Source organism: Homalodisca vitripennis, chromosome 2 (assembly GCF_021130785.1).
Source record: "Homalodisca vitripennis isolate AUS2020 chromosome 2, UT_GWSS_2.1, whole genome shotgun sequence".
NCBI lineage: Eukaryota > Metazoa > Arthropoda > Insecta > Hemiptera > Cicadellidae > Homalodisca > Homalodisca vitripennis.
In genome coordinates this window covers 110,103,466-110,247,644 of record NC_060208.1, presented here as the reverse complement: position 1 = coordinate 110,247,644, position 144,179 = coordinate 110,103,466, and the positions used below count along the sequence as shown (strand labels likewise).

The following is a 144,179-nucleotide window of genomic DNA, read 5'->3' as shown; positions in this document are numbered from 1 at the left end:
CGTAGAAAATCAACCAAGCATTTGGTTACAATCCGTACAATACCTACCTATATTTTGATTTTCAACTTCGCTCTGTCCTAGTTGAAGTATGGCACAAATATGTACTATGCCCTAAACAGACTACCGGCATCAGAAATGCCTTAGACCGGATGTAGATTATTTCGAATATAAGTATAAGCTTTTTGATCGAAGGAGATTTTCCAGACTTATTTATGTCTATTTTGTCGGGATAACAACGCAAAATCTATTAGGCCCTGAAAATACAATTAGTCGGTCTTAAATTACAATGTCGGGAGGTGGTCACTTTCAGGTAATTTCAGGAAAAATAGTCTTTTATAGATCGACGTATTATATGTTTTCGTAATCGGGGCAACTAAGTAAACGCTGCTATGGTATCGGAAGTAGATTCCATTGACTGGAAATAGTCGCCCCTCTTGAAGTAGGCTCTTCAAACCGATTATTTATATATATATATATATATATATATATATATATATATATATATATATATATATATATATATAAAATATATATCTCAATTTTAGTAATAATGTGAAATACAATTGATTCTAACTAAAAATATTTCTTCGCATTTCTATGCCTCAAATGAGACCCAGTGGTAATTTTGTTCAGATTGGGAACCTCTTAACAATGAACACTAAATTAATACGAACTATAAACATGTATACTACAAAATCAAAATTATTATAGGGCTCTATCATATTACAGAATTAGTGTTTTCACTAAGAGTAATACGTAAGTAATATTACTCGACTCCGTCCTAAAACATTTCAAGTGTTACTGAAATTGTTGAAGCTATTCTTTAAAATATTATAATGCAGAGAAATAAGTGCATTTCATTTTGTATCCACTAAAACTATACTTCCTCCGACTTCAGGACTCTCTTTAAACTTAAAGTTCAGTTATTCTGAATATAATTAGGAGACTGGAATTTCATGACCATTTCTTGCAGTGTTCTTGAGTGTTTATAGTGCCGTTTAAAAAGGACATGGCTATGCCGTACCTACTATACAATAGGAAATCGAATGCAAGGCCGCGAATGACTACTGATTCTTTAATAAACGTATCAATTATTTTCATAAAATATTGATTTTTTTATTCTATATAAACTTTTATTGTGTAATCTAACCGGACCCTCCATAAGGTCCACTATCGTTCATAGCTTCGACGATGTAGCGGTATATGTTTCTTCTTACTCTATGGTAGTAGTCTCAAAGCCAAAACCAATAGATTAGAATAGGTTATTTTCGTTATTCCTAAAACACCTTTACACGTGTTTACGTGACGATGATTAGCAGACTACGTCAATATTTTGCAGGTACGGTGTAAAAACAAAAACACCTACAGCATTGGTGCAACTTGTTGACACGCTGAATTACATAAACTTTCAAGTGTTTGTACAATCCCTCCCCCTCCACTACCCCCCTCCCACCATACCATCCGCGCCGTCCCCTTGGCGTCGATATCTTTCACAATTAAAACTTGTTATTTTAAATTTCATGTTTTGTAAATACCATAAAAACTACAGGGTTGCAAAGAACCCCTTAAAACTGTGTGAAGTGTATGGAGATTAATTTATTGAGCTGGTTTTATTCCAAGTAAGGATTCCATCGGTTTCACTACTTAATGTTTTTATCTTTTTATCGTAAACAAATTTGATTTTGTTTCATTAGATTCTTAGTACAGTATCCATTATTAATACGCAATTTTTAAATAAATAATAGTAAAAATGTCTGCACTTTTGTAAAATATTACTATTGCATTACCGGTATCCAACAAATTAGTGACTATTAATGTTAAAACACTATAGTTATTAGTTAAGTCAACGAAAGAAAGAAATATAAATCAACGCTTAAATGTTCAAATTTCCCCACAATGGTAACTCAAGGTATTTCTCTATTAAGCTAGATAGATGACCTATGTTATATAAACTGTTTGCAATTTGTACGCTGTTTCGTAAGGTTTACGATTTACCAAAAACAATAGGCCCACTGCCCACTGCCCACTGCACGCTATGATGGGCTGATGGCCGGGTGTAGCAGGTCTGACATTGTGAAGGAAGTGCCTCCCCCCCTCGGCACTACGCAGTGTTGCCAAGTCATGCAAGGCCGCTGCATTCTTGGTTTATAGAGCTCGGCTGGGCTGCATGGTTTGGAGAGGTCCAGGCCTAACACCGGGGTAATCATTTGTTTTTGTTGTAATCTCGAGCCAGGCGACAATATCACTGAACAAAGAAGTGCCTTGGTTATTAAACTAAATATCAGTATATGAAAGTGGCATAAATTCAACATTTCATTCGGTTACTGAATAAATAATGTCCCAATGGTAAACTAGACTGTAGTCCCCTTGGTGACTGACTGTTCAATAATTGCAGCAAATTGATATAATAGTTTGATAAATAATGGAATTGTTTCATTAAGAATAATTAAAATATGAACCCAATTTATTTATTTTCAGTAAGTCATGAATTTTAAAATACACAAGTTGCATTAAATCGCTTACTGGCTTACTACGAGTAGGCTACATTCCGATATGTGGAAAAATAAATTTGTGCAAAGATGGACTTTTCTTGGAAGTTATCACTTGCGTTTATTACTCTGTGTCATGATTTACTGTAACTCGTCTGAGGCTTGCGACATTTCGAAATAATGTTTAATTTTAATGAATTAAGCAGTTCACATAATTCTTCATTATTCCTTCAGTGTTATACATTTCCAATGTTAAGACTCTGGTAGAAAATAGTTCTTATTTATCCACGTAATAGACACGCAGGATTTCCATGGAGAATACAATTTCTCTGAATGCCAATGTCAACAAGTCGGAATTTAATATAAAAGACTTTTGTCGCAACTCAGCTTCTCCGTCACCCATTATCATTATATATTTTGTAAACATCGAATATCTACATGGCTAAACGGCTTTTTAACTTACGTTTTAACAAAATATAGGAACTATAAAGGGTGAGCTGAAATCCCACATATCCGCCAAACCTGAGAAGTTAGAATGATATCCCACATCTCCTACTGTGCTCTTCTTTATCCCTTTCACACGAAGGTTTAAACTTTACATAAGGACAAATAGGTCATATAAGTACAACAAACTAAATTTATCACTCTTAATTATATAATTAAAAAATATCATAAAGAGATTATGGTGATTTATATTTAGTAAGTTATAATAATAAATACCATTATAAGAAGATCGGTTTCATAATTCAGTTTATACCTAAAAGTAAAACCTGGTTAGTATACTTAAAATACTGTATTTCAATTTGCGATCTCTACGGGAATACTACTCTCGGAGCAATAAGTATAGATAGATACACGAGTTTGAAAGTTTACCACAAACTAACCAGAAGAGCTACAATAATGGGAGTTGTATTACAATTTAGCTTATTCGTTTCTGCGACACAAATAAAGCAAATAGTTTACAAACAATAACTTCCAATTTTTATGTTGATAATACCGAAAAATGTACCGGATTTTAGCACTTTTCAACCAAACTGCAACTTTGAACATAACTAAGAAACTTTTGATCCGAATAAGACAAAATTTTTATACGAACCAATCCAAACCAAGCGTTCTCATATAGCTAATGGTCAGGCTGTTAATAATCGACTGTATCCTCATATGCGACGGTTGTATTATTTCATTCGGTTGCACAAGTCATCTTTATAACATAATGAATAATTCCATCAAAATACGATGTATTTGTGAAAATTAAAAAATTGCCAGACTGGCCAGAGCATTTAGTTGGCAGTCTGCGCAATGAAACGAAAAGGTCACGCTTAATTATAAAAACCTGCACAGTTACACATGAGTTAAAAATTAAACATTTTAAATTCTAGTTAACGAAATCGCACGCCCAAGGTGCAGAGACTCTAAGCAGCGGCGTGCGGTGCTCGTGTAAGTGGGGGTCTGAAGGTTCCCCCGAAGGCGTAGGGGGGTTCGGGTGGACACCCCCCGGGTAAAATGTTTCATATTTTTAGAGTTAAATCGTCCATTTATACATACATTTTATTGCAATATAAGTGCAAGAAATCATAGAAATATCACGTGTTTAGTACATTTTGTGTTAAATTTATATACAAAGGTAGAATTGAATAAAAACCCCTTTTGTGAATAATTGTATATTTATAATAACATTGCTTTTCAGTAAAGTGTGAGTTATTATTTCTGCATACTTTTTAATGTAATAAGATAGACAAGTTGAGAAATTTGTAGCACAACTTATTCAAAGTTTATACAGCCAATTAGCTTTTAAATGAGGCTTATTTTTAATGAGTAAGCCTAGATTTATTTTTTAAATTATGATAACATTGATTATGCATCCACATTTAAGTTACCGGTACATGTTGTAAATAACCGAAAAATGCTTATACTAATACAGTTGAAGAGCTGTATTTATCAAGGATAGTTTTACAAATGAACATAAAATGTTAAACAATGACACTGTAACTCAATCAATAATATAGGTTATTTAAAGCAGACACTTCAAGAGTTGAAAACTCGTAATTGTTTGTAGGCTAGGAACGGAAATTGAACTCCATTCTTCTGTTCTTAACAGCAAATGTATTTACTACATCGTCAAATAACCTTTACTTTGATTTTACTTCTGCCAGCAATTGACATGCAATAGATATGAGTCCTAAGTGAGAGAGCCTCTTTTGACCAGTGGAATTTCTAGAATAAGTTCTTTATACTTTTTAGTGCAGAAGAGGAACATTCGACAGAGGCCGTAGTCACAGGAACGTATAAATTAAGCTCAGCAATACATTAATGGGGAAAAGCTGATATGAGCATAAAGTTGGTAAAATAATTTGCACCATATCTTTCTGCGGTTTTCCTTTAAACAAACACTTCACTAGAATAGAACACACATATTTCATTTTTTAACCGAACATGGTCGAAAAAGGATCCGTGAAGTACTTAAAAGCATGGTGAGGTACTTAAAGATCCGGTTCCAATTTTCGTAACTGTCACTACAACTTTAATACGAGACGTATCACTGCAAGCCTGGGCTTTTGGGTTTTATATTTATTGACAAAGTAAAAAGATATCAATTAATGAATTTTGAATAATGTTGTGCCAGGAAATTAATCTCCTAAGCTATAAGTTCAAACAGAATGTTTCAGGCCTAATTGCATACAACAACAGTTTATTTGCCACAGCCCGGGCTTGCAATGATTATGGTGAATACGTAATATGAGCATGTCCATACAGCCTGTTATTCATTCACTATCAACATGAATGTGTTTTGCACGATTCTAGCGGAGTACTGTACCAGAAAGCCATGGACATCAGCATAAACAATGTATTTACCAAACCAACGTACATTGAAATTTGAAGGCTAAACAGAGTTGGTTAAAGATTTTAGATATCCGATATTGAAAGTTAACTAAAAACCAACCAATAGTTCTACAATAACGATAGGTACATTAAATTTTAGCTTGTTTATTTCTGCGTTCATACTTATAAAGCAAATTATTTATAAACAATAACAATGTTTTATGCCGACAACAACGAAAGAAGGAACCGGTTTTTGGTGTTTGAAAAAATCGTAACTTTGAACGCTCATAACTCGGAAACGCGTGATTCGGTTAAGTAAATTTTTTAGGACATAATTTCAAGTGTAATATTTTAAGGATAAAATTTTAGAATTGTATAACTATATAAAAAAGTTGTTATTAAATCATCACCTTAACTTAATTCTTGACCAAATAGGTCAAAAAGTCAGTATTGGTCTCGTTATAGTGCTGTTGGAGTCATCATTCAGGGTGTGTTTAAAATATTTAAAATGCTTTTGAACACCAATTTAATTTAGACATTTTGGTTACTTCACTGCGGTCGTTTGAACGTGTAAATTGATAGACTACAGGCCCTTTACAGTTGGCAAATCGGACCTTGGATAGAGGAAGAGAGCCAATATAATGAGCTCTTACTCTAGAGCTATAGCGGATAGTGATATGGTTTCCTGCCATACGTCAAAATGTATTCTCTAAGAGAAACCCAGTTAATACGTCAGTGTATCTAAAAATTCATCGGGATTTCGATGCTTGATCGCTCAATAGTTAGCTGAAATCCCGTATCGAAATACCTTCCTTTCCTCACTTTAGTAAATAATTGAGATTGAGAACTGTGTCCCAAAAGATTAAAGGAAATTAATCATGCATATAGCCTCCTTATTTAAATAGATAACTGTGACATCATTCATCAGTTTAATACCTGTAGGAGACTCTTTGTGACTCGAAGGGTTGAAGCTACTTCGTACAACTACTGGACTCTCTCGGAAGCTTTCATTATACAAATGATTGGAGCTAATCTAATGAGCCAATTGCAACCTTCTAGGAGAAATCTTGTAAATTAAATGATTAGATAGGATATCAGGTATCGGTGGAGTCTTTTAGGAGGTGCCTTAGCATTAGACACGAGATATCTAAGGCAGATTCCAATTCCCCAACATTAACACGACTGCATGGGTCTACCGCCCTCGCTCAGCTCCTAGACACCGCCATGGCGGGAACGACGACCAGTTCCTAAGCGACCGGTTCTAACGGTTCACCTCCGCCTCGGTTTCCACCGATTCCCCTCGAAAACTGTTTATACTTGTAAATCTCGTCTGCAGCAAGACTCGTGGATGTGCGTGCGGGTGTCCTTGGCGCGGAGGCAGCCAGAAGCACGTTTAGCCGATTCTCTACGGATAATACGGATGGTGGATAACACTGAGTTGACATCCGTGCGGATTTTAATATATGGACCAGCCGACCTGACTTTATTATGACGAAGTAAGAGTTCCAATATGGTAGGATTTGGTGTGATAACATTTTACAATAACAAACAACTTGGATTCAGGCAGCAAGAAGCACGTTTCGCCGATTCTCTACGGATGATACGGATGGTGGATAACATTGAGTTAACATCCGTGCGGATTTTAAAATATGGACCAGCCGACCTGATTTTATTATGACGAATTAAGAGTTACAATTTTATAAGATTTGGTGTGATTAGCCTTCATTGTACAGTAATAACACAACTTGGATTTCTCACTACAATAGTAATGGTACGTAACAATGTACCTGTACAAAATACAAAATTTCCCATGGTAAACTAGGTAACTAAACATGATTAATAAATTAGTATATACACACTGAAGAGAATTTACTCGCAAAAAAGAATTAAAACCCACCACCCCAACTCGTTCTATGCGGCCGGGTTGCATGGTATGAGGGGAAGGAGGCAAGTGCCTGGTACATGTGGGGTGTAAAAAACGGAATGAAAAGTGCACTTGTCCCTTCCCTTCCCTTCCCGCCCTTCACTACCCTTGACTACTGCAGTGGGATTCGGCTCTCCCTCCCCACTCACAGCTAGGTGTGATCACGGATGCTGATTCACCACTCTCTGAGCCGCTTCCGCCCGAGTTCCGATTTCTTATTACATTTAACACAAATATTGAAATTTTCCATATTTCAATTCTTGGAAAAGAAATTAGGTAAGTATTTAATATCAGGTACCGAGTAAGTTAATACAGGTAGATTGGAAATATTAAAAGACCGGTAAAAGCAGATTAAATAGAACACATCTTCTCTTATAAAGTCCTTCCACGCTTCACAAGCGCTAAACCTGTAGTACCTTTTGTTTTGTATAATTTTCAAGTTTCAACGTATGATTTATGACGATTTTGATCTTATTGCAATGTAACTTTTTTTTAATTGTTAAAAGTTTATGGTATACCGGTTACAAATATATTAAATGTTAATATGTTTCTAAAATTCATAAAAAAATATTTAACTTAAAAACAAAAGAGAATACAAAAATATTCTTCAATTGTTACAGTAGATCATTTCAGTCTAAATAAATATTCCTCTGTCTAAAGAACCATAGCCCTGAAGATTGTCGTGTTGTGAGCGACCGTGTAAGGAGCGTATATTCTAGGCTTCTCCGTGTTGGAAGCGTACAATCGAAGCGTCCCTGTGTTAGGAGCGTATATTCTAAGCTTGCTTCTTCGTGTTGGAAGGGTACAATCAAGGCGTCCCTGTGTTAGGAGCGCATACTTTAAGCTTTTCCGTGTTGGAAGCGTACAATCGAAGCGTCCCTGTGTTAGGAGCGTATATTCTAAGCTTGCTTCTCCGTGTTGGAAGGGTACAATCAAGGCGTCCCTGTGTTAGGAGCGCATACTTTAAGCTTTTCCGTGATGGAAGCGTACAATCAAGGCGTCCTTGTGTTAGGAGCGCATACTTTAAGCTTTTCCGTGTTGGAAGCGTACAATCAAGGCGTCCTTGTGTTAGGAGCGCATACTCTAAGCTTCTCGATGTTGGAAGCATACAAACAAGGCGTCCTTGTGTTAGGAGCGCATACTTTAAGCTTCTCCGTGTTGGAAGCGTACAATCAAGGCGTCCCTGTATTAGGATCGCATACTTTAAGCTTTTCCGTGTTGGAAGTGTACAATCAAGGCGTCCCTGTGTTAGGAGCGCATACTTTAAGCTTTTCCGTGTTGGAAGCGTACAATCAAGGCGTCCTTGTGTTAGGAGCGCATACTTTAAGCTTCTCCGTGTTGGAAGCGTATAATCAAGGCGTCCTTGTGTCTAGGAGTATATATTCTATCTTCGTGTTGGAAAGCGTACCGTCCAGGCTTCGTTGTATTAGGAGCTCATATTCGGCTTCCCTGTGATAGGATCGTATACTTTAAGGCTTTTCCATGTTGGAAGCGTACTATCAAGGCGTCCCTGTGTTAAAAGCGTATACTCTACGCTTCTCCGTGTTGCAATCGTATAATCCAGGCGACTTTTTGTCTGGAGTATATATTCTATCTTCGTGTTGAAAGCGTACCGTCCAGGCTTCGTTGTATTAGGAGCTCATATTCTAGGCTTCCCCTTGTTAGGAGCATATATTCTAGGCTTCTCCATGTTGGAAGCATACTATCAAGGCGTCCCGGTGTTAAGAGCGTACATTCCAGACTTTCCCTGTTGGAAACGTACTATTCAGACGTCCCTGTCTTAAGGAGCGTACATCTAGCACAGACTAAAGATATAAGCCTAATTTCTCTCTGAGCAAGTATTATTGGATAGTTTATTATTACATGTGTATTGTAATACTTGTATTACAATAACTAGAATCTGAACATGTAACTAAAATACTTTAAACTAATTAACTTAACTAATTTATCTTATTATTAACTTCAATTTAACAATTAATGTTATACTATAGTTGAATTATACACAAATTAGTCTTATGCATTACAGTACGTTTATATAATATAATCTATTTAAATAGCTATGACGTTATTATTTTTTTTTTTTTTATTTCATATGGTTTACCATAACTTTATTCCTACATTCTTTAAAGTTTGGTATTTGTTACATAAAATATCCTGAGGTCTCAAATTGTAGTACACAATAGCATTAGACAAACAGTTAAAATACATAATACCATTTTCTCTATTTAGAGATTAAATATCTATATTTTACTATAAATTCAGGTTGATAGAAATATTTGGTATATTCGTGTGTAAAAATAGTAAAATAGCTCAACACTCACTTCAATTTAGTAGAGAACAACATAACTATCTGATTCTACACTGAAACCAATAAGATGTAGAGCATCTATTGAACAATGGATGTTTATTATTTCCTTTAGTGGTTTGTAGACATTGAATGGCACAGGCCTATAGAGCATGTTACCGCTTCCTATAATTGGTAGCATACCTGCGGGATCTACCAACTCGGGTAGAGGGTTTGTGGTAAACGAACTGTAGATACACACTGTCTGGGCTGTCATTTACTCAGAATTCACAAGGACGAATAATTCACAAGGGATTCTAATCAAAGGACGCTATTTAAAAATAGAACTTCGTTATCGGAAACAATATCAATATAATATAGTTTTCTTGGAACACTGTCTTATGAATTGATTGATTCAATTACTTCGCTGACATGGCAGATTAAACTCCTATAGACCTACCTATGATTCATATTTTCATAGAGGATTAACTTCTTATATCATATTGTATCAAACATGTGTGTATTGTACACTCAGTGAACATAACGGCTAATGTAAAGTTCTAAATCTGAGTGTTTTTTTTCTTGTTCATTGTGAAACGTTACAGATCATATTAAAAACTGGATTAAGAGGGAATTATTTGTAATATATAAGATTGAGATTAATTGTCTCTTAAATACATGTGTCTCTTAGCGCCGCTTTCAAAAATTGTGTGGTATTGGCTTTGAGTAACTTTGTGAAATTAAAATTAATTTTTACTTTTTAGTGATTTTAGTACAGTCTTTGAAGTCAGTGTATTTTATTTTAAAATTATATTATTACTCAAAAATAATAATATAAATTTTAATAGAACTTTTATTTTAAAGCCTTTAGTATGCTTAACAAACGGTTTCAAAGCGCATATTACTAAAACTTCTTGCTCAAAAGTCACTAAAACTCAATTTCATCATAATATGATATAGTGACAACATATCTATACTAATAATCAAAAATAAAATAATTTTGAACTTTTGAGTGTTGCTTAGATAAACTATGTTTATTTTTTGTAAACGAACTGAAGAAAATACATAAGTCAGATATACGATATGGCGTACTGTACATTTTTCCCTGTAATTTTATAAGCAGAATATATTAAGGACTGGCCGAATCGCACTGGAGGTCAACTGCAAGGGCGATTTGCGTGTGCGGTATCACGCGTCAGGGCCGTCACGCTCCGTGCCTGTGGGGGAGGGGATATGGGGAGACAGAGGGGGGCGCACGGTACTCACTGGTACGGTGGTTAACATGAGAAATATGCCCCAGGTAGTGGATTATTGTTTCAATAAATATTGTTCAACTTAACAACTCCTTGTATTTTAGGTTGTGTCTATAATTTATGTATACTTTAATATAAAAATCTAATGGTGACTGTGTGTTCGTGTGTGAATTCATAATTGAATTCGATATTTAATTATTCTAAGGATCCCTGGTTAACATATAGAACTATTCTTGTTTCAAAAATCCCAACGGGCTATTTCCCGCTGGTCTCTAAAGTTGCGAAAACCCCCATCTTGGTCTTTAAAGTTGCATTGAAAAATTATTAATTGATAGAGCCTGTTAAATATACTGAACTTTTCTGTGTATACATTGTTTTATGAGAGCACAGCTATATGTTTAATTAATTTCACAACTATTTTCAATTTGTTTACATTTAAGTATAGAGCAAGCTGATAGTATCAACACTTCTTATTTCAACCTTTTCTACAAACGCAGTGGAAAAATAACCAGATGAGAAAAGTTGTAGTCAAAATATACTTTTTACTGTGCATTTATTATAAAATAATAAGTATTCAGTGCTTTGATCAGTACTGTAATGCACATATAAAATACAAAGTTACTATCTAACCAAAACTTTTACTATAAATTTAAAGACTGTTACAAAACCTATATCTAAGTGGTCTTTTGATAGAAGTAACCTTCTCAGACCTGTGTATATATTTCCTCGATCGGGGAAACCAGGCAAAAAAACTATGACAATAACATATTAAGGCTAGAGTAAATTACAATGGCCATAAATATATACTTTTTCTACATTTTTGGTCGTGGCAACAAGGAGCTGTATAATAACTGTGAGCCACGATAAGGCAAACTCAACGTTGGCGTCGTAAATATAATTCACTTGAACTAGAAATGCTTTTACACGTGAAAGGCCTTCGACATTGCGTGCAAAGCTGCGAATAAATATTAGTATTGGATTATATTTGGAACATAATATTTGAGCACATTTACGTAACAAATAAGTAACGTCTAAATAGTGGTAAACTCCATCATCATAAAATGTCGACAGATCTATTTGATCACTCTCTAACTCAGGTGAAGATGCAATGGCTCTCAAACTCACGCCTTCAGAGTTTTTTATTGGCTGTGAGTTAGCAAAGCCTGTGTCACTCGGGGGCTGGATAAAAACTACAGCATAAGCTTTTTCTCCTCGGCTCCGCTCCCACGCAGGTTGGCACTGACGGAAAGCGTTTGCGGTTAGTCATGGCAACTTCTTAATTAGGGCTGAGTTAAGCCAATTAATTGGCATTAACCCGGTTTCTGGAGTTGCAGTGTGAGAACTCTCCCATTGACCTTGAGAGTTCCTCATAGTAACGCAACTTTTGTTATGCAACTTCTATCTGTCCTCTAGTGTTCTTTAGTTCATATCCTTGAAGTATAGTGCCAAATATTCATTATTTCAAAACGAACAATATTTCATATTATTCCTAGTGCAAGAGCTTTCATACTATTTTGTAATGTATGTATATTTTGTTTTCTCCTACAAGTTTTAGTGAATCTATGGATTTCCTTATCATTTTCACGAGAGAATGCTACTTTTTTTCAACATTGCTATCCACTAAGAGGATTTATATAAAAATTTGAACAAAATTATCGTTCTTTCTCTCTTGATCTCAACTCCTGTAATCGTGGTGAAATCTGTGTCAAAATATCTGCAGCAATGCCATCATACGTTATATTCAACCAAGGCAGCAACTGGAAACAATAAAAGCGTAATCAAACAAATCAGTCATATCACAACCCACTGGGCGCGGTCTGTTTAGTTCAAGGTGCACAGTGGAGATTAGATTCAAGATAAAACCGATAAGATAAGATTGTATAATGAATCAATTTTTCCCTCCCGCTATAAATCATACAGGCATGTTCTGGTCTAGTTCTCAGTGTTGGAATACGAACATTCAAAAATTCCCTGCTTCGTGATACCTAATAATGCCAGCAAATGTAGAAGTTTGGCTACAGAAGATCCCTTTATCCACTTATAATCTACCGACGATTGCATTTTCAGAATGTTTCACCATGCTGCTCTCATGGTGCAATCGGTTTTAGGTTAGTTTAATTATTTTTTAATTTGTTTTTTATTATCTTGTCACACACCTATAAGATACTTTGCATAAAGATGTAAAGAACAAGGAAACATATTTGTGTATTTCCACGAGGATCTTTGAGTATTTAAGAGCCGACTGTACTGGCAGTCATCTTTATTTAAGCCCCTTAAGAATGATATTAAAATCTCAAAACAATTTTACGACCTTATTTGACAATGTAAAGTTGTTGGAGATGTCTCATTTGAAAAACATCCGTATTACGTATCCAAATTCTTTTAAAAATGTACAATATTTTATTGGTTTTATTTCATTATTTTACTAAATCGTATAAAAACTAAAAAAAAGTATACAGTCTATAAAAATGTGTTTGCATGCTTCTTAATCATATCTTTAAAAGGAGACATTAACCATGATTCTACGACCAACAATAACAGCGTAAAATGTTTTTTGAGGTTTAACATTGATCTTATGAAAAACTTAGGATCGTTTTACTACCCGCGGCTCAGCAGTATTTGACAGTAATAAGGTTTGAAAGTATTTTTATAGAACTAGAGTAAAGGTAGCAGCATGATATCTATTCCAAACAAAATTTAATGTTCTTAAAATATGTATTATTAAAACACGTGTTATTTCCTTCAGTTAAGGTTCAACAAAAATATCATTTCCATAAGTCGTAAATCGTGTATGGTAAATACAGCGTGTGTAAAATGTCTTGAAACGCCTTAATATATAAAAAAAACATAGTAGATAAAATCTACAAATTTTGCACAATGTTATACGACTGTCTTAACTACGTTTTTGCAATAACCATCATACAACAACTACTAGGAAGTTGCGGCGTGTAGGAAGTGTCGTGGAAATCTTAAATGCAAGTCTAGGTCATTAAAACCTTTGGTAAGAATATGGTGTGTACACACAACACACACACACACACACACACACACACACACACACACACACACACACACACACACACACACACACACACACACACACACACACACACACAGGTGTGCATAGTTATTTTCAGTTAAATTCCTTGAGCATAGTTACAAAATGATCCAAACTTTTACTTTTTAATACTCATAAATTCTTGTTGAGTCATTAAAAGACTGTGATTCTGAAATAAAAGAACCTAACCAAAAACTAAATGCGCTTATTCATTAAGTCTTAAGAAAAACCAAGCCTCTACTTCTACTAATCTACAGCCTACACAATTCGTCACTACTGTATAGCCTGTAACATTTATTAAAAGTGGACAGGTTTTCGAATCGATAAACGTGTGATTCCCATTGTGAAGTGGTTGCCGGCTGGTATATAAGCTCTAGATGTGTTATAGGAAAGAAGCTGTTATCAAATATTCTTCCATCGAAAGGTGTTTATGAGATTTCCAGTTCATCCAGTGAAAGTAAAGAATTAACAAGTTAGCGTTAACGGTTTGTGTAGGAATGGAATGAACGTTGCTCCACCCATGCAGTTAGAGTGAGCTCGAGCTGCTGGCGGCACAGGATGTCGGCTGGCCGGAAGTATGACCGGAACCACCTGTTGAGATCATCTGATAACCGACAATCCGCCCTCGCCTGTCGCTGTCGGCTCAGCTGTTATCTCCAGTTCTATCTCTGGTCCTGTCTCTCTGAGGTATCCACTAATCAACGTGTTTGAGGTAGAGCCTAAGAACTCGACTGTAGTGTAATGACCTTGTGTTTTCTCCATAAGAACAAAGTTAAACCTTGTGCAGTTTTACACCCTTATTTTTAGTTGCAGAATTTTAGGATATTTGTCATTGAATAGAAATAAATACTAAGCAACCAAACGCTTTTTAGTGTTTCACCGTTTGGATGCGTATTAATTATATCTTTAAAATGAGACATTTACACAACGCTACGTTTTAAAGTAAGAGCGTCAAACTGCATAACATTGTTTTTATGGGGAAAAACTCAGGAAAATTTTCTACAGCCGGTTCTTAAATTTGATCATTATGTATCGTCGTGGATAGTCATTGTTGTTGAAAATGACGAGAATTAGGCTATTTGTGTCTTTCTTTTACCCCAATACTACAACAATTTTAGATCTTCATCGATTCTCTGTTATAAAGTTGTTATACAGATTTTTTTTAAGAAGACTTAGTTTATTGATGCAACTACTGATTTAAGATGAGTGAAAATTAAGTTCCAGTTGACACACACTGAAACGTCTACTTTATGAATACCAGCGCTATATGAAGGGGTTCTCTGAATGAACTACTCGTCTACTCGTATATGATAACCATGCTTGGTTTTACAGCGCTCTTCAAGACAACGGGACGGTGGCATAGGATAAAATCCATTGTAAATAGCTTTATTCTAAACGCTTTGTGATCGAATGGACTTTAACATTTTTATTTTTCGAAAGAGAGCAAATGACAGCTCTCAGAGCTCTAAGCAACAGAGAGCAGACGCTGTCTCAGGCCGTTGTATCTAGGGACCATGCGCGACCTGCCAAAGGCCGAGAGCTATCACGAGCCCGTACCAGAGGTGCGAATCTGCCGAGACCAGGAGATATTAGTGGCCGAGGGTTGCCGAACACCGGGTTTCCCAGAGCACAGGATATTCTAGAGATAGAGAGCTCGCAGAGGATGGAAGCTGGCGAAAGCTTGAGCCTGTCACAGAATAGGAGGTATCAGAAGACGGTACTGCCAGAGGTTCGTTGTTACCAGAAGTTGGAAGCACTATAACACCGAGACGGCAGATATTGAGATTATGTTGAAGACCGTGATGGTCGAGAGCTTCACTGAACCGATAGCTATCAAATGCAAGGAACTCCTAGAGATGAAAAGTTATAAAAAAGTCTGGAACCCCATAATGTCGACTCCTACTAGAAACCGAGGGTTCCTTGAGGCCGGGAACTCCCAAAGGCTGGGAGCTAGTCGGGAGCTTTGAGCGTGTTATAACTTAGTTTAATGGACAATCTTCTGTCTTTTAAAGAAGAAGTTACCAGAGTTTTAAAGTGAAATTAGAAATTAGAGCGTGTTATTTTGTAAGCCTCTATTTAAATGCTTAATTTTTAATGCCGAATTAATTGAGTTTTATTTATTTACCTCGGTCTACCTCGGTGCCTGCACGTCTGAACGCGCAAACCGCCAGACTGCCAAGGGCGGTGTTGCCTGCAAGTTGTAGCAAATTGTTTATGTATATAGATTTTTTAATTTTTTAATGAGAGTTAATATTAGAACCATTGCTTCAAGATAAGCATACAAAATATACTACTTAAATATTGTTTTCCTTTTAACATGTAACATTTCATTTTTAAATATGATTTTTGTTTTTGTAAATATGTAAACAGTAATGTGTTCAAGTATCTATATATCTACTAAACCATACAATTCTTTGAGTAATCATTTGAATTTGTTTAGTTAATAAAATATGAAGTCTACGAGTATGTTAAAAAGGTTAAGGGCGAAAAACAATCTTTGTGGAAGTAATGTCTGTTGCATATCGTTCCGATTCTTCTTGATTATAATTTTTATACTTGTATATACGTTTAGGAATGACATTTTTACTACCTACAAGTTTTGAATTTTAACCAGAAACGGCCAAAATGTTAAGAACTCTCAAAATGGTCCATTAATTGCTGTCTAGGGCATAACGTACCGCATTAGGGTCGTTATCGGACAATTCATGATTATTATAACCTATTGTAACGAGATAATTTTGCTGAGGGGAAAAACTGCACTAATGGGCAAATAGCTCGGCGAAGCAATGCTACAGCATCAGCAGGCAGCGGCAATGTGAGCTGAGGTTTCAGCACCAATCATCGATTATCGATTGACAGATCGTCCCGTAATCAGCTGGGCGAGCGATGCAGCGGAACATAGAGGAAGGAGTTTAGAGGACGAGCAGTGTATGCCTGAGACGTGTCAGTAGGTCGTTGTGGGACTTTGTGGTGTTACTGAAATATCTATTGTTGCTCTATTATTTATTCAAATCCGCATCTGTCAGTTTCGTCGATGTGGCAACGTCGTTGACATTTGTGGCAATCGGTGGAGTCTGATCGTAGCTGTGTCATCCGAGTACGTCAGCTATTGAGGGAAATAATTCATTATTACAATTTATTATTTATTTCCTGTGAACAATAATAATTATGTCATTATTGCACTGTGTACTGGTAGCGTGGTATACGTGGTTGTGAACTTTTCAATACTTTATTCCAAATATTTTTTGAGCCAGAAATGTATTGTTAGTAAACATTTTAATACAAATTTATTTTACCTAGTAAGTGACGTTACATTAGAAATTTGTAGAAATTATATTTATTCTAGTTAGTCTAAGTTAGTATATACGGATGAATATTTTTCAGGAGTTCCAGACGCCTCCTCTCCGGCAGATTTGCTGTATTGCTTGGACTCCCAACTTAATGGGCCTCTCCCGAACAGAATCCTAGTTACGCCCCTGGTTCAATTTCTACAAGTGGAACTCTGCACATCAACATAGAATTTAAATGATTTTACCACTTACTTCTTACTTATTTTCCCTTGGGAAGGAAAGGAAACGTCAAATTGTATGTATTTAAGGTACCCAAAAGAAATAAACGAAATGTTTTTAAATAATTAAATCGATCCTAAAAAACGATCTTTAGCGGCTATCCACCATCTTTGAAATATGAAGTCTACTTTTCTTCTTTTTTGACTTTTCCTATTACTAGACTAACTAAATGTTTGTGAACTTTCAACAAATCCAGCTTTTACAACAATTTGAACTTAATACAAAAAAAACTGTACTTCAGCTTGCGACCATGTTGCCACACTTCTCTCTACAAACGTATAAAACATTCTGTTACGTGTTCTATCTCCATGAACTCTTCAAGATTACGAGAAAATAGAATAATTACGTATTAAAGAATATTAAACTTCAAGTTCATTAATTGATCCTACTAATAATTTGTATTGGTATAATATGTTAAACTGTTCACTCATATTGTTTATTCTTACGTATGTCACAATAAATAAAGTATGAGCGAACTTTCCTATCCTAAATAGTGAGCTTTAAAACTCTGTAGTTTCATGCGATCGTGGTTGTACAAAACATAAACTCTCAGAGCACCGCTTTACGTCCAAATCGGCTTTAGAATACCTTGTAACCATTTGTTATTAGTATATGATATTTATATGCCCATTTAACAAGGTTCGTAATAAAATAAAATAGAACAATTTCATAACATGTAACGATAAATTGCTCTGTTGAGAATTTAAATACAGTATTTAATAACAACTATGGCTGTCACAAAATATTTGAATTTATTGTAAAGGAATCACAGCTTCAATGGAAAATTAGTTGTATCTAACACTAATTTGTACATTCTTGTTATAACAAGTGGTTAGTAAATTAAAAAATGTGTACCTATGATAATATATCATATAATAGTTGTACACACTATGAGCCTATTATCTGTTACATAACAACATTATTTTGTAGTTTGGAGAGCTTCTTTAAAATACTTCTTTTATGATATGGAAAAGAAGTTGGTTAGGAAATATGTGGATCTATTCCACAAATTTAAAACCTTATCACTTTAGAGCGGAACTATTGTTATTTTGTTTTGTTTTATATGTTATTCAGTTTACGGTAATTGCTTATATTGCTTATAGAGCCCAAAGTGGACCAGTCGATTGGCCAGCCAGAGAGTACAAATATTGTAACCGTTTAAAACCTTAGGATGATTGAAGATGTCTCCCGTCGTAAAGTTAGAGGTGAAAATACGCACTGCTGAACTAAGTCTATATGGCGGGTCAAAATTATATAAAACATTGCTGACGATTTGTAGACAGGTTTTTTTGAATTTTTAGCGGAAACCGTAATACACAAACTGCTGGCTGGAAAGTAGAAGATCCTTATTGGAAACAAGAGGTATAGAAGGTGAAAATATACTAATCGGAGGAGTCCAAAAAGGAACGGACACTGCTAAACCAATTCTCCCTTGCACATCCACCCCCATGGGTGGCTTGGTCGTGCGCACCCCTAGTTATGTAAGAGCAGAAATGCCCCAAGCAGTTACTGTTCGATTTTATGGTGTTTCACTTTCGATTGGTTAACCATATCCCACGCTTAAGTAACTCCTCAAGTTTTCCCGTCCACGTAACTTCAAAAAATTGCTAATACGGTACGTTTATAATCTTCAGATATTTCAACCTCACTCTGGAGAAGCCAAGAGCATTCGAGAAACAAACGATCCACGTCTGCTTATAAAGATGCGTGAAGGGTATTGGTAACTGAACAAACATATTTGAATTGAGCTAAACTTTGGTATCCGCCATTGATCTAATCTTAATAAAATAATTCCTCGAAAATCTTTTCATATGTAGTATTTCCGTATTACCTCAGTTAAACGTACTTGCAGTTAAAATATTATAATTGTTATATTATAAAATTATACCAATTGCATTACTAATGAAGACTCTTATGCCTTTTTTAGAATATTTACTGGGCCTGCAAATGCCTAAATATGTAAGTTAGCATTTGCTGACTACAGGTATATGATGGCACTCTTATAACTATTTTAATCTTCAAACGCCCCCGTTTCCCACAATTCTAACGGTGTTTTTTAAGCCACGATCGGTTTTTTAAGGATTCTGCCCGTCCTTATGAGCCAATGACCTTTGTGGGGAACTTATCAAAAAGTATGAGGGAACAGTCGATAAAGTACAGAGTCGATGGTACTGATAAAAAGTGCAACGGTCATAGACAGGATTTGAACCTGAGCTATCTTTAACTCGGACCCAAAGTTCAACGTCTTAGACCGCTCGGCAGTCGGCACTCCCAACGCCATACAAAGGTTTTTATATCTCTCTAACTAACAATGATCAACCTTTTACCATATCTTTATTACATTATAATAAATTTGTGGGCGCTTCTGTATTGCGAAACAAATGATGTACGTTTCGTATTATTTCAAGTGTTTGTAATCTGAAAGTCTGTATGAAGCCATCACATCCAGCAGGTACAATCTCCCCACACTGCGCGTATGTGTGTGGTGTGGAGGGAGAGTGTTAATTAATGACGGGATAATCACAGTCGATTCAGACAATCAGCGACTCGAGCGCGCTTTGAAGTGAACACAAAGCGTTTGGTATAAAGCGCGGGCTGCAAGTCTCTTTACTGTGCAGTAACAAGTGAACTGTTGCGGGGGAGGGGGAAGGGGACTTTACATGCACTCTTATGTTCGTCCCTCTCTACTCACTTAGATTGTACGATACGGATTGTCTTACTAGCTCCCTCTGGGACCCTCGCTGCAGGGAGCTTTTGTCTTTGCGTCAGTCTTTCTGCTCGTTGTTTCAAAAAAATATTATGCGTAGAGAGAATTTTCAGAATGTTGACAGTGACTGTTACTCATTATGGCAGTGTACAGGCTACTACTTACTTCAAAACAGTTGAAATTGCTTACTAAAATAAAAGACTGACAATCTCTCAACATGTTTTTTTTTTGTTTTTTCAAAACAACAAATATGAGGGATTTTTTAAGACAATATATACATTGTATCACAATCGTCCTTAATCTAAACTAACCATTCCCGCTGACAATGACCCACTCAAACATACATGACCTCATTCAAACTTCTCTCTTACAGTTTACAGGTCCGGCAATACGATTTTGTGCTCTTAATTGTCCCAGCGATTCATCATAAACCCGTCAACAGAGTAAAATGCCTTTGACACCAAAATGGTTTTCAACTGTTTTTAATTTTTTTAATTTTGTTGTTTATTACTTCAGTACTATTATTGATTTTATGCGTTTTATGTGGATATTAAACTTTCCGCATGTCTGTGCAGTTGAAAATACAAAGGAATACAGTAAAAACAATTATATCACTGCCAGTTCAGTAACAATTCTACTTCAAAATGCCCTATTTTTATCTATGACCATAGTTCATGAAAACACATGTTTAGCAACTGTTTGGCTGAGAAACCAGAAGTCCCAGAGGGAAGGCAAGAACGAGACAGATGGCTTATTCTAATGACTACATTGCGAGTAGGGTGGTGGATGGGTGGGAGGGGGTCTGGACAGCTGTGGAGACGGCCCTGTACTTGCAAGTATAATTATGTGGTTTTTTTCTGCCTTACCTCATAAATATACAAAACTGTTCCACGCCAAAGTCTCAACCACATGTCGGACTGTTTTACAAGAACACGACTTCAGATGTCCACAAGAAATGTATGTTTATTTCATTCGAGCTAGTTTCAACAAAAACAGTCCTGCAAACCACAGATCGCGTTTCCAAGAACCTGATATCCAAGTTGTTTATCGTAGCCCCACTGCATATAAACTTCAGAAAAATTATTTGTACAAGGTATGCTGAGTATCGAAGACAAGTTTTGAAAAGTTTACATAATCTTTGAACAGTTTATATTATTCTAGTTACGTTCGTGGGATCAATTCTTTATCGTACGAACAATACATCTTAATGTCATAAGAAAGTATACACAAGTATAATAAGAGTATAATATATTATATATTATAAGAGAGTAAGAAACAGAAAAACCAGTTTTTTTTATAATGACTTAGTACTTATTTAGATTAAAGTCAGTACTTATCAGTATTTAGATTAAACGTATACCAATCCTGGTTTAGGTTTTAACGGATCATAATTTGCTTCAAGAGAACAAAATCATAGAACAGATTAATCACTCCTTACAGTTAGATTTAACGCAGTCAATAATGTCAAGCGATGCAATTTATTGATGATACATATAAACAACACGGCTTCTTACACGAACACACACTATTTGTTAGGTTTTTGGTTGTCAGAACGTGTTTCCTATGTGTATCGCTTATTGGACCAAAATGTAACACATCTGGCCTTATGGAATGTGTAATAAAGTTAGAACAACGTATATAACTTATTTTCTAACTTAAAACTTGATGTATACTTTGAATTGCTTTTGTTAAAAATCATCTTAAAGACAATATTTTGAAGGCTCAAACTCAACAATGGAGAAATTGGTTTATGTTTATACTTTGTACGTATCGTATTTTGAAATTTTTACTTAATTTACATAGGTAGTAACTTAATAATAAGAATAATAGTTATTATTGTTATTGTAATATTGTAATAATCATTTATAACTTTTCTTTTGTGTTCCTTTGTGCCCAACTTTGATCTCTCTTCTCTTCCTCTGATTCATCCTCCATGGGATTAATCTATTATCCTGTCCTTTAGTTGTTATGTGGAGAGTTGTTTCACTTATTCCAAAATCATAATTTATCAAAATATTGGCGTGTTTATTTAAGAGCCATAGTCAGCTGTTTTATGTACCTTCTGCTAATATTTTTTTTATTATTGAAAACACCAATGAAATATTTAACATTTCTATTAAATCTTAAAGTGTTTACCACTGTAAAATAAAAATATGTATAAAACAATGTCAATATCGTCTTATATCCAATCATTTAAAGGAATTTAGTATAATCGTTACGAGATTTTGATTAAAATTCGCACTTTCGCTTATTTTTTATACAAATAAAGAATGTATGCTATCTCTATTTCGTTCAGCCTTGCCCAATGTTTCTTTGATATATCATATTACTGCATTGTACTACTTTTTTAATTATGTGTTTTTTAGTATGTGCTGAAGTGCATTGTGATTAAAAATGCATCAAAATTTAGATTAAAGAAATTTAGAAAATACTGTACAATTACAGGATAGTTGAAAGAATCTACTCTTTGTTTGCAACTAAATGATTTTTGAACTTTAAGTTTCACAGTTTGGCTACATTCGTCTTTACAAAAGTTATTGGTGGCAATTTCGAACATATTATGAATAATTGTAGTATCACTAGATAAAGGAATACAACATTTTCCAATATATAATTTTTTATTTTGTGCAAGGCCTTTCTGAATTTGTGAAGTGCAGTGCCTGATGATGGAATCTTTGATTCAGAAAGGCCTTGCACAAAATAAAAAATTATATATTGGAAAATGTTGTATTCCTTTATCTAGTGATACTACAATTACTCGTTTTTTCGATGCTCCCAGATTCTACATATTATGAATAACTAAATTATGTGACATTCAGTAATAATTATGTAATTTATATCTCGAATGAATAGACTATATATAACAGTGAGTATATTTTTAAACTATCCTATAGTTATAGCTATTAATTCCGAGTTCGTATCTAGTCATTAATAATGCATGCCTTCAGACGTGACTCAACTTCTGACAGTTGGAAGATCTGTCAGGACGTCAGCTATCTTCCTACAGGCCTGTATAAAACATTAAATCAGCTGTTTTAATGTTGACAGGAACAATGTCATTCGTTTCTTAAAGTCTTGTATAAAATTTACTACATCCACAAAAACGTTAACAGAACTAAGTTGCAATGTTGTTGTCTGTACGTAGATATCTACTATGTACCAATAAAATAATATAAAGAAACCTTCTTCTATTTCGCACTCATATTTTAAGTAAATTATTTTCATTATACAGCATTATTCCAACTCGTATTCAATAACTGCCCAACAATGATTTGCTCTGTTGGCTCACGCAGTTGGCAACACTGTCAGTGTCGCAACTATCAGCTGATCCATGCAGCAGAAGAGACGATCAGCTGACCTTGATCCTGCCGTGACGCAACCACCTGTTGTTGCCGCCATCTTATAAATATTCACAGCCAGTCGCTCCTGACACTTCTTATCGCCGCACATAAATCATGCAGGCCTGGTTTCCTGCCATATTTCACTTTATCTGCAGCAGTCTCTGGCTTCTGTCCAGGTCCTACACTGGTGACGCATCATGCAGCGATATAATCCCAGTGAAGAAATCGGCAAATTAGATGGTTTGTTGTTTCATGATATTTTCTTACTAAGTATTTTCCTACTGTTTCAAAAAAAAGATAATTTCTTAGGTAACACTGAAAGATAAATGTCACTAGCTGAATTGATTGTTAGAGTAAGAAGAAGCTGTCAGATCAGTTCACCGAATCTTCAGAGTTGTTCCAACGAATTGAGTGTAGTAAAACCACTGAAAACTTGTCCTAATATCACAGAATGTACAGGACATGTATTGAATGCAAGAACATAATACAATCCAAGACTAAGTATATTCATAACTTTCTCAAGAACTGAAAGTGTGATTATAATGTTATCTATTCTAGAAAAATGTCTTTCTTTAGAAAAATCTCTACATTTCTCCAATGAATTCATATATATTTCAGTAATGGTCTTTTTATTGTTGAATAGTTGTAACTAATCATAAATTGCAATCAGGTTTTGATAAATTCAACGCATTGCAAGGAGTCTACAGGATCCTAACGTGTGACATTTCAATTTAGTTCACTTTATGAGTTCTTTGCTAATCCTGTATTTTCAGCTTAATAGTACCAGAAACATAAAAAAATCATGAACATGAGTTTAAATATTTAAAAAAATTTACATTCAATAATGGTCCCAATTTAGTTCTTACCTTGCTTATGTAAAGAATCTTCAAATTTCACGTAATACCCTAGCTTTGCTCCGTATGTGAATATATAACAAACAGAGAGTTCACTATTAACACCTTTTTGTGAGGCGACTTTCTCTTTTTCCAAACACAAAAAATCACATCACTCAGTATTATTTCAAGTTTAATTTTTTTCATCAACCGTTCAAAATCTATAGTAAATTTTCATCATTCTCATAGATATAATTTACGATAAAACATGATAATAATTAAATACAAGTAAATACTACTGTATATAATACAATAAATGTTTCGATAATATTCATTCCATACTTCACCAGGCCCTAATAAAGACTTGAATCACTATTCCTTCATACAAATTTAATTTGACGTTTCCAGCATTTCACTTTCCGTGTCTATTCGTATTATAAGTAAGGAAATGTTAAGTTTCTTGGAGCAAAATGCTTCAGATTTATAAATTTACATTATTATCTAGAATAAAATAGTAAATCTGACTATTTTCTTCAATTTATATGTTTTATAAAAGAGTTTTCTAATTAAGTAAAAGTTTATATTTTGAACAGTTTTTTTACTTTATATCTTGATTTTACCAATATTTTTACACAAGTAATACAAAAATCTTATGGCAATAAAAGGGATCAGTTCTAACATATGAGGTTAAAAGTCTCCTGCGTCTCAACTTCAGAGAAAACGTTAAAGGTAAGAGTTCCCAATACCTTTAGGTATATTTTTGTAGTCTTCAAACTACCAAACATGGGAGTATAGCAACTACTAAACGTTATTCTATTAGAAGAAGACATACCGATTATATCTGTAAATCCCCTTTCAACCTAATCGTTGACAGACCTATTCTCCTAGAAACATACGCGAAAGGCTCTTTAAAAATCGCTTAGTGGAATTTTATACGATGCAAAAAAAGAGTCCACAGAGTTGCTTAGTAAATCAAAAATACTAGGAAAACCTATTTGCTTTTACTCTATTCCCCAGCTTCTGTTGCTACTTCATTGTTTGACAACTTCTTGTGGTCCATAAGTGGCTTTCATGGCATCTCTTCTCATTAATTGACATTGTATTTAATACTCTATGTAACATTTTTCATCATATAATGTTTTATGGGTAAGTAAAGATTTAACTGATACATCTTTATGACTTACCCAAGCACCATTAAATGAAGCAAGTACATAAAACAGTTTATATCGTTTATGATGTAATATGGTGTGAGACTGCGTACTAAAACCTCCAAGTCAAGGTCATGTGACTGGATGGGTGGATCTCTCCAGGTAGTACAAAGTTAAAATCATCTACGAAAACCCGAGCGCACTGGTTACACGACAGAAAAGGCGTTGGGTCAGAGACATGTTTGGAGTGAGATGAGTGGGTACATGAAAGGTAAAATTGTATTGTCCAGTTCCTCACGGGTCGTAGTAATTTCCGATTTTCCGAGTTCAAAAGTCACAAGTTTAGAAACTTAAAATAGGCTTTTGAAATTCATAGCACAACGATGCATTACACATCTTCTTTGGATTAAAAATAGCGGAAAGAAGAAAATAATTTCTCAATATTGCTATTTGCCACTGAGATCTATCGTGTAGAGAATTTCATTAAAATCGTAGTTTGAAACGTTAAGAAAATGTAATTATATAATTCACTATTACTTTTTAGTTAGATTTGGTTTACAAAAATCAGCTTATTGCAATTAATTGCCCTCGTGGTAAAACTTACTGAAACTTTCATCATTTCAGCATGACCCCAGAGCCAATAATCACCCTTGTTCCAAAGCTTTTAATGTGATAGCTAGTCTCTAAAATCCTAGAGCTTTCGTTTCCTGGAACGTTGCGGTTGGGAGGTTGACTGGTAATCGTATTGCTCTCAGTGGCTCAGCTGCCACGTTATCTTCCATTACTGTGATGAGTAATGTCGAGTGATTAGTCGAATGTTTTATCGATTCTTATTGATTTAGTTGTTACTGTTAGTCATAAGATGGAGTTTTCCTGATACGAGAAATATTCGTACAAAATATCGCGGTGGCTCCTGGGACTGTTCATCTATCATTTCGTTGACAAGAGGGTCGAACGAATAGGCAATGACTTTTCTGCCCATCCCAAGGGAGAAGCCATGCTTATACCCAGGTATCAAAACGCCTAAACGTAATTTTCTTAATCATTGCGGAAGGAATCCATATAGCCATTGATGAGTGAAATTATCACTGCGTAACTAGGAGTTACAATGATTCGATGTGAACTATAATAACACATATATTATTCAACTTTTGTTCAATAATATACCTCTCTCTTGAACTTTTATAATGGTGCGTATTATGTATAAATGAGATGTAGATTTATATTGAATTCCAAAATTATTTCCACAACATTTTCAACAAAATTACGAAATTACAGTAAACTTATTAGTTTATACAGCTACATATTTTCAAATTTACTATATATGTATAATTGAAGTAACTTGTCGTCTAAAATATCTCCATTGTATTAGTAGTATTTGTACTCTTGTCCTGATTAAAAAAAAAAAAACATACATATATAGATCTGAAAAGTCTTCTTTTGTCATTAAACATCTACTTCCATTCATAATAATCGAATTCCGTCTCAGGTATTTTTTTTTACTTCGGTCAAAAAGTAACCACTTCCAGCCACTATTATCTACCAAGTCATCTTCAGTGCCGGTAGTGTTTTGAAACTATAATACACATATCTCAATGTCTGTCAAGTTTCGCATTCTGAAACAACAAAAACTATATTTTGAAAACAATCCCGTTTAAACACCAGTGGATGGTTTATCTTCATGAAAATGCTTTTAATTTCTTTGTAACTGTGGTTTTAATACACATAGATAAAATTAAAATTTTAATTGCAAAATTACGAAGCATTGTCTCCGGGATGAAATTAAAGTGAAATTGACGATCAACTTTTATAATTGAACTGAATCAGCACAGTGGGGGAGTGACCTTGTGTAACCAAACACCCAGCTCTCGTACTCGTATCATTCAGCAAACGGAAAACGCTGAAAAATGTAAGGGTTGGGACGTGTAACGCAGCCATTTCTAAGCAGGCCTTCATTAATTCAACGAGGCAATGCGGCTTTTGGATACGGGGCCGGGGCGATCAAAATTGCAACAAAAGTCAATATAAGTACAGAACACGAGAGCGGCTTTCGTGACTGCGTGAGTCAAATATTCAGGCCGGAGCACGATGTATAATTAAAGTTATAGGAGAGAGAATGGGGAGGGGACGACTTGGTGTATGGTATTGAACCCCGCTGGTGGTGGGTGGGGAGGGTGAAGGTTCTGAAAATCAGTAAGTTGACAACTATAATGTTTAGTTTGTTTTATTACGTTATCTTATTAATTAATAAACCTAAAATAGCCAAGAACGAATATTTATTATTCTTTCTACCAAATCCGTGTGTTAGTATAGAGAATATACTTTCAGCTGCAAAAATAAACATCCAATCGAGCTTATATGCAATTCTATACTTGTAGATGATAATCCCAGTCATTTTATGAATATCCACGCATATACGTGTTCACATATTTGTTTTTACACAATTACAAATTATGGTTGAAACTCCTCCCCTGTCTCTCCGCAGATGGTGATGGAGGAGAGCAGGACCCAAAAAGAGAAAGGTCTCAAGTTAAAATTTTCTTAAATATAAAACTCCCTTCCTCCTTTTTGGTATGCCATTATGGTGGGTGAAGAAGAAATGCAGTATTGTTTTTAAAGAAACGCAAAATTTAATGAAGTAGTTATTTAACATACCCTCCTATGTTCTGCATAAATAAATACCGATAGCGGTATAAAAACGGTGCTTGATTATAATTTTAAATTTATGTACTAAACACACCTTTCTTAAGAAAACCATGACAAATTTATTACAAGTTTAGTCTAATTTAAAACAGTATTTCAATATAGCAAACAAAAAATATACTTTACGTAAAAAAATTAAAACTAAAACAGTTTTATGGATTCAAAGGCCAAATAACTAACCAAACACAACAAATTACAAAATAGACAATATAATTTACTACTGATCATAAACCCTACAGTGGTTTAATAGACAAAAAGTATAACTATTAGATGAGAAATGAATTTCATCATCCAGTTCCTTTCTTATACTACCTTTGGCTATTTGAACCGGAGAACAAAATCAAAATGACTTTGATAGCCACAAAGTAACCCAGTTCCACTCGATCCAGATACGACCTGGACAGCTCCTAATTGAATCTTTAAACTAAACGATTGACATTCCTACATCCGTACCATAAAACAATCAACGAAGAACCTATTACATACAACTTACACATATAATAATAATAATTTTACATGTACCTAGGCTCCATAGCTACTGTTTACTTGTTACCAACTAGGATAGTACATTCCTTAAAAGTTTCCCTTTCACTCCTCGTAAATAGCTTGACAAAATGATTAAAGTTAGTCTCTGGTTTCCCAACTTAGCGCACCATCCATGGCAGTAGAAGACCAACCCCTAGGGAGACCAAGCTGGTCAGATAATGGCCTCGACATTGGTACCGGTAGTGCGGGGCGGCCAGAGGTCCCGAGACAGCATTCTGAAGCCTCTCAGAAATCCTCATGATGCACCTGCAGCGCCAAAGGAAGTAGGAAGCCGGAACCAGAATCTAGTATCTCACAAAAAGAACGGGGTTCACGAAATCATAAACAAACTTATCGAGTGATTCGCCGGTAAAACACAATCGGAACACCGAATATTACACTAACATATCACAATACGCAATAAATAAAAGAACTGCTATAACCTGAGTAATTTAGTAACTGCAAAACAGATTGACAAAGAGTCACCGTTATAGGTCATACGGTGGAGCTTAATAAGTTAGCAGAAGAATGGGGTCGTGGTCACGGCACAGGTCGGTCATAATTAATTATTTCATGTCTATTAAATAAACTATGCAAAGATTTTCAATACCCGGGGAATAATACATCTGTTTAAAAGTAACACACTGAAAAAACTACATTTACAACGTATTTCAAAAAAATAATAATAATTAAATATTCAAAATAAAGATGTTTTTTTTAAACATTCTTTTAAAATTGACTTAAAACTCCATTAATTTCGAAAAAAAAACACGTTCAAAAGTGGAAAAATGACGTTAATCAATAAATAAAATCTAGTTGGAATCTAAAATTGCTTACTTCTTCAGTCCAAAAATGCTTTAAGTTAAGTAATAACGTAATTTATATTGCTCATAAATCCATTACTCAAATACATGCTAATATGTTTAACTTAATCGGCTTTTAAATAGGCAAACAAATTCACTTGAAATTTTATAACCATGCCATAAAAGAATTATTTTATTCCAAATATACACATATTGACACCTTAAAAAGTTGGTTGGTATTAATGTTTTTGTTGAGTGTTAATAAAATGATATTCCATTTTGTTTTTAATCTGGTAGTAGCTATTGTAGAAATTAATAATAGAATTTAAATTTTAATAAACTTTGGTGATTACCAATGTTTCGTTAATATACACATAAAACTACCGTGTAATTTCCATTTTACCAGAATTAACCTAATATATTTGATGTTTGAAAGTAGTATATTCGTCACAATGTTGTGTTCGCCAAAGTAAGTGAATGACCTATTGTAGCATTTTTAAAGCTACATTGGTTTATATGTTTTATTAAAACTTAAATTAAATGAAAATTTTGGGAACGAACTATTGGGATTTAATTTTAAATTACATTGTGAAAAGTCAGGGTAAAAACGAACATGTAATCCTTTGGCAAGATAGTACTGGTAGTTTTAAATTGTTAGGAAGGCCTTGAATTGATTAAAAATTGTCTTGTTACGACTATTGTTCTCCTTGTTTGATACAGCTGGACCAATGAGAGAACACCGCGGATGTCCTGCAAAGTTGCTTGAAGGGAGGGAGTATAAAAGCGCCAACTCATAATTTTCGCCCTTCTTTTTGTAATTTTCATGTATTAAGTTGATTACAGTGCGCCGTGTTTCTAAATTTTTTTCCGCGAGGGATTTTGAGGAAAAAATTAAATCCATAGAAACTACAAAGCAATCTGCATAATTAATTCTCGATGAACAATAGAGCATAATAGAATCATACAAGTTACGTTTGGTTCAAACTTGCAAGAAAAGTGAAGTAAAATTGAACTTTGTCTATAACTTTAATTGAAATTTGGAAATTTAGTAATTTATTAATATTTAATTGGAACTGTTTTAAAGTGAATTGTTAATTGGTAATTTATTGAACTTGAATGATTGTTTGAGAGAGTTGTAATCTGAATTGCAGAGACTTGAAGGTTAAGGTTCAACTAGTGGAAAGAGAAGTTTAAATTTTTATTTTGAATTTTGAGTGAACTTAGAAGTGAACATTTTTATTTTAGTTATTTCCTAGTGGTATTTGATTTTTATTTTAAAACTTCATTATTTAATTTTAGAAGAGAGCTCTGATTTTTAGTTTGATATATTTGATTAATATTTTTATTTTTTTGCCAAAGGAACTTTTAAATTTACTAAACGGTTTGTCAATTCTTTGTGGAAAATAGAGTGATGAAAATTCTTGAAACGTTGATCTTATTAATTTGCCAGTTTAAAATAAATCCATTATTTTTATTTAGAACTGTGATTTTTATTTTGGACAAACCAGATAATATTTAATAGTTAACAAATTTAGTAATAAATTGTACTGAATATTCACTCGGAGTTTACTAATCAAAAAATATTTTATATCACCTTGGATGTCTCATTGATAATTTAAATATTAATATTCTGGAATATTAATATCTACAAATGCAAATCGTTATACCTATTTACTTTTTCACTTTATATTCTGAACAACTGAGAGTCCTATATGGATTGATACCATCACATCCAGCAGGTACAATCTCCCCACACTGCGCGTATGTGTGTGGTGTGGAGGGAGAGTGTTAATTAATGACGGGATAATCACAGTCGATTCAGACAATCAGCGACTCGAGCGCGCTTTGAAGTGAACACAAAGCGTTTGGTATAAAGCGCGGGCTGCAAGTCTACTGTGGGAGTTGTGCAGTGACAAGTTAACTAGTAGATGTGGGGGAACACTATATACACTTTTCTTGAGCCCTCCCCCTCCCCTACATATTTTGATTGTACAATTACGGACAATATCAATAGTTCCATTTAATACTAGTAGTTTATTACTAAGCTTTTGTGTCCAAAAGTATCGTTTTAGACACAATACGTGTTCAAAACCGATTATTTTGGTGTAAAACTGTGTAGATAATCATTTTCTTATATTTACATGAAATGTTCAATAATTGTGATTGCATCGTTATTTCTCTATCGTTGTTTATATATATATATATATATATATATATATATATATATATATATATATATATATATATATATATTTAACTTTTTATGTTGTTAAATCAAATTGGTTTCCTCGTTCTAACTATTTTACCAAATATTCATTAAATACATAGGACAAAATGAACATACCAGGACAAATTAATTGTAAACTAGTTCTGCTTTAAATGTTTGTACAATCATAAAATTAAAGAATGGCTTAGTAAGAAATGTTTCAACCGGCTCCTAGCGTGGGCATGTTGTGTGAACAGCTTTGTACTTGAAAGTATAATTACTAATTATAATTGAAGTTTTCTTGTTTAGCTCATAAATATGCAGTTCACTTCATTGTGTCTGGATACACTGTCACGTCAGAGGTGTATTATAGTCCATACAGTACGGCCTATGCTACTGGGCGTTGTAAAATTAACATCGGGGTTCTTAAACGTTTGTAACATTTATACAACAGAACACAAAACACACACCACAAGAAAACAGTACACAGCACCATCTTACGACCAGAGCTAGAAACTTCCATTTACTGGGTATAGAGCAACATTGTAGCAAATCCAAACTGTAGCTCACTCTCACTCTGTAGCACAACAGAGAGGGGATCTATGAACTAGATAGTAAACCATAAATGCTAGAATTCAATTTGCAAACGGTTTTATTCAATTGATAACTATAACTCATTAAGGTGGCATGTTTTTTTAGCAAAAAAAGTAGATTAGTGTTTTTCAGTAACATAATACATATTATTTTGTATTTAAGAATATGCTATTGTAAAATTAACTGTTTTAACAGTGGAAATGTGTTTCTTTTATTTATTTAACTACGACATTTTCTTGCAAATTCAGCTTTTCCCGAGTCCAGTGGACTTGTCAGCAAAACCCATAATTTCCAAAAATTTTCATTACAATAGTATATATTCAATGCTTTTACATTATTCTATTAACGAAATTTTAATTTTGTGGGGCTGGGTGGAAGAATTCATTAATTACAGTATATTATAATAGTTGCATTATAACAACTATAATCTCTATGGTATTGGTAACAAAATAACATTTTGAGCAAGGGATCATTGTAAAGTGAACAGCGCAGAACAACAGGCAACAGGGAGGAAAGGTGGACTGTGAATTATGGAACAGAAGTCCACTGGAATCAGGTTAAAAAAGGCGAGGCAATCAGAAGATCCCCTAGATGGTCTGGAAGGACATATAAAATTTTATTCAATTATAAGTAAAATTTCAATTTAAATAAACTACAAAAATAAAGTTATGAGCGTGGTTTATGCTTTGCAATGTACAACTTACATTGTGTACATGAAAACCGATGTGTCTCTTATATCTAGGTAACCGAATGAATGTCGGGAAACGACACACCACTAACCGCAAATGTCGAGATATTGGGATAAACGGATAACCTGATCGATAAGTCTGGAGGATGATTATTGAAGTGGGTGGGACTCCCTTAGCGTTAAACCTTTTCCACTTAAGGTTTCCACTAGCCCTTCTCGTGGTGGCTGTAACACGTAATCTTGAAAGAACTCCACATCACCAACGATACTGCGCAGAAGACTTTATAGGTCTAAGTGAACTGAGAATTCTCAACCTATTATCCCAGGAACAAAAACTTAAATGACTGTGACCAATAGCATAATTCAACAAAACAGGTGTTAAGGAATAAAAGTGATTAAAATGTATTGTATTACTTGTTTACTTAACATTTTATGTGTAGCAGCATTATAAATCAAGGAAAAAGATTTTCGGACATTTGCCATCGTTCAGTGATAAAAAAAAACACTGAGTTTTGAGATCTGCAATCTGATCTCTCCCTCAAGTTAATAACTAACCTAACATATAACTATAATCTATATTAAAATAAACAAATTATACTAGAGTTTTGAAACTCGCATAAATCAGGAAACACAACAAACATGTTGTGTATCACTTGAAATCCTGCACTTAATGAAAACCAAACAGTAATTATTTAAACTAAACTAAAGAATATAGGTCGCAATAGATCTGCACTGAATGACCAACCGCAGAGAACTCATATCAGATTGCGGATCTCGAAATGTAGTGTTGCTAATCTTTTTGTATTACTGAACGGCAATAATACGGTGAAATCCTTTTCCTTCACTTCACATTCCTTCCAACGTCAAAAACAAATTTTAGACTTATAAGTAACTTAAAAATGTATATCTTACCTCACATTCACAAACTGTCCGACAATGTCTTGTGCTGTTGGCTCAAGCAGTTGGCAACATTTTCAGTGTCGCAGCTATCAGCTGATCCATGCAGCAGAAGAGACGATCAGCTGACCTTGATCCTGCCGTGACGCAACCACCTGTTGTTGCCGCCATCTTATAAATATTCACAGCCAGTCGCTCCTGACATTTCTTATCGCCGCACATAAATCATGCAGGCCTGGTTTCCTGCTATATTTCACTTTATCTGCAGCGGTCTCTGGCTTCTGTTCAGGTCCTACGCTGGTGACACATCAACAGATATATATTTCTTTCAATAAACAAAATAGATGTATTTTAAATGCATAATTAACATATTTCGCATAGATGATGGATAGTGGACACATGAGTTTACGAAAACGCGCCGGTGCAACATAAAAAGATATACAGAGAGATATCGTTGTTCTGTAGTCATTACCTGCACCATTCATGCTGATAAGCTAAGATTTAACATTTGCTAAGCAAGTGGCACCTAAGATTAAAATGTTTTATAATGAACCGATACAACCCTTTATCGCAAGTCCCAGCAGAATGTAACGAAAGAGTTAGCGCAAAGACCGAGGGTCTGCCCTTTGACCGTTTGATCTCAAACTCAATAGTGTCCTTCCTTGGACCTGGAGTAACCCATGTACCAAGTTTCAACTATCCAAGTTAAGATCTTTATGCATAGAGGAGATGTGGGTAGACAGATCGCCTGGCAGACGTGTAGACGGACAGGACGGACAGAATGACGAACGACACATGTAAATTCTCCTGTCGGGCCCTAATAAGCTAGCTTCTGAACTAATAAAAGTAAAATTAAAAATAAATGCAATAGGTAACGCGAACCTTATTTTTATTATTCATTAATTTATCTAAAAGATAGTTTACAAGATTAATATTTGGAGATAATAATACTTATATCTAGCTTATAAAAAGAAATCTCATCAAGACTTATGTTATCCAAAACAAAAATGCGGATGGATAAACATGGCTTAGAAATATTATATTTATTGTTAACCAATGTATAACATTTCAAATGTGTTAAACGCTTGTATTTTGTTATAGAAACATTTTTTAAATGTTTTCATAAAGTATGTTCATTTAATGTTATGTTCCATTGTGTAAAGGTAAGGTGAAGTAATTGCTATATTAAATGTTTGAGTGACCCACAATGTAATATAATAATAGAATTAATTACATTTTGCAAAAAATTTAACACTTGCGAACTCATGCCCTCTCCCCTCCGTTGTTAGAATCATATCACAAATATCACGCAAGCCACCATGTCCTCTCCACCCTCAACCTTATAACTTTCATTGTATTGAGTTCTAGCCTGACTATACCCTGTACGAAAAGCAATTTTCGTGTTTGTGCGTCTATTGAATTTTGTTTAAAATTTTATTGGTCTGATCCCATGGCACAACCCCAGCTCCTCACTACATTAAGGTGGTTCAATATGCTTTCGATATTTTAAATAGCCTATGAATTTCAACTTAATTCAGTTTTTAAATACAGCCTTTAAAGATACATTCCCCAAAAAATATAAACAAAAATGTTGCCAATCCATAAGGAATTTGTAGGCATTTAAAGTAACAATTTGTGCTAGTTCAGCAGAAAAACTACTGAACGTAAGTAAGGACATTAATTGTTTACAGGGTGTAAATTAGTTATGATTATTTCGGAAAATTATATGTTTTTAATGTAAAAGTATATAATCTCGTTAAAAAGATATTTTCGGTGCCTTAGTAGCGTATGCATTGTTGCTCTGGTCAATAAAATATATACATATACAGGGTGTTCACGAAAGGGTGTCACAAACTTTTTTGGGTGATAGTACTCATCATTTTAAACCAAAAATCCAATAAACATATATCGAGAAATGTCTCGTTTACCCGTTTGCCGCCATTTTGTATTTCCTATAATAATTATTATTATCTCTAAAACTAGTTAAGCTAAAGAAACCAAATTTGGCACATAGTTTTGAATAGGTAAGAGCAAAAAGTAAAAAGATATTATTGTGTTCCTTTGTTAAATATTAAAAAATGGCATCTTTTGACAAAAATTTTAAAGTCAAATCACAAAAACACAGTATAACTGTAAAACATGTACTAGGTCAACTTTTTATATGAACGAAAAAAAGTTTATATAAACTTTTTCTTTCATATTTTTAGTTTTAAATTCATTTCAATATATACATTTTTACTTTATAGTTCATTTAATTATGCATGGGTTAAGCAATTTTGTTATTTTTTTATTTAAAGTATAAGTTAATGTTTTACCGCAATTGTATCAAACTGTGGGAAATTTATTTTATATGATTTGAGTGTGAGTGGTATGGCTTGATAGTCCTAATTTCATTTCATTAATATAGGCATTTTTCATTTCATTTTAACCTTCAATGTACAAACAGTATTATGATCCAGTCTCTATAGATCTACCAAATAACATAAATTTGTAATTAATCTCTAGTAAAAAAGCTAATGACACATCGATGGTAAGAGGCTTTTTTGTAGAGGGCAACCAGGTCTTCTCAAACTGCTTTGAGTCATTAATTTCCGCGATTCTATCAAGCGCGTTGACCTATCCTTGAAGATTAGCTACTTTATTACTTTATCCAGAAATGCTTACAATCTTTATGTGATAAACCCACAATACCAAACCCTTACTTTTCAATACTGTAAGTTAGTGATGTTTACATGTTGTAAACATTCATCTAAGCTAACTTACCTGCGACACATCTGCCCATCATCACATTACCTACGCGTGTTAACAATTTTAACGTGTTGCCTGAGACAAAAACCTGGATACATATACACTCCTTCGTAAATCCGTTTATTTTTGTACCTGTTAAGGTATAACCGGTAGAGTAAGGCAAAAGTCACCAACACACCCATATAACTGTCGAACAGGCAAGGGATCATAATGGCGCCCGGCATGGGGTGTCTGTAGGTGGGGGTGTAACTTTTAGGAGCAAATGGAGGCCATCTTGAAATTAGCTGACTAGAACTTGGGTAGAAGGTTTCATAGCAGAATGAATTAACACGCGTAAGTAATGTAATGATGGGCAGGTGTGTGCAGATAATGAATTCTTAAATAAATAAATAAATATATATATATATATATATGAACCCTGATGGATTCATCAATTAAAAGACTTTTACTAGTCTTAACCAGTTATTGTACTAGCTAGTCCAACTCTTTTTCTTGGCAGTATATAGTGAACGGGGTTTTAAAAAATCATAGAAAACCTTAGCTCCTTTTATATTTAGTGAAATCAAAACAAGTATTCGTGTTTACATGCAATCAAACATTTCACTTGTATTTAAATGCGTTCAAATCAAAATAATTTTTTTAGTTTACTTTTTTAGATATGCATTTTTACGTGTTGCGTTAGTGGTTTGTTATATTAAATTCCAGCAAAAACTAAAATTCTAGTTATTAAGATACGGGTGATAGAAGTGACCTAAAATTACAACCAATCATACAACCCACTATTTTCCGTGGTCAAATGTAGTATTTTAAACAGCTCCCTTGAATTTCCTCGCCGTTAACGAGATATCATAAGCACCAAATAAAACTATACCAAAATCCACCTTAAGTATTTCGTTTTCAATATTTCCTCAAAGTACTTCTTAAAAAACCTCTTGTACTTTGGTTTTAAAATTGTACGGAAATTTTAAAATTTCACTTTTTTAAAATCCACACTTTTTAAAATCTTCTAACAATCCAACAAATTAAAAGAGATTTATTTATTTAGTATTTAGTTTACAGTTACAGTTTTAGTAGAAGGTTTAGAGTGTTTAGTTTGCTATGAGTTTAAATCATACTCATGTTTCTTAAAAGTATCAAGTTTCATTACGTAAAATCCCAAAATATTTTATTAGTAAATACATTTGTTGCTACAATATAAAACGTATCTATTACATAGAGTAAAATGTTATAAATCAACACATTTGTTTATCTATTAAATATTTCCTCTGTTACGTGTTGTAACGTTACTTCCAGACCACTAACTACTGCACACAACAACATGTTTACTTCGTGAACCGAGGCCGTCAGTCTCGGACAATATTATGACTCACGTAGTGGGTGTAACTAACAACATGAGTCACAACAATAACTGGTAAAAACCACGCAGCGGCCGCTGAAGTCACAGTCAGGTTTCCAGGAATTAGCAGTGATAAGAAAGGCACGTGAGGTAAACTGATATACAACTAGTACGAACGAGGGAAAAGGAAGCGAAGTTAATGCTAAGACTGCCATATAATTGCAAAGACTTCATTCTTGGAAATTCCAATTTTTTACACTTTTAATAAGTTTATTTCAGTACCTTACGTATTAAATTGGATGCCATACACCAGTAATATACTTCTAAAGTGAAGCTATTTTACAGTCCTATTTGAAATCTTACACAATGGTGTACACTTGTACAGTGTATTTAATGTTACAGTTGCAACTGGATTTCATACATTGGCATTACAACTATACCGAAAAAATAATTAGTCCAAGTGTGGCTTTCTCTTTAATTATATATAGGTACAAGTTCAACGCTGTTTTATCAACTACACCGAATTAAGTAGCCCTTACAACGGGTTGAAAGAGTATTCCTACATGACATTGTACAGCATGCTTGTGTACAGCATATGTAGTAGGCCAAACGGAATTCTCGTGTTAGCTCAGATCCCGCTGTTGGAGGTATGAACATGTAATGAGTTGAGTGGCGATTGTCCAGTCTTGTTTATTAACCTTAAATACAGCTGTCCTAGAGCTATCCACAGGAAATGAGAGTGATGAGGTTTACTGCCTTGAGCGCAGGTCTGGTAACTTCGTTAATGGGACTTCATTCATAATCTGCACAAATGATAGTCCTAACATCTCCTGTCAAAGTATAGCGCTCGGTTCGTTTATTCTTATTTTGGAGCAGAAGTTGGGCCAAGGGGTCTGAGGCTGTACTAGCCATCCACGAAACATTGACTTCACCTACGCGCTGTCATTCTGTAACTGAAATACTAAGTAACTGAATTATCGGAACACCTTTCATGTGGATACAACCACGAGAGAACTGAATAAATCAGTAAATATTTTAATTCTTCCCTCTTGGGTCACCGGAAATGCCGGAGGATAGGCTCTCACTGAAAGCTTAATGTTCTTGGAAAAGACGCCTCTCTCCCGCCCGACCAGGCGACCAGGTCTGCGCGCGTAGATAGCTTGACCCATCAGTACACTTATCACTATGTAATTATTACAAACTGTTTATTTGATAAGCTTTAACACTAAATACATATCATATTCAGTTACTCACGACTTTGCACGCAATTTTTTAAAATGAAAGGGGGTAGGTATCAAGGTACAGTATCTATCTCCTGGCTTGTGTGTCTCTAAAGTGATCGTGCTCGCTTATGCGTTGACGGATTTCGTTTGAAAAAAGTACAGTTGGAATTGTTGAAATATTACAAACTAGTTAGTATCTTGATACCTATTTTAAATGCATAATATTACATTTATACATAATATGATATTTTTATTTCAGTATCCATGGTTAGCAGATTCAAAACAAATGAAATATTTAGTGGTTCTTGTTTCAGAGTTTGCGCGTGTAAAAGCATACATTTATAGTCCGAATAAATTAATTACATTTCTGATACCCCAGTTGAATTTATCTGCCCCGATAAAGAATATAAATTGATGTAAAGGTATCGGAAACCTATTTCGATCTAAAAGCGTCTACTTTGCGCCCTTGTGATTTTCTTACAGTTTAAGATATTTCAAGTTCCATAATTGTTTTCCTTTATGTAACTACAAAGAAAATATATACTTATATACGACTGAAAAGTAAGTAAAAACCCAAAAAATCCTCCTTCGGCCTTCAACAAATATTATAAAAAAGAATTAGGCCAGAGGTTCTCGAGATTAGCGCTTAGCGATTCATTTTTACTCATAAGATTGACTACTTACGTTATTCATTTACCTGTATTTAGCTAGTCTATATTATAGAGTTTCTACCCTAGATCGGTATAAGTGCTGCTAGAATGTGGCAGTGTAGCTATGTATGTACAAGCGGTGTAAGTTAAGTTGCTGCTCGTGTGGCTGGACGGCTATGTGGGATATAAATAAAGTGTTCACCATCGCTTATAAAAAACACATTTTCATAACGACTTAATTAAATTAATTATTAGAAATTAAACCACCCAGAATAATTATAAATAAGTGCAGGAATTAAGTTAGCCAGTCCAACAATTCACTATTCATTAAGAGCAAAAAAAAAACATTATTAGTCTTAAATAAAAAAAGAAAACGTGCATAATCAACTAAAATATTCTTCCTTCTAAACAATGTAACAACTAACAAAATTAAGCAAAATTAAAGCTAAGACAAATTAAGTTCATTGTCCACTAAACTAACTCTGCATTACGTTATTACACACACTGTACATCAAAACACCCGGACACACAAATGTAGTGAAGTAAGAAAAAAGAAAAAGCCTATTTTAATATTTTTTAGTTAACCGTCATATCTAACTAAAGATTTTATAGTATCTAACAAATTATGTATAATCCATAGTGAATATCTACAGGTCACGGCTCACAGCGTGGTAATACCAGTGATCTCGTGGGGGACAGCTAGTTTTTTTATATACGAGTATGTATAGTTTGATACTCCATGTATAGTTTATGTCTTGATTACTCACTGCAGCACCGAATAGATGTAGTATTTCTAAATATACCTTAAAGGTTTAACACATGTATAGTGCTATGCAGTCTTACCTACATGCAATCCTTTTCAATGTTTTTTCCAATTAATAACTCAAATTTAGTAACTTATCAACCTTGAATTCATTGACTCAACTCACAATAGTGCACATCCATTAAGGTAATGATGTTGGCGAATTAAACCATATAAATAGTATTTCGCTTTCTTGATACATCGTACAATTTTGTCAATTTAAATTTTATTTCGAATCATACGTAAATTACGAACAAGTATAGTGTGACTGGAGGTCTGGACACAAATCTCTATCGCAAAACCTGTTTGTTGTAGGTTGCAATAACAACAGTGTCCAATCGTGAGTAATTTTACTTCCTATTTTAGCCGAATCTGCGGCACATATGTACATTAAGTTACGCTTAGAATCCAAGCAAATTTTAATTTGTTTAATTAGTTCCATTAAAACAATAAAACTTGTCTGACCTGGAACTAAATTAGTTGCAAGCCAAGGCTCCAAGCCCGCGGTAACTGTGTTCTGACAGCAGAGGCTCACACACGTGTGGCGGAGCCGCATCAGCTTGTGTGACAAATTTCGTTCAAATCCGAAGACTTTTGTATTTCTAAAATCTTTGTAAAACTACTAAAAATATCTTCAATTTTTAAAACGTTCCTCTTCCATCAACAAATTGTACAATGTAGACCCAGACTTCACCGCTCCTTCAACTTACCACTGAGACTTGTGGAAGATATAGGTCACAACTTATCTCAGATATTGGCGTATTGACATACTGGACACGTTCCCCTCAAGGTTTTGAATTTTGAAATGTTTAAGGATAAAATAAAAACGGTTTACAAAAAAAGCGTTTCAATCACCAATTTTAAAACACAAAAGGCTCTTATACAATGCCGTTGTAAAACACTATAAAGAAAAGTAGATGTGACCGATACCAATCACCACAATATATAAGTTACTAAATTAAAATAAATACTACCTTAGGAGAGCTGAGACAGCGCATTGTGGTTGTCGGCCACTGAGAGATTGTGCCACAGAAGACTTGTCTAGCTAAGGGTAGTGTTTGGCCTGGAAATAGATTTGTTTTTTGTGAAAATGAATTTATTTTATCAGTATTATGTAAAATTTTACTTTACATGTTTGAATAGGGTTTAAAGTTTTAAATACTTTGTGCATACATTTGTATCAATTAGCCTACAATGTTCCTTATCTCCGTACAGTAAAAATGTAACATAGCCTATCTAAAACATAGCAGTGTGATAGTTTTAAAATATTTTTTGTTTTAACAATCCTCATAATAACAAGTATCTTAAATCGGTTGGTTTTTCAGATAACTTCTTTATTTCATCATTTATGAGCTGTGAATTTTGGTTAAAAGACAGACATGGACGGAGCGGGTGTGAGCGTTCACGTGGTGTCTGTTTTGCTGAAACCGGGTAACATGTTTCGTTTTTAAATTTTCCTATTAAACTTCTAATAAAAAGAGAGTTAATACAGAGTGTTTCGCGAAAGGTTGGCACAAATTCAGGATATAATAGTCGATATAATAAAGCAAAAGGGTTCATATCAACATATGTCCTAATTCGTTTTGTAAAGTGCCTGTCTTTTTATGCATGTTTTTTTATTTTAAAAACCGTATCTCAGAACCGTTGGAGTAAATAAAATGAAATTTAGCAGTTATTTTCAGCTAAGGGAAAATGCAACATTAAAAACCTATTTTCACTTTCCATTTCAAAATGTCGGTATTAAAAATGTTTCAAGCTTTGATATCCCAAAACTGCTAATACTACTTATACATTGCTAGAATAACTATTTATTGCAAATTGAATAAAAAACAATATTTGTTAAAAAAGCCAAATTTGTTACAATTTGTTGATAAATACAATAATTACATGAATTTGATAAGCTTTCTTACATGTCACACTTGGTAGGTTTCAGTTGTTTGTGTGCTTCTGGTTTGTGTATCTCTTAAGTGCTCGTGCTCGCTTATGCGTTGACCGATTTCGTTGGAAATGTACCGCCATGGTATGGTACATATTTTAGTAAAGATTTACTTAAATTCTCCATTAATTATTGAAAGTGTCTTTGAGCTACCTATGTAACAATGAGCTTAAAGTTGATATTAAATATATGTTTCTTAAATTTCCTGAATTTTAAAAGTATATTCTCAGTATTAACATGATAAGATAAAGAGGTTTAAAGTATCCATTTGGAGACCAACAACCCTCAATGAATGCTTTGCCACTTCGGCATGTCCGAATGTTAAGAGTGTGTCTATAGTTTGTGTGGAGAGAGTTGTATTAAGGTTGTGATAAAACTGAATATCTATCGTAATATCGGTTATTATGGAGAACTGTGAGTACTATGTGCAGAAATATGCAGCATCACAGGAGAATATAAATATCAGTTATATAATATTGTAAACTACGTATGTGTGAGTTACGGATCTTTACGTGAAAATAAACATAGGGAACTATATAAAACCTGTGAAAGGAATTATATCCCGAGATCTGTATCACCATCTTATTTTGCACAATATAAAGCTACCGTTTGGCCTTTCCATGACGCCTCTCCAGTTTCACCTTCAAGAGGAAATCCTGCTCCTGACACTCATCCTGAAGAGTTGACAAGGTCCTTGAGCTGCCAGTTTAAATTATCCTGAAGCATCTGCCCTTGACCCTTCCGGTTCCTGATGTAATGGCCCCTTCTTCACGGTAGACAATACCCTCTTGGCTGTCGCGAGAATACCAGGTATCTCTTAAAAAAAAACAGTGATAGATATTTTTTTCTTTCTTGACATCGTGTTATCAAACGTCTTATGTTTTGTTCAGTTAACAGTTATTGTTTATTTAAGGATAGTTCGCAAACAACACAACATGTAAATAACTTTAACTGTACCAGACACAATGTTTAGTAATTCAAAAGAGCAAATCATTCAAATTCAGACAAAAGTTCATTCAGAGTTTGAAATATTTAACTAATCATTAGATTTAAGTCAACAACGTATTTTTAAATATTACTACCTGTTACATGTAGCTTTGTACGCAATTTTTAAAATATAATTACTAAGCCTACATGGATAAAACACTTATGATATAATATGGTGGTGCCCTGTAATATTTTTAAACGTAAGTAAGCATACATCAGGTAAGTATTATTTCAGTGTTCATGGTAAAGACGATATGAGGACTATCTCTGACATTAAGTTTTTCACGTATATGAGCATTTCTGGTTTGAATTAATTATATTACCGACGCCATAGCTGAGTCTGCCGTGTTGCCTCGTCGAAGAAAATATGTGTACATATGAAGGCCTGAGCCGTCTACTTGGGTTAAAATGTGTATACTTTTTTGCTGTTTGAATTCACATCTACTCTAATGTATCACGGTGTAACATTTTGGCTGCCTTATTGTCCCGATCAGATAATATACACATACGTGGATTTCAGAAACCTACTTCGGTCAAACAGGGTCTACTTCAAGATCTTGCAATCTTTTTTCGGTATAAGATATTTCCATAGTTGAGTTACACTTATTGTCTCGATGAAGAAACTAACATAGATATTTAGGACTGAGAAGCCTACTACAGATAAAACATATCTACTCGCGTCAAAAGAGGAAAATCCTTACTAAGTTCATGCAACATTTCTAAATAATCTCATATAAAATATGTGTACATATATATATATATGTTTTTTGGATCTACAGTTCTGGGAAAAAGAATTGCTCGTTGGGGCATGTTAGTGTTTATTCGTTTGTTTTTCATAAAGCCACTGTGAAACTGTCATATCGCAAGAACAAGGAAGCCAATCAGTTTTGATTACCTTATGCACAGCTTTAGGGTTAGGTTTTATTAAGGTAGGTTTTATAACAGCGTTTAAAAATTATTTTCAAAAACTAAGTATTTCCAATGCATTCGATGTTTTTGATTCGTCGTTGGCGCAATCTGACAAATCTTATAAGGTAACATTATTTGCATTCCATTATTGATCAAGCACTGTGAACTTGATACAGTATAAATTTAAAGGTTAACAAATGTTCAGCTGAACTTCAGCTGTTTCCTCTTCCAGGAACTTCAGCTGTAATGCAAATAATGTTTAATAATAGTGTACAGCTGTTTATTGTCAGTTAAGTTAGTATTGTGAAACACATAATTTTATTTTTCAAAATTCTAGTGTTGCGGAAAGATTTCCTAATCTTTTTTTCGTGTAAAAACCTTTTTTAGAAATCCAAATTGGTCTAGGTATTCTCGACATAAGTGCTTAGCAGCACATTTAGCGATTAATTTGTATTTATAAGATACTAGCAGTTACCCGCGCCTTTGTACACAATTTCGTAGGATATGTTCCTGCAATATGGCCACAAATGGCCATTGTAAATTACTTCGGTCGTAATATTGTTTGTTCCATAGTTGATTTTGCCTTATTTCCCGGTCATGAAAATATATATGGCAGACCAGAGTAGGCTACTTCTGTTAAGAGACAACTAAGATGAGTTTTACATTATAGTATGGGTCTTAAAATTTATACATACAGTTAGATAGTAACTTTGACATTTATACGCTAATACCTAATATTTGTAAAAAATTTACAGAAAAAAGTACATTAACAATGACACTATTTGTATTTTTGTTTCTTCATGGTCAGAGAAATATGTTTGATATTTTAGAACATTAAGAGCTGGAATCAGTACATTAGTTCAAAATCACAGTCCAAGGAGCTTTTATCCACCATAGTTCGTACTCACTGCTTCAAAGGGAGTTTCGGAATAAAATTTTGACTATATTATGTTTTAGTATATTATCTATGGTAGATGAGTACTTACTTAATCACTGAAATAAAAAAAAAACTTTGTACTACATTGATACTATATTTACAAACATATACGACTCTTTATTAACTATATTGTTTTTATTTAATTAGGAACAAAATTAGAACGGTTTGCCTGATCAACTTTAAATTTCTTAGCTGGTCTAGTGCATGTATCAGTCAAACGAATCGATCTAATAGAAAAATCTTTGGTTTAACTGTAATCTCAAAATTTCGACTCACAAGTACCCAGGAAAAGTTTTAGTCTGTTAAATGCTTTAAAATTACACTTTTGGAGGTATGGGGTTGGCATTGAAATATATTTAATGAAATATATTATATTATGATATATATTATTTAGATCGTGTTACATTTCATTTAAAAACACTGTTTTACTCTTTATTTTATTTTAAAACCTTCGTAAACTGTAGAGGAATAAAACTTTTTCTAAAACTTCTAAGAACTAGGTACGTCTCTTCGTATTTTCCATTTTGTATGAATGGTTTGTAGCCGTTAGAAAAATAAAAATATTTCGCAAAGGAGTTCTAGAAAAAGATTTTGTTCCTCTACAATGCACAAATTGTTTACAATACAATAAAGCGAAAGAAAAACATTACTCAAAAAAGTTTTCCTGTGCCTTGAAGATACTCTAACGTAATTTAAGGAGATCAGTGCTAAAATAATCAGGGTTTGTAGATCTGTAATACGAGGTATTACCACCTATATCTATATTGAAATATTATCCAAAGCCGACCTCTATACACCCAAAAGTGTCCTTATCTTGAGGCATGTAACAGATTTGAATAAATAATTTCGCTGAGTTCTTAGGGTGAAAAAGAATCGGGATTGCGGTTGAAACGAAGTTCTATTTTAATTAGTTTGGCCAGGTGGTTTGGTATACCCTGCATACATTTTAAAATACACTGTTACCTTTGAACGAGGTTTTTGAAAACATGAAGTCTATAATGGGCACAATTTTCTAGTAATGCATATTATTCTACGAATTAGGAACATATAGCATTTAGATTCAGAGTCAATATTATGCTAGCTATATCAAACATATACAACTGGCTGTTCTCCATCATTCTTCGGGAAGGGTGCTCTTTTACCTATAAAGTGTGTTATTGGATGTAATTTTACCAAATGTTTAGATACCTGCTTTAAAATTATTTGTGCCTAAATCCATGTTTGTATTTCCACAAAACTGTAATTATAGACAAATATAAGGTACCTTATCCAGTTAACAGTTTCAAAATTTGTTTTTGTTGAATTATCGCTAAGTGTTTTGGAACAAAAGATATATTTGTATAAAAACCGAGGAGTGTCTGTGCTGCCGACCGGCTGGTTCGAGTCCGTCGTTGTGCGTGTGCGATAGGATTACCGTCCATCTGTGCCGTAAATATATATTGGATCTGAGTGTTTTATTAAACCTTGTTTTATGTGTTTAACTTGAGTCGACTTTTGTGTTTTTATACACTGACGATAAGAATTTCGTTCCGAAACATGTAGCCTGATGATAAATCTAACTGTTGACAAGGTAAGCTACCTAGTATTTGTGTATTATGTGCGTCTTTATGTATTTATATTACCACCAAAGTGTTTTTTAAGTCTGCGCAGAACATCGCTGGGAAAACTGTCGCATGAATTTCTAAATTACGAATTCAAGTAAGCCCCTATCGAAACAAAAGACACATTGAAAATTTGTACTGGTGTCGATTTATCAAGGGAGGACAGAGGAGTTTATCAGTGACAACCATCGTGGCTTGTCCGTTTCCAAGCGATTCATTGCGTCAAGTCATCTAGGATAATTCCATTATCGAGGGGTTAGACTGGGTTTCTTGTAATCGCTTCGGAGAAAAGACGCCTTCTTTCATCCCTGAACACTTGGACACTGGAATTTTATTACAATTTCTTCTCCACGTTTGTAATTCTACTGTCCCATTCAGATCTAACCAGGATGATCTAAAACTTTGATTAGAATTGTATATTATTCCAAGGTCTATACATTCTAACTTAAGCTATTGAAATTGCTCTACCTGAGAACACTACGTAAATGTCATACTATTTGTTAGATCTACAGAACACATCTACCTCCTTCAAAGTTCAGCCATCCACTTCAGCCGAGGTCATTGTGTTTGTAAACTTTTCGATTCCTTCTAATCAATAGACAACGAGTTAAAGATAAAACTACTCTAGTTAAGCTCAGGTTATTTATACATAATGATACAAATGAAGAATTGAGTTGATAGCCTGTCACTGTGTGACGTTCTATCCTTCAGAATTAATTTCTAGTCTCATATACTGTTTTGAAATCATACGGAGGCTCAGAAGGTAGCAACACAATTCAAAAATTTAGAAACGAGGTGTAAGAACCACAAAACGCAACAGCCTGCGGTGGAAATGACGCAACCACAGCGCGGTGAGGCAACAGTCGAACTGTACCGCAGAAACCACAGCGGTAACGGTAAGAACGCGGGAAACTGTTAAAAAAACGAGAAAACAGAAGTACCGTATTGGATTTTATACTAGAGCCACTTCTACTTAACTCTCAACTCGAAGTCAGGATTGAAGATAGGAAGCAATATTTTAATATTTTATTTTACAAACTCAGTGATGTACTGAGGTTCAACAAGAGAGGCAGGTCACCAGTGAAGAAGACATAAATTAATTTTAGAAATAAATGGTCCGACTTCCATCCCCGCAGTATTACACTCTAAATGTACATTCTACTGCAATCGATTTTGATTATTTGCGTAAAATCCACTAATCCGTAAAAGATTACTTCTGTAAAATTATGCTAAGAATGAAAGCTATATGTAAAAGATAGGATTTACATTTATTTTTCTAAAGTTTCAAAATAATACAATTTTAACCAAATTACAATGGATATTTTCATCCTGAACTAGTTCATTACTAACCAATTACGAGTACATTAAAGGATATAACTAACCAATTACATTAAAGGATATAACTAACTGTACACTTCCTTTACATACAGTGCGCTATATTTTTATTATTCTTTCCTGATCCTGCGGTATCCTATTTTAATTACAAGTCTAAAGACAGATCAAATAAAAGGAAATTCCTTCCCTTCACTTAATCATCCCCTCCGAAGTTTGTCCTTGATTATACTCTGAAGGAAAACGCCAAGGGGCTAAGAACAACTTTTTAGATAGGAGCGGATGGATACAAGGTTAAATTTTAGAACTGAACAATCAAGTAGCATTACTTTATAAAATAATGGTAAATCTAATAATCCTAATGTTGCTGTAGTAAAGGGAGTTCATGGTAGCTAACTAAATCATGCTCTTTTGAGTTCAAAAATTATACAGTTAATTTTATATGAATCACATGGTTGTGAGGGAACAAACGTGTTAGATAAAAAAAATAAGCATATTAACTTATGATTACCTCAGTTTTATCTAAAATACTAAGTGGTAACATTTCAGATCATTTTAATAAATCCCTAAAACGAGTTTTGGGAGAATGCCTGTTTCTTATAGTTTTTTTTTTTTTTTTTTTTTTTTTTTTTTTTTTTTTTTTTTTTTTTTTTTTTTTTTTTTTTCAGTACTTCAAAATGGAGCATATTCAGTAGTAAAATAGGTTTGCTTAAAATCGTCCAAATACCATTTAGAAATCAATTATCTACTTGTCGTATTATTAAATTTACAACATTATACACCATCATTAATATTTAAATATATTTATTATTATTTTTCTTGGGCCTCCCTGTGCTTCTAAATATAATGTTAAATTTCAAATCTAAATATTTTCGCTATTATCATTTGAACGGAAAAACAAAAAACGTTGGTTTCGTTAACCAGGCTGAGATCCATAACCGTCATTCTTTACATTTAGGTTTGCAAAGAAAAGACGGTCACTTTGGCTTGTAATATTCGTTGGGTTAATCGAACGCCCCCACCCAACGCGAGAAAATAATTCACAGTTCACTGAACTACTAGTTTTTAATCTCGTTAATGTTTAACCCGGGATGTTTTATGTCTCGCGAGATACAGTGAAGCAGGTTGGATGAGTAATGGGCCGATTTAATCTACAGCTAATGCAGGCCAAATTGAGCTTCCACGAACCGCCTCCATCGTGGGCGAGACGCGGGCGAAAGTTTCTGCCCATTGATGACCTTCGGACACCGGGGCTCGTATGTAATTTAGATCGATTTCGTGAGCTGGAATCTGCCCGGAGCTCGGGAGGTTTTCACAACTTCACACCGATTACTACCAGAAGGATCGCCCGAGACTTGGCAGTAACTGCCGTCATTTCGACGAGACACTTCCACAGTCGTTGTTAACCAGGACCGTCGTTATTTTCTCGTAACGGTTCCAGAACCAAAGAATCGCCTCAGATTTCGTTCCAAAATGTGCTAATTGTACAGTAAATAAAGCTACACTAACATTTTAAAATTAGAGTATCTCGGGAAACTGTTAATTGACTATCGTTTAACTGCCTTAAGCCTTGCACTTGAGGGTTTCCAGGGTTTAAAGTGGAATGTTCGTGAAAAATGTCATTTTATGACATTTAAATTCAATATTTTAGAGGAAACATGAAAGATTAATTTCAAAAATCATTAATTAAATCGATAAATTTCATTTTGCAACACACTACAAGAACACCATGAAATATAATTAACAATAGTTGCCTGCAGCTTCAGACGAATTATCTGGAGGTTAACAGGAGTGTCGTGGGCACACTCCAAACACTCCTATAAGTTAAGTGACAGTCATTGGAAGATACTTAATCTTCAGATCCACAACAGAATAATTATATATTTATGTTTGATGGGCTGTATGTGAAAGCAGTATAGACGAAGAGCGAATTAATTTCCTTAGTTACCAATAAATAACTCGAACCGTTAACGTTACTTGATTCAATTGACTTAAGAGTTCACAAATTGCTGTGGAATTATTTAAGACCAATGAAAGTCGATTTCACATTGCCTTTTAGTAAACACGTACGATGTAATATTATGAAATTATATAATAATTTTGATAAATACACATATGCCCTCTAATGTACAATAGTGTACGGCCTTGCTTTCCGATCAATACAGAATTCCCCTATTTCACAGGTCTTCAGTCTGAAAGTTGCACCATTTTGTATCCAGTTAGTATTGTATCGCATCGCTGCAAAATCAGTTCTCTGCACTACGGCGATTTCTCATTCCTTCAAAAAACTGCAAACTGTGCAACTTTGCATACTTACGTTTTCTGTATTTTTTTGCAGTTTGTATTTACTTGTTTTTTCCTCGGACTTGGACTTATATCTCGGAGAGAATTGGCCCTTTCAGCTTGACACAACGCCGTTAGTGCCGTCTGTTTTTCCCAGTTTCTTGGTTTTTTTAATATTCAATCAATGTTATAAATATATGTCAAGGTCATAAGCACGATGAACCTGTACTCAAAACAATGTCCATTTAATCACAGATTTAAAACGGAAAAGTTGTGTGATGGACAATCCAACTTTTCTACAAATCATTCTTGTACTTGTGGATGTGTAATGAAAAAATTAGTAAAAATGTTAAACTTCTTAAAAACACATATTTATAACATATAATGAATTATAAAAATTAATTTTTTTTTTTAAATACATTAAAAAGCTTATTAAAAATGCATGGAACCGTAATTTGGATGGGGTTTGTCTAAAGGTTAAAAAGTAGGTGTTATGAAAGCTGATAACAGTTATAAAATGGGCGCTAATTTGAACACAGAACTTGTTTATTGTTGAACCTAACTTTGGTCTTAGCAAGATAAGACAGCTACAGATAAACCGCTCGCAAAGAAACCTGCGTAGAATCAAATATCTGAACAGCCACGCGCAGAGGGGCCCCCTCCAGTGGTGAGGAGTGGTAAAAGCATCTCCTAATCTCTGTTTTATAAGCTGTGTGGGTCGTGTTTCGCTCGCGCCATTTTGTTTACACTGCAGCTACTTACCTCTTCTATACGTATATTGTATTTTTATGTGTAGGCTTTTACAAGCGTAAAATATTAATTGAACAGGCAAATGTACCAATAGACAAATTCAGGGAGCTTGCATTTTAGTGTGAGGTTAGACTCTAAGTGGCCAGGTCAGGGGATAGAGCAAGCGGGCGAGTGCCGAGCAGTGGTGGGAACACTGAAGAGGGCGGCATCACAGCGGCGGAGGGGTATTTACCCCTCCCCCCCTGCGTGAGCTAAAATCGCCCAGTGTTTTTTTGTAAACGGTTAGCTCTTTTTATAGCATAAATCTGTGAATCAAATCACTTATATTTCACGTAAATTTCAACACATGTAGGCATGTTAACGAAAACTAAGCAAGATGCAGTATGGTGTTCTTATTTATAAAATCTCAATTTATCCATGGCTACGTATAGTTATCTTCCGTAGTATAGTCGTCCTGCTTAGCGTAACATCTTCCTTTGACTACGAACTGCACGCTTACAACTAAAACCGGTACTTTAGACTTATATTACAAAATAAAAACAGTCATTCATGCTAAATTTCCTTTTAATTATAGATAAAATTTTAATTTTACAATTCTTATTTATAGTAACTTTTTCATTTTTTTTTATTCAAACATATAAAACATAAAATGTTTCAATCATGTATAAAATTGCTAGTGTTTTAAATATATAAAGTATGTGAAAATAAACTAAACCATAACCCAACTAAGATGACCTACATTAGTGCTTGTAGTTGGAAACAAGATGTTCTACAATGTTGTTAGTCAGTCTTTACTGGATGTAGCACCTGCAATATACATCAAGTAACAAGACTGTCTACCGGGATGCCTAGTGGAGCAGGTCGTAAGCGACGATAAACTGCGCAGTAACTATAAGCACTGCGCAGGTCGTAAACAGTGAATGGCTCACGACGCATGCGCCCTGATCGCGCCGCATCGCTTCCAGTCGTTCATCTCCTCTTGTTCCTACTGGGCAATTTTTCTTATCCTTGACTCACTGTCGGATATACAATGTTGTCGCTGCTGTAATTATCCAGGATCAAAACATTTAGTATCCTTCAGTTGTTAGTTTCGATATTTAAATAGCGAGGAAACAGTATCTGTTTCAGTTTTTGTTAGTGTTGAGAGGAAATCTAGTCTGTGTTTGTGACGTAATTATTTTTTTATCTATTTCCTTGCAATTTTTTACGTTTATTTAGAGATTTAAGAAGATTTGGGAAATACATAACCCCCACAAAATGGACAGAATTGAGTTACTAAAAGCAACACGTTTTGGGAGTAGACAGTAGCCAGGCAAATAAATCAAAAATAATGTTTCTGCTGTTTCTAGTTCAGAAATAATCAGAACATAATATTTAGTAATCATTGTTTAATATTTGTTTCCAATGTGCAAAAGTCGTTAATATTTATATAACTAAACTCAGGAAGTACATTGAGTTTTCTAACACATAGGGTTAAAATTATAAAATTTACACCAATTATAATACAATTTAAACTATCATTGCCATTTGACTGTATATTTTATCACAATTTACACAATACCTGGATGAAGTGATCATGCATGGTACATCTGTTTTTAACTATTACGGAATGAAAAGGACGAAACTTATTTTTTATTGATCACTTTGTATATAAATATGCTTTCAATGGAAACAAAGAAACTGTAATCACACTTCAAATCCGATTGTTCCATCACTTTCACTTCAAAAGGCGATGTGCTAGGTGTTCTCTAGTTTAACCTAAATGTGAGCATAACTAATACAATGTTCACAGATTACATTACTGAGTATTCTTTTTAAGTACAAGAACAATAAGTAATTTTTCAAGTTTAGATTCGCCATCAACAATGCTTACTTACATGCTATTCATTAGTGCTTGATGGTCAGGCTATGTTTCTTAGTCAGCTAAACTTTGTGCAGTAACAATTTTAACCAGCTCATCATAGTTTATTTAAATATTTGCTACTGTTGCATTGAAGCTAACGAGCACAACATTAAAAATTAAGATATTTTCACAGATCAAAATGCATTTATTCAACAAAGTATAGAAACGTGTAATGAAAATATGTCCAGTAAAAATTTGTGTACCTAAAATATACCCAATTGTGTACAAGTTGACAAAATATTAAAGAAACACATGAAATAAATGAAACCTAAGGCGTTGAGAATTTTTATAAACATATATCCACAGTATTATTTGGAATAGCAGAATAAATGCAAAAGAAACAAGAAATGAATCACAGAATAAAAAGCATTTAAAACGGTTTTAAGGTCTTATTGTTTATAACTATTGCGAATAATGTAGTTTACGTTTAACTGCTCGTAATTCGCTAGTGAACCTATTATTTGATCACGTGGCAACTGAGTGAAGCATGTTTAGGTCACAGAGTGTGAAAACAAAGCCTATACAACCACCATTAAATTTGGTTGGCAGCAGAGAACAATAAGCTCTTCTATTCTTATTGACATCATTACACTTGTTTACGATCTTGGTTATAACGCTTGTTAACAAAACCTGGATACTTGTGATACTGGATACTGGAACAACCAACTAGATGGCTTTCAAAATCTTTCTTACAGAAGATTAAGATTTAGAATAATGAGCTTTCAAATTGTTTTGATCAAAATACATGAGATTAAGAAAGTCTTCTGTACGTTAATTTATGCAGTATTACATTTAAGTTGACATATCAACTACATCATGAATAAACATTAAAACCCTTTTGATCCCAACGTCCGTATATACGGACGTCAAAAGTATCTGCATAAAGTCCAGCGTCCGATTATACGGACGTCCGCGGTATCTGCATAAAATCCCAGCGTCCGCTTATACGGACGTTTACAGAATATTTGTTATAAAATACAAAACGTAAACTAAACTTTCACTTACGATATATCAAAATGATCATAAAGAATCAATCTTTCCAATAAAGTTGTGAACTGAACTTTTATACAGTACATTACTAACACTATACGACGTATAATCAACGTGGCGTTGCAACTCATTTCTCTGTGCCGGCCAGCTGTGGAATGGACTACGCAGTTTATTTGTCGCAGTTTGTTGTGGAGTGAGTTTGGCGTTGTTGTTCGACTTTATTTGCATAATAGTAGTTGGTTTATTTTTGCATTATGTTTGTAAAATGAAGCGTGCAAGGTCGCCACTTAGTGACAATACAGTTCGGCGTATTGTAGAAGAGGACAGTTTTGGTGAGGATTCATCAGAAGCTGATTCAGGTAGTGAGAGCAGTTCATATATTGATGACACAGATGACGACCCTACTTATGAACCGGTACTTGATGTAAATACACCATCCACAAGTAGGGGCTAATGTAGGACAGCTTTTGTCATCTAGTTGATACAGATGATAATGAAAACTCATCTGTAACCAATCCAACAAACAGGCCATCTGGGGTTATAGACATGTACCTAGGCCTCCTGTACCTAGACCACCTGTACCTAATAGTGGAAGTGATACTGATATTGGGGATGATGAGGAAGACTGGGTTGATGTCAATGAAGACAATGATTTGGAATATCCACATAGGTTTTCATTTCAGGAATCGCCAGGTGTAAAACATTGTCCACCTTGCAACTCTCCTGCTGTAGCTTACTTTAGGCTTTTCTTTACTATAAGTTTGTGGGAAAGACTTGTCAAGTACACAAACATGTAATGCTGAGAAGACTATATCGGCTCTAAACCTACTAAAAGGACCAGATGAAAGCCATCGTATATGGCAGCGTGTTACAGTTGCAGAAATGAAAGCCTTCGTAACCGTACTTCTAAACATGGGACTAAATAAGAAGCCATCAATTCCTAGCTATTGGTGGAAATGTGAAGCTCAGCACTGCTCATGGTATAGTAGAATTATTACCAGAAACCGATTACCAAGGAAACGATTCCAGGAAATATTCATTCTTTCTTTCATTTGGTAGATACAACAAACTTGCCCAAACCCAAGGAACCGGGTTACGACCCATGTGCCCGAGTCCAACCACTCATTGACCACATGAACAACATTTCTAAATTTTACTACACTCCAGGGGAAAACCTGTCTATTGACGAAAGCATAATCGCAACAAATGCCACAATCCTTTAATGCAATTACATGCCAAAGAAACACCATAGGTTTGGCGTTAAGCTCTGGTGTTATGCGATGCTCTGAGTCATTATTGCCTGAACTTCTTTGTATATCAAGGTGCCAAAGGTCCTGAAGGGCAAAGGAACAGAACAACAGGTCTAGGCTACACAGTGGTCATGAAACTTTTAGAACCAGGTTATTTGAACAAAGGCTAACCATTTATTTGTGGACAACTTTTTTACTTCCTTGAATTTGGCTAAAGATTTGTATTCAAAATTGACATTTTTTAACAGGAACCCTTCGTAGAAATAGAAAGGGCATCCCTCCCAACATATTGAGTAAGTACAATGTGGGTGAGAGAAAGTACAAAAGAAAGAACTACATGCTGATGTTAGGCTACAGGCAAAGAAAAAGCAAACAAGAAACCTGTGCTCTTGCTGTCAACCAATTCAAAGGCATCTAATGGACAAAGATCTAAAAAAAGGGAAACAAGGTTTACATTACAAATAAACCAACAATTATAAGGGCCTATAATGACTATATGGGAGGGGTTGACAGCAATGATCAGATGCTCCACAGTACCCTCAGTGACAGAAAAACTTTAAAATTTTGGAAAAAAATTACTTTTAATATAATTGGGCGTATGGTGTTGAATGCATACATCCTGTATAAAGAGAATACAACCAACCCTATGTCTAGATTACATTTTACTGTGTCTCTAATTAATCAGCTGAGCAGTGAGTGGTTTGATGTGAAGGAGAGTAGACCTGGGAATGAAAGCAACTCGGACAGAGAATGTGGTGCTGGTGATGCTCCTCAACCTGTTAATGAATTTTTATAAAATTACCAAATAGAAAAGAAAAGAAACTGCTGTGAGTGTAGTGCAGCAAGCACTAGTAAGGGGGGGAAAAGAAGGAAATCCACTTTTTATTTGTCGAAATTGCAAGAAAGGCTTGCATCCAAAATGCTATCCGCGCCACAAATGCTAAATAAGTAATGTTTTTTTGTTTTTTTGTAATATATTTAGAATGTTTCTCCCAATAACTATATATCTGTAAATCAATTCTTTACATTGAAATTTATTTTATCTCAGTCCATTTTTTATTTAATGTTAGGCCTATACATTTAGTTAAGCCTTTTCTGTGTAATACTGAGAAAAAGTACAATTTCTGAAAAACGTGATAATAATAAAAAAAACCTGAATTTTTTTTATTTGTTGGAATAAATTGACAAAAATTTGTTGTGTATGTTTATGTTTATGTGTAATTTAATGTGCAATGACAATATACGTGCTAAAAAATTTGTGTGTGTACCTCTTTTGACAACAAAGTCCAAAGTTTCTCGGAATTTTTTTTCAGGTAAGCTAATTTTGTTCTATAATGTATAATTTATTGCATGAATGCATGTTTTTTACACTCACTATAATGTAGTATATTTCATGCTGAATAAAAAGAAAAAGAAATCATTATAATCGGTTGAAAAATAAGTTTAAAAATAATTTTTTTGCAAAGTTCTGCAAAAACGGGCAAAATAGTGCTGGGATTTTTAGTAGATCCCTTACAGTGAATAGTGGGATTTTTGGTAGATATTTTTAAAAAAAATGGCTGGGATCGAAAGGGTTAAATTAAATTTTTTTGGGTGTCCAAAGCATTAAATAAAATATTTGCCAGTTAGGTAAAAGGTCAACAGGAATTACTTGTCTGAAACGTCTTAAAATGTAGTTGTTAATTAATAGGCCTAGGTAAGACTTATTCTGAATCATTCCTTTATCGGAGCAAGGTGATATAAAACAATAAAATATACAAGCATGTAAGTGAATGAAAGTTGGAAATTTTTTATTGATTCAATCTAGGTACCTTGATTTATGACAGCTGTAGCTCGATCTCCACGACATTATTTCACGAGAACCTCTCGTGACTTGAAATCTTACTTTACCTCCCCACAATCCAAGAATCCAATGTCCTCTCTTTGAAAATAACTAATTTAAAAATGTATTCATAGCAGGTAACAAAATTTAATTTTTCACTTTCAAATATAAAAAAGAACTATTTTCATAAGAATAATTTCATTTGTTTAGTGTTTACGTAATAAATGTTACTACCAATATAACAATCACCTTGTTTAATCTTTTTATGAATGTATCGTAGTTAAAATAGTTTTGAATAGATAATGTTTACGTATCGTCGTTTATATCAAATACAATGTTTAGTTTCTTTTTGTTTAGGTATTGTGATTTTCCTAGGTACATGTACTTTCTGAGTGCCATACCTAGCAAACTCATGCTCTCTTCCGTAATTAATTCTGGAAACCTTATCGAATGTGGAAGAGAAGATCATGAAAGTCGAAGAATATTTGAGCATACGCAAGGCTGTGGTACAATTGACACTAATTAAGCTAATCCTGGTGTAAACACGCCAGCTGCCGCAGTAATTGTGGACGGACGTTGAGTGCGCGCTCGCTCGGTCATTACCTCTTCTGTCGACCAATTGCTTCATTCACTTTGGTTGTTACATCTCTTTAGTGTTTACAGCCTAGTCTGTTTCTCTCACAAGATTCTCAGTTACTGAAACTACACTTGCCTAAGATTGTTACAAACTGGCACGTGTAACACTGACTATATTTATTATTTGTTATATCGCCATCTATTCACGTACGAGGAGATAGATCTTGGAACGATAAAATCGTTGTTACACAATACGTCACCCATTCAGCATTTCTTGGAATTCAAGTACTTCTCAACAACCAAATTACCTTAAGCGGTTTTTTAAAAGATACAACTTCTTATCACAAATTATTTAAAAAACGACAGTTACTTACTTGACATCCTTATTACAGTGTTTTTTTTTTCACAATATAAAAGCGTCTCAAGCAAAAATCTATCTAAAAACGTCTTTTGAGTAATTACTAAACTAATTCAACCTTCCAGTTTGAAAACTTTTTAAAGCGTTTTGTATTCTAAACTCCATGATAATCAGTATTCTGAACAATAACTAGTTTGTTCGAATGCCTTTGTCGAGATTCTCTTATCTATTCACACAAGTCTATGTCGATCCATAATATCAACAAACGCTTTGATTTTATTTATGAATGATTGTTATTTAACTTGCAGCCTTCCATGCAAGAATCATATATGCATTTATAGTGGTTAACTAGTTAATATCATCCAATGAAAATTCCAGAGAGAATCTCCTCTCAGGACTGCTGTCAGCTGTTGAGACATCGTGACAGCGACGTTGGAACAGAGCTCAAGACGACGGGGATCCTCGATTGCAACCCGAGAGGTATGTCAACACCAGCACTCAACCAGGTAACGGCACTGCTAGAACTCTTGCCCAAGCCGAGGCTAGAGACTCATGGAGGGAGCTTTAGACTGCACCTGGCTCCTCGAGCTTCAAGAATGTCGTTGCTCTTTATTATTGCAACTTCATTACGAATATACGTGAATTTCACCAACTTTTTTATACTTTAAAACCTTGATATTTTTATATTATTTTTGTAATTTCCTGTTAAATTATATCAGTCAGAAACGAAAACATATAGTCAGGAAACAAATGCTTGGAGTTGCCATAAGGAATCTAGAAGATATGGAAAGTCCCATAGTTCTTTCTGGAGATTAAAAGATCCAAAATATGGTTTAAACATTAATTATTTTGGTTTATACCACTGCTAGAAAACATAACATAAGATCTTTATCTAACACATAGAGAAATTCATTTTAATGCATCTTCTCACTACTAGAAGACCGTTGATTGTACTTAATGAATTCGTAGATTCAACTACGTTGAACCACAATAATTGCATTTAACGCCAACAATGATCGAAAGGTTCCAATCTCTTTTCTTTTCCATTCATAAATGTCGAAGATTGTCTAACTTGCATTCCGAAACATTTATCTCTCTCTTCAACCAAACCCAACAAATGCATGATTTGCCTAAAACATTAGAAGAATGTTATGGTTAGGAATGTAAAATAAATATAATAAACGAAAACTAGTTTAAATAAGATTTCTTGTCACTATCAAATAGGCTATATCATTAACTTGAGTTGTTTCTTTATTAATACTTAATCCTTTTCATTTGTATTCTAAACATGCAGTTACTATACCATAAGTCAAATTGAGTTCAATACTTGTGCAAGTAGAATAGATGAAGGTATAATAATAACATTTTAATCGAAATTCTCCTTTTCCACCTCGAAAGCCTTAGTTTTGTATCCAAGCTGCTAAAAGGATCAAATCATCATTTAAGAGCATTCCCTACAAAGTTCCACATTACTCTTTTTCCGCATACAGATCGGACTAGAACAACTAATAGGCTACGGACTAAAATAAAACTTAACCCAACTTGTACGGGCTATATTCCTCGAATAAAACTTCGAGGGTTCAGATCAAATCCAACCGCCTCCTACGCAAAAATAATGGAATTCAGCACACAGAAAATCGAAAAAGAGGTAGCCTCTGTATACGCGGCCGCGGAGTAGCGGGCGTCGCTTCTCGGGTGTAGAGCCTCGGCCGGCCTGGCTGGCTCTCTGCCAGCGAGAGTGTAGAACTGGCAACGTCGCAACACAGCGGACCCGTCACACCACTTGTCAACCGCTGGCCCGGCCCAGACCTCAGACCCTGCCTGGCCTCCAGGTACACAAAAAGGAAATACTAATAAAAAGGCTCCAATTCTCCGCCGCCCGCCCGCGTCTTCAGCCTATATAACCCGAGCTGAACGCACAAAAGGTGGAACACTTTTGTCTGCTTCTTGTGGATTCAGAATTCCTACAGGAGTCCTTCGAGTTATGAGGGTTTCCGGTTACGTACTATTGGGTGTGAAACTACTCATTCACGCTGGCTGGAATGTCTATAGATGGAATTCCTAAACTTGACGAGCATATTAACATCATATTAAGACGAGAAAACCATAGAGTTTGTTTATTCTTTCTGTACTTTTAGGTTCAAGTAATTTACATTCTAATCTTCATATATTTTACAGATCAGAACAAAATTTATCATGAACCTAGAGGATGGCTTTGGACTCTGTGGCCGTGTATCAGAGTAACTACATATAAAGCATATTTTCGAGAATGTCAGCAATAGGACTAATTAACTTATTTAAATTTCTATGGAATGTAGTATTCACAAGCACAAAAGTTATATAAATTCAATAGTATGATGGTCTCCGCAGACTCTCATTGGCAAATCTAGTACTACCAAAGTAAAGAAGACAGTCGATAAATGAAAGGGTATGATAGTCCCAGCAGAATCTCTTGGGCGAATCTACCATTGTCAGTATAAAGGAGATAGTATATCAATGAAGGGGTATAATGGTCTCAGCAGAATCTCTTAGGCGAATCTAGCACTACCAAAATGAAGAAGACAGTGATCAATGAAAGAGTATGGGAAAGAAGTCAGTTGGTTTACTGAGTTATCATGGATGGTTTGAAAGGATAACATAACTATGTTAATTTTTCATTGTAAATCCATTGTTTATCGCATTGCGTTTCAATGTCTCATATAAAATATGTAATTCTGTCAACTTCCCGTAATCCTTTTAGTAAAGTACTGTTGTGGTGACATGTAATGTAATAAAAACTCTATAAAAATGTGAAATGTGTTGTGTAGAAATACAAATGTTGGCATCTTTATATACTAATCAATTTTGCTTCATGACATCTATCACAAAGATAATAGCCTACAAAATTAATTTACCTTGTCACCTAAAATGAACGATAACATAATACTAGGAATTATTATTTTCCTGTGTATCGCGATCCTTCAGCACTGCCGTGTAAAGTAAAGGAAACGAGGGACAACGTAACAAAGTTCGAATAATTAATAGTTTACACGACTCTGTATGTCTATGTCAGGAGTCACGATAATATGTAACAGGTAACGTGACTGATTAATACCTATAAGTAACAAGACAAAACAAACAGAAGTAGGACAAAAAACTAATGAGCGAGTCATAAATTATTTTGAATGAGACCACAGAAAGAGGAAACCACTAACATATCTGCTACTGAGATTAGCAAGTAATTTGTGTCGACTTTCTATTATTTATGTGTCGCTATTAATGTATTATAGCACGCTAACCGTTTTAATGGCTTTTCAATCAGTCATGAGTCTGTTTGTAGACTTTAAGTATTATTGTCAACAGCTGTGATAAACTAGCCACAGCCAGAAGTTAGATGATGTATTGATGATTTATTTCCAATGTGATTTTCAGGAAAGTTACAACCATTTTCGCATAGTTGCATTTTTTCACTTTATGAAACACACATCTATACACATACTAGCATTTACACGCGATATTACACGTAATTTCGTGTCGAACAACACGCACACCATGGTCATATTCTTTTAAATGACATTCTAAACACTCCAAAGATAAGTGATAGCCACTGGTAGATATTCCAATCCTCTGATTGGTTTTAGATTTAACTTTAATGAATAGTGCTTTGGGACCCTGAAGTTGGAGACTGAAACAGTTCCTATAAGTAGCTATGAAATACCTCGAGCTTTGAAATAACTCGAATTTCTCTCCATCACTCCATGATATTTAATCAAATAGCTCCAGCAACTTCTGTAACAATTAAACTATTTTAAGGCTCCGTGAAATCGAAGTCCTTAGCTTGTTAATTAGTTCACATATATGGTGTAATAAATTATGGGGCTCTATGTAGTTTAGAAACTCAAGTAGATATAATTTTGGTACATACCAAACAACACTGACATAGGATCAATTAGGTTACTGCCACTTACCTGTATATAAATTTCATTAATGTCAATAAAAGTCTATAACAGGTGTTTTGTTTTCCGATCATATATTAGTTTTCTTATTTAAACACATATGTGACAGATACGGTCAAATACAAAATAATTGAATCGTAAAAAGTAACAGCTCTGTGGTATAGTGGTAGCGAACTCACCCGGCAAGCGAGAGATCTGGGATTGTATTCCGGTGGGGCAAGAACTTTTTGTGATTCAACGTTTATCGAAATTACATTTCCAAGAGTCAAGTCTGTGACAACGTCAGATTTCAGAAGAAGGTGAACTGAGCCTGAACTTAACGTTCACAAGAATTAAACTGTTCACAATTCCATAGTTAAAACAATCTTGAAAAAATATTGTTATTTACTTGAAACAAATATCCTACTAGAGTTAAAAATGTGAAAGTTTGGATGTAAGGCTTTCCATCGCGCAAAAACTATTAAGGTCTTCCGGTTTACATCGCGTCGAAACGTTACTTACACAATTAAGTATCTTGGAATATTTCGACGTTGCTGTGGAGAGCCATGCTCAGTTAACAACTGTCGAACCTAAGAATTAATGGAATTGAGATACATTTATAGACTTGGAATTTGTAAGAGCGTACATAACAACAAGATAATTTCCTATACTATAATAATAATAAATTATCTATTGCATAAAACATAAAAAACATCTTATAGAAATCATTAAGTTGTTCAGCTAAATATTCCATTTATTCTATTCAATGTCCCTTTCAAACGTACAATTTTTGCGTTCACTCTCTCTCATTCATTCGAATTTATCCACCACTTCCCCGGTGAGTCAACCAATTGAGAGGTCTCCTAATTGTGTGCCATAAACTCATCTATACTGTAGAACGCGTGTGTAGTCAATGTTTTTTTAGACGAGTTTTAAATGCCTTCAGCATGGGGACACTTTTGATTCTGCAAGTTGACAATTCGAACTCCTGCCTGAGAAGCCAAAGAAACGCTCATGAGCTACCGTCCTGTGTCTCCCAGTTAGGTAGTCGTCCCTGCCTCTAGTTGCATAAGAATGTAAATCACTACCTCTTATGTGTTCGCATTTGGATTTGAAAAAAAGACATGTTTCCAAGATATAGAGGCAAGGTAATGTCAACAGTTTCAGATTTTTGAAAGCTGACCAGCACGACTCTCTCTTCATTGCAGTTTTGTAATTGTTCGAATTGCTTTTTTTTTTTTTGAAGGATGAAAATTCTGGAAAAGTTTGCGCATTTGCAACCTCCCCACAATGCCAAGCCGTAAAAAGGTGTGGGTAGATTAGTCCATAATATGCTGTCATCAGTAGGTACCTGAGTTGGGCAGTATTCTGACAGTTTCCTCAAAACATAAATGCCTGAGGATAACTAACAAACATGGTCCACATGACAATTCCAAGTCAAACCTCGTTCTAAGTGTATTCCAGGGAATTTCATTGAGTAGATTTCAGTGATTTCTTCTTCCTGATACTTTAACAATTTTATAACTGAGCTTTACATTTGTGGGCATTTTAAAATATCTACATAAAAGATGGTTTAAATCATTTCAGTCATATGTTTAAGAACTATTTATTAAAATAAGCAAAATGAAGGGGTATATTTGAAACTGAACAATTTTTGCAACAATAATAATAGAGGTATAATATGTAATTACTCGCAAAGAGATAGAACATATTGTAATGTATATCAAGATCTTCTTAGATAGGAAAGTTTCAGTACTTGAGTTTAGTGTCCTAAACTGGCTGAGAATGTACTTGAAGAGAGAGCAAGCACTCGATCTTCCTCTAAATACGCTGTAACACGGTAACAACTGAAATCTGTGTCTGAAGAGACAAAAGAACGTCGAAACCACTTCACTACGTTCGGAGTGTCCTACTCCTTTGCTCAAACTGGTTTTCACCAGCAAGCCATAGTGCATAACAAAGGGTGGTTACCCTCTGCTTTAGCGACTACTTGGTTGTTGGAGCCTGAGTTTTTAGACCTTGAGAAGGTCCAAGGAAACTAACACGGTATAAAACCAAAAGATAAAGATACAACACAGGTTCAGACACAGATGTATACCATTATCTAACACCACCAAATATTTATCACGACCAGAAAACTCCAAGAGAAAATAGTAAGCCCGTATTTAAAATTCAGAGAATTACAAATTATTTTACTTGTGTAAAATTGCTTAAAATAACTATCTTAGCAACTTACTAGGTGTCCAGAATGACTTTCCTTCCAACAAAACATAAATAAGATCGATGCCCTAAATGATGCAACTTGAACTAAAAAATACAAAATTGAGAAATGCTATCTGACCTTTCTGGAAAGTTCTTTAAGCTTTCAAAAATTATAATGATCTAAAATATAAGTCATACTAATTGATTTCAACAGAATCAAGTGTAAATCAAGTTAGGATATTTGTAACTTCTTCCAATTAGCATGTTACTTACGTTCTTAGAGACAAACTTAGATACGAATATGAGTTTATTCCTTGAAAAAAAAAATGCAAACTTAGTGTCATTTAACGAGCTAATCTATATATCTGAAGAAAATGTTAAAAGCAAAAAACACCCAAATTATTAACGAAATTATAATAAATATACCAGGGGCGGCTCTAGACCAGTGTAATCCGTGCTACCGCACAAGTGGAAGGGGGGGAGCACTAAATGTTTAAAATATACACTATAAAAATAGATTAAACTTACCGTTTTGTAACCTATCATAACACTAAATACAGATAAGTCTCTTTGAAGTCCTTAATCAAATAATTCTCTGAAAATGGTTTAATTCTAACTTTGGCATGAAATAAACTAGAACATTTTATGAATTTTTAGTTTTAAGAACTAAGATTTGTGTATATAAATTGATAAGGCATAGGTTTGCATTAGTTTCTTATTTTCAACGATCATAAGATTAAACTTAACTAGGATCGCTTCAACAGTACCGCTGATGCGGCATGGTGGCCCACCTCGCGCCTGGAACCTCAACCTGGGCAGTAATGATTACTTAATTTTAGATTAGAACCCAATATCGTTTCATTATTAACATAACTTGTATTATATCAACCAAATTCCTTAACTGTGTGTTAAACTTGTAAATTTCATTAAAATTAGAACTCAATTCGGGAATATTCTCGTAGAAGAATGTCATTGATTGGCTGAGTGTTAGGAAAGGAAACATGGTACATATCCGTCCATTGGCACATGCAATTAACTGCTAACTTTGATAATTTCGCTAAGCGTTGCGAAGTCTAACACTGAAGGATATCTCGATAACGGTTTGATCTATTCACTTGGATTTTGCTACAAATCAGTGGGATGGTAAAATTCTTGTTGTATATGTCCGTTTGTCGTCCGCAGAGTATCTCGAGAGTGAAACAAGTTACAGACTTGATATTTTGCAATCTTCATTTCTATAGAGGCAAGATTGGGTTAAATTAGGAGGTAAGTATGTCCTCTATGGTATTTTGCCGAGAGTCAACCAACCCATATCTCGAGAATGCGTTCAGCTATAGACCTGAAGTTTTGTTTTCAGGCAATTTTCCTCTTCTCGATGTTAGTCTACTCTTCTATCTGTGTTCCGAGGTATATCTTAATTCACACACTGGAGTATCACGGATACAAAGAGTAGCTCAAGTTATATCTCAGTAATAGAAAACGATATCTCCAAATTGCATATGTGCAATCAAGGGGAAGGGGGTTGGTACATGGTCTTCCTCAGGGATGCATACTTCTTATCATATTACTCTTATTATTTTAGGTCAGCAACATTAGTTCATCGCTCCATTACGAAAAAATCGTCCAGTATGAAGATGACACGAATCTGTTTCAACTTAAAATTAAACACAGAACTAGAAATGCCATGGTCTAACAAAAAATCAACCTTTAAAAGATGCAGTTTATAGTTCACGTCGATTGTATAGACCTTACAAAAATGTATCACTTCTTCACTTTGACGGCCGGGATAACATGTAATCGTCTATAGGCGAATAACACATATAATTATTATTATTATCTGAAGAATGAATTGCAGTGTAGACTTCATAAAACTGTTTTACACAGAATTCATAGAGTTCATGCAAAACTTACATAGCCCAAACTTACCATACAGTAAGTCCGATTTCAATACGTATTTCGAGTTGACATTGAATACAAGGAAATATAATGGCGAAAATAATCCAAAGGAAACGTCCTTATTAGAACGACCAATTATAACCTTTGATTGTATTACTTATGTGACTAGTACGCTCAAAGGTACAACTAAAAACGTAGAGGGAAAATCCTAATCAATTCCCAGCGTCCAGCCAGTCGTAGAGGTGTCTTTCCCCAACAATGACTGCCAAAAACTGTTAGAATGGTATTATCCCAAATGACATGGTGCAATGAAACGAATAGACGTGCGGTGCTTGTCGCTGACAATGAAGTATCTGTTCTCACTTGACAAATCGACACAAGGACAATTTGTCAATGCGTCTTTCGTCGAGGGAAACTCGCATGCAGTTACAGAACCACAGCGTACTGTCTGGAACACTCAGGGCTTTAGCGGTAGAAAACATCAAAACGTTCACGAAATAAAACAAAATTATTACAATGAAAATAAAGTACTTGAACATAGTAATTAAACACAGTTAAATTTAATAGTTTTTTAGGTATTACAGGTATATAACATTTGAATTTCTTATTTGCTACGAGTTTGATATTCTGTTATTTATCCACTGAAATTCAATGGTACAAAACTGTTAATACAACATACATGCTAAGAGATATCCGTTAGATTGAGGTGCCCATCCACGTTGCAGTGTGTATTAAGTTAATCAAATTGGGGCTGGGCCAATTGCAGTCCTCTAGCTTTCTGTAAAGCCTTACCCAAGTTTATAAATTCCGTAACCTTTAGTTTTTCTAGAGACATTATACAAATAGTAATGTTTTGCAAATGGGTTTTCTTATTATTTTAAGAGTGGAACGATATCATGTAGGCTTTCTAGTTAACACTGTGTTAGTTAGATATGTTTATATCCAATAAAAACTGAATAAATTACAAATACTTACAAGTAAAGTATTTACTGTACTACTCACCAATAGTATTTAGATACGTGGTCATCTTGGAATAAAATTAAAAAACCCATTTTCATGAATAAGTTGATTCCGTTAAATACTTCATCCACCAGAAAGCTTTTAGAGAATTCGGAATATATTCCTGGAACAGTTCATTGTCATATCGATAAATTTAACGGCCGTTAGCAGGATTACCTTATGATGTCTTGGAAGTAGTTTTTTTATTGGCTGAGCTTTAGCGAAGCCTATCACTCGAAAGACTGGAAAATTTCATCTGTCTGTTTGTCTGTCTCCACGATAGCTCGATAACAAACTGACCTATAGACTTGGAATTTGGCACGAAGAATTATTTATATAATACAAGCAACATTGAGTTCTATGATGGTGCATGTCACTCCATACAATTTGGTTGAGCGTTAGCGAATATTTTTACATTGGCCTTATTTGTAATCATGATGGCAACGAGAAAATAACAAAATACATAACTATGTAAACAAACTGAGTACAATATTACATAAGAGTATTACATGTGACATATTACTAATACATGTAGTGTAACTAACCCAACTCGTACATCATCTGTTGGTACTTTTTTAACCTTTATTTATAAAGTAGACAGATAATAGAGTGTCAAGTAAATGTTAAAATGTAGTGACAATAATCGATTTCAGCTCACTCTTGCGTTGCAGTACCCTCCCTAGCTCAATGGAAGTCTCTTAACTACCAAAAAAGGCTCATGAAATAAAATCAGATGTAACATTGTTCTTATGAGACTACATCAAGATGGTTAACAGTACAGCCGGCTTTGAAGAGGGCTCACTATAAAAAAAAACCTAGTTAGCTGCAGGCCGTGCATCTGAGGTCTGGATTTTAACTCAGATCTGAAGTTACATACTGCATTAAAAAAATAAGAATTCGTGTCAAATCCATAAAAATTGTATTTTTTATGATGTTTTATCTATATAGCTTCGATTTTAGTGACTCAATGCTAATGAATTATAAAAATATTTATATTTAATAATATAGAGTTACAAGAAAACATAATATACATACTATCAGACTATTCCTCCACTACTCAAATCCTGTCAGCCTTGTTGTTAGTAACCTACATGAGTCAAGTCGGTTAGGCGAATAGTTTACTATGTTCAAATAAGCATCATGTCAGTAGTGATAGTTTAGGTTATATCCAAAGTCAACACAGAAAAAATAACGATAACCTATCCACAAGAAAGCGACAGCAGAGGCGCGATGCCACGATGTGCTGGGGTCCGTCGAGCTATCAGCTGTTTCAAGGTTGGCGCCAAACGTCAGCTGGTCGTGTCATTTGAATGCCGCGCATGCGCCACTGCTATCCCGGCCGGTCACGACCTAGTCTAGCCCCTGTAGATAGGTTATGTTACTTATTGCCACGCCAATCGTAAATTGTGTATCGTTATTAAAATCTTAATTTACCAGCTCCGACGCTCTGCACCGGTGTATTGGTTGTTGCAAATGTTGTATATAAAAGGAAAATCATGCCATCAACATACACAGGGTGTAAAAAAAGTCCAACACTGGTTTGGTAACTCCCGAACGATTACAGGTAAAGCAATAAAACTTGATACGTCATTACTGCACCTATAAATCTACTTTTTGAAGAAACTATCATTTTTTGTCATGTCAAGAGGATAGGCCAAGGAGTGAGAAGAAAATCTTAAATGAGAGCATAGTTCGAGTTGTACATCACAGGTAGTAGATATCCAATGGAGAATGGTCTACAAGGAGTTGTTACCGTAAGCATAGCTCAAGATGTACATCGTTATAAAGGGGTTGTTTATCAGAGATGAATGCTAAAGAGAAAAAACCTGGTATCAGTTATTATAATAGAAAATTATTAATTATTTTTAGGTTGGGCTTTGGACTTCACATGATGTACATCTTACATTACACTTTAAAACAATGTACAATTTGAGCCATGCTTATGTTAAATGTCTTGCCGAACTCCTTGTAGACCATCCTCCATTGGATGTGAAGAGTCACTAACTACCTTAAAAACTATATCATAAGTCAAGTATTCGTTTACTAAGTTTAACTTTCACAAATTGAGCCAAAAAAAGAATATTACACTATCTAGAACAGGACCTACATTGTAAATGTTTCAAACTTTAAACCAGCATAATATTGTTTTTAAGTGGGCCCTTTGAGGTCGGATTTGCAGTATTGTACTCTGCTAATAAAGACCTTTAATTCTATGTACTACTTACCTATGCACTCATTTAAAATTTTCTTTTGGCTCCTTGCGGGTCATCCCCTTGACATGACAAAAAATGTTAGTTACTTAAAAAATTAAACTTATAAGTGCAGTAATGTAACAAGATTTATTGTTTTACCTGTAATCGTTCGGGAATTCTCAAGCCCGTGCGGGACTTTCTTTATACCCTTTATATATAAAACAAAGGTGTGGTAGGTACTGTACGCGTAAAAGTTTTTTCATGTACCTTATTTTATGGTTTTCAACTTTATTTTGCTACTATTATTCCTCATATAACAAACAAATATAACGGAATATCTAAGGACCCGAGAGAATGTAACGACCATGGAGTAACGTATATAACAAGAACTCGAGGCAATCCTTTGACGACTTAACAACATTTTAGTTGTTGTGTGGGGTGTGTCGACTTGTGGACTAAGCTACGCTGCCATTCCGTGCGCCAGTGAAGGACTGTGTGTTGCAGGGGGTGCAAATGCTCGGTCTAGATCCGTGGTTTTAAGACCTGTGATAACCACGGTTTTAAAAGTTATGTAAAAGTTAAAGGCCTGAACATATTTATATACACCCAAAGAGTTCCTATCTTGATTGGGTTAAGAACTGTACAAGTATTATGAATTGTAGTAGTAGTAGTAAGTATTGTTATTTAAGTTTGGAATATGACACAACATTTATTTATTGAGCTCAATGTTTTTGGATAAGAGTTCAGTGTTCTCATCATATGCGTATTAGTAAGAGGGGCTAACGAGTATAGGCTACATGTTTGGTGAATTGTATATTTTAAAAATATAGAACTGAACTCAAAGTATTCTTTTTTTGTAACACAGTTATTCTTGTGTAGTATGCTGTTTGACATGTGCAGTGGAATATAGTTCCAGTGGGCGGAAGTCGATGTTCTAAAAACTTGTTTTAAGTTAATGTTTCAGTGTATTTCAAGTATATTTTAATTTAAGAGCCGGCTGCACTTGCGGCCATTTTGATTGTAGCCGCATAAGACCATTGTTAAATATCGTGTACCTCTACTACCTTATTGAAGAAGTAGAATTATAGGAGATGTCCCATTTTAAAGATATCATTAATAGGTATCGAAACGTATTTTAGTGTATTTGAAATTGTAAGAGATTTTTCTGAAAGAATATCTCAATTTCTTTTGTATTTCATCAATTAAATATTCAAAAAGTATGCACTGTACCAAAAATACTATAAAAAAATTTGGATACGTATCAACTTTAAAATAGTATAAAAAAAAGTTAATGAGGTTTATCAATGTTCTAATGGAGGAAACCTCAAGGAGAAAGCCGCTTCACAAGCCTCTTCAGGCTCTTAAGTTTAAATGTTCAATCTGTATATGAAGTCAACCAATCCAACAAAGTAAATTCATCACATGTGTTGTTAAGTTACTGCAAAAATGTTATGTAACTCTGTTTATTTACTACTTTGTTTATTCTGCGTCTTCCTCCTCGCGATCATAGTCACGCATATACCAGTATAATTTTAACTTTGCTATCTTTTGATAGCAAAAATCTATAAAGTTATTCAATGGACCAAGAGGAATCTATGTACCTAATATCAAGTCTCTAGGACATTGTTATCCAGATTTATCGCACTGACAAACGACGACACGATTGTAAGAAGGACCTGTCGAGTTCGTACACAAAATAATTATAATACTTAAGCTAATAATGATGGCAAAACACTTATAATTAATGCTTCCAATATTATCCTTTATTCTTTTTGTAGCTGAAACATCGCCTCCACTTCGGAAATAAGCGAGATTAACACTGTAGGCAGTAAATTGTCTTCGTTTAAGCAAAATGCAGTTGTATCCTTAGGTATTAATTTATGTTCAATATAATATGTAGTTACTAATAATTTACATGTTTTAAATAATTAATCATTGTTAAAGTAACATAGTATTTACTTTTTTACTTTTCTTTATAAACCAAACATGTTCATCTTACCATCTTTGGTTAGGCTCTTGCTTAACCAAGCAGTTTTAGTTTTATTTTATACTAGGAGTTACCCGCGGTTTCGCACGGAATTCCATAGGTTTTGCACGTGTATGGTAACTGCTGGTTTGATTTAATTATATTTCCGACGCCAATGTTGAGTTTGCCTTGTTGCTTCGATCAAGAATATACGTCAAAAGTTCATATTTATGGTCACTGTAATTTAATTTATTCCTAGTATGATTTGTTCCATACCTGATAGTTATATATGAATGACTTGCTGAGACAAAATCATTGGTAAAGGTATTCATGCGATTAGCAAATGGGCAATTAACGGCCCTAAAACAAGATTTTGGCTTATCAATAGGAGAATTCTATTCTTGAAATTAATTTGTTTATTGCTGCTGTCCCGGTTTCATCATACCTAATTAAGTGACGATGGTCAGAACGCGTTCTAGACTTGCCGAGATAAAATGATTGGTAAAGTTATTCATGCGAATACCAAAAGAACAATTAATGGTCCAGAACAAGATTTTGGCTTATGAACAGGAGGATTATATTCTTGAAATTAACTTTTTTATTAATTGTAATTTAGTAGTATTTTAATGTGTAATCAGTAATCCATGTTCTAGAACGAATCGAGATAGTTGCACAAACAGCTGAGCATTGTTAGAGCGTATGTTGGCAGAATCGAGATAATTGTATATACAGCTAATCATTGTTGAACAGCTGAGCGTATGTTGGCAGTTCTTGCGATTGCACTCTTTTATTGTGTTTTGTTTCGAAGTTGTATTGAATAAATATCGTAACCAATTGATATTTTGTTTATTGAAGTCTTTGGTTTAGAAACGACGATAATAATTGGCGACCGTGACAGGACTGGAAATATTTTCAATGCTAAACAAGAAAATATTCGGTTTAAAAAAGGTTCTATAATTTGAAAACATAAGTGGAATCATCTTAAACATCGGAACAAGGTAACTGTTACTTTCAAATTCTCGTTTTCAATACAAAACAATGATTTGCTGAGCCGTTTATTTAAAAAGAAATTTAATTTTTCTTTCTGATATTTTAAACAATAGACTATTTTTTAAGAAAATTCTTTCACAAAATCGAAGCTTGCCTGTTGGAGGTCGAAAAGCCAAATTAATTGAGAGATTGAATCTGGATCTTGAAAATAATGTAATAAATTCAGATAAATTCTACATCCAAAACTATGTACTCGTAGAAAATACAGGAATACTGGATACATTTAAAATGCAAGAGGCTGTTAGCACTCAAATTGAAGGACAGTCCTAACCTTTCCGTAATCAATTGGGAGAGTTCCGAACACAAATTGAATCCCAATCAGAAGTTTAGTTAAGCGAAATGCAAAATAAATTAAAAACTCACTCTAAGTTGATTAAAGAGTTTGGTTCTACGTAACAAATATGGTTGAAAGAGGTAAGTGACAAGGTAAAATCATTAGAAGTAACAGAGGTTGAGTTGAAGGACTAGACCGAAAAAAATAAATACATGAAAGACGATATGGAAAAAATAATTGCAGAAATAAGTAGGTACCAAATCTGATATATTCCATTGATTAAAAATACAGATGTAAATTTTACAGCTACCGAAATCTATCAAAATATATTACGTGGAATGACAGTAGATCCGAAAGTCGTGAAGGAATACTATGGACGACTTGAACAATGCCCAAGAATTTTCGTCCAGAAATGTCGAGCGCTCTCGAAAAAAACTAATTTGCCTCAAGAGATCTACATTTAGATAAGGATCTGCTGCTAGTTTGTTCCAAATTATAAGCGGCTTGAATTTGGAATGGGAAGATTTTCAGAAAGGAATTTTTCGTAAGGTTTTTAACGGAGATACAACCAACCGGAATGGGAGAAAGTGCTTTTGTTGATCAAAAATACCACTTGTACCAGAGAGTCCATCTGTAAAAGGCATATAGTGACGAGTCCGTGACATAAATTCCAGAGCTGCAAGATAAGATAAGATCTTTGGTCAAAGTTTCAAGCCCGAAATCATTCGCTGAATTGAGAGACATCCTAGAAAGAAGACGATATCACAAGAGTTAAGTGTGATCGAAGCTTCTATGAGAAAATGTTACAACTGTAGCAAGGTTGGACACATGAAAGACAAGTGTCCAACGGCGGAAAACTAAATTCTCCCCATCCTGGTTACTGGGGGGATGGAACCGAGTATTCAAAGAAGCCCCGGTTACTATCAAATATATTAAAGAACAGAAACAGAAAGTGGCTATTTATGAATCCGGATAAAAGAAATGTTGTAATCCATAAAATTCTATAAATGGAAAATGGAAGTTTTATTGAACAAAGCCCATTCAGCTGGGCATCACCAATCGTTTTACCGAAGAAGAAAATGTGTCGATTTCCGTAAACTGAAGGTGAAGACTCTACCAGACGCTTGTCCTATGCAAGATCTACGGAACACACTGGTACAAATAAATGGTAACTGTGTTTTCAGTATTCTTAACATTCTGGATACTGGCAGGTGGAAGTAGATGAGAGTTCAAGACCATTAACTGCGTGTACTACTACACGAGGTCTATATCAGTGTAAAGTCATGTCATTTGGTTTGAAGTATGCACCAGCATTTTTGTACGGCTAATGGATAAAGTACTGTCTGGTTATATTGGGCGATTTTGCCAGGTGTATTTAGACGACATTTTAATCCGTAGCAAGAATGTAGAAAAACACATATTTCACTTAACTCGAATACTCGATAGACTTAAAATGCATGGTCTAACACCGTTTAAGCAAATACCGTTTTATGCCATCAAAAGTTGAATAGTTAGGATATGTTTTAACACCAGAAGGTTTTAAAGACAGTGGGAGAGAAATAAAGCAATCAAGGAGGCCAAAAGACCGAAGACAAAACGGCAATCTAAACAATTTCTTTGAATCTGTGTTTGGTATAGTAGTTTTGTTCCATACTTCGAGTCTAAAGCCGCTTCATAACCGACTTATTCAAACAAAGATCGACCATTCAAGTGGTCACAAAAAGAAGAGAATTCTTTTAAATCTATAAAGGAGACAATCTGCCAGGCACCACGATTAGTCTATATTAATCCAAACAGAAAACTTTGCCTTCAAACTGATGCAAGCGATTTCGGATTACGGACACTTTTGTTTCAGGAAGGGAGTGAAGGCGGAAAAGATATGATATGAAGATAAGAGATGATTCTAGCCGGAAACTTCAACCAGCAGAAAGCCGTTACTGTACTGCTGAAAAGAAGGCCTTGGCTGTGATTTGGTTTGTTGGGAAATACCTTGGATATTTGGAAGGTAGGAAGTTTAAGTTGTACACTGATGAGGGCCATTCAATGTACAACTTCAAACCCCGCTCTTCAATGGCTTCATAGTGCTCAAGGTACTAAGTCGAAATTGACACGTTGGACGTTGCTTTTGGCCAGATACAACTTCGATGTAATCCGTATACCTGGTACTTCCAAAAGAGCAGCAGACAGTCTATTAAAGAATCCAACTTGTCAGCCGAAGTGAGAAGAGAAATACTTAAATGAAAGAGAAATTCTTCCTCGTTTTCGAAAGAGTCCAAAATATCCGGTATTGATGACTTGATTCATCACATGTCGATGAAATAAGAACATATCAAGAGAATGATCAAGACTATATACAAATGAAAGCGTAGATGGCTAAAAGAGCAACAAATATTGAAGGAGTTCCAAAACATTTTCGAATTTGTTTCAAAGGTTTAAAGTAAAGAATGCTATTTTAAAATATTCGTCTCGTCTGACTAGCACTCTTTCCAGAAATATCTGTCATTCAGAAATATTACGACTATGTAGAAGCTAGTCATCCAGAAATTAGGTGGAAATATCAGGCTATGCGATTGCGTTTTTTTCTGGGTACACATGCGTCAAGACATATCTAACGACATCAAAGCATGTTTAGTATGTAACTACACGAAACTCGTAACCAGAAAGCTAACAAATCCATGCAAGCGAGACGATGTTATCAACGTTGGGAAGTAGTCGCACTCGACCTCTTGGGAGCATATCCAAGGGGTTCACGAGGGAAAACAAACATACTGGTGATTACTGAATTGTTCACCCGTTGGGTGGAAGCTTTTCTAACCCAGAAGCAACTACAGCTCAAATTTTGTCAATTTTGAAAGTAGAGATCTTCAATCGTTACGGTCATTCTTGCTACAAGTTAACAGATAACGGTAACCAATTAACTTTCAGGTAATAGCAGAAAACGCTCGGAGAATGGAAGGTGGAACACTGGACAACTCTCAGGCGAACCCAACTGAGCGAAGGAATAAAGAACTAGAAATTGTTACAAATTTATCTAATACACACAAAAAAACATAAAACCTGAGACAAACAACTTCCCCCCATCACTCTTCGCTCTCCGCTCATGAGTAAATCGCATAACTGGTTACTGTACTGACGAGCTGTTCCTTGGGCGTCAACTTCGCCAAGCTGTTGATTGGAGAATCTACGCACAAAACAAGGATGAAGACGTTAACGTGGTGGGTTGGCAGAGGGCGAACCAGGAAGAATATAAACGGAGCACGAGCTAGAGTTGAACACGTAAAAGTTATGATATTGCTGAGGAACGTAGCTTCAAACCTGGTGACCTGGTCTTACGACGTAATCACGCCCTCATCAGTAAGATGAACGGGTACAGCGCAGGGCTGGGCGTAAACATGATGGAAGTGACTCCACCAATCCCATGTAAGCGACTTGAAAGCGGTGGAAAAGCTCAGTCAACAACATGGCTGGTGAGGAGAAAGACCGAGAGTGAGAAGAGAAAGACGTACAATCTCTTCGGTACAAACTCCGGCCAATGGTGACGTGAACTATATAAGGACTTGAGTTAAAAACTTCAATTATTCAATTTACTTATTCATTCACTAAGTTTGGGTGTTATAGGAAGGATATTGACGTAGGTACGTTATTATTAGGATAACTCCTGAACTTAGTGTTTTATGTACGAGATCAATAATCCAATCGAGATAGATACACACAGCCAGCTGAGCTTATGTTAGCAGAATCGAGATAGATATATAAAAGGCTAATCATTTTTTAATAACTGAGCGTATGTTGAAAGTTCTTTCGATTGCAATCTTTTGTAATGTTGTGTTGTGTCTCGAAGTTGTATTGAATAAAGGCGTTACTAATTGATATGCTAGTTTATTGAAGTTTTTTCTTTTAGTAACGACGATAGACATTTTAAATACATTGGTATATACAGTCATTTGCGGATCTACTACGATCACCTCATACTTGTGGACGAGAGGAGTGAAGCGTAAGTAACTGACTACAATACATCTAGACGGTTCATTTATTATTAGCCTACAAGAGAAGGCTAATATGGTTAGTAGTTATGTTGTCGATCGTCAGTCACTTCATTAGTGGGGTGTGAGAGGAGCCCATATTGTATATGATTGTCAATGTACAATGAGTTGCCACGAAAGATTCGCAAACTAGAAAGAATAATTCAAACCAGTTCAAAATGAATTTAAAATATTTCTTTCTACGACATTTTGATACTTCATTAACGACAAATTGTTGAAAACAATATTTTGAAACAAATATTTCATTACTGGTGTTTAATTAAATACAAACTTACTTGTTCATTTAAAATTCATCCTAAGCCCTTCCTACACTGCCGTAGTCCACGTATTATACGTCGGCGACTCCGCCTTCGTCATACGCTACGTAGGCCCTTTCTCGTCTACCTTGTTTCCGACAGTTGCTCACTTGTGATTGGTCGGGAATGTGTAGATGTAAATATGGGGGACGGTAAACATGTTACAATTCAGCGCCCAACATTTTCAGGGTCATTGCACTACAACTATAAAAATTACTATTATACTCTGTTGCTAGGACTTGTTGAAGCTGAGTACAACTTGACGTAGGATCATACGGAAAGGAATGTGATACCTCTATTTCCCTGAAAAGCGCTCTTTCCGGATAACAAGCTACAGCCTTTTGGCGCCTGAACACAAACCTTTGGTAGCAAGAGGGCCTAAAGTTCCTACGTTATAGTGGGAGATGAAGTGTTTACATTGCAACTATACTTGGTTCGTTCTTACCCACAGAAGTATCTTAACGTTTAGGAGAGAGAGTTTATTAACTATAGAGTAGGGAGGTGCAGACGAATTGTAGAAAACACTTCCGGAATACTTGTTTAACGGTGGAGGTTATATTTTCGACCATTGCAATGCAGTATAGACGGTGTGTACAACATTATTATGTCTACTGCGATACTTCATAACTATTTTAGGGCAAAAGGCAATGTTACTGCAGTTGGTACCCCCTAAGTAAGTACGAACCACCTACAACAATACATGCTGGAAACGTAACCAAAGTGTCCTGCTCAATCTACAAAAGAACATAATATTACAAACTAACCAACTCCACGGCACACAGGACGCAATGTGCGCATGCGCGTGGTCGAGCAAAGCGGTAAACACGTAGCTGTCCCGAGGTAGTAATCAAAACGTGGGGCTCGCTTATTAATACGCCGGTGTCAATTCTCCCACTTGATATTATTGTGAGATACGTATTAATACGTGCAGTGTGAGTGTCAGAATGCTTTGGTAAGATTTGTTTTTATTTTGCAGTTATAGCCTATGTTAGGCTAATTAGTCACTTGAGGAAGAGGTCTCGAAACGTAAACTGATTTACCACACCACTGACCAATGGAAACTATCCCACAAAATCCAGTTACTTTCAAATAAAGCTATTGTTTTAATACTGCTAGTATTGAGTATTTTATATGTTGACATGTTCAGAACTAATGCAAACTGTTGAAGAAATAAAGAATTAAAGACAGGTGTTTACTAACATATGGGGATTCTCTTTCCTGCTTTTGTATACAGTGTGATCCAAGAAGATATGCAGAAACTTTGGGAGCTCATACTACAGGTAAAAATAACTAAACGAGTTTATATAAACATGGGTCCGGAAATGCTTTGTTAGCAAGTTACGGATAGCCAACGGTTTCGCCCAGATTTCAGGTTACCTTCCTTGTAAAACGAGGTCTTCCTGAAATTCTGATAAGGTAGATTAGATTAAGAGGTGAATTTAATCGTTCATTATGGTTTGTGATCTAATAAATGGAATAAAACACGTCCTAGGACTGCAAGTTAGGTAGTATTTGAGAAAACATGTGTCAAATTCACAAAATGGGTGAAAAACACATTTTTAATCTTTGGGTAACAATAAATTTATTATTTCATCAACAGACAGATCAAGATGTTTGATAAAACTCGTAGAAAATTTTATTCTGAATTGTGTAAATAAAGTACACAGAAAGCTAATTATTGATGTTTGATTAAATTAACTTTTATTCATAGCAGTGCAACACGCCTTTTACATTTGACTAACAACAACTTTATTAATAACCCATTGAAAAAATTAAATTAAAATTCTTAAATGAAAAATTATTTAATATAGTAGATTGAGTTGAACAGTGTATTCAGGTGCTGCCGACATTCTGTATGGCTTGATTTAACCTGATTTAAAATCACAGAATGATTTTTGCGGGAAATTTTTATTTTATAAGTTGGCAAATACAATAAGCAGCTGTTCAACAATGATATGATTTGAATTGTAGAATTCAAATAATTCAAGGTTTTTGTACATTTTCGTGTATCACCTTGTATAATAATTTGTATTTCAATTAGGGTATACAAAATAATCGAGTTGTTAATTTTGTTTGGAACATAAATAACAAACATAGCATGTTTCAATCTGTGTGAGGAGTATTTGCACTGTAACTCAGAAAATTTCATCCTCCAAGCAGGAGAACCTTTTAAATTCAATGAAAATAACCTTTAATACACAATACCGTATAAATAATTGTACTAAAATAAAACCACGTGTACAGTATTTACGATGGAGCTATAGTAATTCCGTTCACTTAGCTTTGTACCAAGCGCGAATTTATATATTATCGCCATTACTTGATATTTACGTTATGTTATACAGGGTGTACATAAAGTCCTGCACGGGTATAATATTTTCTGAACGATAACAGATAAATAAACAAGATTTGGTACATCAATACTACACCTAAAAATCTACTTTTTGAAGGAACTATCAGTTTTCTGTAATATCATGGGGACGTCCCGCAAGGAGTCAGAAGGAAATCTTAAATAGGAGCATAGGTCAATATGGACATCATTTTAAAGGGCTTATCTAGCAGAGTTTAATGCCGCAAACCGCACTCAAAAAGATTGATCCAGTAAAAAATGGCGGCTGTTCAAAGATTTTACTTGGTTACATTTTATTAGTAGCCATAACCCCAGTAAAGGAAAACTGCAACCAAACGAATACTGCAGCTAACTACTACATTATGCTTGTCAGTTGTACAGAAGTGAATTATGACATTAGTTATCCTCAAGGGTTACAAATTTGGTCCTAATATATTGATAACGGGGAAAACCTGATAACAGTAACAATTAGAAATCTCTTATCTTTGGGTCGCAGTTAGGACTTTCCTATTAGCCAGTCTATTCATAGTAGGCTATTCTAGTTTTCTTGTTTTAGTAGTGCTGTCCATCCATTTTATCAGTGCGCTTTAGTACAAAAGAGTTTGTCGTATTGCTTGTAGTTCTTCAACTACACTATGTCGCTTGACGAACGTGAACGTATAGACGATCACACGAGGAAGCATGCCATTTATTTAATGACTACTTTCACGAGAGGCAGCCAATTTCTAGAACAACTGTAGGGAGAACTGTTCAACACTTTATGAAAACAGGAAGTGTTTCCGATCGTCATAGGTCGCTGAGATTTCTAATTGTTACTGTTATCAGGTTTTCCCCGTATCAATATATTAGGACCAAATTTGTAACCCTTGAGGATAACTAATGTCATAATTCACTTCTGTACAACTGACAAGCATAATGTAGTAGTTAGCTGCAGTATTCGTTTGGTTGCAGTTTTCCTTTACTGGGGTTATGGCTACTAATAAAATGTAACCAAGTAAAATCTTTGAACAGCCGCCATTTTTTACTGGATCAATCTTTTTGAGTGCGGTTTGCGGCATTACACTCTGCTAGATAAGCCCTTTAAAATGATGTCCATATTGACCTATGCTCCTATTTAAGATTTCCTTCTGACTCCTTGTGGGACGTCCCCATGATATTACAGAAAACTGATAGTTCCTTCAAAAAGTAGATTTTTAGGTGTAGTATTGATGTACCAAATCTTGTTTATTTATCTGTTATCGTTTAGAAAATATTATACCCGTGCAGGACTTTATGTACACCCTGTATATGACATAATCTGAGTGGCATCTAGATTTTATGGCATTTGATGTATTTCATTGTCCAAACGTATTTGACTACTTCAGTGCGTATTAAAAGTTATGTTTTACGTTGCAGTTCTAAATTTTAATTTATTTATAAACCTGCAACATTGTAATTCACAACTAACGTAACAATACACATTTATGCAAGTTTATGATAGTTTATAAATTGAGATCTATTTGTATTAATATGTGAACTAATGAGTAGGTTGATAGATAATTTAAAGCTAATTTGACTAATTAAATTGGTATATAAACTATTGAGAGTCGGTTAAATTAATTATTAATAATATCTACGTGTAGTACTGGGATAGTATATAAACTATAGAGTTAGAGTATAGGTTAGTATTATGATCCTGATGATGCGAGGCTACGGAGACCAGGTGAGATCTTATGATGAAGTAAGGAATTTATTTAACGACACTTCTCCTAATCGAACCCCTATATCTAAATTAGGAGTTCAAAAAACATTTCATCGTTTCCAGAAAACAGGCAGCGTTAGAGACCGCCCCAAACCTGACGACCAAAATCGGCTACAAACGAAGTATTGTCATTTCACGTTTTACGTCTGTTGTAGAAGATCCTCACGTCTCAACAAGAAATGTTAGTCAAATATTAGGTACATCTCAAACATCAGTTTGTAAAGTTTTACATGACACTAGTTATAAAGCGTAAAAGATTCGTTTAGATCATGAGATAAATGTGGACGACTTTGATTATCGAGTAGAGTTTTATGAAATAATGATGCGGAACATTGATAATAATACAATTAGATTAAACAACATTGCTTTCTCAGATAAAGCAACTTTCATGATACACAGAAAGTAACGTTAAAAGACACAATGCTCGTTATTGGGCTGATGTTAACCCTTTATTAAATGAGCAACATACCCAGCACCCTGAAAAATTAAACGTTTGGCTTGGCGTCGTGGAGGATCGATTTGGCCCTTCTTATTTATGGAAACCTCAATGCCAAGGTATACTAGGAAATGTAACAAAAACACAGGTTTTATCCAGCTATCCAATTAGCAACCAACAACTGTAATGAAGTTTGGTTCAGCAGCATGGGGCACCTTCACACTATGGCCTGCTTGTCCACGAATATTTAAACAATATTTTTCCAAATCGCTAGATAGGCAGAAGAGGAAGTATCGAGTGGCCACCAAGATCGCCAAATCTATCTCCACTTGACTACTTTGTGTGGGGTCACATTAAAAACAACGTCTATAAAAGGAAACCTTCGTGCATTAATGACATTAGGAACAGAACAGTCGCGGAAATTAAAAAAATCCGTACAGCCTAACACACGTGAGTATTAAAAATTTTTACAACACACCTGGACATTGTCAAACTGTCTTGGGACAGCAGTTTGGACATCTTATATAAAAATCACAGGTTAGTTTTATCAGTTTTATTGCTTAACGTAATTATTGTAATTACTAGTGCTGCTTTAACTTAACATTTTACAATTTTACACTACCCCCCAAAAAGCCCATTTTGGGGAAATGTCTCGCTTTTGTTTCCTAGAGGGATGTACTGAGTTTTATTTTTCTATCTTTGTCCATCGAAGGTTGAGCAGAATCCGTCCATGCTCTACACTTAATTAATTTAAATGAGCTGTCATTTTGTATTGGGTTGAGATACAAAGCTCTAGTTTCCACTGTTCATCTTCTTTTATCAAGTCCTTTCAAACGAGGTGTCACTTAATGAGTCTTTACATTTAAACATTTTGAGCCGCTCCCCCAAAATTCCATTTTGGAGAAATGAGCAACTGTAACAATGACTAAAACGTTAACTTCTATTTCCTAGAAATCCCAAGCTCCAGCCCTTCATCTTTTTTTATCAAAAACTAAACAGAGTGTATCCATACTTTTAACTCACACTGTATATATAAACAGTATCCTTATCGGAAATTATCAATAATTTGCTACATAAGAAGTGTAATGACCAGAAACTACTCGTATCAGTAATCCGTTTGCTACATAGAAGTGCACTGATGAGAAACTACTCGTATCAATAATCCGTTTGCTACATAAGAAGTGTAATGAATGACCAGAAACTTCTCGTATCAATAATCCGTTTGCTACATAAAAAGTGTAATGACCAGAAACTACTCCTATCAATAATCCGTTTGCTACATAAGAAGTGTAATGACCAGAAACTACTCGTATCAATAATCCGTTTGCTACATAAGAAGTGTATTGGCCAGAAACTACTCGTATCAATAATCCGTTTGCTACATAAGAAGTATAATGACCAGAAACTTCTCGTATCAATAATCCGTTTGCTACAATAGAAGTGTAATGACCAGAAACTTCTCGTATCAATAATCCGTTTGCTACATAAGAAGTGTAATGACCAGAAACTACTCCTATCAATAATCCGTTTGCTACATAAGAAGTGTAATGACCAGAAACTTCTCGTATCAATAATCCGTTTGCTACATAAGAAGTGTAATGACCAGAAACTACTCCTATCAATAATCCGTTTGCTACATAAGAAGTGTATTGGCCAGAAACTACTCCTATCAATAATCCGTTTGCTACATAAGAAGTATAATGACCAGAAACTTCTCGTATCAATAATCCGTTTGCTACATAAGAAGTGTAATGACCAGAAACTACTCCTATCAATAATCCGTTTGCTACATAAGAAGTGTAATGACCAGAAACTTCTCGTATCAATAATCCGTTTGCTACATAAGAAGTGTAATGACCAGAAACTACTCGTATCAATAATCCGTTTGCTACATAAGAAGTGTAATGACCAGAAACTTCTCGTATCAATAATCCGTTTGCTACATAAGAAGTGTAATGACCAGAAACTTCTCGTATCAATAATCCGTTTGCTACATAAGAAGTGTAATGACCAGAAACTACTCCTATCAATAATCCGTTTGCTACATAAGAAGTGTAATGACCAGAAACTTCTCGTATCAATAATCCGTTTGCTACATAAGAAGTGTAATGACCAGAAACTTCTCGTATCAATAATCCGTTTGCTACATAAGAAGTGTAATGACCAGAAACTACTCCTATCAATAATCCGTTTGCTACATAAGAAGTGTAATGACCAGAAACTTCTCGTATCAATAATCCGTTTGCTACATAAGAAGTGTAATGACCAGAAACTACTCCTATCAATAATCCGTTTGCTACATAAGAAGTGTAATGACCAGAAACTACTCCTATCAATAATCCGTTTGCTACATAAGAAGTGTAATGACCAGAAACTTCTCGTATCAATAATCCGTTTGCTACATAAGAAGTGTAATGACCAGAAACTACTCGTATCAATAATCCGTTTGCTACATAAGAAGTGTAATGACCAGAAACTTCTCGTATCAATAATCCGTTTGCTACATAAGAAGTGTAATGACCAGAAACTTCTCGTATCAATAATCCGTTTGCTACATAAGAAGTGTAATGACCAGAAACTACTCCTATCAATAATCCGTTTGCTACATAAGAAGTGTAATGACCAGAAACTTCTCGTATCAATAATCCGTTTGCTACATAAGAAGTGTAATGACCAGAAACTTCTCGTATCAATAATCCGTTTGCTACATAAGAAGTGTAATGACCAGAAACTTCTCGTATCAGTTATCCGTTTGCTACAAAAGAAGTGTAATGACCAGAAATTACTCCTTTCAATAATACGTGTGCTACATAAGAAGTGTAATGACCAGAAACTTCTCGTATCAGTTATCCGTTTGCTACAAAAGAAGTGTAATGACCAGAAATTACTCCTTTCAATAATACGTGTGCTACATACATGATTGTATTGACTGGAAATTACTCCTTTCGATAACAGTTTACTACTACGTGCAGTATTGTATTGACCGGAAAGTATCGATAACAGTTTACTACTACGTGCAGTATTGTATTGACCGGAAACTATCGATAACAGTTTACTACTACGTGCAGTATTGTATTGACTGGAAACCATCAATAATACGTTTACCGTGTATAGGGTTGTTCTGACCGGAACTATAAATACCCGTAATACGTTTACTACATACAGGATTATTCTGACCGGAAATCATTAACAAATGGATTACTACATACAGACATGACACACACGAATGTCATGAAGGAAAACCATGAATAATCGTATTACTCCGCACATACTCGACAGTTCTTGTTGGAACTTGTGTACAATGGTCTCGTCTGAAACCACGAACGACATATTCGTACATACCTATTAATAATTTGAGTCATATCATATGTAAATGTTTATGATTATCTTTCTGGCCTTATAAAAATGAATAACTCTGAGAAAGTTTGTTCTGCGGTATAGAAATCGAAGAAGTTTGTGAGAGTCAGTATCTACAAAGGGTGGATAATACTTTAGCGCTTTTCGATTCGTCTACACCATCTGTGGTAACTGTATGCAAGTAAACGTTAGTACTGTGCGATAGCTTAGACTTTTGTAAAGACTATAAACCTCGCATCCATATAGGCCTATGAGTATGAGTGAGCTGAGATGTCCTAAATGTATATTAGGTGGACGAGTAGAGCTATACAAATGAAACAAAATGCTACCAACAGCGATTCTATTTAATTATTTTCATCAAATTTAAGGAACAAGGTGAGCCAAAACTACATGTTACGCGTTCGAATCTGAAAACTTTATATCACACGTGGGGTTGGAACAATTCCATCTGTCTGTCTGTCGCACGATAGCTCGAAAACGAACTGACCTACTTAAACCTGTAAAATATTACATATTGTTTTATAGGACTATATAATACCTATAGAAATGAAGCTTAATGCAAAATTTCAAGCCTATAGGTAAGATTGTTCTAGAGATATCGTGCTGGCAGATAGACGAAAATGAAACTGTTCTATCCCCTATAGTGATGTTTGTTGGCGGTCAATCAGTATATGTCATATTTCTTTCTTGGAAAAATCACACTGATAGTGTGTAAACATCATCTAAAGTAATATATAAACAAGCAAGCTAAATAAAAGAACGGTGTTTGTGATGACATCTACTCGTTATGTACCGATAGTTTATAACTCATCGTTTGAATGCATTTTAAAGTATGAATTTACTGTCTGGGGTAATAGGACAGAGAAAAATTTAAGCACGCAGAAAAAAAAGAAAAGTGGCTGCAATCCATAAGCTCATTGTACACCTCTCTTAATGATCTATGGTAAATATACACTTGATGTTTAATATAGTTTTGGTTAAGCCAAATTGTAGTACTTTTTAAGAAATATATGACACATTATCACGATACTAGAAAAACACTTACAATTGAAATATTTTGATATTAACTAACTGAAACCTCGAGTAGTTGTCATAAATGTCTAGTTTTAAAACAATATAGTCTAATGATTCGAAACATAATTTCAGAATTCGGACACTACAGGATACCTAGAAACCCTTCATGAAAATTATTATTTTGGCGCTAGTTCTCAACAGCCTAAGATAAACCCAAACATTAAATACAAAAAATGAGTTTTTAAGAGAGGTATTGATAGGTATAATGGAAGTTACACTTTGCTATTTGAATGTTTTAGGTTTTAAATATCCTAAACTTGCGTCATTAAAAAAACGGAATGTTACTGACGAGTGACAACTGTTACGTATTTTTTTGAAATAGTACTTCTTTAGTAACCTTGGCTAAATATTTGGATTTGATCAAATTTGTAACGAGGAAACAGTGAAATAAAACGTGAAACTTTGACATTTTGGACCACCTCGTATATAAGAAGCGAAATAAATTAAAACTTTTTTTTTTTTTTCAAAATGATCAGTGAGATATATCTTGACAAAATGGCACCTAAAAATAACACCTCAATTTCATAAGCAATCTGACAATTCAGAAACTTAGAAAGTGTAGTATTCTTCAGCATTTCTATGTATTTAAATGTTTATTGTCGTCGCAACATTATAAATGTTACCTCTTACTCAAACCCGAATCGACACCAATCAATTAAACTTAACTTTCTTTACTTAGCTGGTCTTGTCAGTTAAAAGCTCTGGTAGTTTTAAAACATTCGGTGAGTCGCATTGATGACGGACAAAATTGGCCTCGGCACCGTTTGGAAGCGCATAGCAGCCCCGTACTATCTTACCGCTTGTACTCTTATCTTCTACTGATAGCTTATCCGCCTCGATAACACTGTAAGCCTTCCGCCCGGCTCGGCTGTCTGGCTTGGCCAGCGTTCACTGCATAGCTTCACTGGCAGAGCTTTAGCGAAGCCTGTCTCACGTGGGGTTGGAACAATTTCATTTATATCTGTCTGTCTGTCGCACGATAGCTCGAAAACGAAGTGACCTATTATAGACTTGACATTGAGTATAAAGCTCCATTTCTTTATGAGGAACATGATAGTGCATGTCAATACATGGGATCTGGCTGAGCGTTATAGATTTTCTACATTGGATTTATGGGTAACCATGATAGCAACGAGAAAATAAGAAAATAAATTTTGTTAAACTAAATACACCCATAAGATATTCAAACATGTGGCATATTAACACAAGTAGCCTAACTATCAAAACATATCATTTTATGGTGACGGTGTATAGACTTTTTTGTTTAAACACTGATATGAAAGCTAGTTTAATGGAAAATAACCTGAATGTATCATGTAGAAAATATGTCAATATTAGAAATTTCATATTTAGAATTTACATTTTACATTCTTCATTTCTAAAATATTGAGTTATATGATGTGTCAGTTATGTATAAACTTATTTTTTGTACGATTCTCTGCCTGTTTATCTGTCCGCAGGACATCTCAAGAATTGAGTGAGCTACAGATTTGAAATCTTGCATGCAACCTCAGCGTAGCAGGTTACGACACGCGGCGTGGCGTACTTCTGCCTTCTTTAAAATGTACGCTGGGCTTTTCATAAAATAGACATATCTATGTGATAGCTGCTGTTGAAGGACAGTTCCTTCAGATCGATACAAATAGTTGCGCAGATGGATCACAACCAAATTTATTAGTGGAAACCTATTAATATCAAACAAGAATTATGTATTTCGCTTCCAAGGAAAGAGAGGACTCTAAAACATTTCTCAAAACGTCGAAACATATGATAAAATATTACACTATATGTAATATTATGTAACGTGATTTATATATATAATTTTTTTTTACTTTTTTTACTAATATATTGCATGACACAACAAATTAGTAAATAACAAAGTTCTATAAGTTTATTTCCGGTTTGTTTAACGAAGAAGATGTTAAACAATTTGAAAAGATTTTTTAATTTTAATTTATTTATTAGAACTATTTGTCAAGTCTGCAGACGTCAGTGAGGTGATTTTCACGCTCCTGAATCAAATGTATAGATTACCGGACCAATTTACACCCTTTCATTTATTAAATGTTATTATGAAATATAATTAAAAATATACACTAGCCAAATATGTAATTTACATACATCAATGTCTCAAGATTGAAACCCAATGCTCCTCAATCTAAACTTCACATTTGAAAGGGAGGGTTGGTTCTTACGTCCCCGGATTATTTTTACAGATTAGAGTCCGACATGTTCAATTTGTCTTTAAAGTTGTGTCTAAAAATGTGTAGGTTTTCTACGTGGCTACTAAAAACTATACAACTCGTAATTGTAAACATTATAGAGTGTCATTTTTATTCGATACAGCTATTATTAAAATGTAGAATTAATGAGTCTTTATATTTATTTCAAATTCTAAAGAATAAAATTAGTTTAAAATGTTTTCTTGGTATAACTATACATATTTTAGCTTGATATAAAATAATTTATTAATTTAATTGACATTTCTCTAGCAGTTATTTCGTGAGAAAATAAAATTATCTCTTTCAGGTTATTTTATTAGCCTACGTTTTCTTAGTGCATCAATATGGAATATGCTCATTAAAACTAGTAAAAAAGCAATATGGTAATGTGTATATGTAGCATAAAAATCAATAACTGCCCACAAAGTAAAATTTACCAACTTACATATGTAGCCTACTTTGTTAGAGAAAATATATATTACAGGAGGAAGTTATGTATAACACGTGATCAGGAAACCCAGGAATCATAGTGACGTAAAACGTGGATATCAATCACAGGTAACTCCGGGCCTAACTTAACTGGCTCCATTTATAGTCATTTAAGTTGCAGCAATATTTTCTAGTCTTTTGGCACAGCTATAGTGTTTGTATCAAGTTAGATATGAAATACTTTACACATTTGCAAACAATACAGTAGCTGTAAACATTTTGGTTTCGAAAGGTAGGGATTTCATTGCCACCCGCTATTATAAACTATTTCGTTTGTTACTTATATTTATTAATGACCCAATACATAAAAAGGATTATGTTTAAACCATAACAATTAATGAAATTCATGTGTTGAAAATTATTTCCGATTTTACAAGCAGAAAAATAGCAAATGTTGATTACCATTTTTGTAATTCTAATTTTAATTTTAATACTGCACTTAAATAAACAATGATGTTTTAACACTTTAGGCTAGTTGTGTTTATTTTAAACCGGTGTGCCAAACTGTTATATAAGCGTGACAACTTAAAAAACTCCTAAAAATTGAGACCTGATCAAAATTTGTTTATAAAGATGCAATAAGAACACTTCCATTATTTTATATTTCTAGGAAATCGCAATTCCATAAATGGACTTTACAGGAAACTTGTAAAGTTGTGTGTATGACACTGGCATACACACAAGACCTGTAGTTTTAATCTTATTTAATTATAGTAATGATGGTTATTATATTTACTTTTTATATGTATGAGTTATTGTTATTTCACCCATTCACACTTTATGAATTAACTGTGTCACTAATCAACATTAATAGAATAATAAAAAATTCCAAATCAAATGGTACTCTAAGGAAAATTCAGGATTTAAATAAAATTCATTTTAAATTTAAAAATCAACTATATTGTAATTGTATAATACTCTCCAAGTGTACAATACACTGTCAAGTACATTTTGTAAAATTATCATAATTTTTAGATTATCAAGTAATGAAAATATGAAATTTTCAAATATGTATAAAACTTATAATGAAATTTCAGCACCTCGAAACATACTAGCTTTAGAACTAGCAGATGAAAACAATGATTGTCAAAATAAAACAAAACAAAAGAGTAACCTGTACACTTTGGAAATTCGTGCCCCATAGAAGTGAGGTTATATTTACATCAACATCTGATTGATTAACAACACAAATGAAAATAAATAACAAATATTAATACATGAGTTTATTCCAATGTCAACTATGTTTTCATCACAAATGTTTGGAACTACACTGAAAACCAGCTTCAATGAATTCAATATAGAATAGAATAATGTATTGTATCAACAAAATAACAAATGTTAAACTAGTACGAAGATTAAATTGTGTCTGCATCTTTTTGAGTAAAAAACTAATTTTAATTATACCTAAAGAAATATCTAACTATCAAAATATTGTGAATACAATTGTATATACTGGGTATATGCAGGGGAGATAAATTTATTAATTATGAAATTTTAAGTAATTTCCCATCAAATGTTACACAATTTGTGGGGTTTGTAGGAGCTTATAAAATATTTCCACACTTTTTAAGATAGGGCATATACTGTATACGATACTTTAACTTTTAGTAATATTGTTTTGGTAGTCACAATATTGAATTTTCTCAGGAATGTTGCTAAATGAAATTTGTTACACTTCTCCAATTTACAAACAAAAAATAATAACTATGAAATAACAATACCATACTTAGTAGCAATGAATTACATTTAACGACCATTCTTTAAAAGGCAACAGCTTAAAATCATTTACTGTTAGGAACTAACTCAAATAATTGCGGGCACAAGAATCTACTGGCCCTGAGTGGAATCACGAAAACTGGAATAAACTCTTATTTCACTTTAAATTACCGTAAACTACTTAAACTCTCAACTAAAAACATCGCTTACCACACTTCCAGGGGCCATTAAAACAAATATTATTGGAATGTTACCTAACAAAATTGATACACTAATAGAACAACGAAACGAAACATAGACTGTACATAATTGAGCGACGACGAACTGAAGGAACGGAACTTAGTTTATCACAATGGCGACGAGGGGACGGTCATCTGGCTTGCCGGTCGGGGTTGGACTTCTGCCAGAGTCCGAGGTTGAGCACAGCGAGTTGAGGGAGTCGCATGATGTTCTGTATGCTGGCTGTGGTGATCTTGGTACAACCGTACAGGTCAATACAGCGGAGGTGTCGCAGTGACTCGGCCACGGCGTAGAGCCCCTTGTCGGTGACGTTGTCACACTGGCCGATGTTGAGGGTATCGAGCTCGTGCAGGGTTTTCGATATCCTGAGGAGGCCTTCGTCCGTGATCTGGCAGGCACTCAGGGAGAGCGACCTCAGGTTGAAGAGGCCTTGGGATATGTGGATGAGCGCCTGATCGCCGATTTTATCGCAGAAGGAGACGTCTAGGGAGGATATCCTCGATCCGCCCTCGGCCAGGTAGGCCATACCGATGTCCGAAACGTTATCGCAAGACCGGAGATTCAGTTCTTTAAGTGACGCCATTTTGGCCAGGTACTTGAGTCCACTATCAGTAATACTAACACAGAAACTTAAATTAATGCTTTTCAGTCCCGTCAGCCCCGTCGAGACGTGTTTCAACGCCTCGTCCGAGAGCCTTTGGCAGTCCTGGAGTCCGAGATGCTCCAACGCGAGGTTACCGTCGGCGTTCTCCTTGTTGAGGCCGGCGACATGGGCAATCCCCTGGTCAGAGATGTGCCAGCACGACCGCAGGTTGAGCCAACGCAGGTTCTTCAGCCCCCAAGCGATCAGCAGAAGGCCCGTGTTGGTGACGTTACAACAGCCTCCGAGGTCCAGAACCTCGAGGTTCTTGAGGTGCGCGATCCTCCCAAGACTGTTGTCGGTAATTTGCTTGCACAACGAGAGGTCTAACCTAGTGATGGATGTCAACTCGGAGAAAAAGGCCTGCGTGAGCGCGAGGTCGGTGACGTTGTAACATCCTCGGAGGTTGAGAGATATCAGATTCGGGATCCCTTGGACGACGTCTCGGAGACTCCTTTTCAGCGACAGCACCTGTACCCTCCGGATACCCCTACGGACGAGACTGCCGAAGAGCGCGGGATTAGCGCGTCTCAGGTGAAGTTTGGCTTCGACACCTCGCCATACCGACTTGTCGTATGAGGCTTCCCTCCAGGCGGAGCACACTTGGGCCGCTCGACCCTTGTCTCGGACTTCCAGGTAGCTGAAGATGAGCGCGAGGATTTCCGGATACAGTGAAGTCACGTGGGTACCGGTGGCCGGCGGCGGAGACGGCACCTGCGGGATGTGAAGGTGGGGCTGGTGGAGCAACGGGGTGGCATAAGGATGGTGTCTTCCAGGTCGGTGTAAAGGCAGCGGCAACTCCGTGTACACGACACGATCCTCCATCACACCATGTCACACTACCACCACTCGCGCGTCTCGCACTCGACTGACGACTACAGTCCCCCTCTCTCGGCGCGCTGTCGCAACAAAGTTTGCTCTCCCCCCATTGGTTCGCGCGCGAATCACGTGACCCCTTGCCCGAGGTATTGATTCGGGCGCACGTCGGCGGCATTTTTAAATTTTTCTGAAGCGTGGTCTCCCCCTCCCGCCCGCCTTACCATGCTGTCCAATAACAGCGCTCGCCTCTATCGATCATTCTGATAACTTGAATAGTTTTGATAGCAACTTTCGCATCAGTATTTTCGACTTGTGCGATGTAAGCATACCTATGAATATATACTGCAGATATTACGGTTGTAAAACTTACTGTAAACTATCAGGTTTTACTTGACAAATAAATATATGGCGACTGAGATGTCTGTAATATTTCATATTTATCATGGATTAAGCAATCGTTTAAAGGAAGTAAAGTACATAATTTAAATTTAACTTAAATGTCAATATGTATCTGTAATCTACGTTATAAGAAATGTACATGTGTTCTTAATTTCTTAGCGTTCCCTTTGAACAAAAAAAAACCCATACAAAACCATACCATAACCGAATAAAATCGTTATATTTTACTTCAAGCATGTTCTACCAATTAAAATAATAGATTTACAAAAACAACTTCAGTTTTAGTTTATTAACATAGTTCATGATCCAAGTTGATAGTTTAGTTTAGTTGTTGGAGCTCTTTAAAATGATTTACGAGGTAGGAACCATATTTACAGCGTGTTTAAGAAACTGAAAGCCTGTTAGCTTCTTGTCAAAACAATTGTAAGGAAATGTCAGGCTTCACGCCTAATGAGAAAACAAAACACTTGTAGAAGGAGAGTAGTAAATCGTGTTGTGTGGAGGCAGAAAGGAATATTGGTGCAATAAATCCGAGAACGAGAGCAAGGCACAGTCCCACAAAGGGGCAAAAAGTGAGGACCGGACCTGGAAGGCTGGGCAGCGGACAGGTCTACGACCGAAGAGCGGGGCGAGCAAGGGCAGTTCCTCGAACTCCACCCCAATAATCTCCATTCTGCCCTCTCCGGTATTGAAGTCCTTACAACCCTATTGTTACCGAACACTGGGAGAATTGTCAGAGTTCACAAAACCCACCTCCGGTGTTCGGCCCGTCACTTTCCTTTCTCGGTCCCTTTCGAGTCTTTAGACTCTGACAGGACGTAAATTTCTTTCAACTTCCTAAAGAACCCGAGTTAATGCTAATTAGAAATTACCACGTCATTGATAAACTAGTTAGTAATACGTCATACGTGTCACGTAACAGGCTTCGCTGAGGATGCATGCAAAATTATATAGTAGCTATGTGTAGTTTTGTTATACATTCATTTCAGCAAATTTGTTGTTACCACATGGTTACTTATAAGACCAATGTAAAACTGTTAGCCAATGGTCAGTTAAGTCCCATGGAGCGATAGCACTATCGTCGAACTCGGTGTGCATATCTATCTACTCCTAGAAATGTAGTTGCATTACAAATCTTTTAGTCTTTATGTCAGTTTGTTTTCGATATTTCGTGAGGACAGACAGAAACAAATATTTTCCAGCCGTTCAAGTGATAATCTTCATTAACGATCAGCCAATAATTGTCGTAACACCTCGTTAACTTCAGATTATTAATGATAAAGCGAATTGGTTATTTTTTATAAATATCTGCCTCTTTATGCAAATTACTACCAAGTCAGAAAATACTTCCGTAAAATGATTAGGGTCTCTATACTGCCAAAAATAATAGTTCTATAAGCTAACATAAAACTTTCAATGTACAAAAACAAAATAATATCAAACATATTTTTAAGTATGTCTTATATTTTGTCTTTGCTACAATTCTCCTACGTCTATCCTTCGACACTCCATATCTTCACTATATTTATCATTATTTCTTTAGTCCACCAGGTCTTGCAATCCTTTTTTTAGATGACAATAATTCTAAGCTAGGAAATATGTTGGGATTAAATTGGGTAATTTGCAATAAATGAAACCCATCATGGTGTTAACACTTGATCACTGCTGGCTCCTAAATTCCAACCATAGCGGTAGGGTTTTGGGTGCGTGAGTTTTTTAATATTGTAAGTTAAACATACCGGTATGTCATACAAATATGGCATTTACCTTAATTGTAGGTTCATAGTGTACAAGTAGTTATACAATATTCAACTTGAAAATGATTTTAATGTTTATATTCACAAAAAGTCATGTTTTGTGTTATACCTGATCCAAGTATAAATGAACAATTATTTTCTCACAATTTATTACGTTTTGACTTCAGAAACTTTATACTTTGTATATTATTGTTTTTTTTTTTTTTTTTAGTAAATGTCACTTTTACGTTTATAGTAGCCTACCGGTACCCTACATTCTTTATACATAAAACAAATTAGGACTTATTGCTTTACAACTGATACATTTCGGCGAAATTAGAAACATATTGATCCTTATTCTCTTTAACGGAACAAAATAGTTATTGAAGGAGGAGGGAGCTCTTTTTATTTGAAAAACTATTTTCTTTAAAAAAACTCACAATTTTCTAATAATTTTAATTTCAAATTATTGGACAATTGTGAGTATAATTTTATAGAAAATAGTTAAGTTACGTTTTTGCCACTTTTAACTCAGATTCAAAATGTAATGGTTAAACATTACTCTAAATTATGACGATCAATACTTTGTGTATTATCAGTTTTCTCCTGCACTCATTACTAAATGTCAATAAACATGTAAAAGTTTGGATTTTCCCACTGACCTTTAGTCCCTTATCTATCTATATTATTTTTTGTTCTTGATTTTTGAGAACGATTTTAGATATCTAAAACTATTATTTTATACATGTGTTTGGTTTCATTATAAAGCTCTTACCCTTTAAATGTGCCTTTTGTAGATATGAAATACATCTGACTATAGGGCTCTGCCCCATTGGCTTCCAAATTCCAATATTAGTCATATGGAAGTATATTTGTTTAGTTTAAAACATACTTGTTGCTCCAGCAGTTATTCTCAATTCATTAACCAACTTAATATCAAGTGATTGGTTGTAGCATATGAGTGCCATGTGGACAATTGTATGTGCTTTGTTAAGACAAAAATATTTGAACAAGTATGTGTACACTCCACAAGCTAATGCAAAATTGAAGACATTTTCTTTGTGATTGTCTTTATAGAATTCCAGAGTTTGGTTATTTAGTTAAAGGCCAAAAGTTATTATTAGGAAGTTGAAGCAGAATTAAAAAAATATATTATTAGGCCACAGATAAACAGTTAAATGTACATGGAAGAAGACTGGGGGCGACATGATTTTTTTGTCTAATTACCCAACAGAGTAAGCAAAAATAAATTTAATTTTTGGTTTTTTATACTTAATAATTTCTAGTTACTTTTTATTTATTTTTATAACATACACCATTTAAAAAATTTAAACTAATTTTTTTGCTTTTTAAAAATATGTTACACTCCCTGGTTCATATTACAATGCACTCTATCAGATACTTTATTTCTCTTAAGGGAACTTTTACATAAACTATTTCCTAATAAACAATTAAATTGCACACCTCTGTAGCTAACAAAGCTCTAAATAATTTAGCTTTGCAGCTTAATGAAATTTTGTGAAATGTCATTTTCTTCTCTTTAACTTTATATATTTATTCCCAACTGATCAGTTTGCAGTTTAACTACAAAGTCATTATTATCATATAATAAAACTGTTCCAATGTATGTATACTTACTGCTTTATTTTCCTCATGGACACAGATAATTACAAATGTATTTATGCTGAGTGCATCTAACTAAATTTATAATTTGTTTGAGTAAAAACAATTCAGACAGTGCCTTGACTTCAACTAAGTGTTTTTGTATCTGACAATTATTTCTCTTACTTTCTAAACACATTGATAAGGAGTCTTCTATCAGCTATTCAGTTCTACCAACATTTGAACATTCTCTGAGCTTGACTTTTGTAACCAGATGTGCTGAAGTAATGCAGTTAGGTTATTCCCTCCTTCCTTACAAAATAGTATGATTAATTGACACTGTAACATCTGAGAATCCTCAAGAGTCAGCTGTAGTAGTGACTTTGAATTTTTTCCCTACAAGAACCTCATGCAGTTTAACACCCTTATTTTTGATCATAGTGTTGTACGAGATTGCATCTTAAAGATATATTAATAAGCATCCAAATGTATTTTAGTAAAGTGTACACTTTTTTAATATTTAATCGACGAGGTAAAACATTTTTCTGAGTAGGTAACCCCTAAAAATATTGAAAAATGTGTTATTTTTAATTGATACTGTTCCTCTTTACCTCCCAATTACTTTTCCTTTATTTGGTCAGAGTGATTAACAATATAATTAATTTAATTTGTTTAGTAACCTTTAGTTACCATCTGCTTCCATCTCTCAATGTGTATGCTACATTTTAATTCTTCTTGATGTCTTTTACACAATATACATTATTTAATTTAGTCAGTACTAGCAGTTACCCGCAGCTTCACACACAATTTTGTAGGCTTTGCACATGCATGGGCACTTCTGGTTTGAGTTAGTTATATTTCTGGTGCCAATGTTGAGTTCTCCTTGATGCCACCACCAATAAAATCTCAAAAAGAATACATTTATGACCATTGTAATTTACTCTGGTCTTAGTATTTTTTTGCATAATTGATTTTGCTTTGTTTCCTTGAAATATACAAACACAGGTCTGAGACGCCTACTTCTATCAAAAGACAACTAAGATACGTTTTAGAACAGTCTTAATTTAAATTTATAGTAAAATTTAGTAACTATGTCTTTGATGTCTGCATTACAGTGCTGACCAAGCACTGCATACTTAATATTTGCAAAAATGTACAGTTAAAAGTAAATGTATACTAAAACTTTAAATTCTCGTATCTGAATGTTTTCTTTAGAAAAGACTATTATATTTAATATAATGTTATAGTTCCGTTGCAGATAAAACTTTTAAAATTACATAAAAATCAGCATGCTATATTAGTAGAGCTATCAAGGAAATGTCATACTAAATCAATGAAATCATAAAACAAACACACAATGGGAGTGCAGGCGAGTTTGCACAGATCATAGTGTTACCAAAGAGTCCGCACCATCATATGTGGAGATGTCAGGACAAACATGTAATGTTCTCGAATACCAGGGCACAGCAGAACCATATCTTGTTCTTGCCACGAGTCTATGACTAGTCACACTCTCGAAGATGAAGGACCGACTAGATCAAGCATGCCATATTCAGTCAAAACCAAAATTAAAGTCAGTGGTAAGAGTCATCGATCACATCCTTGTCAAGAATACTAGTAAACTAATAGCAGTAACCACGATTGGGGAAAGTGAAAGTCATGTATAAATGAGTGAGTTGAACACAGGTCGAAAACAAACAGCTCACATCTAGCAATTCACAATGGCAACGCATAAAATTCATACATAATAGATATTATGGGCACTTCCACATTAAGTGGTGTCTGTATTTTAGGCTCTTCAAGCTGACAGAATTTAATTTAATAATGGGTTTAATATGACTTTTAGGAACAAATTAAATATAAGTGGAAAAGTAATGAGTATTTGGTAAATTTCAGCCAAAAAAAGTATATTTTTTTAATAACGCTGAAGAGCCCATAAAGGGATTCTGGTACATACTCTTTGCAATTATTTCTTGACTGCAACAGCTTGACCCATAGTGACGGAGAGAAAAGTAACAAACATCAAGAACACAATCTGCAAGCATTACCAAGACATCCATGTCAGAAATGTACTGGACTAGTTCTGAGCTGCTGGTGGCATTGACATATTTGTGGAAGGTGGTATAACTTTGTCAAAAACAAATTAATCACGTTTCTTACATCTATAACTGATCAATAACGGTTGATGTATGTCATATGAATAATACTCGTGAATCTTGTGGTGTACAGTAATGAACTGTAGAACAGACAACTCTAAAATTATTATAAACTTATATAAGGATTTTCTTAAAAATTCAATGATATTAAGTTTCCCCTTCCCCTCACAATTGGAATTATAATTCTTGAGGCTTGTGGATACCATGTAAAAATATAAATATACAGTACTTAAAATTAACTTTTATTATTCAGGATAGTTTAAGAAATAAAACATTCATTTCATGTGCATGCAAACATCCCTACAGCTGACAACACAGTCCGACTACTAGCATAAGTTTGTTTATGACTATTAACTAGTTCAGACTGATATATGACATTTTGTAGTCAGACTAATTAATTTTCATGCTGTAGTTATGTATGAAACAATTCTTGTAATTTTAGTTGAATAACATTGTTTCAAAACACATTTATTCTAATAAAGATGGAAGTATAAAAAAGATGCAATTTTTATAAAAACGGTTACGATGGACTGTTATTGTATTATATTATTATAATATTATGTTATTATATTAGAATAACCTGTAAACTTTTGATCACCACATTATGGATAATCGTGTTGTCTCCAGTGTACCTCTCAATGTACCTATAGGAAGTACTTCTCATTTTATACTTTGCACAGACTCGTATACAAGTAAAACATTTATCTTCATAACTTCAAACATACACAGTGGAATCATGGCCCACTGGTCTCAACTGTCTTCAATGTTTTAGCTTACTTGAATACAGTTTTGATATGTCTCCTTAAAATCTTTCCCATCTCATCAGTAGTTCCTTGATTGCAAAGAAAATAGGCCAATTTTGGACTTTTCTTGTGTTTTATTTTAACTTCTATCTGAATATGGCACATTAGTGCTAGCAATTAGAGATAGCGGCTAAAGGCTCAGGTAGTCGCCTCGCACGCACGTACCCCCACACTCACGAGTGCAGAGTGTAAAAGTGCAAGTTGTATCCTCTACTTTCTACTTATTATGATAGATTATAATATAAGCTTCCAGAATAAGAATATATTCCATTTACATGGAAAAAGTGAGAATTGTGTATAATAGTAACCAATCAGAAAAATCCCAACTACCTATATTCAAGATATTATATTTATATGTCACTTAAATAAAGTACAACATAAAATAAAAATTAGCAGCATATTTTGAAACTAAGCAAAATAGTAAGATCTACCATTTGGAAAACCAAGTTAAATTTTATAATAGGACTTTAAAATAAAACTATCACAGCAATAGGAAAACACTTTTGACAATTAAAACCTCAAACAATGAGCAACTTGTAATCTTATGAATCAAGAAACAAATAATGAGAAAATTTTGCAACTAATAATATCAAAACTCTTGCAGATTGTAAATAGTTTTCAAACAAAAAAAGTATATTTACAACTTTTATAATAATATAATGAGTCTATAATACCCAAATTAGCTTGCAGTAATGAGACTAATTCCACCAAATTAACACAAATAAATTCCAAATTTATATAAAAATTGAAAAAAAGAAATAAGAGTTAAAAATAATTGCTTCTTTTGAAAATAAGTAGCCATCAGGTTTTGACGAAGTACCTATGATAGCCATTAAAATTGTTTCTAAAATTATAGCTTAACCTCTTGACTTATCTGATAAAGAGGCTATTTTCCTGACAATTAAAAAATAGCTAAAGTAATACCACTGTATAACAATTATGATCATACAAAATTGGAAAATTATCCTTTTTCAATATTTTCAAAATATTTGAAAAAACTATGTATGGTTAAGGTACAGGTTATTATTAGCCTGGAATAATAATTGGTTTATTATTTAGAAGAGATAATTTACATCATTATAATCAAGAAGGATTCAGACTAGGGCAATCAGTAATTATAGCCAAAAAATTTTTAAAATCTATTAGTAGTAGTTTAGTTGATAAAGAAGAAAAAACTTTGGGGGTGTTTTGGATCCAAGTAGAGTCTATGATAGTGTATCACAAGCTTTGCTTCTAGAACAATTACAAAATCTGTAAAAATATTTTGCTTTAATCCTACCTGATCAACAGGAAGCAGTTTGTTGAAATTAATACATGGCAAACAACTAATTAACCCTAAAGCTGGCATAAACCGAATTTTCATCGCCCAAGGTCCGCCTGAATTGGCAACAACAAATATTCATCGCTAAAGTAAGACATGTACAGTTATTTACATTTTAGGTATTAAAGGTCATATAAATGATTTTACTATATATATTGTGAAAAAGCATTAACTATAGTAACAATTTATTATTCTTATTTCGATTATCGTACATTGGACATCTGACTTGAACGTAAATAGTAATATGCATCAGCCACGTTGCTGCACCATCCATATTGCGAAACTGTAAACAAGTGCTGGGTTCTGCGTTTGAAGTTACGAATCCAATAGTATTTGTGGGAAAATGGTTTATAGTATTTTAGTATTGTTATTATTGTGCTTTAGCTTTCTTAGGGTACAATTTTAATATGTTTCTTATGTGTGAAAACTTTAGAGATCGAACATGTGATTTTAGAGAGCTTGTTTTGGATCATCCTACTTCTAGTGATGACAAAATTTATTCTGACATTGAGGTAAACCTAACAGACCATGTAGCAGATGTGATATCCTAGTAAGTGTTCTCTCACAGTTGTGTGAGTCAGGCAGAGAAGTTGTTCTTCCACGTGTTGATGTCTTTGGCCCTGCTCATGAAAACTGCTCGCGAAACTCCCCAATTCGAACTGACGCTTGTTCGTACGTGAGTAAAATCTCGAAAAAGAAAACCAATTTCTTTTGCTCGATCACTATGCCAGAACACTTTCACAGGGAGGCCGCAAATAGGGCCACTTTCGCAAGGTGGAATCCAGTGACTCTTAGTGAAAGATGAAACTTTGTATATATTTTACATAAGTAAATAAGTAGGATTCAAATTTAGTATTTAATTTTATTTTTGCTTTAACTATCATAATTATATAGATATAAATGCAGTCAAGATTATGTTTACCTATGAGACATTATTTTTGTAGAGATAAACCTATAAAAAAAGAAAAAAATCATAGCAACAACAAAGTTTTAAAGTAAAAGTTAGAATAACTATACATTTTTTGAATTGGCACAAAATTTTGAATAAGCTATACATTTACAATTTTGATGTAAGCTTATTGCTAAGCAGTTGTTTTTGTTAAACAAAATTATTTACATGGAAACTAATGAAAAGTTATTGTTATTATAATATTTTCTAATTATTTATGATTAAATTCACATATAATTGTTTCCATTTGGACTGACAGTTATGAAATGGAATACATTATAAAAAAACATCTGTGTGACACCATTGCCAGTTCTAGGGTTAACAAAGTGCTTCTCTACTTTTATGGAGATCAGGGATCTATTTTGGTCCTATGCTACATAAGTCTTATTTCCTAGTTTTCTGAATAGGAAGTCTCATAATAAAATATGTATATTTGCAGATGATGCTAAGTAAGTGACGTAAGTTTCAAGGTGAGTGAATATGAGCAATTAGACTTAGAATACAAATTCTGGAAACATTTTGTCTTAAATAATAAGCTATCAGGAAAAATCAAGGTAAAACCAACATTACAGTATTTCCAACAAATTATTGTAAGATGGTGTTAGAATATAACAATAGAATATATAAATATTTAAAGATAAATTATTAAAACAAGTGGACTCAACAAAATTTTTAGTACAGTATTAACACTTGATAAACATTTAACTCGGGATCTACATGTTGGCCAAGTTGTAAAATAGATCTCATTTGGATTGTTTATAAAGTGTCTAAATCCTGCTCTGCTCATACTCTTAAGATTCTTTACTTTTCATGTATTGGTCCGTAATTTCTTTAGCTATGGACCTACTTCAAAATTCAATCTAAATAGCAAACTATTATTACAAAAACGTGCTGTACATCTAATTTTAGGTTTAAATTGGAATCAGTCATTGAGGGATGAGTGTCTTCACTCGGGAATGACGGTGTACAGCCTTTGTATTTACCAAGCTACTTTTATGAATAAAGTTGTGTTCAATTCAATTCAATTAATTTTACAGCACCAACGTGAGAATATTCAGTTAAAAGTATTTCAAGCATAATATCAATAGGTACATATAACTATCTAAAATTTCAGTACCTATAAAACTATCTTTGATTTTTAGTGTTTTTTTTTTTACTGGTTTTTTGCGCTTCATTTGTAGTTGTTAGTTATAACGCCTTATAAACTAAACTGGACACAGATGTACAATTTTAGTTGTTGTATATTTAATTTAAAAACTATATGCAAGACATCATCTCCCTGAATTTAGCATGCACAGTTTTACAATGCCTACTACTGGCCACAATCTGAATTGCAATGCCCAAAGGAGTAGGTTTAAGAAGCAGTGCCTTGGGCACTTGGAAAGGAACCAGTGATAGGCAGGTAGACCATCCTATGGATACTTGCTAATCTGGCCACCACCCGATTTAACTTTGTTTGGCCACCAGACAATAGCCCTGAACATTAGTGCACAAGTACAATCACAGAAACATAAAATCAATACAGAAGCCTTAAGTCCCCAAGACTTGCCTACCACACGTCTCACTGCATTAACGACCATTTTCCATCCTATATGTGGTCTCCAATTCAAACTCCTATCAAAAATAACTGGATACTAAACTTCAGATTTCAACTCAATAGAAGACCAATACCCTCCAACTGACACCTCCTGTAAAGGTGGCCAGTAGTAGCCTTGGCCAGGTGTTAACCTACACTTAGACCGACACTAAGACCAACCCTATCACACCAGTTTTCTACTGTGCTTAGGACTGCATTAGTCAGAATTACAATGTTAGCTGCATATCCCTGTGCAAAGCCACCACTAATGTACAGCGACCTAAGAGGGTTGTAGATGACCAGTTCTAAAAGAGAGAGAAAGAACACCTTGTGGTTTTTGTTTCAGTTGACACACCACAGGAATGTCAATAATGATTTTCCCATTCTCAACCTTCTGCGGTGTGTGCACAGATCATCACTTCAGTGCAGTGTTATGGCATGTCCTCATGGTGATTGTTGTGGATCTACAGGTATATACTTTATATGTGTTATTGTACAACATTTTATGTTGTTAGTGATATTCTTTGGCCTGTTCATCACTACACTGTCTGTAGTTTATGAATTTTGTGCTTGTTCAGCCTTATACGTTAAGGATTTTCTCTCACCTGACAAAGAGAATAAACCACAATCCTCAAACGTACTTTTCTATTCTTGTAACATATAATAGTAAAGTTCAAAAAGCCGTTACCTTTTCAAATCATTGTCAAAAAAGAACTATAAACAAATACATTTTTCAGCTGTCAAATTTAACTTTGGTGAGTTCTTCACCATGTATAATTTGTGCTTCCTTATGTTATTTTTTACACCTAAATAAGGGGATAGATTCCAACCATCCAAATGTAGTACTCATTTCGTAACATATAGTTATGGGAAATATCCTAATTCTGTTACATTTACGAATCATGGATTGTCAACAACAAATTTTAAACAAATTACCTTTTCTTTTGTTGTTTGACTCTGGTGAGTTCTTCAACATATATAATTTGTGCTTGCTTAACCTTCCTTATGTTTTATGTCTCTAGGGTTTTATTTTTAACACAGTATAATGATGGCATTTTGTAAAAGCCTGTTAGTATTCAAACCATCCATTGTCAGTAATTAACTTTAAACCTCTCCCGGTCGAATTACCGCGACGCGCTTTTTGGCGCTACTGGGCTGAATTAAATCGGCCGCTCTGCCGCGAGGGGACACTTATTTGCGTGTTTACTAAGTTAAGAACTTTATTTTAATAAAACTATTATTTATTGTACATCGTTACAACGATAATTAAATCCTCTATAATAACGTTGTATTTATTTAAAAAAATATCAACCTTATGAGGTAAATTAAAATCAAACAAAAAGTCAAACTTATATGAAAAACCTTGTTTTAATTGTTGTATAAATTATCGTATATAAAGGGTTATAGATATAAAAATTAAGATAACACTAAGACTTTGTCTAGTGTTATCTTTGTCTAGACCAGACAGGCGGGACCCGAGTGGCGGTACCAGAGGCGCGAGGCAATGGCGGGACACGGGTAGCGGTGCTGGCGGCGTGAGGCAGCGCCGGAGCACTGTGTGGCGAGTCATCAGTGTCACTATCTTCTTGGTTAGAATGGTGAATTTCCTCATCACTAAATACATCGCTATTCATGGAACTTTCATCGTCACTGAATCCATCACCTTCATCATCCACTTCATTGTCAAAAACGCGATCAATTTCGCTTTTACGCAAACACCTTGAACCTGCCATCTATGAAGTACAAAACCAAGTGTAAAGACTGCGAAAACATCTAACAAAATGATTTCAGTAAATAAGTGGTTATAAAAAGTCCCAAATAGTTCATCAAATTACGTAAGATAGCAGCACAAATCAGAAAGAATTATTGTACTACTAAACAACTAGATCACCGTCAATGAACCGTTTCAAATTATTAATCCTAGATAGCGTCCTTAGTCATAAAACTATGAATAAACTAGGCAACAATGATACTGCCAATAGATATTTCCAGTATTAGTTCCCCAAAAAATCGTATATGACAGCAGCACAAAGCAAAGGGCGTGGATAAAGCAGTTGGAGGCGTTTGGACTTTAGCGCCAGGCGCCCTGCCGAGGCGTTTGCCCGGGAGAGGGTTAAACAAAGAGATGCTACTTACCGAAAATAACCCTATAGGTACTAGGTACTGCATCTCTCTTGACTTTCAATAGACTCTAAATCATCCTTGTATCATGGTGTTTATATTAAGGTTCAAAGCATGGATGTCACTGGCATAGCTTTACTTTCTCATTAGTAAAAACTTTTAACATAGCACAAAATATATCCAATAATCCAGAAGACACTCTCCTGCAACTGTTCATAAATGAAAATATATTAAAATGATTCTATAGAGGTTCCCTTAAATGTTTTCTTGTCTAGGATAAACAGCTATGGCTACAACACTGAAGATTAATAAATAGCCAACATCAAATAGAAAATCATTTCAAGAATATATTTTCATTGTTCTGTTAATGGTAACTGATAATAAAAATACCATTGAGAGCTTTAAAAGAAAACGTATGCATTACACAAAATGCGAAAAATTCAATATAACAATTTAATTTAAAAATAAATTAATATACAGCTATAAGTAATTGTCACAGTAGTAGCTCGGAACAGTAGCATTATTAAAAATACAATCACCAGCAGGATGTCGAATTACTCGTGTTTATTATACAATTCCTTACTGTGTTAAAATAAAAAAATCTGTACATCACATATTAACAGCCCCAATGGATACAATATAACTGTTATCGACAAGTCCACTGAGCTCGATTGTAGATAGCAATTACATAGAGTATACGTTGAGCATGAAACAACAAAAGTGTCCGTTCATCTGTCCGTCTACCACATCCTGTTAGCCACGGCTTGGTGTAACGATGCCAACTGATTGGTCCATTTGTCCAATGCATTGTACCGCGCACCACACACACTTTCCTTGTCCAATTCTAGCACTTGGTTCACTTGATCAATCCTCCCTCGCACGGTGCTGTAACAAGATCAGACGCATGAGAATCAAATTAATTAATTATGTACAATAAAATCTACAGAACAAAAACTAATAAATGTATTCACATGAGCTTTACAGGATGATGACAGTTAATCCAACCATCGCACTGGGGAATTGACACTTTTGCCAAAAATGGGTTATTGATATTTGTGCAAGTGATTGGTAAAACTTCTGGCAGGAAGCAACTTTATCCTAATAGAAAATACACACAGACCTGAAAAAAAGCAAGCTAGTCAGAAAAAATCTGTTTATCTACAGCGTTTGCTTAACTGTAGAATAGCCACTCTTTGCCCTAACTTTTTCATTTTACTTAATATTGTTTTAATTATTCTAATATAATAATGGAAATAGTTAATAATTATATTTAATTAATAGGTACATATAATTATTAACCTCAAATACAAATATTCTTTATTTTCAAATACATTAAGTATTGAAATGGCGTCAAATAAAATCATCACAAACAGTTGTTACAATTTCAAAAATAAGTTTTTCAAATGGCAATGTTCATTGTCTTCTTTCAATAAACTCGTTAAGTGAGTAAAAAGGATTGTTAATTAGCCAGTCAGTAAGAGTAGTCGTCTTCTCCCGGTGAGGCATCTCAATTCTTCAGGTAGAAGGTTGTGCAGCTTCATGCCCATGTAGGAGGGTTTCTTTTCATATGGGGAGAGATGGTGAACTGGTAGTTGGTAACGAGTACCGTGTCTAGTATTGTAGTCATGTAGGTGTCTATTCTGCGTCAGGGGTTGTCCAACATCATACAAGATGACTTCTTTTATGTAGAGGTTTACTATTGGCATAATCTTCAGGGTTTTGAAGGCTTCTCTACAACTTTCTCTGTAACCTAGCTCAGCTAAGGTTCTTACAGCCCTCTTTTGTAGAATCAAAACTTTCTGAAGATTACTTGCGGAAGTTCCTCCCCATATCATTAGGCCATACCTGATGTGAGTTTCAAACAAGGAATGGTAGGCAATTTTCGCAGTAGATATGTCGCTTATACATTTTGTACGTTTGATCATATAAAGGGAGGAATTTAATTTGGAGAGAAGATTGTCTACATGCTGTGATCAGGTAAATCCCTCATCAACAATGGCTCCTAAATATTTAGCTTGGGTGTTTCTTTCCACATCGGGTATTGTTGGTACTTCATCACATCTTCTCCCAAATGCGACTTGACTAGTTTTGTCTGGATTTACCACCAAGTCATTTGAGTGGCAGTACTGATAAGCCATGTTCAAGGCTGTGAATGATCTGATATCTAGATTGTCTTTTTGTCCACTCAAGAGCAAGGTGGTATCATCAGCGTACATTGAAACTGTACAAAATTTGTCCAGGTGTTCGGGTATGTCATTTGTAAACAGTATAAATAATACTGGTCCTAAAACAGACCCCTGGGGCACTCCTCGATTTATAGGTAAAGGTCACTTCTCTAAGCTAAGACGCTACCTAACCGACAGCACTGTTATGCTAAAGTTAGTTATTTTGTCCTCTACCTTTCTAAAGTGCTGCTTTCTCACAGAATGTTCAAAACTTCATAACCTTGAATGAGATTGGCAAAATGCTATATGTACAACACTACCATGCATAATGTAATTTGTTTTCAGTTATTAATTATATAATCAAAATTATATACATCAATATTTGCATTGTGCATAGCAGGTAATTTAAAAATCAGTTCCAGAAAGTGACAAGATGCTAGGGCATGGAACTAGTGGTGGCATGGAGATTAAATGCATCGAAACAATATACGAACACTCGAACAAACCAAGTAACGCCGCCCAATACACAAACTACTCAGGTGATGGAGACAGAAAATCATTTTATGTGGTACAAGGCATGTAATCTTGTGGAAACAATGTGGAGATAAAAAATTAGAATGTATAGATCACATACAAAAGAGGATGGGGACTAGAATGCAGACTTTGTCAGAAAATGAAAGCCAATTTTTAGAGGATACGTGAAACCATTAGGTGGCAAGAATAGGCTAACTGATAATTTTATAAATGAACTTCAAAGCTATCAAAACAACTGTTATAATATTGATCAAATAAAGAAAGCTGTATAGACAACTTATTTTCACAAAATGTCTTCAGGTTGGCAGGAGGAGGCTGCAGCTGTGTCCTTGAGGTTACATCATATGAGAGGAGGGGGAAAAATGAGTTGGCATTCACAGATTTAGTAAACAAAGTCCTCAAACAACTTCTCCCTTTTTGTACTATTTCCTATTCCCTTTTTGTACTAACATTTCCTACAGTTTGTAGCATAAAAAGTGTTAAGAGAAATCGACTAAAGAATGTTGAACCAGCCTTGAGGTTTGAAATTTTGACAATTCTTACCAATTATAACAACTTAGGACATTATAAAATTGAAGAAACAAATTCATTCCTCCCATTAATAGTAATGGGAATGGGGGTAAGTTATAATGTAATATGTTCATCAAGAGGGATTTTTTTAACTTAAGTGGTGCTAATATTTATTTCCTACTTTGGTATATTTTCGTGGTAAGTATATTTAGTATATTATGAAAAATACCTGATACTTAATGAAGTTAATAATAAAACTGTATAGTTATGTATAACTGTATGGGCAAAACTGATAATAAAGCATAATGGGGTATATGTATCTTGGGGGTCCTTGAAGACCGTTAGGTTTTTAGGTGGGGGATCTGTGATACGCTTGACTTTGAGAACCTCTGGGTTACACCACCCTCCCTACCACTCCTTGTCTCTCATACAATTTATTATGTTTTCCATTTTATGTTTACAATAAGACAGTCTTCTTTCTCCTGAACAGTTAGAGTCATGTGTTTTTTGTTACCCTTCCTATCACTCCTTGCCTTTCACATTATCATGTGTTGTTACCTCATATTGTTATCACATTTCCTGTTTTATGTTACAGTAGTGTTAAAAAGTGTTCTTATATCTCCCAAATACTTAAGGTTGACTGTTGTTAATTACACCACCCTTCCTACCAATCCTTGCCTTCGAATTGTTATTGTTTCCCATTTTCTTTACAATGGAATAAAATTGTTCCTCCTGAACACTTGAGGTCGACTGTTGTTAATTACAACACCCTTCCTACCAATCCTGGCCTTCGAATTGATATTATGTTTCCCATCTTATGTTTACAGTGGGATAAAATTATTCCTCCTGAACACTTGAGGTCGACTGTTGTTAATTACACCACCCTTCCTACCAATCCTTGCCTTCGAATTTTTATTGTTTCCCATTTTCTTTACAGTGGAATAAAATTGTTCCTCCTGAACACTTGAGGTCGACTGTTGTTAATTACAACACCCTTCCTACCAATCCTTGCCTTCGAATTGATATTATGTTTCCCATCTTATGTTTATAGTGGGATAAAATTATTCCTCCTGTACACTTGAGGTCGACTGTTGTTAATTACAACACCCTTACTACCAATCCTTGCCTTCGAATTGATATTATGTTTCCCATTTTATGTTTACAGTGGGATAAAATTATTCCTCCTGTACACTTGAGGTCGACTGTTGTTAATTACAACACCCTTACTACCACTCCTTGCCTTCGAATTGATATTATGTTTCCCATTTTATGTTTACAGTGGGATAAAAGTATTCCTCCTGAACACTTGAGGTCGACTGATGTTAATTAAAACACCCTTCCTATCAATCCTTGCCTTCGAATTGATATTATGTTTCCCATTTTATGTTTACAGTGGGATAAAATTATTCCTCCTGAACACTTGAGGTCGACTGATGTTATTTACACCACCCTTCCTTCCAATCCTTGCCTCTTGAATTCTTATCCCATTTGTTTCCGTTTATACTAAATTAATACATGAATTTATTTACACTTAATACAAACAAAATACAGGGGCTATCTATCTTGAATGGTGTGGCAGTGGGTGAGGCTACACCAGATTTGATGCTGTTACAGTAGTGTTAAATAGTGTTCTTATATCTCCCAAATACTTAAGGTTGACTGTTGTTAATTATACCACCCTTCCTACCAATCCTTGCCTTCGAATTGTTATTATGTTTCCCATGAAACTGTTGTAGGGAAGTTTGAATACCACAAATTTTGTGCCAGGTGGGTTTCCTAAAATCCTTACGGAAGATCACAAAAAACGACTTGCTGCATTGTTAACTTTCCTTGATGAATATGACAAACATGGTAACAAACTTCTCGATAGTATCGTTACTGATGATAAGATATAGGTGAAGCATGTCAATTGTGAAAAAAATGTAGTCTATAGAATGGGGGTACACACATTGTCAAAAAAAAAAAAAACCAAGAATATGTCTCCAAAATCTGTCAGCGAAAGATTATGGCAACTGTTTCTTTAGATGCTAAAGGTGTGATTCTGGTTGATTTCCTTGAATGAGGTTCAACAATCAACGCAGAGAAATACTATGAAACACTGCAGAAGCTACCGTGAGCAATACAAAACAAACGTAGGGGAAAATTAACCTCAACAATTTTGTTTTCCACGGTAATTCACATCCCCATACAGTCAATCATACACAAATCTTGGAAGATTTTGATTGGGAAGTGTTTGATCATCCACCTTATAGGCCAGATGTGGTACCAAGCGACTACTATCTGACATGATAGCATTACAACTTCAGCTGGGGTTAATCAGTGGTTAAGATCTCAGGTGACTGGAAACGAAAATTTTTGTCACATTGTGATAAATGTCTCAATTTGAACAGGGATTACATTGAAAAATACCCCAAGAGTTTAGCTTTTAAATGTATATAATAAAATGTTCCTATTTAAGTTGGTTAATTTTTTATTTCAAAACGTCTTGTTACTTTCTGGATAGCCCTTGTATAAAAGTAACATTTTTTGGAAATTGACTGGCCACATTACTTGAAAAAGTAAATTAGTAAATTGAAAAAAAAAACCATAAATAAACATTTATGAGAGTCTAGCATCTTAGATTACTTTAAGTCACCACTAAGCTACTGGCAATACTACAAAATAGGTAAATAAAAGATGGACTAATTGTGCAGGAAACTACTTATAAACAGTTCTCAAAAGTAGACTTGAAACTAATATGTGCATCAGATGAAGAAATAACTGGCTTGTTTGTCTTGGTTGAATTTGTCTAAATTTTAAGATATGGCATTATTGAAGGAATTATTTCCATAACATTTGGAAGAGCTGTTAATTAATGAAAAATAGGTGTCAAATGCGTCAGGTCTTGGATACCCTAAAAGCTGAGGTACATTAGCTATAGTGACAAGACTGTACTGTAAATAAAACTGTCAAACTTTTCCTATAACTTCACCACCTTAGTCTGTAGAGCAGAAAGCCACAAAATACTGTATCTAAGCTGTTCAATCAGCTGACAAAGAAAGAATTGAACAGCTGCTGGAAAGACCCTTTTACTCAGTGGAAGAATATAAAAAGCAAATAATAAAACAGACACTATTTTACATTTTTAACTCTTATTTTAACCGGATAATTTATTAGTAATCTCCAAGATCAAGGATACAGTATTTGTAAACTCACCTGTCTAGTATACAGGAGACTAGCAGACTCTCCACCTCACTGGCATCAATGTTCAGTTCCTTAGAGATGAAGGGGATGTGGATCCTCGTGTAAGGTTTTATTAGTTTTATCAACACTTGTGTCCTGATGTTCCTCAGCAGATCTGTATACAAAAGTCACATCGGAATAAGTTACCTTCTACTATTTTGTTGATTATAAAGTTCTTGAAAAAGTATTCAATCAATGGCAATCAAATACAAAATCAAAACAAAGCACCAGGGGGTTTTAATACACATTAAAACAAATACAACCAACATTCCAAAACCTTCCCTTACACACTAAACTTATTTTGCACTTTCTACAATACAAGAAGTTTAGTTTGAAACTCCATTTTGAGTCGTCATTGCATAAAATTGAGGTGTTAAACAACAAACAAAATTTATTTTGTTAAATTGCTTTCTGCCAAATAATACGTCTCATAAACATTGTACATATACTACTGCCACATAAGTAAATAAATTGTGAACTTCACAACCAGACTGGAAATTCTTAATACCTTATCAGAGGCTGATTTGAAAATTTCCTGCCCAAGGGCTATCCTTGTAGCTTCTCCCCCTCTTCCTACAACTTATGATCATGTACCACTTCTCTAAACCTACCACCTGTAATTATGTAATACAGTAGTTTATGAGAAGATATGTGAAACCTTAAATTTTTTTGCCAAGTTAAAACGTCGCATTGTGCGCTACATATCGGTAAACGAAAGAAACACTCATGATAAATATACAACAGAAAAGTTATCAAACATGTTACATTAAGTAACCTCTGACAATAAAAAGAAATACCAAAGACAGTATTGAAATGTAATTAATTATAATGAAATCAGTACTAAAAGCTCAAATGAATTAGGATTTTTGTAAAATAATTTAACATGGTGCGCTGCCTAAAAAACACCAACACTGAACTGCTATTATCGCACAACATTTATGTCACACAATTATTAGATGTGCGATCTATTCTTTTAAAAATCAAATCTATCTACCACTTATTTCAGTTACGTTAAATGAGATTTCACTGTACCATTGTGCGTAAATAGTGCATTGCTGTTGCCATTCATGCAATAATTAAAAAGAATCATGTTGCATATATTTGTTTATGATTAAAATGATCTATTATATAAAACAATTCATAACAGAATTTAAATTTATTTATGAATTACAGTTTTTTTTTAGAAATTAATAAATCTTTATAACCTAACCAGTTAAACTCATAAAGTTTTAATAAACAACAGAATATACAAGTTGAACAAATACAATTATGTTATGAATGTTAACAACGTATTTAACTATTATTATTACATAGCATTAGATAAACCCCTTATCAAAAACATAATACTACTAATAAAAAAGGCTGTTGTAAAATATCTATCCAACAGTTTTTTTTTTATTTAGTTTTGTTATTGTTTTTTATAATTAAGTGAAGAATATGAAACATATTGTTACTAACAAAATGGATAATGCATGCAAATACTTCCATGGATTTTTAAAACACAAAATCACATTTGTGTATATAAAAAAAAATCCCCCACTTTTTATAAAATAAAGTTTGAAGTAAATTTTGTTGTATACAAACTTTTTAAAGATTTTTACAGTTAAACAGTGATAAAGGCTATGAAATTCTGAATACAATCCATGTATAATATATGATTCTACAGTAAAAACTAACAACATTTTATGTATAAACAAAATGCTTCCCTACATTTTATAAATTGTACTTCATTTGTAAGAGTTTAGAAATTACAACATTATTATTACGTAGTGTCACAATAGATCAAACAAAACATCAAGATAACACAAATAAATATGATTAGTAAATGTAGAGACAAATAACTTGCTTGCATTTCTTTTGTATGGGTGTCAGCAACTTTGTAAAAACAAAAAGAACCCATTATATTTTCACTGAAAACTCACGTTTTTCTCTTGGACACAACTCAAATCACTACATTACTTTTCTAAGAAATGCGGTAAAACACAGTATAAGTTACTGTTTTAGTTTGTATTTACTCAAGTGCTAGGATGTCATCCTCATGACAGGAAGACATCACATAGGTACTTACTATTTTTGGATGGGTTTTCCTTATGGGGGAACAAAATAAACTTAATTAAATGTTCCTATTACTTTCCTTGTTCCATAATGAATAAAAGAATACTTGATGAGTCAAACTTCCCCTCGCCAAATCGCCTCCAAATCAGCCTAGACAAGCGACCCTTTAAGTAGGCCTAAATGCACGAATCACTTGTCACTTTCAAATAATTAACTGTTGTTTTAATTTTTGTTTTCATTGGTTGTCGCAATGACTTGTAAATTTCAAAATATATCAAATAAAGTCTGTTCTTTTTAATACTGTAATTTATTTTGGTCCCCAATAAGGAAATCTCCTCCGAAAATAGTGACTTCCTGATAATACCAATGTACCCAAACAACATAGGTTTCACAAATAAAAGAGAAAGGAAAAACAATATAAAACTCATATTTATTAATAGTTTAGAACCTTTTGAATACAGCTACCTAATTGGTTATTGGTCTATAAAATATTATCGAAATACAAAACGTAAAAATTACTAATGCTGACACTTTATGCACTTTCCTTAGAATGAAAATTAGCTGCGGCACTCAAAGGGTTAAGAATACAAAAACTTATTGATATAATATATGATCAAAGCTTGTTTTCATTTTACAAGTACAACTATAAGTTATCACTAGAGATTGCACAGCAGGACTGAAGTCAGTTATTTACAGGTGTACATGCTTAATTAGTGCACAAGGTATACTGTACTATGTACAGTAGTCATGAGAAGCATAATTACTGGACCACACCAAGAATATATTTTAACACGTTAGCTGCCAACCCCGAAAAATATGTTTTAGCGCTAAAGCGCCAAATTTTTAAAAGATAAATTGTTGTAACCTTTTGTTATTTTTCTCTTCTTTGGTTACTAATAAACATGATTTTATGATTTATGTATATTTATTACGTTTATAAAGCGTCGTGCACATTGGCCCGACAGAGCTTTTTACAAGGCGATATATCACATAAATCATTTGCCGTCGGGCCTATACGCCCGACACCTGATTCAAGGGATATTCCGTTTTGTTGATGTGCAGCCTGAATAATTCCCGCGCTTTAGTTCTCTGTCTGAAATTGCATCAGCTTATTTCTAACCCGCCTTTTCCACATAGCTGAGTGCCAATTGACGTGTTTTGTTACTGGAATCCTACATTGTGTTTTTTTATAAGTAATGTTTCGATAGTTGTGTGCGTGTATACTATTGATCGGTAAAAATGAGTGGCGATAATCTTCTTACGGATGAAATCGAACGTATGATTGTGAATCCGTCTTCCCTGGGTGATTTGTTTGCCGAAATAAGTGATGATGACAGTGTGGAGTCAATGGTGGTTAGTGATGTACCGGATGACACTGATAGCGACCTAGACTTTATTCCTGGTACTGATTCAGAATATTACTCTGATGACAATCAAGAATCAAACGTGGAACTTAATTCTACTGATGCTAATGGAACAGTTACAGATATCACAGGTACTTCTTTGATTTCTACAAACGCCAAGGACAATGATTTGGGCTGGGAAATGTTTGAGGGTAAGCAGAAAACATTTTAGTTCACTCAGACAACAAAATTTAATTTTTGTTTACCGAACAACAGAAAACCAATAGATTTTTTTCGTCTTGAACTTATGGTTGTAGAAACTAATCATAATGCAAATGAAGTAATTTCAAAGCTGCGACTAAGTCATAAGAGTAGGCTAAAAGACTGGAAAAATACCAATCATGGGGAAATGAAACAATTTATTGGCCTTCTTTTATATATGAGTTTAGTAGGACTTCCAAGAATCAGTGATTATTGGTCAAAAAACCCTTTGTATAAATTCTCAGTTGCCTGAAAAATAATGGAGTAGAAACAGGTTTCAGTTACTCTTACGTTTCTGGCATTTTAACGGTAATGAAAACCTCAAAAGAGATGGGCGAATTGGTAAAATAAAACCTCTGCTTCTAGCACTAAACAATTTATTCTTCACTTTGAAAGTAGCAGAGCAAGATTTAGTTATTGATAAAACTATGGTGCCGTTTTGTGGTAGACTAGGTTTCCGGCAGTATATTCCCGGAAAGGCCCACAAGTATGGGATAAAAATATTCAAGCTGTGTGATAAAACGGGTTATACTTATGCAGTAAAAGTATACATGGGGAAAGGTACTGTAGAAGTGACAAAAGACAGATCTGTTGCGACTAAAGTGGTACTGGAACTCATGACAAATTTTTTAAATAAAGGCCACAATTTATATACGGACAACTACTATACATCAGTAAAATTGGCTGATGCTTTGTTGTCAAACAAAACACATCTTGCTGGTACCGTGAGAAAAAGTCGTAAAGGCCTACCAAAAAAACCTTTTAAAACAAAAACTTAGTAAAGGTGAAATGGTTTGCTCCGAAAATAAAGATGGTGTAGTTGTTACCAAGTGGAAAGACAAAAGGGAGGTACACATGCTTTCCACATTCCATAGGCCGGAGTACGTCGTCCTTGACCAAAAAAAAGTTGGAGGGCCAAATGTAATGAAGACATTTAGTCATCGTTGACTACAATAAGGCGAAGGTTGGGATAGACGTATCCGATCAAATGTCATCATATAACACTGCAGTACGGAAGACAATGCGTTGGTTCCACAAACTAGCTGAAGAACTTCTTCTTGGAACTGCAGTGGTAAATAGTTGGTTGGCCTACAATAATTTTCTTAACCACACTACATCTCGTAATAAAAAAAAAAACAAAACTTAGTCTCTATCACCAAGTTTAGAGAGGAATTGGCCTGTTCCTTGATGAACGTACAGGAAGAGCCACGCATTCCAAATGTGACCACTACAGGGCACCACTACCTGACGTCATCTGCTTTTGTTGGTGGAGGAGTACAAAAACGCCGACAAAGAAAGGTGTGCAAGTTGTGCTACAAAAATGTATCAGAGGAAAAAGGACGTAAGTTAGCAAGAAATTTGACAAAAGTAACTACGTTTTGCAGTGAATGTCCAGAAAAACCATTTTTGTGTGAAACATGCTTCAAAATTATACACAAATAGTATATCTTCATTCATCTTTTGTATACGATTTTTTTGTATTTACTTATTTTTCTTTACTTATAAGATTGAATTCTTCCTGGTAGCAATAATAAGGCTAAAACCTTATTATTTTATATTCTAACACCAACAAAAATACCTGTCGGGCAATGTGGCCCGACAAAAATGTCCAATGTAGCAATCTCATTCATATCACTAATAACAAAAATAAACACAACAAACAACGTTCTGTTAATAGCAGAACTCTTCATAGTTCAATCAGTTTCAGTTTGAGTCGTCAGGGTGCACAGCACAGGCACGAAGGTAATAAAAATGGCAGGTACCGTCATTGTTATGCTGTCGGGCCACTTTACCCGACGTGCAATCTCTTAAAGATGTAGAGCGTCGGTCCATTTGGCCCGACGTGGCAGCTAACGTGTGAATTCTAGTATTATACATAAGAGCCCACATTTTGGTCTAATATTTTGTTATGTTTTAAATAATTGCTAAAGGCTAAATCTGATCACTTAATAAAATTTATTTCTGGTTTGCATTTTATTCTGTTTTTTCTCTTTCAAAATTTTCCATCCCTCAAATCTGCACCCTGGTCTAAAGCCCTTTTAGTACATATGTAAATCCAGTCCTGTACTTTATGAGAAAAAGTTGCATGTTTCAACTTTGTATATGCCCTAAAAATCTAATACAGTACAGTTAAATTTAAAAAATGTTTAATAACTTGCCAAAATACAAGATCTGTACCCTTTAAAAAAGTTAAATGAGTTATTCTAAAATTAATGTACTTTATTCTGTGGATGAATTTGTATCCTGTGATATGATGACTTTAATTTTCAAGATTTTATTCACAACAATTATTGCTGGTTGTAACATATCATCTACACAATAATTATGGTTGATAAATGTGTTTATAATTTGTAGTCTATTACACATTAGGTAACCCTAATTAAATTCTATGATAAAAGAAAATTGAATTGATACTTTACTGGTATCTACTAGTATATTGTTCTAAAACAAATTTTGTCTTTAGAATTTACAGAAATATACTTCTTCTTAATATACTAACATGTATCCAATGAAATAGATATACACAATGATGCAAAATAAAAAGGGAAATTATTACTTTCAGTTTTACTTATTTAAGACACAAAAAAGGTTTTTTGATAAAAACGTAAAGTATGTACTGCTTTTCTTGGCAGTAAGCGTATCCATGTTGGTGTTTGATGAATACTTTGGGCAAGAGGAATATCAGATAATGATGAATTGTTTTCACAGTCACTATCAATTTTCACAACCCAACTCACATTCCGGCAGTGCAGGAAATATCATCATGCACTTCATTTGCCGATATGTCACTTTAATCATCAGAACTAATATTTTCACTATCCAATAGTTTACGTATATAATTTGAACGAGGATCACCCATTTCACAATATAACAATAAATTAAAAACAACTACCACACATAATAACCTAGCAACAAAGATCGTCTGTGCAGCGAGTTGCCAGCTGCATAGTCCATAGGCCATATACCATGCAGCATTTGGTTCGATACCAGCTGACAACGAGTAATATTACGAATATAAAATATAAAACATGAATTAGTATTTATGAGTAGAGGATTTGACTGGTGCAAGTTATGTCTTTATAACTTAAATGGTTTTCGCGTAATAATAGCGGAAAGTTGACCGACAGCTGTGCCGCCTTTATCAGTTCACAAGAGGTATTAATGAACGTCTGTGCCGTTTGTCATTAGTTGGAGGGTTAACCATGACTACTAGCAATGATAGTCACATGTGACTGTGATGTCTTTTAACCGTGACTACCAGCAATGAGTCCCATGTGACTATGATAATTATTTTAACCGTGGTTACCAGCAATGACAGCCACACACAAATTTGTGGTCGCTCTGGTTTTTTCATCTTCTTTTAGAAATTATGTTAAGAAGTAAATACGAAAATAGAGTGAAAGCACTTACCTTCTATATGTTCTCTAATAAAAGGGTCATCCATTATATTTTTCCTATGTTTTTTCAATATAGTTTCAAATTCATTAATGTCATTGTTTTGGTAGGACGAAACTAAGTTAGTCATGGCCAAGATTTCCGGGTCGTTCTTATACGGTTTGGCTTCCTGTGAGTCGAACGGGTTGATGCCGGACTTCATTAACCTTTCCAAACAAACTATGATTAGACAGGGAACATTTTAAGTTTAAAAATAAAATAAAAAGTTTAAAATAACATTTTTAAGCTTATCCTATTACAGTCGTCACTAGATATATCACATGCAATAGGGAATAACACAAATGTGTATATAGTATGGTTTAAATAGCAGGCCTGGTATTACAAAAAAAATTCCAGGGGCTTGATTTTTAATTTTATTTTTGACAGATGAAAAATTTATTTTATTGTCTGACTGGTCTTATGAACAACCATGATGGCAACAAAAATCAGAATAAATAAATTAGTAAACAAATTGAGTCTAACTATATAAGATTTTAACATGCCCCTTTTGGTGGCTTGGTGTGTACAAAAATAAATAGAGGTGAAAATTTATGTTGAAAGTCAGTGACAAGATATGATTTCATCGCACTCTTACATTGTGGTACCTGCCTAGCTCATTGGAACTTTTGTTAAGCATTGCTATGAAATCTAACTTAATGAACAAAAATTTGATTGCTATGAAAATCTAACTTAATGAACAAAAATTTGAATGTATCATGTGGCAAGATATCCCGAGAAAGATTTCATCTGTAGACTTTAAATTCTCCATGAAACATGGAATTTTGTTGAGTGTCTTTGAAGCCTATCACTTAGTGGGCTGACACAATTTTTGTCTTTGCCAGGGGGATGTATTTCTTTACTGTATGATTGTTTGTCTGTCATCTGTTAGTAGAACATCTAGAGAATTAAATGAGGTATAGAATTGAAATTTTAGCCTGTAAAATGACACGTGGTTTGGCATACTCCTACTTTGTTTATATAGGACTGAAAAAGTCTTTAAGAGTATTTTCAAAAAATATTTCCTCATGTAGTTAAGAATATTGTGGTAGATGTATCTTTGATAGGTGATAAAACTCTGAAAATAAATCCCACTAGAATACTTTCAACCCTCACCACCATCAACCAAATATCTGATTTACTTTCCTTTCACTGACGAAGAAGAAATAGAAAATATAGTTTCAAGTTTCAAACTAAAACTTGACAAAACCCCACTTGAACTTGGGACTTGACAATGCCCCAGCAAAAGTAATAAAACATATGTCTGCTATCACTAAACCCCACGTTAAAATGACTACCAGTCAGATTTTAAAATATATTGATACCATTACAATTCTTTAAGTTTCTAAAAATAAAGAATGTTTTAACTTTGACCAGATACTAAAAATGCCAGAAGAATTTATTTGTGTAAAAGATGTGAATTAGAAAATGAACAATTGTGCAGCTTTTCAGCATTGAAAAACCCGAAACTACAACACATGTAGTGATAAACTATTGCCTAAACCTGGCTAGAATATTCGTTCAAAGGACTTGAATAATAAACTGATTTGTGCAATATTGGAATTTTCAATGGATAGCAAAAAGTAAAACAAGGAAAACATCTATTATAAGTGAGATTTTATTATACATGTGGGAAAATTATTCACTGTATTATCACACTGAGTTATTACTCAAAACTTTAACTCTATTTTAACCTGGTTGTTAATTAGAACAACATTAAAATCTATGAATTCTATTTTCTACTGATGTCAAACTTACATATTTGCTAGGACTAAATACTTCAAACAGGTTGTTCTCCTCGGACTCCCACTCTCATCATAGTTCTTGAATGCTTCAAAGAAGTCTGTGTGAGCTTTCTCAAACTCTCCTTCTCTCAGGTGCATTTTCCCACCACATTCTATAAAAGAGACAACTAAGAATATTTTTACATATCAAACTTGAATACACAGACTTAAATATTAATGAACTGACTTGACAAAACTTAACGTAATTTTAGAGAAAAATTTATTTTTTCATTCTAAAATTGAGCCAAAATTTTTTTTTGCAAGTGGCTTTTTGGGTGATAAAAAATTTAAACTTAAAATTAAACTTGTGCCTGATGATAGAATCATTGAATGTAAAAGGCCACCCAAGAATTTTATTTTTTTTTTAATCTCAATTGAAAATCTGTATTCAATTACTAGTGATCTATGAATACATAATCAGGGTTGCTACAGGAGTCCAATAATGAAATTCCCTGACTTTTCCCTGATTTCCAGACCAAATTTTTCATTTTTCCCTGACTTTTTTCGACGCAATCCCCAGGGTTTTTGGCAATTAATGGGTGAGCCAGCCGAGCCACCTCGGCTGCCTGCTTCATGCGCCGCGTCGTCTGCAGGCTTGGACTCGGCGCTGCGGCAGTAAGTTTATTTGTGTAAAGGGATTTTATATTTTTCCCTGACCAACGTCGAAATTCCCTGACTTTTCCCTGACTTGAGACCGGATTCCCTGACTTTTCCCTGATTTCCAGTCCTGTTTTTTTTCCCTGACTTTTCCCTGACTTCCCTGATTTCCCTGACCTGTAGCATCCCTGATAATACAATTAGGTATATTTTCTCAAACCAGGTTTTTATCATGATTCTTTGGAACTATTTACAATTGTGTTTTATCTGGCAAAATGAATGGTAATCCTCTGCAATTCGTGCAGACAGTTCTGGATTTCTTGCTGCTTTTATTGCATTCCTTTCCTTTTTTGGTACAAACTCAGAACGTTTTTTTTTTTTTTTACTGTAGCATAATGTGAACAAGATACATAATTTTACTCACGAGAACTGTCGCAAGTACTTGCTACAGTTGTATTGCTGGATGTTCCGAGAGTCAATATGAAGTCTGTTCACACACAGCAGTGATGTCTCAGCAAAGTTTATAATTGAAATTTTAATAACCAACAACACTGTTCTCTAATTCTTGCAAACAAATGTCCGACACTGGTTGAGGCAGCGCTCGTGAGTGCTCTTGCGCCCATCTAGACTAGCGATTTATAGAGTCAGACACAAAACTTTTTGCCAGTGTAAATTCAGTTCAGTCGAGATTGACCGTAATATCAAAACATAAAATCACTTTCTTTGTTTTAACCTATGTAATTTCATGACAATTGGAACGTGTGTTAGGAGCAATCATTTGTAGACCAACAAAGGCCTTGGCCATGATACGACCGGTAAGAGGTGGGCAGTGAGCGCTGGATCGAGTGGCGACTTAAAGTTTAATGTTGTTGTTGTACATATGGGGAACACTCGACACTAGCCATAGCAGACATGAGAGGTAGAGCAGTACCACACGATGGCGCGTACCCACCACCAATTCTAGACATTAAATGTTTCTCCTGCCCCTCAACCCTCAACTAATTCTGTCATTGCTGCGCAACAGGTTGCAAATGACCCCTTCTCAGCGTTACTTGTTGTAGCTTACCCACTATTTCGTCTCCAAAAGGCATCTTATCAGTGGTAAAAGTCCAACTGACATTCTGTTGTACTCAAAAAACTGGGCTAAACCTCTTATTAAACCATCAAACATTATATTATTCAATGAACCGAACTCTTAAGCGTATTTATAACAGTGTACATTTTAGGCCTGTGCTATCTATCTAATACATGTCTCTCAAAATAGTATCAAAATACTATTTTCACTCAAGAATAAGAGTTGGACAACTTCATCTGGAGACCCCACTATGGTGACTGAGTAATACTTAAATACAAAAAACCCTTTTTGTATCATGGTCACTACTGCTCTACCGCTTTATAGCTTCAAGCGTATCGCAATACAATGTTTCGAGATTAATAAATTCTTGATTCAAGAAGCTGTCAAATTATGTCTTGATTTTATTTGGAGACAGAAAAATTTGTTTTTGAAATTTTCCTGGTTCTCAGGAAAATTCTCAGCTTATTTTTTCCGATTCGTTAAATTCCCAGTTTTCCAGGTTAGGTAGCCACCCTGAAAGAATACTATAAGCAATACAGCCATTCTTGAGTTATAAATGGTTTAACTAACCTGTATATACTATTATTGTTTTATGCAAATACATAAAGAGTCATTATGTTGTATCACCGTTGTAGAAATGAAACCTTTCCCCTGACTGTACCAGAGAGGATATTTAACGTGAGTGTATCACATGTCATGAAACATTCTTATTTATATTGTTTGGACACCAACTACTAATTAATATGTTTTTATGTATCTGTTGAAATAACACTAATTCATATGATTTAATATTCAAATTTAAACAGTTTTCTCAACATTTTTATAATTAAAACAAACATTTATTTATGTCATTAAATTCAGTTTGAAATAAAAATGGATACAAAGTATAAATTTTTTGTGACCAGTCACTTACCTCTGATGACACCCATAATTAGTGGATGAGGAATGGCAGATTTTATGTGCAGTGATTGCTCGTATAAGGTTTTCAGCTTCTTGTTGTTCTTCTGTGCAGTGTACATTTGGATTTCTAAAGCGTAAATTTCTAACAGTTGAGTACCTTTCTTGAGATCATCTTCTCCTTCATCCGTCTAAAAACAATACTTAATTATTTATTCAGTTTCATAATATACACCAATAATCCGCTAACACCATTTTCTCCTCATCAATTTATGAGAACTGCTAGAAATTATCTTACAAAAAACAAATTTTCATTCACTTTTTCCACTCCAATTATCTAGCACTTCTTTTCTCAAACAGGCCAATTTAACTTAAGAGGTAAAACTATTCTTCAAAGTACTAACAATTTTTTAAAGTTTTTATTATACTGTTGATCTTTACTTTGTTTCTTAGACAATTAAATGTTAATACAAAGCAAACATTTTCTCTTAACCCTTTAAGGGCAAAGAAAATGTTTGTAATTTTTTCTGGTACATACTTTTGAGGTGACTACTTTTTTTAATGAAGGGTGTAATGAAGAACATGAATGTTAAAATACAGTAAATGCAATGTTTTATAAATACATTGCAAGTACAGTAATAAAACAGATTATATATAAACATGTGTGTGTGTGCACGCGCACACATAAGCACGCACGTGTGTATGTATATACAGGGTGTAAATTAAGTCCTGATACGCATGTATATATTCCAAATAGATTGAGATATCAATGTAAAATCTTCAACATACATTTTTGGAGTATAAAACATCCCCCCCTTTCCAAAGAGTAGTATAAGGGGGTAACTTTTAATTTTCAAATTGCAACCTCTATCTTGTGACATGTCATTTTAAAGGTCACAATAACATGAATAAAACATTTCTATGATGTTCCTACCAAAAGGTATGGGCAATTAACCCCTTACATCTCAGGATGTAAATTAAGACCTGATCACCAACCTTAGATCAACCAACGTCAAATGTAGCTCACGAACATATATCGATCTTTACAATTTCACGAGCCGCATGATGTAAAATATGTTTCGCAAATTATTAGTTATTGATTCAAGAAGCTGTCAAATTATGTCTTGATTTTATAAGTTCTTGGAGACAGAAAACTTAGTTTGAAATTTTCCCGGTTCTCAAAAAAATTCCTGGCTTATTCCCGGGTCAGGTGGCCACCATGATTGTAAAATAAACCATCCACTGAGTAAAGATGGTTGACTCTTCTCAGGAATTTGACAAATCAAGAGATAATAATTTCAAACATAAAAAATGTACAAGTTTATTTTATCTCTTTCAGGCATGAATGCATCCACTGAAAGAGCATTATCCTTAATTACCAACTTTTGGCTTTCAGACAAAACTTGGATTTCCGATGTCTGTATCAAAACTTTATTAATTAATCAAATGATCATATTGGAATCGTGCATTGAAATGTTTGAGAAATAAGGAAACGCAGTCCTAAACCAGTCTTCTTCCAAAAGTACGAACAAAAGGTTTCTTACATAATTGTACAAATTATTAAGAAATATATTTCAATTGATTTTTATTTGTATTCATTGAGTATTTGAATTCCTATTATATTTTGGGTACGGTATTTAAACCATCAGACCAGTGGCAATGGCACATGTCTGTATACAGGCTTGTCATCTGAACTTACACTTTCATCTCATCTCCAGTCGATTAATTTAATTGTTCAATTTAACATTACATAAACATGTCCTGGATTTCATGTCAGAAAATATGGTCACGGTTCATATAGCCCTAATCTTTTTCTTGGACAATGAACTTTGCAGACTATAAATAGCCAGCTTTTTTAAAATTTTTATTTGTTTACAGGAAATACTTTTTTAGCAACAAAACTAAATTACTAGATGTTTGAAATATTTTAACCCATTGAAGACATTAGACGGGCAGTTTCTGTCCTTCACTTCGCGCGGCCCAACGACTAAAGACAGGCAGTGCCTGTCTGCTAGACACGACATCGATGTAGTTGAATATATTGCCGATAGATCGCAGAGGCATTCACATTTGCTGCATATTTTGTTCTCAATATTCTAGTCTATGTTTTCTTCTTCTTCGTTGCTGAAAATCATCTGATATTGCCTCAAATCATCTTGGCAAAACAGCTTTCTTTCGTTTGTAAACAGTCAAGATGGCGTCTCGCGACCGGAATGATGTGTTCGTAAATTCGGATGATTTTGCAGCTTACGTTGCTAATGTTTTAGATGAAAGTGGTGATGAGGAAAGTGACAGTGAACAAGATGACAAGATACATGAAAATAATGAAACGTCTGATGGTACAAACGATGACAGCAGTAATAATGAAAGTGACGATAACCCACCGGCTAGGCCTTGTGATTTTGCGTGGAGTGTTGGACCAAATACTGTTAGTACAATGCGTTTTACCGGCAATCATGGAATAAATCCTATCATTTCGAGGCAGTTAGGAGAAAACTGCACTGAATCACATGTGTTCAATCACTTCTGTGACGAAACCTTTTGGGCTCAGGTAACCCTTTGTTAGGCCTCCCGCTTGTGGAGAATCACCACTGCGCCTTCAAGGAAAGTTTTGGGAACATTTTATTGAAAAGATACCTCCAACCACCAAAGCCAGGCCCTCAAGAAAATGTAAAGTTTGTGCCTCACAGGGGAAAAGAAGTGAAACAGTGTACCAATGTAAAAAGTGTCATGTTCCACTTCATCTGGAAACATGTTTTGAGGCGTTTCAAACCCAAACCAACTTCTACAGAAGTATAATAAAAATTTGTAAATAGTGTAAATTATATGTATATTTAAAAAAACTAACATTTTGTATTCATACAATAACAAGGAATAACTAAGGTACATTTATAATATTCATAGCATGTTATACAGTAAGTGTTATGCAAAGTGCACCTGTTATTACACGAAAGCATGGAAAATATCCAGTTCTGTAGTCCAAAAATTATAGTAATTTATTCAGTCACGAATGGGTTAAATCGAATAAGAATACAAATTATTTGTTTTCTATTGTCTAAGTTTTGTATATAAAATAATGTGATATAGAAATGACTTTTAGCCTAATTATGTTTAAGTAATTTGTTTTTAAATTCAGACAGCTTATAAAAGAAAATGTTACTAATTTCTTTTGTTTGGTTGGTTAGTAACAGAATGGTTTAGATCAAAACTTGAAAAGTTCCTGCGTATTCCCATTGCATTAAATTCTTGACTTTTCCATGTTTTCCGGTACGCCAACCTGGTTAATCCTTTTAGTGCCAGACAAAAAATCAAAAGTTGGTCTGAGAAATGCCAGTGATTTTTCACATAATACTACTGAAGGATGCCAGGCCTATTTCAGCCGTTTTGCAGTGTTTTACTAAAAAAATTGTAAACATTACAAATATTGAGATATTTTTCTAATTTTTTTCATTGTTTTGCAGTAAAATAAATTCCCTTATAAAAAACTATAAAGCAAATTATATTTCTAAATGTAATTAACTTAAAAAAATTTAAAAAAGTAGACATTTTACTTACAGTTTTTATATTTTTCCAGTTTCATATGGAAAATAGTACTTTAAAAAAATTATTTCACTATAACACATACTATCACTTGAAAGAGGAATTAAAACTGAATACACACATAAAAAGATTTGATTAATATTTCAAAAACCAAAAAAATCATGTTAATTTTTTTAGAAAGTTACATTTTCACTTTTTTGTGTTATTTACACTATTTAGCTTCTTTATAAAGCTTACAATATTTTCCACTATGAAATCATTAAAAACTGTCTGAAACTACTTTCTACTTAAAAAATAATGTACACTTTGTAAAATATAAAAAAAAATTTACACACTTTTGTACATAGGTATTATAGTTAGGCGGTAACACAAATATGGTGAGGCAAACATAAGGGATGCAATCCTTTTTAACAGCCAAGAACTGTATTCTCCCTAAGTGGGGATCGCGAGCGTTTCATTTTATTGAAGTTTACTTTTTATGTTAGTAAAACATTTATTTATCAACAAACAAACACTGTGGGAGCAGCAACACAAACCAAACACAGAGGTTAGACGTGAACTATCAGCTGACACAACTTTGTCTGATGCAACAACCACGGCCATTTCTATCATGGCTAAACACCTGACTAACCTTACGATATTACTATTATTATTTTTTTTATGTAGATTGGTTCATTCTGATTGTTTGTATACCAACAAATTTATAACAAGTTAAAAAATGATTGCAGTATGAATTTTACTCCTAACGTCCGTATATACGGACGTCGGCATTCTTCAGTAGTTATTCAAACGGCCGTATATACGGACGTCGGCATTCTTCGGTAGTTATTCAAACGTCCGTATATACGGACGTTGGCACTAAAAAAGGGTTAAGGAATCACATTTGACAGGACAGAAGAGTACATAAGCAAACTAAGATCAATTTGAACAGTGTTACTAACGTTGCTTTATTTTTGGCCACTTTTAGTGGAAGAATTTTGGGGTTGTCAAACAATGACTCCCCCAATTGGAATATTTACATTAAAAAATCCAAAATAGAATATCTTATTATAGACTTGTCTTCATCACAAGAGTTCCACAAGTACCTTTTTTATTTCTTCTATGTTAATTTTTTTTCTGTACTGGTATTGACAATCGCAATCAGAAGAAAGAATTGACCACAAAAATATAAGACAAACAAAAATTTTTACCTGATATCACATTGTATTTTACATAAAATTGTAGAAACTCCCTTTGGCATTTATCATAAGGGAGCAAGTTTCAATTATTAGTATTATAATGTGATAATGAATTACCTGGCAAGATTGATGAAGCTGTTTGAGAATTTTGGCTAATTTGTTGAAGTCTGATCTATCATAATACAACTTCCCTAGCTTAGTATTTGTCTTAAACCACAGTCTATCGTTTTTGGCATCTTTTAAAGCATCTAATGTAGTTTCATAGAAGTCTTGTAGTAGTTCCATCTGAAAAAAAAAACACATACCATAAGTAGTTAAATCACATTATAGCTCTTAAGACAAGCTTAACAAAATTTCACTGAATATATGACTTCTACTTTATACAATACATACATTTAAGGCATCTTAACAAGTTTAAACACACAAATTTATATTTTCCTACATACATGAATGGGTATAAAATTAATATTGTTATTCCTTGTGACTTGAAAGCTCTACTCAGTTACATTGAGTCCTAATCTAAGTTTTTACCAGCCTAGATTTAGATAGCTACAATCCAGTGATGTTGATTGACAAATTCAGTAAAAAAAAACATTTTTTACTAAATCCTTACAATTTATTGTTAAACCATTTTTTACTAAATCCTTACAGTTTATTGTTAACAATGGCTCAGGATACCCAAAAACTAACAGTTTCCTTAATAGGCTGAAGACCTGACCTAAAAATAACAAAACAAATTTATATGACAAAACATCAGGTAAGCAGCATCAACTAACATTTTTGGATGTAGATATATAGTCGAGTATAGAGTTTATTGACTTTTCACTGTGGTTTCTGGTAACAGCACTCTTGATGTAGGTCAACAGCTGTTTGTACCTCACCATCATCTCTTGGTAGTTGTTCTGTAACACAAAGATTGATAATCAAATATGAAATTTTGACAATTGATAGTTAAGCTGTACAAATAACACATTTTTATTAATCTATTACAGAGATACAGAATTTATAGTAAGGGAACCTGATTTTTAACACTGAAATTAAAATGAGTGCAACATGAAAAAATTGCAGTAAAACTTACCAGTTTAAAATTGATTTTAATCATCTGTTTCAAAGCCTTAAATCCCCATTCTCCCTTCTCGCCACCTTCTAATTCCAAAACCTTCTGGAAAGATGCCAGGGCAGCTTTAGGGTCATCCTCTTTTAATGCTTTGGAGTTGTAGTACTGATTCTCCAGATCCACATCGGGTTCTGAGTTGCTGTCTTCTGAATACTCCTGTAAAACGGTACAGTCAAAAATAAAAATCTCAAAATAACTGGACCTTTTGATTTTAAAATGAATAAAATAACAATATCTTTACTGTATTTTTCTACATATTCTCCAGACTAAGGAACACGTTAACTGCAGCAAATGCCTTGGAGCATACTGCCTAGTAATGGTATTCCTGACCACTCAATGAATGTTTCACCTTGTATACAAGGTGTGTTCAAAAGTATCGTGAATTTTGTGTACTTTCAAAAATTATTTATTTATTTGTGAATATCTATTTTGTCCCCTTCAAAGTAATCCCCCTGGAATATTATACACTTGTGCCGTTTTTTTCCAATCTTCGAAGCACTTCAAAAAATAATTTTTTTGTATCTTGTTCAGCTCCTCCTTCGATGCCATCTCTATCTCGTCAATCGTGGCGTAGCGTCGCCCTTTCATGGGCCTCTTCAGTTTCGGGAACAAAAAAAGTCACAGGGGGCCAGATCTGGGGAATACGGTGGCTGCGGTATCATTAGTGTGTTGTTTTTGGCGAAGAAGTCGCGTACAAGCAGCGATGTGTGAGCAGGGGTGTTATCGTGGTGCAAAAGCCAATTTTTGTTTTTCCACAAATTCGGGCGTTTCTGGTGGATTGCTTCGCGCAAATTGCGCATAACATACTGGTAATATTCCTTATTCACCGTTGTACCTTGTGGCAAGAACTCATGATGCACCACGCCCCTGCAATTGAAGAAAACTGTAAGCAAAACCTTCACATTCGACTGAACTTGGTGTGCTTTTTTCGGTCTTGGTTCGTGCGGCAGCTTCCATTGAGATGATTGAGCTTTGGTTTCCATGTCATAACCATAAACCCACGATTTGTCACCAGTTATTACCCTCTGGAGCGAATTCGGGTCGGCGCGGACAGATTCCAACATCTCATTAGCAATGTTCATGCGATGCTGTTTTTGATAAGAATTGAGCAATTTTGGTACGAACTTTGCGGCGACCCGTCTCACGCCCAAATTATCTATTAAAATCGAATGGCACAAGCCAACCGATATGCTTAGGTCCTCAGCAATTTCTCTAACGGTGATTCGACGATTGGCCAATACCATTTTCTTCACTTCATCAATTTTTTTCATCTGTTGTTGAAGTGCTCGGGCATCCGGCACGCTCTTCATCGTTCACATCTTCTCGGCCTTCTGAAAACATTTTGTACCACCGATAAACGTTGCTTTTGTCCAAAGTAGTTTCTCCGTATGCCACAGTCAACATTCAGAATGCATCCGCGCACTTAATTTAGTTTTTCACACAAAATTTGATACAGGTACTTTGTTCCATTTTTTTGAACAGGTAAAAATCAAAGACAAACAAAAACACGTGCAAGCAAAGCAGTTGTCAACAATTAACTGAACATTCAAAATGGCCGAAATTGTCAACATAAGTGAGAGACATATGTACCAACATAACACCACAAAAAAAAAATCGAATTCGAATACACGTAACCCGCGAAAATTCAAAATTTTCATCAATTTTTTCGTCTGTTGTTGAAGTGCTCGGGCATCCGGGGATACTTTTTGAACACACCTCGTATGTGTGCTAGTCAGTAATTGTACAAGTGAATTACAGCTGCATTTGCACATGAATGCCTGAAATTGTTTATGTTTGTACATAAGAGAGTATGTACGAATAAATGTATAAAAATGTAAGCAAGAATGAAAAGTGAATTATGCTAGTGTCTATGAGTTTTTAGTTAAGATACTAAACATGTATAATGGTAAATAACCACTGGTTGTGGTTAACAAAGTTCACATTAGTTAGTCTAAATTACAGTAAATTTTATATTATGAAAACAGAAATGACTAATATGATAGGGTTTTGCAGAAATGAACCTTTGGTAACCCTCTCCCGCTCATAATAATTCCAGGTGCTTACGGTTTTATTGAACCCTAATAACTCGCTACATCAACTCGGAACACATGACTCAAGCAGATTTCGCGTTTCACAGTGGTGTTGAGTTGTCCAAGTCTTGTGTGTGAGAGAGGGTTAAGATTAAACATCTGGAAAAGGTTTTTTTTTAACTGTACCTTCAATTAAAACAATTTTCAGATGCTCTTATATTGTTAGGTATTATTAAAAGAAGTATTATTGGATAAAGCAAATAAAGTTAGAATATTAAAAATAGCAAAAACTGTTTCACCATGTATTAACAAATTAAAGTGGAGAAAAACAAGCTAAAACTTGTTAGTATGAACAATGGCCATTTGTAGTTGTCTAGTATATACTAGGTGCCTCTTATTTTTCAACTCTGGTAAATTCTAAGATTACAGCTCCATATTGTAATTTCAAGCTGAAAGAGGACATAATTCATCTACTTCAAGTTTGAAGTCAGAAGTCTAGGTGACAGTACTGTCCACCTGATTTTTGCCTATTGAGTCTTTTTCATCATCTCTTAATGAGCAGAAGAAAAACCAGAGGATATTAGCAAGCATACTCGTATAGACAGAATGGTTAGTTAAATTATAAGTAAAGGACCAATTTTTCTTGAAAGTCTAAAACAGCATATGTGATGCAATAAACTTCATTCTCTGCATTGACTAACAATCCATTTTCTGCATCGATAGAAAAATTTAGTACTGCTACTGCAAAAGCAGTTTCTTCCCGGCAAATAAAAAAGTACTAGATCATAAGAACACTGTATTAAAAAGAAAACTGGTCTAAAAACAACAAGAAACAAAGTTGACTCAAATATTGGAAAAAAGAGTTTATAGATGTCATGAGGAATTAAATTATCTTGTACTTATTTAGTAATAGTAACCTGCTCAGTGCATTTGTAATAACAGGTGTACAACACAATTGTTCCACCAGATAAATGGCCAACTAAACCAAGTTCGAGTGGCCAAAAAAACATGACAGTTATGACGGGAGACATAAATTTAACCATAGGTAAAGTAAGGCAAGCAAAATTGAACGTGGAGAAAAACTGTCCGTCCCAGAGCTGCAGCGTTTTCATCAGTTTCAACTACAAAACTTAAAGTGATAAAGAAAAGCTATTTGAAAATTACTGAAAAAAAAAAAAAAAAAAAAAAAAACAATAATTGAACCACATACAATGTCCATTAAAATATTTTATAAAGACACATCAACAAAATATTGACTAGCATCGGGAATTTTTGAACATACCTAAATACTCTTTTAACAATTCCTCTTTCTCTCGAGCTAATTAAGTTCAAAAACCATTTGCTAATATTTTTATGACCAATAAGGAGGTATTAACGACTTGAGATATTTAGAATTTTAAGTCCCATGATACACATGAATACCATCATTATACGAAATTAAACTTTCACTTCTCGTTTCTAGCATCTCTGTTACTGGCTTTTTTTCAATTGCAACAAAGGTTACTTGTAAATTTATGATTGTGTCATCTTTGCTGTTCATAAAGTACATGTGTCTACAATTGTACTTTTTTATCATAACATATGAACAGCCTAAAGCTCAAATGAGTGTAAGCATATGAAAACGGGTGTATCACAAAAGAGTGACTTCTTTCATTTCCTCCATCATCAGAACACATTTGATCCACTTTATCAGATTTATCAGTTAATTTTTTATACATTACATTACAGACAGTTTTGGACAAAGTATTTAGATAAATGACTATACATTAGTCACTGCACTCTAAAACCAGTAAATCAATTTAATACGTTTCATTAATCTTCACTGTTTATTATTTATTTTTAATACATCCCTAATATTTCTCTTAAATTCCATTATGAGAAAGGTCACAAACTTAATTATGAATATCAAATCACTAAGATGTCAATAAATGAATGTTTAGGTTTTTAAATTTTAACCCCCTTAATGGCTTTTGCCAAGTTAAACCGTCACTGACTTGCGACTGCTGGCAAGTTAATCTGTTGAACAACTTCGAACTATTTTATTTTGATCTTTGACAGGTGAAGATTAGACTAGCAGAGAAATAGTGAAATAAATAACAATACTATTGTTCAGAAAATAAGTTAAGTTCTCAGAGACCTCTGGTTTAGGCCATCATTGATTCCTACTACACTTAAGGATTACAGAGATAAAAATGAATCTACCAAAGAGGATATAGCCTATTCATTACGTTGTCTATATTATATACAATAAAATTATCCCCTGCTAACGTCATCATTTGGAAGAGCCAATACAGTTAAAATAAATTATAGCAAACCTTTTTACCTGTAACTCAACTTATTAATAAAAAAGTACTGTACTCATCATACATTTTTTGTAATAGGCTAACTGTATTAGGCTTTTTGCAATTTTGAGCTAACTTTCATTATATACAAACAGCGTAGTTTGATATTTAACATATTTGCCAACTAATAAAATTTAAATGAAAACAAAATAATATCCAACAAAAAGTGACACCTGGTCTGTGGTCTAATATGTACAGTCGGCAAAGACAGGTTGAATGTAGACTAGTGACAAATGTACAGGGATGCAAGCGTATTGAACACTAAATGGCTCGCACACATTGAAAGTGGTTGAGAAGCGGCTCAAGATGAATCATTTGCCAATTGCCCTGTTCATGTTTTCCGTCTTCCAAAAAGAAGCAATGTCGGCAACAAGTAATTCCCTCATTCCCATATTCTGATTTGTTATTACGCTACATAAGTAGGTTTACATTAAGAGCCATTCCATTGTTATGGATGGGACATTCGGAAAAATTTCTGAATATCTAAAACATTTTTATGTGAATTATATTTACAAATTTCAAAAAATCCAATGTTTTATATTTATATATTATCATAGTTAAAAATATATTTATGCAACAGGAATATTTTATAGCATTTCTAGGATCTCATTTTTGTTATGGACGGAACAATATTTCACAATGCACATTAACCCTTCAAGGCGGGAGTATTTAAATGCAAGCCGGACCCTGCTGTTATGCTGCTATGCCCTGGGACTATTTTTCCAGATCGCGCCAAATTTTCGCAAGCTTTTACAAAAACCTTTTTTTTCTGGGGCTGTAGACACTTTATCAACACAATTGTTTTATTGAATTACAAAAAGAAAAATTAAATGCAATAACACTCCCGAAAATAACCTCACTCTAACCAAACAAAGATATATATACCCAACACGTTGCTGCACATTTCACAATAACCTACATTATAAATGTAAGTTATACACACTCCTACGTGATTCTAAAGTTACAACACTGATTGGGATAACTATAAAATGTAGCTTGCCATTATATTATTCAACAAAATAATATTAAAAACACAAGACAACAACCACAGAACGCATTGCATAGCAACAAGTTGCACCGGCGCGAACGAACTGAGTACGCACAATGTCAAGGTCAGATGCTCAGTTTTGTAAACAATACAGCTGTCTCTGTCGCACTCATTTTTGACTGCAAACAGCTGCAAAAGATCGACCAACTCATAGACAACGTATTCCATATAGCCTGAGTCCGATATAGTTCACCAAAATAACAACAGATTTCACCACATGACGGAATGTCGTCATGACGTTAAATACACGTCAAACCGCAGCTGACTACACTTTTGGGATGACGTTTTATACACGTCAAACCAGCTTGAAGGGTTAAGCTGTTAAATATAATCCATATTTCTATGAGTTAAAACGTAAATAAATATTTTAATTTTTATAAACTTATTTATTCATTTTATCAGATTTTCAGGTTAATACTGCAAAAGGAGTGGTAATTTTAGTTGATTTTTATAAATAAGTACATGTTATGGACGGGACAGAAAGTTTACCTCAATGCAAAGACCATAAGTTGAAGTATAAAAATAAATGAATTTTATTTGAGATTCAGCTTCCCCATATTAATAGGATATTGCGAAATCGTAATTTTTTAAGCGTATTAAGCACTTCTGTTGGTATCGGCAGAATCAAGTGAAAGGAGCTGCAGTATTGAGCATCAGAAACGATCCATTTCTAGTGAAAAATCTGTGGACATTAAAAAAAATTTATGCATATCCATGCATGTTTCCTGGAGTCTGAAATTCATGCATAATGCACGCTTTTGCAGATCATCATTGGCGGTAGCCCTAGTTAGAGTCCCGCGAAAGTACTGTGGCTCTAAATATATACCCCTCTACCGGCCAATACATGAATATTTGATTTAACCTTTACGATGATGCAAGAATTGAATCACCCAATTGACAACACAACTACAAAGTAAAATAATGCTCGAAAGGCTGTGAATCGCCACATGTTTGTTAGAATACAGTCATAGACTACGAAACAACATGGCATAAGACTCCTTACACATGTTGAACTATTTGGTTTGAACAGTTCAAATCGTTTGACCGATTGTCACGTGTGCGGGGAAGTCGTTGAAAGTAAATAGTTGATCAGAGAACTGACTGGATTTCTTGCCGTCGTCCAACCAATCCCGCTCTGAGGACAAAAACTGACGTGCGTGGTTGATTCGGTCGGCTGGCCTTCTGTAGACTAGCGACAACACAAGCTGCGTTTACACCAGCAAGTTGCGAGAGAATTTGTACAATACTGTCGCATAATGGGATTTTACTTATGAGAAATGTCGCAAGTACTTGCTTCAGTTGTGTCGCTGGTTGCTCTGTGAGTCAATATGTAGTTCACACACGGCTGTCATGTCTCAGCAATGTTTATAATTGAAATTTTAATAGCCGACACTGACCTCCATCTCTTGCAAACAACTGTCCAACACTGGTTACGGCAGCGCTCGCGAGAGCTCTTGTGCTCGTTTAGATGCTATTATGACAGTCGGAAACAAAACGTGTGCAATTTTTTGTCCGTGTGAACGCAGCTCAGCGAGGTTTGGATGTGACCGTGATATCAAAAGATAAAATCAATTTCTTTGTTTTAACTAATCTGAAGACCAATCAGAACGTATATGAGGAGCAATCTTTCATAGACCAACCGAAGCCTCAGCCACAATACAAGCTGTAATTGGTAGACGGTGAGCACTGGATCGAGTGACTACTTGTAAAGTTTAAAGTTTGCACTGTACATATGGGGAACACTCGACATTAGCCACGACAGAAGTGAGTGGCAGGGCGGTAACACACGATGCCGCTAATCCGCCGCCAATTCTAGACAATATATGTTTCTCCTAAAGCTCAGCCCTCAGCTCATTCATTGTTGTGCAACATGTCAGACGCAAATGTGTACTTCTTGGCGTTACTTTTTGTAGCTCACCCACTAATTTCTTCTCCAAAAGGTCTTCTCAAAACCAGATTGTACCTCTTATCAAACCGTCAAATATACTGTTTATAATAACTGAACTATTAAGATTGTTTATAGGGTGAATACTGTAGATTTTAGACGTGCTATCTATCTTATACACGCCTTGCCAAATTACTATTTTCACTCAAGTACAAGAGTTGGAAAACATCGTCAAGAGACAGTACTTTGACGACTGAATAATATTTCTCTATCAAGAGCATTTTTAAAAAATCTAAAAACATGTGTAATTACCAAATATTGTACCATAAACAAAACTGTTAATTTCTAGAGGTTATTTTTACTAAAACAAAAGGTTTCAGAAAAAAATTCACCTAAAATTTATTTTTGATAATTAAAAACCCCATTTTAATTCATTTGGAAGGTAAATTAATTGTGCATCAGAAAATATATAACAATAAGATCTTTATACAATTTCAAAAATTGAAAATCACTTTAGACAATGACTTTTCTATAGAAACAAAATAATCCAGTTTAAAGTAAAATAACTACTATAAGAAAAATTTATTTTTAAATTTAATTAGTTTTATGATAAAGAGCATTTAAAAACAACCTAAAATCATGTGCAATAACCTAATATTGTACAATAAACAGTTATAAAAATTATCCAAGTGCTAGAGGTTTGTTTTGCTAATAAAGCAGTTTTTGAAAAACATTCTGTTAAAGTTTATCTTTCACAATAAAAAGCTTTTTTTAAATTCTTTTCTAAATTTAAATACTTTAGAGATAAAAACAATGCAAAATCATGTGCAATATAAGATTACTTACTAAAACAAAACTCAAAACATACATAAACTCAGACAATTTTCAAAAACTCAACAGTGTCTTCATAGACACTGACGTAAAACCGGCACAAACATCTTGTAAAAGTTTTCTTAAGTGACTGTCATCACTGTTTTTTACTACTTTCAATATCTAATATAACTTTAATTTTTAATTAATAAAAACGCACAATTATATAACGTAAAAAAACACTCTGTTACTCGTCAAAACACCACGATCGCGATCCACCTGAGTAAGTGTTGCATTGTAGTTAGTTGTTTACATCATCTAATAGCAGTACAAAGTAGAAATAATAGTTGAAAAGGTTAGTTTAGTTCATTTAATAGCCTTTGGTATGACATCAGCCAGTATGGGAGAAATCGTCTCGTTCCAGAGTCCGGCACTTTTCATGTAGAAACGTCTCCTCTAGGAGCGAGACTCGGCACTAAAAGAGTTAAAGAATGAAATGTCACATTAACAATGGTTTGATATACAACACATTTCAGTACCTTGGTATTATCCAGAGGCCACTAGCCTATTATTGGAAGAGTTTTTCTTACCGGGAACCTAAAAACCAAATATTTAGAAAAAAGACTTTATTTGACTGACTGACTGAAAAATTACATCTTTAAGACAATCGGTACTTGTTTTCTGCCTCCCGAAAAGGAGTAGTGTCGGCCAGGAGGTCACTCCGTCCCTATCTATTTATTATTGTATTACAGGAATGTATAGTGTATATTGTACATAACTGCACATGTATGTATTACAAATATAAAAATTTAACAACGCTAACATGATCTGAGCTTGAATTTAGGTACCTCGAGGGATGTTCTTGCTTCACTAGAAGTGCAGGGTGCCGAAGGCGCCACACGAGCCCACACTCGCACTGATGGCTACTTTACCAACCTCAGATCACATCCTAAATCATACTACAACTATTCCGACATCAGATTACGTTGGATATAATCTGGCACGTGATCTGGGGTCAGGAAAGTACCATTCAGAAAAGCCGCTGGCCATCATTGCGTGCGGGATTCATTAAGCACCTCATTGCTACCCCACACTCCTGGCAATAAAAAAACAATCCCTGAAGATAGTACCCAAATTCAAGCTCAGATCACGAGTAAAGGTGATCGTTAACTCTAGTGCTACTAGTAACATTTTGGAATTAAAAACCTGTTTTGTATCGCGTGATAATAAGTAGTAGGTAGGGATAGTGTCTTCCTTCTCACCGGCATCACTTCCTCTTGGGAGGCAGAAAACAAGAGCCGATCGACATATAGACATGTGATTTTCACAGTAAATCATAGAGTCTGCTCTATCCAATACTGTTGGAAACTTCTCCAAAAAATAGTGATCTCCAGGTAATACCAAAGTACCTATGTTTCTTATGGGCTATTCTACATAGAAACACAACTCGAAAAACAATTGAAAGAACAAGGACGTAACTGTCGTTTTAAAAATTTGTTTATATCAAGAAAAATAAAACCGTCATATGGTAGTAGCCAATCAAGAAGCGACTATCACATATAATTGTGATTAGGCTATAATACCAAGCTCCTGAGCAACAATTCTCTATAAGTTTTACTTTGATTGTTTAGTCTAGAGATAATTTAAACATTTCTTTCTTGTATAGATAATTATTTATAATATAAGAAAAACGGCCATTACTATTCATAAAATAGGTCTAGTGGTTTAGCCTATTTCAATTCCAAAATATATTTTAGTTGAGCTGTCTCAGAGAAAAATATAGACCCATTTGCCTTATCAATTTTTCAAGGCAAAAAAGAATAATAATTTAACCAGGTCACTATATATTACTGCTATGACAGTAATCAAACAATAACTGATAACTTATTCAAAAATCTAGGGACACAAATCAGATATAATAACTAAAATACAATGTCTATGTTAAAACCCAGGCTATGGCTAAGTGGCATGCCCTTATAAGAGAAATAAATTGAGCTAAAGATCAATGAATTGATAGGGAATCATAGTTTAAATCAATGTAACGTTACAATGAGGCGATACAAACACGATTCTGAATTTGAAATTATATTTACCAATCCATAATCCTCCTCTTCTTCACACATAAAGTCGTCCTCAACGTCCGACATTTTGGACCGGTAAATAAATTATCAAATCAAATGCGCAAACGCACCGCACACAATCACACCATAGAAATATTCAGAACAAATTACGACTAACTCATTCAATCGAAATATTTCTACTCCGAACAGTTATATTAAATGGGTAAAAATTAAAAAAGTACTTCTCTAAATACTGAAACCTGTTGAAAATCAAATTTAGAGCCAGGACAATTTTTAGGTCTGTAAACTTGTCCTGTCACAGAAGATTACCAAATAAAGAGCTTATTAGTAATCTTATTTAGAAACACGCTGTTGGCCTTTTCGCTACACAGGTTTCCATTTCCATATAAAGAATCTGCTTCTGTTTTATGTCAAATACGCTTTTGAATGAGAATAATACAAACTCTTCTGTCTATTATTTTGCTCTTTGACATATTATTCCAAGCCCTAGGTGATTTTGTCTATTATATTTAGCTGCATTTATTCTCGATCAATGTTTAATTAATTACACTATGTTCAGAACAAACTAAATGTTTTTTTCTTTTATACTCTATGGTATAAGATAAATTACTATGTACCTTATTTATCTTGTACCATTACTGTGGTCGCTTCGTTAAAAAACATCCTGTAACGTAAATTTAAGATTTAAAATTTAAAAATTAAGATCTATACGTAACTGTAAGTGTATGTTTGTTATTTGCTCAGAGAAAATACTTGTCTCACATTCTGTAGGATTTATAGTGAATCTCTAACTTCATAAGTTGTGACATTAGTTTATAATAACGTTGCTGCTTCAATTTATGTCATAAAGAGCATTTATGTCATCTAACGATAAACAGTATATAAAACCCGTAAACTTTAAAAGCATATACCCCAATACCGTCGAGTCTTAAAGAACCCCTGCTCTTACTGGCCAAACTGTTAGGGTAGTGAATCCACAATCACTAACAGTAAAACATTTCAAAGTTTGTTCGTCCATTTGTTTTATACAGTCTATTCTTTAATTACAGTCGTATTTTTACTCTCTAATGCTGCACAATGTTTTCTATTGTATATCCGCATATTGAGTTTGCCATTCGACCCAATTAAACGTAAAGTAGCATAACTCAATGATAAAAACGATATTCATCTGTCATAGTAGGTCATGTATTCAAGCCATATTGATATTAAGGGTTCGTCACAAGAATATGGCCTGATGTCAACCAATGTAAACAGATGCGGAAAACCCTTGGACAGAAGCAATGAATCAAATGACTGGTCGCGATATCACAATATAAGACGGATATAATTTTAATTTGGCATGAATATTCAATTACTTATGTGTTAACCAGGATTGGTAGTAAACGCGTTTGGCGCTAAGAATACAGAGTCCCAAGGTGAAATTAATTCACTGTTCTGGGAGCTTTGTTAGGGAAGAGGAATTATACTTAGTGGTTTTATTTGTTGATTGCAAAGCATGTCCTAATTTCCATCAAATATGGCTAAAGAAGGCAAATATCTAGGGTGAAAACGATGAATCAAGAAAGTGATCTGGACTTTCACCCTACAAATACTCTTAAATGTAGGTAAAATGTCTAGGTGTAAGCTTTTATTTGAAGCCCGATTGTGGGTAAACCAGAGGTTCGCTCAAATCCTATTTAAAATATAATCTACAAAAAAGATCACATGATACGAGTATATTTGACACTATTTGTTATCGATGCATCACAAAAGTTTTACAATTCGACTTGGGAAACCAGACTTATGAATTTTATTTAAATTATATTGCAAAACTTAATTTTATTTGACAGTAAAGTATGATTATATTTTTTATTTTACCGGTCACAGTTTAGCTGGTGAATGGGGTTAAATTTCATCATATGGTCGATGTCAAATTCCCGTTATTACCGAAATTCATAAGCATACATTTATGTTTGTCTGTAAATGAATTATTATTTGAAATTGGTGGATAGAATCCGGGGAAAAGTGTAGTGGAACACTCAACATGATTCAATGTTTGTCAGTTTTCTATCTATTTTCATATATGACTTTCAGGATGTAATTTACTGCACATATTGACAAGCAGAGTTGCACTTTATATATAGTGGAGAATATAAAACATTCCCTGTTGTATCAGCCTGTTTGTACATCGTACGGCCTTGTTTTCTGTCCAATCGCGTTCATTTTTGCACTACAGTTTTATCTTTAACATATTGCATGCACATGCAGTTTCATTATACAAACTACATGAACAGAAGGAGACAGATTTTGGACACATATACAATATAATTTCAGTAATTACCATCTCATACGTTGACTGCGAAAGGCCATCTATTTCGGGTTAGTCTCGTGACACTAATTAAGATCGCCCAGTATATAGCCACAGTGGAGATATTAGTGGCGTATTTAAACAATTTTAACGAACGTTAATATACGATTAGTTTATTTATTAATTGATGGAGTTATACAAGGGGATGAAACCATTTTTTTGAATAGATATTATATGATTACTGTTTAATAATGTTTAAAAGTTTTTGGAGCATGTTAAGAACATACATCCTACAATCAGATCTAAACTGGAGTATTGTTACTTTATATTTAGTCACTTGCGTTTTAAACAAACCAGACTAGACTTTGTCCGAACCAGGCACTTAGAATTCTTCTAGGCGCATTTAAATAAACTCAATCCACTTCAAATTGAAACGGCATTTCTATCCCTTCACCTACTGAACCAGAAAATTGTATTTAAATTATTCGGAGATTCTTCTCATCCAACTGTTCCTAATATTAGACGTAAGAGTTTTCCAGTAAATGATCTCAGACACAGGAGTAAAAAGAAATGTACCTAATATATTGAACTAAAGTGTAATTCTCTTACTCCGTTGGGCAGGCCATGTTTTGAGAAGAGAAGAGGAATGCAAACTGAGGAGGGTAATGTACGGTAACCCAGAAGGAAGACGACCCCGTGGGAGACCGAAAGTGAGATGGTGGAACCAGGTGAAGGCTGATATGGAGAAGGTGGGCGCTTCAGAGGAAGATGCAGAGGACCGTTCAAGATGGAGGAGCTTTGTTGGTGCGGCTAAATATCACCTCCGATATAAATGACCCTGGGAGTAAGAGAGTAAGAGTAAGTAAAGTGTAATTCTCTTAGGCATTTAAAAGAATATTTCCAGAAATACTTTAAAATATGCACTGATAGTTCGAGAGACACTAAAAGTATGGGAATAATATCTCAAGATCTTCAGATTTCATTTAGGTACAACTGGCAACCAATTGAACTATATGCCATCTTGAAGGCAACATAACTCATTAGTCAACTCCAAGTAAAGAAGGTAGTTATGTTTTGACTCTTAAGCGGCGATTCAAACTGTTAATGCTGCTAAAACTCAAGATCTGGCAAAGGGTCTTGTCTCCCAGACAATGGAAGTTGAAGCCAAGCTAAGAGATTGACACAGTATTATCTCATAATGGGTATTCTCACATTTAAACATTCCATGCAATCAAGGACGTATCAAACGAGGGGGTCCAAATTGTCCAGACCCCCCAATTTAAATTGTTCAATTACTTTTTTAGTAAACGATTATTATTATTTAAATAATTCAGTACTACTGACTTGTACTGTTGCAAGATCGTTCTCAACAAAGAAATGGGTCAAGGAACAAAATGGGGCCGTACTCTCTGCCCACTATGGGAGTATATCAGTTTTCTCGACCTCCCAAAAATTTTTCATGGCTACTTTCTTGCATGCAATGAAACTGCTGATAGATTTGCAAAGGAGGCATTATCGTTGGGAAATAAGGTGAGAGACAATTCCACCACACAATTTTAATAACTACGTTAGAGCTGAAGTGCGTAGACTAAAAAAGTAAAAGTAAAAAAGAATGTCTTATTTTACCAGGCGAAGTACTCTAGGAAGAAACAGCAGCAAGTAGTAAAGTCAAGCGGTATTGTGCTTTTCAGTCTGAAAACTCTACAAGGCCATGGTTTTGTCATGTAGAGTTCTCAAAACAAGATAAAGTCCCAGTAAATAGATTAAGACAAAAATATAGTGCCATAAATGAAATATTTGTGTAACATTGACTGTTAATCTATCCCTGTATGCCTGAGATGCACGCTAAACGTTGTTGAATGATTTCAAACCATAATTTTTGAGTGTTTAAGTTGTGAAGTTTTCAAGATTGGAATCTATAATAAATTGATGAGTGCAAATTGAACACCACACTCCTTTTTAGCAAATGTTTTCAAAGAAAATATAATTTAAGTATAATGAGAGATTTATTACTGTGTCTTAAACAGAATAGGTGAAGTATTTAAAATAACTAGTAGGAAAATACTAATTATATACACATATTTACACACACGAGCGCGCCCGCACGCACACATATATACATATTGTATACAGGGTGAATATGTGCATATACCGGGTGTCCCAAAAGTCCCAACCCCCCTTCTAACTTTTGAACGGAATCAAACAAACCAATATCCTTTTGGGGGTAGTTATATAATTACAAATGATGATTTTTGCGCTACATGAGAACTTAGCCCCTCAACCCAAATGGGGGTTGGGGAGTCAAGTCAAAATTTTTAAATGCAAACCCCCATCAAATGACACTTCATTTTAAAGGTCTTTGTAAAAGAAGAACAATGCCACAGACTAGATGTCTCTATCTCAATCCAATACGAAACGACGGCTTGTCAAAGTTTTATTGAAAAGTTACGCTAATAAACACTATTTTTCTTAACTCATCTGTTCAGACTTATTCTTAATACTAAGTAGGTAGTGCTAAATTAAACTTAAAATAATTAAACTTACCGTTGAAATCTTACCTCAACCTTTTTTAAGCTCAAAGTAAATGCTCAAAATGGCCCCCATTTACTTCTTGGCAAAAATAAAGTCTTAATTCAAATACAAAACAACGACTTGTCAAAATTAATACAAAAATTCAATTCAAATCACTTGAAACAATTCTCAAATTTTGGGAATGAAAGTAGGAATAAGGTGTGCTTAAATCATTTAAAGAAATCAAAGTAAACTCATTTATATCATGTAAGTACAAAGGTCATTCTGGACATAGGAGTAGTGTAGCACTTATCTTTGGTTCAAAGTTCAGTGACTATGCCACAGTGTCTTATAGTGCCAGTTGTGACATTCGTTTTGTGAAGAGTGGTTGTAGCTTTCTGTATCCTTACGCTTTAAGATTTGTTTAGTTAAAAATATGGTTAGATCTAACGAAGAAAAAGTTGAAATGATACTGTGCTATGGTGAATCATGCAGAAACGTTCACCAGGTAGTACGCCTTTATAACAATAAATTTCCAGATATGGTAGTGGATCGGGCGTACATGAGACGTTTGGTTTACAAGTTTACAACTACATTTAATTTAAATGATGCCCCGCGATCAGTCCGACCAAGTACTTTCACAAAAGAAGATGAAATTGGA

General features: G+C 34.4%; 2 protein-coding genes across 2 annotated transcripts; both read right to left on the bottom strand.

Annotated features, from left to right (window-relative positions):
• Positions 1-89,613: 89,613 nt before the first annotated feature.
• LOC124354582 (F-box/LRR-repeat protein 14) lies at positions 89,614-92,224 on the bottom strand. The gene has a single exon (XM_046805149.1). The coding sequence runs from the start codon at positions 92,155-92,157 to the stop codon at positions 90,823-90,825; it is 1,335 nt and encodes a 444-aa protein (XP_046661105.1). The 5' UTR covers positions 92,158-92,224; the 3' UTR covers positions 89,614-90,822.
• A 12,917-nt stretch (positions 92,225-105,141) lies between these two features.
• Positions 105,142-138,881, bottom strand: LOC124354581 (COP9 signalosome complex subunit 2). Its single transcript, XM_046805148.1, has 9 exons — positions 138,733-138,881; positions 128,486-128,680; positions 128,184-128,309; positions 127,525-127,692; positions 122,706-122,880; positions 120,095-120,233; positions 118,316-118,506; positions 111,219-111,360; positions 105,142-105,699 (listed from the first exon to the last, which is right to left on the bottom strand). Exons 1-9 carry the CDS (start codon positions 138,784-138,786, stop codon positions 105,555-105,557), a joined length of 1,335 nt encoding a protein of 444 aa, XP_046661104.1. The 5' UTR covers positions 138,787-138,881; the 3' UTR covers positions 105,142-105,554.
• Between the last annotated feature and the right edge of the window lie 5,298 nt (positions 138,882-144,179).

What these genes read in the sequence shown, in the direction of transcription:
- LOC124354581 (XM_046805148.1), bottom strand. Translation starts at nt 138,786, where the DNA reads ATGTCGGACGTTGAGGACGACTTTATGTGTGAAGAAGAGGAGGATTAT. An exon ending in TTAAAATCAATTTTAAACTG is followed by an intron (nt 128,310 to 128,485) that starts GTAAGTTTTACT and finishes TTTGTGTTACAG; the next exon opens with AACAACTACCAAGAGATGAT. An exon ending in AGCTTCATCAATCTTGCCAG is followed by an intron (nt 122,881 to 127,524) that starts GTAATTCATTAT and finishes TATTGTTTTTAG; the next exon opens with ACGGATGAAGGAGAAGATGA.
- LOC124354582 (XM_046805149.1), bottom strand. Translation starts at nt 92,157, where the DNA reads ATGGAGGATCGTGTCGTGTACACGGAGTTGCCGCTGCCTTTACACCGA.